General features: G+C 38.3%; 3 protein-coding genes across 3 annotated transcripts in view; all 3 read right to left on the reverse strand.

Annotated features, from left to right (window-relative positions):
* Positions 1-2,966: 2,966 nt before the first annotated feature.
* On the reverse strand, positions 2,967-11,268 carry LOC311192202 (uncharacterized protein; the record flags this gene model as incomplete). Its single annotated transcript, XM_084264626.1, has 5 exons — positions 2,967-3,278; positions 3,368-3,599; positions 3,802-4,069; positions 8,130-8,256; positions 11,044-11,268. 5 exons carry the CDS (start codon positions 11,266-11,268, stop codon positions 2,967-2,969), a joined length of 1,164 nt encoding a protein of 387 aa, XP_084120752.1.
* An 8,321-nt stretch (positions 11,269-19,589) lies between these two features.
* On the reverse strand, positions 19,590-82,018 carry KNDC1 (kinase non-catalytic C-lobe domain containing 1; the record flags this gene model as incomplete). Its single annotated transcript, XM_084264321.1, has 30 exons — positions 19,590-19,821; positions 20,069-20,226; positions 20,850-20,909; positions 21,009-21,131; positions 21,554-21,704; positions 22,666-22,748; positions 23,064-23,276; positions 24,193-24,372; positions 24,623-24,770; positions 25,138-25,251; positions 26,711-26,922; positions 27,220-27,317; positions 27,424-27,517; positions 35,387-35,787; positions 37,062-37,153; positions 38,628-38,772; positions 38,885-39,723; positions 39,823-39,985; positions 40,159-40,252; positions 40,886-40,963; positions 41,314-41,472; positions 43,093-43,154; positions 43,257-43,328; positions 46,385-46,499; positions 54,108-55,129; positions 55,465-55,582; positions 57,632-57,778; positions 74,742-74,800; positions 77,029-77,227; positions 81,923-82,018. 30 exons carry the CDS (start codon positions 82,016-82,018, stop codon positions 19,590-19,592), a joined length of 5,727 nt encoding a protein of 1,908 aa, XP_084120447.1.
* Positions 82,019-131,854: 49,836 nt separating this feature from the next.
* Positions 131,855-144,179, reverse strand: part of LOC311192813 (adhesion G protein-coupled receptor A3-like) — a gene marked incomplete at both ends in the record, with an annotated part of 265,676 nt that continues 253,351 nt past the window's right edge. Inside the window, 2 exons of the mRNA XM_084265407.1 lie at positions 131,855-133,076; positions 136,245-136,340. Coding sequence (XP_084121533.1) covers positions 131,855-133,076; positions 136,245-136,340 — 1,318 coding nt within the window. The remainder of the gene's footprint in view (positions 133,077-136,244; positions 136,341-144,179) is intronic.

Below are 144,179 nucleotides of genomic sequence, written 5' to 3' on the forward strand. Positions count from 1 at the left end.
TTGGTAACAGAATTGAGACGCTTTAGTAAAAATAAAATTATTTCACATAGTTTTCTTCACCACTGGAGTGCAATAGTTACCCTCTAGAGAAAGCCGAATCTTGCTGGAAGTAGAGGAATTACCATATAGATATTCGCAGGAATCGGGTACCATTAGGGGACTTTACCAAGTGAATGTCGCCTCTCGCGTTCATTTGAGCAACTGTCGGGAAACGGGACATTTGCAAGCAAGCGTTCTCAAAACACTGGCAAGGCATTTCGTGTGCTTGAGGATACGTGTGTCCAATTAGTCATTATGCTAAGTGATCATTAACACCTTTCTAAGTAGAGCCCGGGTTTTGCGTCGCCAAGAGTACTGCAGTTTATACCCCAAAGACAGGAGACCCCTGTAGCGCCTCTCTTAGCACAAAACCACTCTACAAGAAAAGCTTCGACCTCCAGGATTGCTCCACGGCCGGTGCCGCTCTGTCCCGCATCCCGTTTGTCACAGCGTGGCCCTCCCCCGCGGGCTTAAATCGTGGCAAAAATTGCAACACTACATGTTATTCGGGCACCCCCAATTGCCTCTGGCTTGCTCTAAACCTTTGCACTGATGGGAATTGCTCCCCCCGCCCCTTCGAGCACCCCTGTCGAGCGGTGCTCGGGTGCGGGCAGGCGCGGCGTCAGGCCGGCTCCGTGCCGGCCGGCTCAGCGGCGGCGGGCAGCCCGTTGCTGCAGCGGCACCGGCCTTGAGTTACCAGCCCCAGGGCTGGAAGGGTAGATCCCGGGGGGACGAGACAGACACCCCATCCGCTCAGCCAGAGCTGCCCCGGGAGAGAGCCCAGACGGGACATTTGGAGACCTCGATAAGGAGCGCTCTTGCCTCTCCTCTCCCTGATTACCCTTTTGGGGCGGAGGGATCCGCCTTCGCGGAAACCCTGCCCGCACGGAAGCAGCTCCCCTCCGCGGGTGGGAGTACTTTGTTCTCCTGATTTCCTCCGAGCCCTTTCATCTCTTTCTCACTTCCCCTAGGCCCAGCTGCGGTCGCGCCCGTCCCCGATTCCCTCCCCCTCCACACCCCCCCATTTGGTCCGGGACAGAGGTGCTCACGCAGCGCTCGGGCAGCCCCGGACCCGCCCGGTGCCCTTGGAGGGTTCTGCCCCCCCGGCGGGCATTTTGAAGACAGGTGGGGGTCTCTTCTGTGGTAACATCATACAGGGTTCACCTGACCCCTCTGCCGCAATCCTCTTGGAAACGGGATAGCCAAACCGAATCTCACGCTTAAGACTTTTGCGGTTTGGTTTGGGTTTGGGGTTTTTTGGTGTGGGTTTTTTTTTTTTTTTTAAATATATTTATTGATGTTGACTGTTTTGCTACTCTAAAATGTCACTGCTTTATAGAAATTCACCACTGCAGACATCTTTCTGGAAACACCCAGCTCCCTAATGACATTTGAAAAAGTCAGAGAATTGCAGATATTTTGTTTTCTTCGAATCAATGTAGCCTTTTAGTAATACCTGACTTTGAGAAATAAGCCTCCATTCAATGGCAGCTTTTATCTCGTGTAAACAAACTTCCTTAGTCCCAAACTGCATCATATTCCAGAAGACGTCTCAGTGAGATTGATGGCACCTGAGACCTTATTAGTTTTTTGAATCTTGCATTAGAACCACATTAATAGTGCAATTGCAAGCGAATACCAGTATCTCAAAAGGCTAGAAAAATACAGTATGGATTACAAAACAAATTATGGAGACTTCCATATGACAGCTTCTCAGAAAATGAAAGGCCACAGCCTTCAGCAGCAAGAAATGTTGCTTTTTACTAGGCAAGTGTGCTCCGGTGGCAGAATGGCTCCTGTATACAAAGCAAAATAGGTATGTTCAAGGATGACTGACTGACACAGAACCTTTAGAGCATTCATTATACCAGCCCAGATTACGAGTGCATTGGAAGTCTTTAAATAACCCCGGAGATCAACTCTAAAGTGGTAGAAAGTTTTATTGTTCTTTTCATGTTAGTTGACAATTGATTTTGAAAGATTTATGGCAACATACATCAGTCAAGGATCATTTCTCAGAACCCTTTCTCTACCCTGAAATCAGACCATTCATCTTAAATTTTCTAGAACGCTATTCATATAATTTTAAAAAGTGCATAGCACAATGGTAACAAACTTTACTACCACATAGGGAAAAAACAGCTTTGAAGTGTTATATTTCTTTGGATAATAACCCTCAAACCCCATTATGTGTATGTGAGATGCTGAGATACCATTTTGTTGATAAGAAATTCCAAGGCTAGTTTATTTCCAAGATGTGTTTAGTACTGGTCTACTGAGGCCACACAAGATTTGTGTGAGGATATATTTACATAATTATTTAGAAACTAACTTTTTACATCTTAAAATCATACTACTTATGTTATTTAAAGGACTCTAACAGAAAGCATCCATTCTGCAAGTCCAGTATTAAGTATTAGGAACAGGTGCATCCACATTTGGTTAAAAGCACAGTCCTGTCAGAGCAAGTGCCACCTAGGAAGTAGCTGAAGGGGTTGGATACCTGCTTTAGCGGACAGGGGGAAATTCACACTTTTTTTGCACTCACCCTCAGTGAACTGCAGGGGGTCAGAACAGATTAGAGAACAAGGAGTTCATGCTTCTTTTAATGAAGATGAACTCTCTTTTGGGGCAAGATAAACAGGTCTACAATCCTTGTGTAAGGAATTCACATGAAAGCTGAAAAAAAATTAGATTTATTAAAATATTCCATTTATATTAGTATTTGCCCCACTTGTGCTTCTATTTTACATAGTTGCCTACAAATGCAGGGGCCTGAAGTTCACGATCCAGATTGTCCACTGCGTCTCTGTAAAATAATTTTTTCAGTGCCACATCATAACTCCACCAGGCACTTCTAGAGAAGGGTAGTCCAGACAGCTATCGCTAGTGCAAATCCTTCTTAGTCACAGTCCATACCAGAAAGGTCAGACGCCCAGTAAGAAAGCTCTGGGATCCCTGTACCCTACAAAGCAGGGTGCCGCCCAAAAGCCCACAGGCTGCGCTCTGCAGGCGCTGCTGAAGTCCAGGGTGGGTGCCGGCAGCGCCGCCAAGGTGAAGCCCCCAGGGGCAGCCCCTTGCTGGGGCAGGGGTGGTGGCCGGGCCACGTACGTGAGCGGCAGGGGCACAACGCCGCTCTGAGATCCGTAAGGGAGAGGGGGGCTGCAGAAAGACTCCGTCCTCAGCTCTTGCATCTGCCGCTTGAGCTTCATCCGGCGGTTCTGAAACCAGGTCTTGATCTAGGGGAAAGGAGGAGAGAAGAGATGAGGAGGTCACATCGGCACCCAGCCCGTGCGGCGACCCATGCCGGTGTCCCTGCCGCCCTCACCTGCACTTCGGAGAGCCGCATCCTGCCGGCCAGCTTCCGGCGCTCAGCGGCCCCCAGGTACTGCTGCCGCTGGAATGAGCTCTCCAGGGTGCTGAGCTGCTCGGCGCTGAAGGCGGTGCGCAGCCGCCGCCCGCCCCTGCCGCCGGGCTCCTCGGGGCAGGAGCACTCAGGACTCCCCTCCGGCGGGGGCTGCCCTTCGCCCCGCGGCCGCCCGCCTGTTCCTGGGGACAGAGAAGAGGGAGAAAGGGGTCAGCCAGCCAGGCCCGGTAACCGCGGCGGTGCCCGCCCGCCTCCTTAGCCTCCGGACAGCCATCGCACAGTGGGGTTCTTAGCCCGGCCCTGGGAGCGGCACAGGGCAGGGCCTGCCCGTCCTTCCTTCCCCTCCAAGCGTGGAAGCACCGGGATGCCCCGACGGCCGCGGAGACCGCTGTTACCTGCAGTGGGCGGTTCCGCCAAGCGTTCCCTGCTCCTGCCGCCCCTCCCGGCCACGGCGGACTGCTCCTTGCTCGGCTCGCTCCGGCCGGGTCTTGAACCGGAGCCTGTCCGGTGGCTCGCGGAGGATGGTCGGCGTGGGGACCCCTCGGTGGGGCTCTTGAGGGTCTGGCTGCTCTGGGAAAGCCATTCCACTGAGAAAGGGGCCTTGGTCATCCTGCCTTGTTTCGGAGATGCCGGGAAGGTGTGTGTCGGGGAGCACGGCTCCTCCTTTATACCGCAAGTTCCAGAGGAAAACGTTGTTTGTGTAAATACACATCAAAGGGCCAGATAAGTATCATCTAATTGCCATCCGTCCTCCCCCCCAACAAAAGATACCGTTCACACATTGCCACAGCTCTCGGAGGCTCGGCTCCGCCGTGTCTGCCCCTGGAGGAGGTCACTCCGCCGTCAGTGATTTACAGCTCTTGTTACATCCTATCCCGATGCAAATGGCATTTATAGAGCTGAGCGGCCTCAAAGGGCGCTGGGGAATGCACCCCGGGGGAGCGCATGGGGACCCGCTACCCCGGACTCTGGCGGGAGAGGGGACGCTGCTGCTCCCCACCCCCCTTTCTCTAGAGCTGGCTTTTTCAGTCCTTTCCAAGCAGAAGACCCACTATCTAAAGGGATCTTCCCAAGCCTGCTCTTCTAGGAGCTGAGGCAAGCAAGTGGACAGCAGCATGCTGCCGGCCACCTTGCTCGTCGCATGCTCCTGGGATTGCAGCATCGGGTTATAAACACCGAGCATAGGGTGAGGGATTTGGAGAAGGCTGTCAAACAGAAAAAGGTAAACGTGGAGACTGTTCGCTTCTACCAATTGGTCAGCTCCCAGCTGCTCATAAAAAGTATGTCTTCTGGATTAAAGAATCAGAAAAAGACACTTGTTGCCTCAGAATTAATATTCTGCTGAGATATGTGCTGAGGTTACAGAATTCATGGTGTATCTTCCCTCCCAGGCCCCTTGCAGCTGTGCACGTCACACAGGTTTCTCTCCAATTTTACTCTCTCTGTCTTTCCTCTTATTACCTTATGCATGTCTTTCAGAAGTGTTGCTATCAGTCTTTCTGTTTTGTGTACACCAGGAGTACTTGACTGCCGCAGTAATGCCTCTGTAGTATTTTCACAAAAGGTTCCTGGCGCATTATGGGCAGCTTTTCACTGCAGAGTAACCATGCATTCCCTCCCCATTCCACCTTCCCCTCTTGCGTAAGAACAGAGCAGGACTACTGCACCACTGATAACTCCTATCACACCCTTGCTTGGTATCAGTCTGCCTCCAGAAATCACAACTGCATGTCAGATTTGTCTGCCCTTGTTCCTGCTTTCTGCTTCATACTCATCCTCTACCACCTGCACGCAAGCCTGGAGCTCTACTGTCCATTTACCTTGCAACACATTCTGTTATTCTGCCATCCCTCCTCAATTTCTCAGTGTGCTGGGTTTTGGCTGGGGTGGAATTCATTTTCTTCACATTTTGGGTTTGTGCTGAAAGCAGTGTTGATAACACAGGGATGCTTTCATTCCTGCTGAGCAGGGCTTACACAGAGCCAGGGCCTTCTCTGCTGCTCACCCAACCCCACCAGTGAGTAGGCTGGGCGTGCACAAGGAGGTTTTGAGGGGACACAGCCAGGACAGCTGATCCCAACTGACTAAAGGAACATTCTATACCATACAATGTCATGCTCAGCATATAAAGCTGGTGGAAGAAGAAGGAGGGGGGAGACATTTGGAGTGATGGCATTTGTCTTGCCAAGTAACTGTTAGGTTGTGACAGAGCCCTGCTTTCCCAGAGATGGCTGAACACTTGCCTGCCGATGGGAAGCAGGGAATGAATTCCTTGCCTTGCTTTGCTGTAACACATGGCTTTTGCTTTACCAGTTGAACTGTCGATCTCAACCCATGAGTTTTTTTAACTTTACTCCCCCATCCTGCTGTGCTGGGAGTAAGCAAGTGGCAGTGTGGTGCTCAGTTGCTGGCTGGGGTCAAACCACGACACTCAGCATTCACTTTCACTGAGATAAGAATTAAAATAACCATGCCTGTATATTTCTTACACTGTTGGTGTGGTAAAGGCTTGAAGATTGAAATCCCTCCTACTCAGCTTACATAAAAAACTTTCAATTTATTCAGTATCAATCTTATAAATATATACCTTTTTCTTTATATTAATCCAGTCAAAAGTTTTCCTCAAACCCTCTTCATCTATCTTTTCCCAAAACCAACATTTCAACTTCCTGTGCACTCAAAGTATGGTTGCTATTTCCATCCATTCATCCATCCACCACTAAATCCACCACTAAATCCTGCCATTTTCTGCTTAGTAGCAAACTGTTTTGTTGAATGATGTTCAGGGTTGACTTGTGAACCCCTTCTAAACTGCTTCTCCTTGCTTGTTCATTCTCATGGCATAGACCGAGTCCTCTTCTGCTCTATCAGTCATGCCACATCCAAGAGTTAATTGTCTCTGACCAACAAATATAAAAATGTCATTGTGACCTTTATTTAAAGGTGGCTAAAAACCAATCTAGAACCTGTGGCTGCTACCACAACCAGGAATTACCTGGAGCCCTGCAGTAGGGATTGACTGCAGCCTATGCTACAGTCCTAGCCAGAGCTCCCTAAACAAGCTTCCTGGAGGAAAGGGGAACAAGTGTAAAAATGTCTAAACAAAAGTTCAATCATTAGTGCCTCCTGTACAGTTATTCTATACCTAGAGAAGCCTAAAAACATTTCTAGCATGGACAAAGCCCTGCAAGACATTATGTTTGTGGTTTTTTTTCTCTGTATTAAAGTGTTTGATATCTAATTACGTAAAACCTCATCCATTTATCCTCTCCAAGCACTTTCTTATTAATTATTGAAAGTTTAGAAAGTTTACTTGACCAAGACTTAAAAGACTGGCTTTAAATTTCCTGTTTTATAACCACCAGCATCCCTATCCCTGCTGCACCCCCCACCCCGCCTTGCTCCACCCTCAAGCTCCACCTCACCAAGCACAGGTTCTTAACTATTCTTTATTCTTTTCACTGGGTAAATGTGAAGACTACACCCACCACAAACCTGAGGACATATTTTAAAATGCCAGAGCTTCTGAGCATTAGCCAAATCTGTCGCCAAGTTTTGTAGAGCAGACCGACCAGGCAGGAGATACAGGAATCCGCACTGTTAACTGAGTCATTAACAGTCAACTCCCTTGAGTATTTAACATGTGGAAGCAGCTCCCCAGTAGGAGCTGGGAATACCAGTGCCTTTGCCTGCCTGGAGAACCCTGCCAAGCTTCCTTTGCAGCCAGGCAAAACAGCTTTCTCAAGGACAAAATTCTCACAAACATCAGGAAAAGGAAATATAACTTTCCTGTAAGTTTCCTTCTCAATTTAAATCTCTCTCATTACTTTAACAACATTCTGCATCACAGATGGAGCAAGATCCCATCCCAAGGAGAGAAATATGTCCCTTGTGCCCAGAATTATTTACATTCTTAGTCCCTAAATAATACTATATATAAATATATTAGTAGTATACTTATCTGCTACTTACATATTTCATGTAAGATATATACATATATATCTACATACAAATGTTTAAAAAAAGTATAAACCAGTCTGTCTATGTGTATGACATTTTTTTTCCAGCTTTATTTTATGTCAATGAATAAAGGCACTTGGCAAGCTGTTGGATAGGACAAAAATAATACATGACATGATAGTGCTCTGAAAAATAGAAAATCTTGGGCTTTAGCATCCACTGATACATCTGTCATATGGTTTCTTTATAGATTTTAAGACGTTTTCACCATCTGAGCTGCAAATTACATCTTTATACACTGCTGGTTTATTAATTGCCTTTTATTGAGGCAAATGTCACAGCCAAAATATGGTGTCAAATGTTGAGCTCAGAGAGACACAAATTGATCACGTCGTGACAAGGTTAAACCAAATCTCATTTCCATTATACATAAAATGTATAAGTGTCCTGGATAGATGGCAGATGACTTCTGGATATAATGACTACTACAACATTTAACAGCTGCTGGTTTCATTTTAGCTAATATTCTTAATCCGCTGTATTTCTGCTTCCATGTATTATTCATTAGGTGTTTGTTTGAAAACCTTCTGCTAAACTGTGATTCAGAAATACCATGTTTAAAACCAAGGGATGTTGCCAATGGGATGAAAACCTGCTCATGCTAAAGTCCTAAGGAATTTGTCAATTGGAAGCAGGAGCAGAGAAGACCTTTTACTCTGCTGCTATAAGGAAGTTAAGACAAAGACTTCAAATCGTCAGCCACTAGCAGAAACCTTAAGATTAATTTGCTTAATATAATAACAATACTTTATGTAGATGTTTGTACAATACACAGTTGCTCTCTTCGGGGAGTCAGCACCTTCCCCGTGAAAACAAGGATCATCAGCTTCCTAAAGACCAAAGCAGAGTGAGGATTATAATGCCAATTGCCACCCCACTAGCCAGGCCATTCTGTGGGAGGAGATGTAGAGGGGAATGTTTTATCATCCAGGGGAATTAAATTGAGTTGAGACTTGACACTGACCCCTATATTTCTTGTGACCAGCAGCTGCATTCTCTACTTCAAAGAGGCCAAGAAGTAGATTTATAGGTGCCTGGCTGTGACAGGTGGATGGGATCAAGATAATGGTACTTACATTCAAAGCAGCTCCACAGAAATGTATACACACAATACTGGTCTCAGTCTGAGGAGGTTCTGCAGAACTAGCTAATCCCACTTGGATGCCTACCAGGCAGTTGATAAGAGATGTACTTTGAGATCCTTTGAGAACTAATTGCTGCTCTATATTTTCCAACCTGAGGACTAACCATGCCCTAGTCAGCCAGCTCAGAGACCTGCAGAGGGGGCAGGACTACACTCTGAGACAGTCCCTTCCTGCCAAAGCTTTGGTGGAACTGAAGAGAGAACAATTAAGGGTTGCCAAGCAGTTTGGGTTCCCCATGGGTGCTGGAGAAAAGTGCCACGACTTGACCTTTCTGCAGTGTAGGGATACAAGACCAGAAGAGGGGACCCTCACTTCGAAACAGCAGGTGACCCTTTCACACAACAGTGGAAGGTCCTGTGACACTAGAGTGGATTGGACCTGTGGTTCTTGAGAGTAGTCAGATGGTGATGCAATTAAAAGAGTGAAAAAGGCAGCTTAGGACACACAGGAGGACATGTGTTCATCTCTAGATACGCAGATTTCCTACGAAGCTCTGCCCAGTGAAGCAAGGGCTGCTGGCATCTGCTACACAGTTTATATGGTCTTTGCCTTGGCATATTTATCCAACCATTGTAATTTCTGAGAAATCACTCTTTAGGAATTAAAAGCATTACAAATGGCCTCTAACAAATCTCTTTATTATCAATTATTATAATCTTTCCTGTTTGACAGAATAAGAGCTACTTTTCCATGAGGAATGAAAAGACCATATGTGCAGAAATACCAGGAGGGCCTGGAATAAACAGAGTGACAATGCGTAGATTTAAATTAAATGTCTCATCATGCTTGGAATTGATCTAAATCAACACAACACTCAAAATGCCAAGAGCTCCCATGGCTCCTTACCATAAGGCTGTTACTGGCAGCTAAGCAGAATCAGTGAAATGTTTTAAAAAGATACATATTCTGCAGAGAGACTCTATACATGTTAAGAAAGAAAACACGTTATGTTTTTAACAGTTCCATGCCCAAATTTAAGCTTACTAAAAAAGAAGTTGAAGTCAATATGTATCAGGACCACATTTAAAACATGCACCATTGCTGTTACAGAAGCAAGGTTCATCAGCAATTTTTTTGGTAGTTTATATTTTTTATGCAACAACCTGCTATAATTGGAAACCCAACCCAGTTTCAGGCATATAAATCCTTCTTCAGCACTCATTGTTGTCATACTGTGGCTGAGAGATCTCTATGGACACTGATCAAAAGTCTGTATTTAGTTTAACTCTTATCTAGACTGGTAATTAGGTTTTTAAGATTACCAGCTGAAATGAAGCAGGACAGAAAGGGGCTTTAGAAATGGTTTTATCTACCGAAGTAGATAGGGATTGTTAGGTGCATAAATATGCTTTAGGATCTGGGTTGTGCTAAAAATCTGAGTTATCTAGGGGTATGACATGCACCTACAGAGATTAATGTGCATATGCAAATTCGCATAAATCCCACTGGTTCCAGCAATTGTTCAGATCACTTGGACTAACTATCTGATCAACATCACAAAAGTCACACAAATACCCTGAAATCTTTTCAAACCCCAGCAGAGAGGCATACCTCCATGTTTTAGATTAAGGCCTTTTTCTTTCTCAGTCTTTATGGAAGGACAATTTTTTCATAGCGGTTTCTCCTAGAGTTATGTATAACAACCTATTGCATAGAAAACTAAGAATGTGTTAAATCAGAAATGCTCCATTTGGTTTACTTTTTTTTTGTTTCACACAAATACCTTCTAATGAAATTTAGAAATACTTTTGGCTAAAGCATTTACATTCCTGAAAGTAGCTTTTCACTATCAGCTATTAAAGAATGATTTTTTTTTTTTTTTTTGTATTTTCCTTGAGTGAGCAGGAGAATGAGCTATCACAGCTGGCAGCCCTGGGTCATCTGCAACCCTCTGTGCCCATCCTGGTCTATGCCATACAATACTGCTTTGAAATGTATTGTTCCCAGCAGTGAAAAAATTTTACTGACTCTTCCTTCACTTAATTCACACCCAATATAAATCAGATCTTTGTGCTAGTCCAAAACCAGTCTGTTAAAATCAAATGGAAATAAATTTTACCTTTTTTTTTTCTCCCTGACTTCGAGGTGGCTCCCCATTTCATGTTTCTAGTTATTTCTTCCCATCTTCTCTATTATTCACTATACATCGCTTCTTCCCACTTTCTTTCTCCCAGCCTCTTCCATCAAGTGCCCCGCGCACATTCCTGTTTGCTGAGGAAGAGACTAGATTTGGCAGGACACGGAACTGCAGTGACAGAGCACAAAGGACTCTGCCCATCTACCTCTGCTGCGCCCCAAAACAGGGAGCACAGACATATCCTGCCCTCCAGCCTCATCGCACCCACGAGGGAAAAGCTGGGTGGCCACAGGAAGGCGGTTAGGTAAGATGCTTAACACCGCACGTGTAATTCAACGCCTGGGTGTCCCCCAGCCCGCTTCCTCGGGCAGGTTTTAGGCCACTGAGCGCGTTACGCGTCGGGAGGAAGTAACAGTGACGCCGCCGCTGCGTGTGCCCACGCCGCTCCGGGCGATGAAAGGCTGAGTATGAGCACACGCTCGTTTGAGAAATGGAATGCAGAAAATCTCTGCCAGCGCGTGTTCGCCTGTTGCACCGGCAGATGTTGAGGCGAACCTCTGGAAGGCCGATCGTGTCTGTCCCGCGACCCCCCCGTGCCTTCGTGCGGCGCGTGCCTCCATCCGAAAGGGGCTCTTGTGCCATCTCCTGGTTACACCGGGACTTCACACCCAGGAGGCTGATGAACAAGGAAGGGGAAAACTCGGCAACTTCAGCTGAGGTACCGATAGCACCATTTACTTCGGAAAAGACCGGAATACAATGTGATTAATAACGAAATGAATGGCGTTCCCTGGTTGCAGGTATTTGAACTTATGTATTTCATGGAGAACACAGAGGAAATGAGGATCAGTGCTGAGTCGTCCCCTCTCCCTTCCTAGGGACAGGACCAAGTGAGGCTGGCACTTACTGTGGTTACCAAAGGTGTGTTACAGGTGGGTAACCTACCCCAGTGTTCCACATGAAGCTTTCCAATGTAAAAACTGAAACAGAATCACCCTTGTTTCAAAATGAATACTTAAACTCCACAGAGCATGGAGATAACTCACTCTATAGCTACTTACAATGTTCTACAGCAGCATTTCAAACACACACAGTCCTGCTCAATCTAATCATGTCTACACAAGCCCAATCTTCCAGTCTTTCTCTGTTTATATTTTCTAAACATATTTTTATTACGGTGCTCTATTCTCTTTAATTTTGCTTGTGCACATCTTAAGTGCAGTGCCCAAATGGTAAAGTATCCTGCTGATGCTTCACTAATACCAAACAGAGCAAAATAATTACCTTCTGTCATATATGTCTCTCAGACTATACCTCAGGTCTTCCCCTCCTCCCTTTTTTTTTTCTTTTTGAAAACTGTACATGTCTGGTTTGTGATCCATTATGGGTCCCAGAGGTTTTCTTTTGCATTTATTTAGTTCTGCATTTATTTTTAATTTTGTGTTTGTCCTTCAGAAATATAAGACTTAATGGTTTAAGCTCTATCATGATTATTGTGAGTTCTAATCTTGTGTGTGCTTTCCATCCCACCCTGTATTTCATTAGCAAAATTCCCAGGCATAATTGGATTGAGGCCTCACCTACGATAATGCAGTGTGGGGTGTGAGAAGACTTTTTTTATGGTAACCTGGGATAGTTTGCCTCCCCCATGATTAGGTAGAGTTCCAAGTCTTGTTCTGGTAACCTGGGATAGTTTGCTTCTTCCCATCCAAGTACGTACAGTCCCAAGCACATTTTATCTCATTGTTAGTCAGCCAGGACAGTTTGCATCTCCCCCCACCCCCCATCTGCATATATCCCAGCATGGGCACCAAAGGGAAGGCCAGCTGTAGATCTCAGAATCTGGACACCAGCACCTGCATTACATCAGTTCACTAATGAGCAAAACAGGACATCGTATATGTACGACATTAATCAGCACAGGTTTTATTTCTCACCCCTGCAGCGATTTCCCTTGAGCTTCATTCCTGAGCAGAGCTCCACTGCATCCGGTCCACATCTGATTAATTTTGGTGCCCCAGGATTCCCCCCACAGCGATGCTAGACTTTTGATGAAGCCAGCACTTTCACTTACTGAACGTTGAGCCTTGTGCCTGAGGAACCTGCACCTGCTTTTTGCTCCTAATTTAGGGGTAATCCTACCCCACACTACATCCCACTCAATTTACCTTCACAATTTAACAAACACTGGGAATTGCCCTTTGAAATGGTGTATTAATGAGTTGTGTATCTACTTTACAGTACCATCACCTGGATTGTAGCTACCTACCATATAATCAGGTCAGGTGGATTGCTTGTCAAGGTGTTTACTGACTTTAACATACCACTTTCTTTGTTTTGTTTTTATCTATTGGGACAGTTACCCTGACAAAGGAAACCATTATTTAAAAATTACTTTATGGACAAATGCACATCAGCCTTTCAAACTAGTCTCTATGCTTGCAGATTTTGAGACCTTTTTCAGTAACTCCTCTGGTATCAAGGTTTGTCTGGCTGATCCCCCAAGTCATACTCATACCTTGCCTTTCCACTCATGGCTGTGATCTTGCCTGCTTTTAATAAGTAGTGTTATTTTCTGCACCTCATCCTTCCTCAATCACTATTTCTTCTTTTTTCTTTTGTTTCCTGGTTAACTTTGATCACACATTGTTTAGGGCGTAGGGAGTGAAATAGCAAGCAAGAGGCTTTTGCACCCTCTGATATTTATTCAGCTCTCCTGGTAAGCTGAGAACTGTTATTATATAATAGAAAATTAATAAGAATCCATTTTTATTGTTTTGCTTTTCCTTTGCTGGCAATTACATTTTGTCTGTGCAGTTTTGTTCCCAGCCTGCTGTGCTGTTTTGTTTGCCCCTGCCAATGCAACTTTCTTATTCCCACTTTTTTCAGTATTCTTTTTTGACTTTTTTCAGGTCATTGATGAGCCCCTAACACAGCCATGGTGTTTTATCAGTTTTCTTTCCTTTGTGTGAGGACAGACTGTTGTTACAGTTAAAATATGTCCTGTTTTAGAAGCCTCTTTTTAGAAACTCTCAGCTCTCATAAACTTTTATTTGCCTTAGAAGTCTTTCCCCAGGACCTCATGTACTAATTCATTGAGTTTGTTAAAGTTAGCTGTTTTGAAGCCACTGCTGCTGTTTCGCTTCTTTCATCTCTTTCTTTCCTTTGAATCATGAACTCTGCTGTCTCATGGTAACTTCCATCTTGATTACTTTCCAACTTCAGATTTTCATCTAGTTTATCCCTATTAATCACAGTAAAATCTCAAATAGTAGCTGGTTTGTACAAAACAAGTCTCCACACTCTCTGGCTGATGATCACAGACCACATGTTGTGGCATCCAACCCTTTTAATTAAACACATTCCTTCCACATGCTTGCTTCCCTCCAATATTTTGCAACAACATTACATGTCTAGCTTTTCCTTGTTGTTCCCTATGGTCCCAGCACTAGCTTAGACACTCAAAGTTACATCTAAGCTGTCCCCATGCCAGGTTCAGACCAAAGCACAGCCTGGCTATCATCAGAGGGATGAGCAGGTGGTATGAGCACCTTGTCCTGCAATATGTCCCTTGATCTGGGCAAATAACTTGAGGGACTATTTGTGACACTTCAAAATACATTGTCCTTGCAATTTTGGATGAAGTCTAAGATATTAAAGTAATTTTTCAGCTATCTCACCTTAGGTGTTTGGTTACCTATTGCAGTTCCCACACCTTTCTCTAGGTTTCATGTCTTTTTGTCAATTATCTTTTGTCTAAATAAGCTAATTTGAGGGATTTTGTATTCCTAGCAATTGTCTTCAACACTTACCTGATTTTTGTCCTGCAAGTTTACCTGCATGGAGAAAAATTACTTTGCTAATATATGTGGATCTACATACCCATCTCAGGAGCAATCTGGGGTTTTTTTTGCCTTTTGTCTTCAAGCTTTTTGCTCTTCTACTTCCTTGCACCAAGAAACAGAGAATTAGGAGATACCTTGAGGGGGTATCAAGACACTGCTTCCCCAGTATAAGTGACTTTATTCTTTATCCTCCCTTTTCCACAAAAAAACAGTAATACCAGTCTATATTTGTACAGCTAATTACCCTGGAACTTCAAATGTATTGATGTAACATACCTTATTTTATTTGTGTGTCACTTTTCCAAGTTTTCAAATTTTAATCACCATCCTCAGCATGCCTGTGGAGCCACACGCAAACCAGAGCATTTTAATGAAGGCATGAAGTAATACCAAACACAGGAAGACTTCTTCAGAACCTTACTGGATACAACTCTACATTTTTATAACCAGCCACTCTGTGGTTACCCAAACAACAGTGAATCTCTGATTTAGCAAGTTTCTTTTCTTTTCTAGACCTGTTCCATGAGCTTGTTTGCAAGAGAAGTATCGAGTATTTATTACTTAAGTGAATAATTTACTAATGTTACTGTGATCATACCTCAGAGTTTATAAGCACATAAGTATCTATTTGCAGAGATTTTAATTCTGTCTCTCATAACACCAACTCAAATTGTCTGGTACTCTGAGCTCTTGATTTCATTATGACAATTGGGTTCTACCCATTTAAAACACAATATCTGTTTTAGTGTCTCAACCCAGTATGTATTTGATCTACCTAATGACAACATCAGAAGGATCCCAACCTTAGCGTTAGAATGAAGAATTAAATGAAATAATCTTACAGCTAAGACAGGTTTACAAGATGGTAATTAAACTCCTTTTAGGTAAGTTACAAAAGCATCATTTAAAGAATTAATAAACAGAACAATGCAAAGACCAGATCCTAGACTAGATTACAATAATGGCCTGATGTAACATGGCAACTGACAATTCCACTTGAGCGACACTGCAGTATCACTGAAGAGGAAGCACTCTAGAATAATGCCGGGCTGAAGCCGTCCTGGCATACTTTCAGGTCATTCACAAAGAACCTTCACATAAGAGCTAAAAGACTTCTTCAAACACTGCAACAGAAGAAACTGAAGAGCTTCTCTCTGCAAAGGGAGAGAAGAAGATCTGCAAATCAAAGTTTCTAATCTGCAGGGGTTGTTGCCACTCATTAATATATTAAAAACATCCTCATAAAAAGGCCCTTCAAACATTTTGCTGCAGGAGTTTTTCAGCTAAGATTGGAAAGGTAGAGTTGTTCATTCTCACATGTATTTTATAGAGTTATAAAAGTACAAAATCACATAAAAACCCCAACGGAATCTTCTACCATAAATCAGTAATTTATTGGTACTCAAAATAATTACAAGATCTCCTGGGAAAAACTTGCATAACGCAAATTGTAGCGGGGGCAGTTAAAAATGACTATCGGAAATGTTCTTACATTTATAATATTAATACTTTAATAACTAAATGAAGACAAAAATATTTATAGGTGGAGAATACTTGTTAGTAAGGCAAATTCCAAAGACTACCACTTAATTAAGCTTGATTTGTGGGGCTTGAGTTTTCAAAAAACCTCTGTATTTTCACTGCCTTGAGACTCCTCCTAAAGTTCAAGATGTATTTGAAAGTAAATATTTACAAAGCATATTTTGAGAAGGAAGATTTTCTGGGGGAGGGGTGAGGGAAGGAAGAAAAACTCTAAACAGAACACAATATCTAAGGAAGTATGAGGGAGGAAAATAATTTATCTGCATTTTCCCCTCATTGTAATATCAAGGATTGAAACAATCAGCCATATATTTAACACTGAAAAATTGTTAGCTTCCATCCTTTCATACTGCTGTTTATTAATTTACTTAGAAACAGATTTCCTGAAATGTTAATCTTTGCAAATCACATACAGTACTCAGAAGTTAGGAGTCTCAGCAATGTTTATGAAACTAATCCAAAACATAAAGGAAGAATGTAGAAAACCATAAAAGCACAGTTTAGCAGTGGTTGAAAAATTTCCAAGGACAGAAATTTGTCAGAATCATGAATCAGTGTTGATTTTTTAGCTTCTCAGTTTGGGCTACTATGGAGTTTCATAGGATCTAACTAAATTCATCCCCACCTCCTCTCAGGCTTCTGGATGTGTTGGAGCTGTGGAAACCTGCTTTCAAATGCAGGTAGCGTAACTAGGACAACAGTTCTCAGCTTTCTAACAGGAGGCCTGAAAACTCCAGGGATCCTGGTGACACACACCAGCAAAGGGACACACCACCACCAATGCACAGAGCAACGGGAAATGCTCCCAAGGAGCAGACTTCATTTCAGAAACTCTGTGGACCCACTGTTTGAAAAATAAACATGAGGGAGGTGTGCAAAAATTAGAACTAGGACAGCTGGTGGCAATTCTGGCTTAAGTAACAAATACCATTTTTTTTGCAAACACTCTAATTTGGCACTGGAATGCAAACATGGGGCCAGACTGCATAGTCCCTCATTTATGCAATTCAATTACTGATGTGAGTAATTTTTTGCCAACTAGATACAACTGAACGTGCTTCTTTGACATTCCCCACAAAGATAGAAAACTTTAGCTCAACCCTTCCTGCTTGTTACAGTCATTAATAGCCAGTACAGTTCTATGCTAGATATAACTTTATTTTTAAAGTTGTCTCACGTATATCAGTGTTCTTGGACAAAAGCAAAATGTTTTCCTTGTAAAAGAGTAGGTTTTGGTTTGGCTTGGGGTTTTTTTGAGTAGCTATTTGATTTTTTGTTGTGGGGTTGTGTCCAAATACAAAATCCTAAATATCTGATGAAAACATCCCAAAGTAGTACCAGAACTCAGTACTGTGCATTTATAGCAAATATAAGGTCTGGTACACTGTAGCATTACACAGAAGACAAGATTTAAAAATTCTTATATAGCACCAGTTACTGCCATAGACTAAACATTGTATTTTCCAAATATAGTAGTGGCTTTAAATCCTGATAAAAACTGTAAGAAATATATGAACTAATTATCATGAGTGCAAAATATAAATGCTAAGTAAATTCACAAAAGCAATTTCAGTGGTCCAACTGGCAGCTATATAAAATGCATTTATTAAGATCCAGTAATTAGCAAGTTTTGTGGAGTTCTTTACAGGAGTAAAGCTTATGCTACTTTAAATTTTAACATCTTTCAAAGGCAAGGTGTGGCTTTAAGTGAATGGTAATTTTTAACTGAGAAAAAAACCCACATAACTACTAAATCTCTCAATTCTTTAAAATAAATGTATGTAGATCAAATCTGTGAAATGTATGTCTGAATACAAGGTAATCATTAACATTCTTAAATCATCATATTATAGAAAAGACAGGAGGTAAAGATTAAATGTTTCCATCATATTTGGCAATTAGAGAAATAGCAACACATTTTACTTCCTTAAGGGCAAGTCAGAATACTACAATTAATGACATGCTAAACGTACATATGGTAAATAAGAAAACATCTTAAAAGTAGAACAAATGCAAGAAAACCCTGTGGAGGACTGATTTCTCCAGTCTTTAAACCAATAATAACAGCACAAAAGTTAGTCTGGTATTAATATATTAATATGAAAAAGCAACTGAGGTATTTAATGGAAAGTATGGACATACGTTGTGTTTGACAGAGAGATGAGAAGCAGATTGCCTGCGATGTATATACTGCCATTATTGACAGGAGAAAAGGAGAAGCTTTTCTCTTAAACATTGAAAAAGCTACAATTCAACATGTGCACGTGCAGTTCTGTCAGATACAATAGCACAACTTGCAAAATACTAGTGATGTGCACTCATTATCCTTTTCCATTACTAAAACATGCCAAGGCAGCTCACATCTGCTCTCCACATCTCTCAAAACATTTTTTTCACCCCATTTTTTAAAAACACAATTCTAGCAAATTACTTTCAGGACAGAGCTCATTTTAGCTGTTCCCTGTCCTCCTCCCTTCTCTTCCTGTATTAGCCTTGCTCCTTCTAGTAGAAATACTTGTAACTAATTTCTGGCTTTAACATCTTTGCCCTGGCATAAACCTGTGTAGCTTAAACTTCCTAGCAACAGCATCACATTTCATTGCCATTTTGAAGTTTTTTGTACATGTAAGATCTATAAACAGGTTAGCACCAAAGTTTTATAAGATACAGTTCCAAATTTCATACAGTTATCTCCAATTTTATGCTGCTGGAGCACTGCAATCTACAAAAGCAACCTCAGGAGCAAAAACCATAATCAAATGTGCACACATACATACGCACACAAATTGGCAAAGTGGTTCTTGTGCCAAATACAGAAAAAGAAAAAGCAATTTCACATTTACTGTTTTCACAAGGCCATGAGGGCAGAAGCACAGCAACAAAGTGGTAATACTTAGATTCAGATCTTACTTTCTTTTGGAAACATGTTAGTTCAATGAAATTAAAACCAAGCAAAATCCCAGTTGCAGCATGGCATTCCTCTCCTTCCTTAGTATGCTTGAAGAAAAAGATGGCCAATGATTTAAGTCAATTATAGTTTGCATAATACATAACATAAAAGCAAGACACACCAACATCCAGAGGATAGCAGAGCATCTGTGTCCCTGAATTATATGCACAACGTGACAGGATACAAGTGCATTACGTTTATATAAAAATATATTCAATGTTTAATGAACTCTCCCAGGCCAACTTTGCAACAGAAGCTTTAATTGTAACTTACGTGCACAGTAATTTTTAGATATTTCTTTGTGGGCTAATTATTTTTTAATGCTAAATAACGGTGACAAAATTAATCATTCTTTTCATCTATACTCTCTCTTTACTTTTATCTTTATTTTTATTCTTTTGATCTGTCATCCAGTTGCAGGGAATCAAATCTCGTTAATCAGCATTTTATAATTCCATGTTAAGAAATATAACAGTTTCAACTTGAGATAATGTTTTAAGTCACTTCACTAAAGTATTTGCTTGGGAATTGGTCCAGGAGGTGAAGTCAACTTAATCAAGTTTTACAACCTACACTTGGAATAGAACAGATGAAATGTAAATAATTACTGAAACGTTGCCTTCATTCTGCGCAGTGTGTCCTGAATTTTTCGGGAATGTTTTTCTGCTGGTATCTGATGGAAGTTGGCAGAGTTGTCAGCTGCCAAGGAGGAAATGTCTGCATCTTTAAAACAAGTTATTCTTTGTCTGAGGTAAGACTGCAGCTTGAAGTCAGGTGTATATGTATAAGGATTCTCTTGAAATGCATGAACTTGGCTCACAACTTTTGCAATATTTCTTGAAAGACAATATGGTAAAAAAAATATTAGTGCTGCTGATAGAAAACCCCAACTAAAAATAACCCCCAAACCCAAACTTCAAAGGAAATTCAAAGGCACTGAGCATTCTCTTCTATGGTATATGTCCTTTTCATTAGATGACTGAAACTAAACTAACTGAAATGTTGCATTAGCTCTCATTAACACATTAAGCAATATTCTATTTTAAACATTTAGGTGACATACATAGAGAATTAAAATATTACCTAAGTTTAGTCCATTTGTGAGCTCCATTTGTCATTGTGAAGCCTCCAGTTTCGAGCTGTTGGACGTGCATAGCCAAAACATGGGCTGATGGAATTGTGGGAAGAGTTTTGAATCTTTCTCCTTCCATCAAGCACAAGCTGTCACTTTTTAAAAACACCTAGTTTAAAAAAGTACACAGCTAAATCTCACATTAAGTATCTGTGCAGGTTTTTCAAGAAGTTCTCCATTTCATGCATGTAGCACTACATATTTATTTGTCATAAATTTTATCTTTCAACTTCAGTTGAAGGCTGAATTAATTTGGTGGCAAATATTTTAAAGTACACAAAGTAACTTTAATCAAAAGATACTTCATACATAATTTCAGTTGTTCTAAATCACAGTCAAATTTACATTTTAGAACTTCACTCTACAATTCAAAATTAGATCAGTAAGAGGATGCCTGTGATAAAAGAAGCGTTTAAGATTTTTCACAAACAGCTTACAGCCACAAAGCTCCTGCAGAAATCATCAGAAAAAGTTTTATCTAATGTCCTGGCTTGCTTTGACATGTCTTTCTTGATTTTCAGTCACACAGGATACATCTTTGAGAAAAACTGAGATGAAAATCAATGTAAATGATTGGATTAAGATTAAAAAGTCTTAAATTGAATTAAAATCTCCTTCATAATACAACTTTATAATTATGGCTTTCATTCTGCAGAGTCACTCATTTAAGTAAATATTGCATCTTCTCCAACCCCGAAGTAGTATTTTTACATTAAAGATGTTATACTATACCTCAACAGCCTTGAGTTCCTCCATTATTTCAGCCACTTTTGCAGGTAAAATTTTCCAGGCCTTACAATAAAACAAAATATATTTTTGTTTTTCACATTAATGTCCGTTTTGGAAAAAAATGTTATGCAAAATAGTTAGTGAACAGGGTCCCAAACTTACTGGTAACTGTCGTACAATTAGATTTTCCAAGCCTGCTAGGATTTGCATCGCAGTAGCAAAATTTCTTTGTTCATAGCAGCATTTTGCTATAAGAAGAAATTTTGATAACAAGTTCACCTGCAGCTGAAGAAAAAATAATTCAGATATATCACATGTATTAAAAAACCCCACTAAATACAGTAAATCTACATAATGAAGTTAAATGAAAAGGAAGAAGAAATGCATTTTCTTTTTGAATTTATCAAAATTTTTCACCATAGTAACATTTCCCTCCAACCAGTGTTTTCTTTTCTATCACCAAATTGTCTTTGTTAAACTCTGACATCCATTTTCCTCAGTCAACCCATTTTTTACATTCTATTAGGTTTTGAAACCTGCTACTACAAAGCATCCAAGGCATCCAAGACCGTCCTTGTGAGAACAAACCAAAATATTAACTGCCCACTTGTAGGTGTATTTCAGAATATTTAATGCAGCTTTGCTACATAGCAGCTCATATACAACAATAAATGTTTCATAATTAACAAAACAGGAAAACGACAAACCTTAGATGTGTGACATGTTACAATTTCAGCAGCAACCCAGGTGCTGATACTGTCTGCATTGCTTAATATCTGTAGAAGGTATTGGTCTTGTACACACTTGGACAGGAACAGATTACAGGCTTTGAGTGAAACGGTCTCGGTAGAAACGGCTCTAGGGAGAAAATGGGGGGAGGGGAACGCACAAATATTTTCAAAGAAAATCTTGTTTGTGAAGATGCCAGCTTTAACTATTTAAAATAATTTTGCAGTGCTTGCAGTCTTGATTTTGTAATCTTTTACAGAGTACACTGTGAGCTATGTAACCTTTTCTTCCTTATAATTACAAGATAATTATATGTGACTACAAGATAAACACACTGCAGTACACATTTCTGCACATGAAGACACCTTCACCACTTGTTTGTGAATACAACAAACCATCCAGTCTGGCACAAAGTAACAGGCAGAAAACCAAACTCATTAAAAACTGATAGGACATCAGGAATCGAGCCTGATACCTCCTGGCAGCACCCAGTTTCCAATCCTGAACCCCAAATGAGGAAAACCCAGCTGATTAGCCTCTGCCATTTAACAATCTGTAAAAGATGAGCTGCTTTAGATGTTAATTCCCTATCCTTAGGCAGAAAAGTCTACTACAGGTAGTGCAATTAACAAGTACTAATTAGAAGCTTGCTGAATCCACTGAGTATGTAGGAACTAGACTATAATCAACTAAAATTAGGTCCATGCTGCTGGATGAAAACATTAATTACCACTGAGTATTGAAATGTATATACATCCACATAGGCATTATCAAGTATCCTGTTTCAGAAACCATTTTTTTCTGACAAAAATAAAACCTTTGAAGCAGAACACCTTATATAAGTCTTCAGAAATATTTTGACCTGACCTTCTTTGGATTTCAAAGAAATCACCTTGCAAATGTGACCTACCACATGCACATACATGCATAGGTAGATATAATTAAAAAAAAAAGTAAGCAGTCTATCTAGTCTGTAAAAAAGATATTAATTATTTTAAATATTTCTGTCTTCCTGGATGTATTAGAGGTATAACACAGTAAGTCATTGTGCATCAAGAGAACAGAAGAGCAGTTAAAATAAGCGACTTACTTTTGGACAGCAACACATTTGTCTTTAACACCAAGTGCTCTTGAATTTAGGAAGTGTACTGGGTGACATTTATTAAATACTTCCTAAAAAAAAACCCAAACAAGATATATCTGTTGTTAGATCTAGCAGTTCTTCTGAAATGTGCAGGGACAAAAAGGACAGAGGTTCCCCTTCCCCATCTCACTTTCAGCAAACTTACTAGAGGCATCACAGCCTAAGAACAGAATTAATCATGCTAAATTTTACTGTAGAGATTTTTAAGAGAAAATTTGATTATTTTAATTCAAAGTCTTATGAAATACTATGAAACAAGCTTGAAACAGGGTTAGAAAATAGTAGAGAAAGAAGGCTGGGTATAGCTGTTATTTGTACTTCAAAGTAAACCTGCTCCTGTGTACCTGTTGCAGTAACGTCAGCTGACAACAAAGTTGTTGCACACTATATTCTATCAAGAGATATGGTCCCACGTCATCTGCCTTAGCAGAGGAGGCTGGGAATTCTGGAAAATTGTTATAGCATGGCTTTGGCAAAACTGATGAAATAGAGTACAGTCGCTCTCTCTGATACTGTGCAATTGGTCCCATCCCTTTGGAAAGTTTCCAGTTAAAGTTCTGTAGGAAAAAAAAAATCAACCAAAAACCACATAAAGTTACAACGTCTCTAAAACACTGTCTCCCCTTGAATTAACTTTCTGGAATGTTTCATTAAACACCTCTGTGGATGCAAAGCTCTTCAGCTAAACTTCAAGGTTAGCCCAGACACTAACTGGTTTATTCAACATTGCTATTTTAAATTAATATAAAATGCACACTTGATGAGTCTCATCAGGTTACTAGATCTCAATCAACAATCAAAACTTCTATGCATTCAAGCTTGCTGACATAAAATAGTTTATGTTCTCAAGTTTTATGTTTTACATTTTACTTCTTACTATTTCTTGTACTCTTTTTGTTTAGATTCTGAATTCAACTTGCACATTATTGATACATTTTAACTTCCATGTGTAATTTTGGTCACTAATAGAGATTTTTTTTTTTTTTTTCCCCAGGAAAACCTACAGTATGCTCCAGCTGCTGGGGTTACTTTTCACTGGCACACTACATGAGCCAGTAAATACAGACAAAAGTTCAGATAAGTTTTACCACAGGCTTTTTTAGCAGGAAACCCCTCACCCCTCAGTGTTTTCATAAATCCGTAGACTTACAAAGATAAATGCCTAATATACTAATTCTTGTAGTAATAATGTTTGACGAGAGGGAAAATGTTTCCTAGGAACGAAGAGTCACATGCTAGTATCAAGGATGAAGAGTTCAACTTCCTTCTTTGATTATCTATTATTACTGAAACAGCTGACAGGGTGCAATTAAGTGTTAAAATGACTCACACAGAGAACTGTTTAGGCCATAGATACTTTCAAAACAAAATTTAAATGTCTGTACATAAATTTTACTAGAGAGTGTAGACCCTAAGTTGGATAGTCTACTTTTTTTTTTCCTCAGAAAATAATATATGCAAAATAAGACCTGCCTTTCTGGATACATCTTCTGAGAGCTTTTTACATAAAGAATGTAATGTTTTTCTTTCCTCCTCGCCCTCCTCTTCACATTTGTCCATACTGAAGCCTTGAAGAGCACTGCCACTTTTCCTGGCAGAAGCATCCTCAAGCAATGACAAGAAGCGCTCACCATAGCCATTTAATGGAGCAACCTGTAAGGGCAAAACAGGTTAACAGAATATTGAACTCAATTTCCCATAAATTAGAAGCAAGACACAACACAGCTACAAGACCCACATTTGTCCAAAACCAGACATATGGAACATAGTTGTTAAAGATAACTTTATTTTTATTTTTCTTTAATTGTAATTAGGTTTTTGTAACAACAATCTTAAATATAATGTAACTGACTTAAATTGATTTTTTTTTTTTCTTAAAGCTTCTACTAAACTTGTGATTTACCTTGGAAGAAATAAATTCTTTTAGGGTACACAAAAGGTCAGTATTTGTTGCAAAGTCGACACTGTAGCAGTCTTCAATCCAAGCCTGCAGGATGTAGAAACTGCGGTTACATATTTTGCTAAGTGATGTGGAGGGATCCAGGCTTGCACTGTTGAGAAGAAAAAGGCACTTATTTCACCAAAATTGATATCCGCAAGTATTATTTGGTATTGACTGTTCTATCTTAAATTGTTACATTTCAAGTCCCTATACAGCCTGGCTCTATGGAAACAAAGCTGTGGTGGCACTCAGAATCCATCACTGAACAATTGGCAAAAGTAAGAAGAAAAGGGAAGGAAGCACATCATCACATACAGCACTTGCTCTAGTTTCACTCTCACTTGTCAAGAGTGCCTAACAAAAACAAACATCAACATTCAATTTAATTAAGTAGTTCTTTTCAGAAACAGCTATTTGCCAGTGGGGGAAAAAAGTCACTTGTGCTTTGACAGTATTTTTGCAGGAAATTATTGTACCTGGATAAAGTGCTGCTGATTCTATCAAGAAGAAACTGCAAAAATTCTTCTTGTGTGCAGAAATAGCGAAACGTGTAGAGAAACTGCTGTACATAACCTTCCAAAAATGCATTTCTGTGAAGCACAAGAAAAACTTCAGACAAACAAGAACACAATTCATTCTTTTATTAGAGTACAGCAACAAGAAAAATCCTCAAAATATCACGAACTAGTAGCAATTTCAAATTCTCAAGCGCTACAGAAAACCGTGATTCCTTTTAGTTTTATTTTACCACAACAAATATTGTGATTGCAAACAATGAAAGCATACTTAGTTTTTAAAAAAGTTTCTCTACTTGGAATTCTGTGAAGGCCCACTTAAATTTCTACTATTATCAAATGTTACATTCGAGATAGTATGGAAGAACTTTTCTTTTTTCTAGAATCTCACTTGCTTTAAAAGATTTTTGAAAAACTATAACAGCATAAAAAAGTAGATACTTTTAGCAAAAAAATATATCCTGTAGTGCTAATTAGAGCAGCAGCTGCTTTAACAACCAGATATACTTTTTTAATGTGTTTTATTTTTACATAAATACACACACACACACGCATATGCAAGATTTTAACATAAGTTAATTATCTTGTCTCCCTGATGGCTTACAGCTAACCTTAACAGTTTGGGTTTGATGAATGTGGAAGCTCTGATTCCTAATCAATTTGTTTACTTTGTGCAAAACATTAAGTAGAAGAAAAAGCAGCACTTGTAAGGATAAGTAGGATAAGACCAGGATAAGTAACTGGGTCTAAAGTGTCAGGATGAGCCAGGAGAAGTAGTTGGGAGGAAGTTGCTCTCTCCTACCTTCCTTTAGAGCTTAAAATGCTCTATTTCATTTTTAGCTTTCAGAAATACAGTATTCAAATCCTTGCATCTTTCTGACTCTACAAACCAGACAAAAGTACAAATTAGTAATCATCTGGGTCGACATACATTTAGAATCCTACAGTGGCAGAGTCTGATGGAGTCTCTCAGGTGGTTCCCATCCTTCATGCCATTATTGTTTAGAATAACATTGCCCTTACACTAGTTGAGGGTTAAAGGACATTTAAGACCCAAGACAAACCCACATCTTGATCATTCACAAGGGCTGGGCTGATAATTTGTAAAAAAGAGCCTATACTTTTCTACATCCAGACCCTATTAATAAAAGTTATCAAATTATATATTCTGAAGAATTGTTATACTGCTGGCAGGAATATAAAACCTTGGTTCCATGGCAACTATCACAGCTAAGCCTCAAAAAAGTAAAGGATAAAAAAAATTAAAGCCATTAGGTTTTGATTTATTATCAAATGCTTTGAATTTTAATCAAATCCAAATTTAGCAGGTTGGCTATTTCTTATCAGGCTCTCTTTTGCCATTTCCATGCCCATTTCTGCAAAAAAGTGTGCATAGAAATAACTAACTGGGTACAGGAAAGGAAAATTAATGCAATGTTGAGTAACTTAGATTTATCACAGAGACCATTTTTTTCTTAATTAGCAACTATGCCCCAACCCACTCCCAATTAAGGATGTGCAAAATATACTATACCTAGAATATAAATAAGCCATTAAACCAAGTGGTGTCCCAGCCTGCAGAACTCTTGCTCCGTTTTGATTATTGCATTGGTGTTTCTCTGTGTTATAGTAAAGAAGCAGTGACGACTCATCTGCAGGTGCCACATCCATGGTGTCGGTTCTCCCATTGTGAATGACTGTAAGAAGCACACGGGATTCCACACCCCACTGCTCTGCATACATGATCTGCTTAAAGATGCAAAGCCACATGAAAAGAAAACGTAGGAAAATAAAGAGAAAAACCCACAGAAAACGCAGTCAACTCAACTTCAAGCCAAATCACATTTCATGCGAATGCTGCCTTTTTTTCCTATTCAAACAAAACTAGTGGTGATTACATTTTAGTAATTCTTTTAGATCGTACTTAATTTGGCATTTTGACACAAAACATTTCACATTTCATATACTGACTTAAGCTGCCAACTACACTAATGCAGTAATGAAATGACAAATAAAACAAAGGCAAAATAAAGTCTGACTTGCCTGCACATATTTCTTCACCAATTCAAGAAACTGAACTTTTGATTTCATCTCCTGTAGCTGTCCTCTCAATTTCAGCAACATAGATTTTGTTTCAGGACCTTTAGATTTAACACACAGAGCACAAGAATATCAATGAAATTGATCTATAGGGAGAAATCCTTAAAATGCACCCATTTAATTACCAGCAAGCTGCTATAATCTTACCTTTGCTTCTTCTTTCTTTCTGCAATAGTTTCTGATAAAACTTGATGGTCTTTCTGTAATTTTTTGTCTCCATCATTAGTAATTGTTCTAGTTCCTGTTTAAAGAGGAAAAGGATTAGGATCAGAACAGTAAATCTGAGGTTCTAGTAGTAAACTGAAGTTTAAAAGGAGAATTATTTTGAAAAAAGAATATCCAAACAGACAAGTATATGATATTAGCCAGGAAAAACTACCTTTCACACTGTGCTTACATGCAAGTTAGAATGAGCTCCACCTGTACCCAGAAAAACATTAGCTATGTCACAATTTTACAGCTTAAGAACTGCAGCTGATTTCTGTATGATGAGACTTTGAAGCTTGTCTGAATCCTTCTATATAAAAAAATATGGCTTTAGTTATAATTGCACTCATACTTATTTTTCCAAGAGCATTTTAAAAAGCTACACTGAGCAGTCATCCAGAATTAAAAGCGATGGGTTCTGAAATCAGTGCATACCCCAGAAATGTTCTGTTAAGCTGCTGACCTATATTTCCAGCAAAACCTAAATATTTAACTGAAAGCAATGGTTTCCAAACAAGTATAATTACATCATATTATACAACCAGGTCAGAAAGCAGATAGAAGAGCTGTTCTATAAATAAAATAGCAATTTTGGAGTTCAGCTTGCATAAGTTATATTTATGCATTTTACATAATTGAAAAAATAATTTAAATTTCTATAGAATCATGTAACTTAAGCAATAGATTAAAATGAAAGTATATTGGGCTTCTCACAATAATATAAATTTTAATGTAAGCATTTCCATTTTTTTGCCTATCAAAGGGTTCATTGTTTTACCAACCAATGAAAATCGGTCATCCACTTTGAATTCAGCTTCTGATTTATTATGAAATAACAAACATAATGTGTATTGTGCTTTTCAAAAGTGGTGATTTTTGCACTTGGGTCCTAAACTAACTACCAGTGACCCAGTTACACAAAACAGCATTTTAAATGGAATAAGTTCACTGAATGCAGCAGACTCAACTCCCACAAGCAGGGTGATCAGAAAACACATAGCTCAGAGCTAACATAAAATAGCAGATCGGTAAATAGGTTAGATTTAATGGGATGGATTTACTAGAAATTAATCTGAGTTTGAGAAAAAACCTGTCACTGCTTTTCCAGAAAAGCTCTAAAGGTTAAACAACATAGTTCATCAGAGTCACAAAAGCCCTGTGGATTTTTAAAAGACTTACCACTACATAATCACCGTGAGAGTAGTAAAAGCACAGGAATTCTACTATCCGGATTCTGAATAGGGAACTGCTTGCTTTTATTTAAAGGTCTGGGTTTGTTCCATCAATTAAAGTGAAAACAAGTTGACAAGAGACTACGGACACACAATGGGAATCAGAAAGAGTGGCCATTTGCTGATATTTGGAATCTGATGGACAGAAGTGGTTTGTCCCCTTATCCTGGTTTAACCTGGCCAGCAGCTAAAACAACCAACTATCTGTTTGATCACTCCCCCCTTCAGTGGATTGGGGGAAAAAAACAGAGAAATAAAGTAAAACTCGCTGGTTGAGATAAAGATAGTTTCATAGGATAGAGAAGAAAGATAATTTTAACAATAATAATGAAGACAATGATAAATAATATAAAAAAATGATGCACAGCACAATTGTTCATCACCTGGAGCTGATTCTCTGCTAGTTCTTGGGCTGCCCCATCTCCTGGCCAACCCCCAGTGATGTACTGAGCATGATGTCATATAGTATGGAATATCCCTTTGGCCTTTTTTTGTGTATTTCTTCTTCTGCTGTAGGGGTGACTGATACCGGTAAGCACTGTTTCTCTGATTCTGCCACAATGCCTGTCATTATTTCATCAGATCCAGACACCACCTGTTCCCTTTGAGCGAATGAATAGTGTTGAACAGAGCTTGGTAGGCATGGGCCAGTCACCAGCACATTACAGTGGTTTAAATCATAGAAAACCAGGTTGGAAGGGACCTTAAGGATCACCTGTCCCAACCTTTCTTGGCAAAAGCTCTGTCTAGACAACACCTCTACCTACATAAGATAACCCAGCACCCTGTCCAGATGAATCTTAGAAGTATCCATCTAATGTTGGGGAAAAAGTGTCCACTGTTGAGGAAGATTTGTACGTCTCTGGGATTGCCAGGGTGACAGCATATTTTTTTTCCAGATATTCTACTAGTTTTCCAGGAATCTGTACTCATTCAAGGGTGAAGTTCCAAAACACCAGATGTGCCCACCATCCCAGGCATCTGCCCATGCTTACCCCACAACTCATAACTAGCCAGCCTTGGGGCAGATCTCTGGGTGATGTTTGAAAATAGTTGTTCATCCCTAAACAAGACCTTAAACACATTCAGGAGACACAGCAACGGGAGCATATTGGCTTGCACATCCCAAGAAAATTCTAAATGCTCAAAAGCTGTTGCAACGAGGAAGGTGAAGGTGAAAGTATTCCCTGCCCCCCATCTCCCCCATGGATCGGTTCTCCGAGGAAAAAGCGTCGAGAGTGTGATGCTGAACAATTCTCGGGAGATGGCGCCCGAGGTACGGAAGTGACAGCACTGCGGGCTGCACAGACCAAACCTTTCTCATGGCCAACAACGTTACCTTTAGTGAGAAGTACACCGTGTAGTAAAAGGAAAATCCTCCTCCAGCTCCCAGATATGATAAACAGCACCATAGGGGATGCATAATGCAAGCAAGGACTTCCATGACACAACCATGCAAACAGGTAATGCAACACTGTGACCAGCAGCTATTGAACTAATACAATTCAATGCTTACAGCAAATTTGTTTGAACATGCTCTGGTCTGATCTGTTCTCTCAATCTTTTGAGCCCCACACTAGGCACCAAAAGGACTGTCATGGTTTGACCCAGCAGACAATCACCACACAACCACTCACTCCCTGCCCACTGTAGTGGGATGAGGGAATCAAAAAAACTGGGTTAAGATAAAGTCAGTTTAATAGGACAGAAAAGGAAAATAATAAATACAATTATTATTAATAATAAAAATAATAATGTGGACAATTGCTCACTATGCAGAGCTGATGGTCTACTAGCTCCTCAGCTGTAACCTTCTCAGTCAAGCCCCAGTTATACACTGAGCCTGACATCATGGGGTATGGCATATTCTTTTGGCCAGTTTGGATCAGCTGTCCTGGCTGTGCCCCTTCTCCATTTTTTGGGCACCCCTTGCCTTCTCATTGGCAGGCCAGTATGAGAAGATGAAAAGTCCTTGACAGCTTGGCAATAACTAACATCAGTGTATTAACATCATTACCATCCTAAATCCACAGGACAGTACTATACCAGCTGCTAGTAAGAAAATAAACTATCCCAGCCAAAACCAGGACACAAATAAATTGGTGTGAGCGGAAATGAAGTTATTAGCAGACTCCAACTCTGCTTCACATCACCTTCCACTTTAGGTTGGTTTAGAATATAGGGATTTTTGATGAAGTTATACAGTCAATTGTTCTGCTTCCTCTGAAGTAAATTTATCAGGACAATTTTATACAGAACATCCCTTAGTCTAGGGAGCAAAGGAATGACAGAGTGATTTTGTTTACTTAGGAAAATTGCAAATTCCAATCTGTCCTTGAAGCACAAGGTTTTTTATATGCTGAGGAGTGGTTTCACTAATGGATGCAGAATATTGGCAAAGAGGGAAAAGGGAAAAAAAAAAAAAGAAAAGCAATGGCAAAGGGAAAATTGTGGTCAGAATATGTAAAACCTAGAACCATCCTAGTCATAGCTTGGGTGTGCTGAAGTTCTGTGGAGACTCTTACAAGTAGATTGTGAGATCTGGGGGATAACCAAAACCTAGAGTGGTCAGAGGAAAAGGGCAAAGGCTAGGAGTGAAAGCTTGTGGCTGCAAAGCGCACATGAAGCAAGATTATTAGCCTACAGAGAAAAAAAAAATCCCTCTTCTCATTGTGAGGGCAGACTTGGACATCCTCCTAGAGAAACTGCAGCCTTAGTGGCTGCCTTCAGTTCTTGCTCTGCTGCAAGGACTTGGTTTGGTTTGCCTGGATGTACTCTGTCTGAGGGTGCTAAATCAGCAGCTCCTGGACTAGAGTTGATGTTAGCCAGGGGACATGGATTTGCTTGCCTATGGACTAACTTTTGTTAACTTCTAAAATAACTTTTAAAAATGCAGATTAACCTTTGCTGACCTTAAAAACTGCAATGAACTATTTCAAAAGCCCCTACACGGTAAAGCATTAATTATTCTTACAACACTTGAAATGCATCACCTTGATTCATAAATATTTTCTTTATGGTAGTGATTTCACATTCCTTTCAAACATATGTTACCGTTTAAAAAAGAATAATAATAGCTTGATTAATTCTATTGTTACTGTTTATCATATAACAAATGTTTTACTTTTTCCATAATAAAATAAATTAATAAATTAAATCACAACTTGTCTAAGGTGCAGACAATATCCAACAGGTTCCAGCAGAAAAATAGAAAAGTTAATTATTTTTATGACAGAGTATTTGTTTGCCATAAATTATAATTATGTGTTCTTTCATTTAGAGTTTCTCAGAATTTGCATGTTCTCAAACCTACACACAGATATACAAAATTTAATTCCATTTAGTTTTAGAAAGTAAATGAATAAACATGTGAATCCTATAAATATTTTAATTGGAGAAGTAAGATAACCACATTAATGAGATGTATTCATATCCAAAACTGTAGTTTGTTGTGTGGTTAGATTCTCACTCAGTACTGAATTGAGACACAAACTGAACAGAACAAGCAGACCTATCTCTATGAAAGGGGAATGCCACTAAGTCAGACAAATGTAGTCAAGCTCAAATATCTAACTGCCTTTAAACATTCCCTCCTTGAAACAACAACTCCACAGCTTTATCCCACTTTACCACAAAGCTGTACAATCAGCTCAACTTTATTGATGACTTTTTAAAATCTGTCAGACATGGCAAAAACTAGGTTGATATAATCCTCAACAGACAACGAAAACTAGACTACAGCTAATCAAGGTACTGTTTTTTGAAATAAAAATGGTAAACAGATGATTTAAAGGAGTAAGGATAGGGAGAAGACAAACAACTCTACCTTCCAAGAGAGGCAGAGCTTTCCTCCAGCAACTCAGACCACCCTCCTGCTCAAACCAGCCATTTACGAGCCTTTCTTTGGACTTTGTAGTCCTTCTGGACTGGATATAGGACACACCTTTTCTCCGTTAGATTTTACAGTGGGAAGATGGCCACTATAATAATTGTCATTTTTGAGCTTCTACTTTGGCAGAAAAATCATGTTAATTTTCACATTGAGCTTATTTTATTTTTTCAGTATTTTGTTTCAGACAGTGCATCATTCCCTCCAAATGTGCACAGTTCTATTCAACATTTACACTTTAACTGTGTTAACACTTCATAAATGCCAATGATTAATGACCAGATTTGTTTTCTAAATAACACATATTCCAAATATAACATGTAAAAATATTCATGTTATTAAATAAAACTAGCTGAAAACACTGTGTAGCTACATCAAAGTACAATACACAAGGACTTACAAATATTACATCCTACCCCTATCAACAATACCAACAACACCCATATTGTTCAAAATGAGATATGAACTGGTCTTTGTCAGCTGCTGGTATAGAGTTTAGAATAATGTAATACATTTTCACAGTTGATTTGTAGTGTTTGGTTTGATCAATCAGGTGTCAGAGTCAGCAGAACACTTGGGTAGAGCTGCTCATCACTTACATGTTGATGATTGATTGTCTTACAGCAAAGAATCACTGTCTCCTGACTACTGCAATAGCAGAAAAATAAATTTGTTTCACCGTTTTTCACTTTCTTGCATATAAAACCAGAAAACCTTTTAACAGTTCATCTTGTTTCAACAATATTGCTAATAGCTTATTTCAGAAATTGTCCTGACTGATAGAGTTTGGAAAAACAGCAGGATTTTAGGAAGGTTTTCTTTGCTCAGGTTAAATGTTCAAGATTGCTGTAATTGGAGCATGATGATTCTGGAAGTTTTTATTTGAAACACATTTGGAAGAAGCTGAGTTTGAACAGAAAGTCAGTGTTGTAGTAATGCCAGTGCAAACATCAAAGTTGTTGATGTTATGGTAGTGAAAGAAATAGTCAGAAGACCAAAAAGTATTTTAAACTACCCTGTGTTGAATTTGTAGTAACAAGACATTTAAAAAGCATTTTAATTACACCTCCCCAAAAGCCCACCCACTTAATACAATATTAAAAATATTTTAAACCTAGACATTCTACTATACCAAGATTTTTTAAATATAAACAGCACATCACAGAATATTCCTTTCTGCACATAAATGTTTTTTGAAAATTAATTTTCCTTCTGTAATGCATTCAAAACATTTCTATGCTGTACAAAATTACTCAACCTTTTGCTAGCCTTCCCTGAAGAAAATGGTATAATATAAACTGAATATTACTTCATAACTGAAGATGACAGTTTATAATTCTATTTCTTCTAACTTGGACATAAAGGGATCTCACAAATTAGGAAGACTGTTTATAAAAACTATTAAGCTTCTATTGTCTGCAAATAATTATTTTATTCTTGTTTGTCCACCTGAGACAGAAGATTAGAGTCTAGTTTTTGGCCAGCTATTAAGATTTCAGACTAATTTTAGGTAACACAAGGAAGAGAAGTTCACTTCTCAGAGTAGCATTCATCTTTTTCAGCTATTGGAATTTGCAATTTCTTTCTGTCTGAATGAATTGTTTACTGAATGAATGTTAATGAATTGCTAAACTGAATGAATTGCACTTTGTATCAATAGTATTCTTCCAGTGGAATATACTAGGCATAAACACAATATAATTTTCTACAGATTGTTTCCTCCCTAGCCTCTTCTATGGTTGTTGGGTTAACCAAGTTCTTATGCATTAATGGAAATAGTAGTAATGTAGTTCAAATTATTTTTCTGTTGTCAAGTTATATTTTTTATTGAAAACTGAAATGAGGTCACATTACTTCACAAAAATTGAATGTAAATAGATCCACTGGGATTATCTAGAAACAGGTAAGTCTAGTTTGTGTTCTCAGCTGTTCAGTTCTCCTTTATCAAGGTCACTTAAAAATAAAGGAACAAATTCAACTAACTACCCATAGTAAGGAAATCCACATTAGAAGTGCATCTCCTGCTTCATCTTTATTAGATATATATCCTTATTGCTTCTGCCAGATACACAAACTAAACAAGTAACCATTCTTAGGGACAGAAAAAGATACCAGGTGTCCCTATACTAATAGGACTTTCAGTATTAATAATTCGTTCACTTCAATTTTTCTGTTTTTTTTTTTCCCCACAAACCAGCTCCAACTACATAGATTCCTATAGTTGTCCTTACTCTGTGGATTTGGACTTGAAATATTTAAAAAAATACTTACAAACTGAAGCTTGTTACAGCTAGATGTACACATGTAAAAATTAAGCACATGTGATATGGTCTTTAAGGTAATTGCCAAGCTAAATCAGCCCAAGCCTCACCCATACTTTCCCCATTAACCCCAAGCTGATTAAATGCACAAGGCTGCACTCATCTTGACAATTAGACATCTCCAAGAGAAGATGCGAGCAAACAGCAGCAATTCTGGTGGCAAATGGTGAGAAACTATCAGGGAATTCACTGTGACCACGTAAAAAGGCTCAGAGCACGTGACAGGGGAGTATGTCAGCAAGACGAGGTGGGCTGTAGTTCAATTTGATGTTTGTGCTCTTTCTTTTGGAATACTACCCTTTACCCTGCTTTATTAAGGATAATCACAAATTTTGAGGATTTTAAAACACTTGAGAATCAGTATTTAAAAGAAGGGGATTTCAACTCACTGTAACACAATGAATACTATCATACTTTTAACCAGCAAGTAAAGAAGTATTTTAATGATTTTAAATACTCACCACTTTTTTAGCATCTATATTTTGTGACTCACTTGCTTTCTGCTTTCCAAGGTTTTTCATGTAACTATGAACTTCTGAATCAAAACATTCAGCTCCATAAAACGCACTGCTCCAACCAGGACTACAGCCACAAAAGTCAGGTAGATTGGAAGACACAAGGTAGCTGTTGCCAGCTATCTTTAACATGGTCTCTTCCCCTGGCTCTGTATTTTCTTCTGGGAAGCCTGGACCAATACCACCGTTGCTTTGTGAACATTGTTCCTCTTCCTCTATTGAGATAGTATTGTGCAGCCTCAATTCCTTTTTGAAATCATCTGAAGATGACTCATCAAAATCCACGTTAGCTAATGATGTATTTATCATAGGCTTGGCCTTCACATCAAAGGTTGTTTCCCTTCCTCCTAAAGTGGGTGCATGGGCAAAAAAGAAAAACAGGTCAGGTGTTGGAATGCATCCTTTGTTATAACACCACACATACCAAACGCAGTTATGAGACCACCTATGTGCTGCAGTGGCACTAGATGCTTATTTTGGCTTTGTGCTTTCTTTTTCACATGTATACATTATAAAATGATAAAGGTTAAAGACACTTAAGAACTATTAAGCAATAGTTAGGAAATGCACCTCTGAAAATTACAAATTATTTTTTGCACATCTGCAACAAGCATTTAAACAACGCATAGTACAGAAGATTTAAAAAAAGTTAAGTGTCAGACCTGCATATATATAAGTAAAAACTTTAGTCCTAGAGGCTTTTTCAATCCATAAATATTGAACTTTTGTTCCATACATAGAGGGCAAGAATACTTGATAGAGCCAAAGGGAACATATTGTTAAACTTTCTACTCCTACAGGACTCAATCCCTTGAGCTGTGATGGGACTTCTCTAGAGTTCTAATAGCTACTACCAACCTTAAGGGACTGAGATGACAGTCAAAGTTTTGTATGATGCTGACAGGAGCTTTTACACCTGACAGAAGTCTTCCTTTTCACTTAAACTTAGATATGCCACCTGTGAGTCAAACAGTCCTAAATTACTGGTGCAAAGAAATCACATATCCCATGGGAAAGTCTGGGTTTACACCTGCAATCATTCTGAGCCAAAATGGAAAACTAACACAGAATGACAGCAGCCAAGTATAACCATATATATTTGTGTTTCACCATGAAAATTAACAATATTCGGGTATAACCCATTCAATAAAGAACAGGGAGTTTACCTTTCTCAAAATGGAGAACTGAGTTTAAATGCTGAAACTTAGTTGAACTATCTTAAAAAAATGAAATACTGATAAACCAGCAATCAAATACAAGCTGTGCTTGAATACCCCAAGCCTAGAAATGGTAATGGTTTTGTTATAATTATGGGATTTACCAGTCCTAGCTCAGTTTTGAGTTCAGTTACTGAAAGATGGAATATTCTGAAAACCTCCAACCACAAAGTATGCCAGAAAAGATGCAAAGCCTACACTGACAAATTGCAAATAAACAATCCACTAATATACCTCAACAATTGCCCTGAAGTGGTGTCCTGTAACCAAGTTTGTGATCAAAAGGCAAAACTATTTTAAAAAAATCATTTGACCCACTGTTCATTTTGCTCTCTCTCAAAACTTGTGTCATTGATGGATTCTTAGCACACACAAAGATCTAGAAGCACGGACTGCCTTCTCACCCTCTGTCTGATCGCTGCTTGCCAAAAGGCTACCGGATTTCTTCAGGTCTTGGAACACATTGTCACACTTTGAATCATCTACCTCAGTTATGCTGAAAATACAGGATTAAGAAAAAAATAATGTTTCATATACTATTATATTTACATGAGTAAAATGAGATCTTAAAAATAATGCTACCATGTATATGAAGGGTTTTGTAGAATTTATATACCTCCTGAAGTTTGTGTGTTCAGCTTCAGTTGTTATTTTACAAGAAAAAAAAAAAGCTGAAGTGGACATTAAAGCCCTCTGAGTAATATACAGAGATTTTCCTTTACTGCATTTAGCAAAATTCCAAAAGAAGTACCAGAATACATACAAACAGAAGGCATAACTCCAGGCATAATTTAGACTGCAAATTACTGTAATGGTTTTTCACTCCAGATTCAACTTCTAAATAACAGTCTGACTCTAAGTCATCCCTAATAATAATAATAATAAATTTAAGTCAAAGAAATTAACAATTAAAAAATGCTGAATTCTTTGAAGAACGTTAAGTAGGCACTGCCTCAGAGATTAAAGGTAGTTGTGTTTGATCTAAAACCTAGAACTGGTTGGGTTTTTTTTCCTGGATAATAAATTATTTCCTTTTCACTCTCCAAAACTTTACTTTGTAACATGTAAATTCATAGATGATGACCTCTTCATATATGTCAACGATTCAGCTGCAACAGCTCAAGTTTCTCCTACTATAACACTAACTCCAGGAAATTAAAAGCCTAACCTCCAACCAATTTTCAATGGTTCCCCAAACCAAATGGGAAATAGGCCAGCATGTCAGGGTCTGTTATCTGGAAGCCATAGTCTAGTCTTCTGAAACTTGATGAAGGGATTACACATCTTTTCACATTGATATTCTTCTAGACCATATTTACCAAGCTGCTTTGTCAAAGCTTCCACCTTGTAGTTCCAGACCATGACAGAGAAAACCCCCATAAAAAACTGCCACATAGAAGTTGATTACTGTTTACAACAGCCTTCAGTAAGAAGCTTTTAAGTGTACTACATTTGGAAGCTGCAACAAACCAAGATTTTTAAAAACTATTTTTCACATAGATTTGTCATTGAAGATGAAATAAGTATTAATAGCAGAAGTTAAGCTGGTGTTTTCTCACTTGACAGACTACTTAAAGAATGCCAGGAGCAACACTGTATCAAACTAATCCAGTTATGTGAAACATTTCTAGCAAAGCAAAATTATTTTCCTTGTTCTTAGGTGTGATTAAAAGAAAATAATGTCTAGAGGCCTAAACTCAAACAGAAACAGCAAACTGAACAGTAAGAACAATATATTTAACTTCTGATCAAATAGCTTCTTTCTAACAAGACTACGAAGCTCTCCATGAATGGTTGAAGACAATGTTGATCAGAACCAGGTTTCCATTATTCACTGGGATATCAAGAATTGCAGGACACAAGGATAACTGAAGAAAAATTGACATATCATTTCCTGCTTTCCTTTCCTAAGAAGTAGGGAGAAAAACATTAAATTGAACTGGAAGAATGAAAACTTGGAAAACACCAACCATAAATGTGAAGGTCTTTCTCCATTTACTACCCAATAGAGATTCTCCAGTAATTTTTCATCCCAGTAGAGGTCACAAAACTTCTCACAAATTGTATCAGAGAACATACCAAACTTAATTTCCTTCAAGTTTAAAATGAAGTTGCCTTGTTAGAAAAAACAAGCAAACAAACAAAAAAAAGAGAGAGGAAAAAAGGGTATCAATAACAATTCTCTTACACATCAATTATTATAATATACAGAAGAAAATGTGTATACCCATATCAAAAACTTCAACTCCATTCTCTAGATAGCCATCAAACGCAAACTCCTCTTGTATAAGATGAACCACTTCCTGTAGTAAAGCATCACTTCTGTTCTGCTGGGGCAGGACTTCAACATCAAAGAGATGAGAAGCATCTTGATTCATTGAGGTACACTCTGTGTGTTCTTGTTCAGTGAAAATACTGTCTACACCGGCAGCAGATTCAATTTCTTGGCAGTTGGTTTGAATAACTGGGTTACTTTCATTGAACTTCTGTGTATTAGTAGTCTCACAGTTTTGAACTTTGCAAAGGGAGGCATAGTTTTCTGTCTGTGTGCTCATTTTATAACTTGCAATAGTATTTGAAAGTAGCACTGGCAAACTATGATAGCAATCATAAGCAATTCTTGAACGAAGAGGTTTATTTGGTATTTGCTCTGATACAGCTAAATGCACCGGTACGAATGTCAAAACTCTTTTCTCTGAGTCTTGTTTGAGAATGATGTTATTTATATGAAGAAAATTAGGAGATGTAGGACAAGCTAAGGAGCTGGAAGAAACTTCAGGTAAAATATTCCTTCCCTGGGGAATATGTGAGGAGTCAGATGGTGATGGTAACATAGTTACAGAAGTCAGTGTATTGCTTGACTTTTGGTCTTTTGAAGATATCTGGGATGAGTGGCCTGGAACTTTTAAATCACACACAGGTATTTCAGGTGCAGTTCCAACAACATCTGTGTTCTCAGTACTATAGCTTTTATAGTCTTCCATATATCTTGATTTGTTGTGGCTGACTGTTTTTTCTTTTCTTGTCTCTTTCTCGAACTGCTCAGAAAATGATGTGTGAATCTCTCTGAAAAGGAAACAAAGAATTTTTTTTTTTGAGGAAAATTCTATTAGATTTAACAAAGAATTCCCAAATTTAACTTATTCTGCTTTAGGATATACTAACTTTGTTATATTTGCATTTTGTTGCAGAATAATAGGCTTAAAATGAGTCGCAGGAGAGGTGAATGCAACAGGCAATGTAGCTTTCTCACAATTTAGAGCAGCCTGGCATGGTACTGGTCCTTTAACTGCTACAAGTTTACTTTCACTGGTAATAGGCACAAATCCTAAAAACAAAAACACAGTTAGAAAGCTGAACAATATGTAAAATATAAACGTGAGGTAAATAATCAATTTATATAGGAAAAATACCTGCCTACTTGACTGAGAAAATCTTACAAGGATAACTAATCTAGGGAATATTAAAACAAAGCAAACATGTCAGAGAATCACTGCTTACCTAGAGTTGACTCTGAAGGGTCCATTTCATGTCTTTCATTTTTAAAATCAAAAGCAACATGATCTTGAGATGACATTATTTCTTCCTCAACAGCCTAACAATAAAATTGAAGTCCAAACTGAATTTATTAGGGTTATTTTTAAATTCTGCGTAGTAGATTACTTCAAAAAAAACCCCAAACACATTTAAGCCCAGAATGTCTCAAAGCAACAGCCTAACAACCTAGTCCTGCCAAGAGGGAGAATTAAAACAAATGACATGGTAGTACTGCTTAGAAATCTTGTTAACCCTCAGTTTCAAAACAGAACTTTCAGGTTATCAAAGTTTTGAACAAAGTCAGTTCCATGGATTGACTGAATGCTGTGTGTGTTATATACACGTTTGAAACAAATAGAATACAATAATTACATATAAATGTCTTCCATTCTGATAAGAGGGGTGGTAAATGAAAGGGAGATTATGCAACTAAGTCACTGGTTCTTCACCCATTCACCCATAACACATTGTGGAGTCAGGGCACCAAAACCTGGGGAGCAGCTACTCCAATGTCAAGAATTAGAGTAAAAGCAATACTTAAAGACTACTTGAAAATAAATTTTAAAAAGAGAGAGAGAGAAAGAGCAAACCTAATGATACAACTGTACTTGCAGGGGACAAAATCTTACTGAAATACAATTCACAGAATTAACTGAAAAAAGTAGAGAATTAAAAAAAGTGACACTCATACCTTAAAGACAGATTTAGTCAACAATGCCAAAATATTTTTGCTGTTTATACGTTGCTCAAGTAAGTAATGATTGCATGTCTAAAAAAATCCAAAAATTACTTTCAGTCAGTAAATAAATTTTCAGTTAAGTAAGGTATTATTGGACAAGGACAAAGTCAAGATAAATAGTAAATTAGAAGTAATCTGAGTTTAGGAGGTCTTATGAACCTATTCCCAGTATCTTATTGACAATTTCAATATAAATTAAAAATACACCCCTCAGTGTCCCTTGGGAGGTAACTTTAAAAGCAACCCCCAAATTGACTGGTTATCATTTAATTAGATATCAGTCTATTACCAAAAATAAATTAATATTTTGATATTCAAATCATTAAACTGAGACTTTAGACACAACTAAATTTGACATAAAATTGCTTAAAATTAGTAACCTTAATTGCATCAGCTAGAGAAGGTCTTTCTTCAGGTCTTTTTCTTGCCATATCAAGAAGTAGTTTTTTTAATTTCCTTGGCAATGTTAGTTTGTGACCCGGTGGAACGCTGTATTTTGCAGCCATCCACAGAACTGCAGCAACACCATAAATACAGACCTATTGGTATAACATAAGAGACAGAAAAGACATAAACAGACCAAAACAAGCTTCCACTTCAAAACCAATTCCTGCAAGTTATCCAAAAATTCCCCTCATTCCCCACAAAGAAAAAAGTAATGGCTAGTGCTTCCAAAGTGCAGATCATATTCGGCTGTTGAAGATGCTAATGAAAATCCTAGCCCATGTAAAAAAAAACACTGCTATGCATGGAGGACATTAGTAGCTAATTTTCTACTGTTGAAGCAACAGACATAATTTGTCTCATCCTTTGTCTAGGAAAATTATTGAGGAAAAAAGTGGGTTTAGAGACATTTTGAAGAGTTCCTTTCTCATGTAAAAACCTGAGTTCTACCATAAAACCTCTCTAGCTGCAATTTCCTTAAAAAAAGGTCATGATAATTCAGCAAGTAAATGGCACACAGTAATTACAAGCTTGCCAGGGCAAGTCATATTTTATAGAGAAGATTACACCTATCAGAAGAACGAGGTATGTATATTTATTTTAGCAATTATTTTGCTACCTGCAGCTAGACCAATTGAAGTTGCATGATGAGGGACCTTGAAAAGTACTTGATCTTCACAAGCTTTCTTGCTTTATTTGAAGAATTACAATTCTTAGAGACAGATTTAGTCTACTTAATACTTAGTTTACACATGTTAGCATGTACTACAAATGTAATTTTGACAAAGTTAAAGCGCCGTGCACCTTCACATTGCCTCTGAAGGATATTTAAGGGACAGAAAATTAGTCACAGTACTAAATAATGTGGTTCTATAAAAGAGTGTTTTCTAGCACTCTAGCAATGAGCACAACGTAACAAGGAAGTTCACTATAAATAAAATAAAATAAATTTCTTCCCCTTAGGCTCTAAATTCCAAGAGCTCAATGGGGTCACAGTTCTAATCTATTTAGGAAAACGTGACATCCAATTCAGTACACACTTCAAAAAACTTCCTTTCACTGAGGTAGCACTGTTATTGTCAATGGACTCATGGGGCAAAAAGTACTTATTAGTTAATGTCTTTTCTTGTTGTATAATAGAAAGGTACTGTAAATTCTGTTTTCTTAAGATCATTGTGGTACAGCTTGCAATTCAGATACAGTCACAGTGGAGACAAATACTCACCTGCTATTTATTAACATTTTTATCATCTTTGGTCTGAGAGTTTCTTATGGCTTATATATAGAGTTTACTATTCCCATAGTAAAAATAGGCTGATTACATTATTTTTATCCAATCTTCCAAATGAGATTAATGTTTGAGCTTTAGTCTAGGCAGTCTAAAATACTGATCTTAGTGTGACTTCTAAAGCATGAAAACATGACTTCAAAGTCTGTGTGTTAACAAGCTGAAAATAAGGCTTCCTTACAGAAAACTGGAATAACAGATTTTTGGCAGTTACTCCAACAATTTGGGAAAGTGCAATTATTTTTCAGAAGCAACTAACTTTATTGGTGACCAATACATTAAGAAAGTAATCAGAGATAACCAAGATATATTGGGAGAAATGAGACATATCAGAATCTTAGATGAGTAGCTTTCTTTGTCAAGCACAAGAAGAATACAGCTGTGCTTTGATAAAATGCATAGCAACCTACATGACCTGCCACATTACCTTTTCAGTATCCACATCCTCTTCTTCAATTTCAGGAGCTAAATAAAATATATCACAAGATTCTGAATGAGAAAAGAAACCGGAAACAACAGGTAAGATACTTGCTTTCTTCTCCATTAGCTTTCAAAAGAAATAAAAGCAGAGCATGCAATGTTTTAGTTTACCTTCAGGTTTTGGAGCAGCAAAGAGGATACTTCCATGGCAGTCAATGAGCACTGAGTCCAAACATAAGACCACTGCAAAAAAAGGCAAAGAAGGGCAAGGCATAATAAGTATCTGATCTTAATCTGATGTTACTAAAAATAAGTATTTTTTAAAATAATTTGAAGTGTCAGCAATTACCCTACAATAAATGATGCTTTAAATAACACTAATGGAACAGTCACCACCAGTAGATGCATAATCGCCCAAAACAATTCCTGCAGAACAGACTAGAAAGTAAAGCAAACCAGGATTACAGTAAGTATAAATATAAGGGCTTAGAACATACGACAGCTAGATGTACTCTAGTCTTCTTACAAAACACCAATTAAAGCTAGTAAATTTATTCTAGAGTCCAACCCCACCAAAATTCAAGGTCATTATCTGGAGACAGCTGACATGTGGCCAGATCCAGAACTCTTCTAGGTGGTCTAGGAGCAGGAGTTTAGCACAAAAACTTATAATCACACACACTCTCCCTCTGAAGAAGCGTTATATAGATTGGTATTGGCAAGATAAGGTCCTGCAATTTTCTATAGTTAGGAAAGAAATAACTGACTTCTAAAACTATTTTAAATGATACGAGCTCTTCAGAAACTTAACATCATGAGATTGTGTCACATAAATTCAGTGATAAGAAACTTGTAGTAATACTGCTATCTGTTTGAGATCTTCATGCCACACAGAAATGTAATGTTTCAATACAATAAGCCAATTGGCTAACAGGCAGTTCTGCCTTTGTAAACTACCATGAAATACACTGCTTTCTTATTAAAAACGGAGTACTAGAATACATTCCTACATTAAAGGAAATAAGAAGTTACACACTTATTGAGTGTGTTATTGAATTATATTATTGAATATTATATATTATATTATTTATAAAATATTAAAATATCTAAGTAAAACAAACATTATTTTATTATTAAATAAGAAGTTGAAGAGGTATAAGAGAGAAAAATAAAGAAAAAATGAAATAATTTTGCTTTTGTAGTCCCTGTACACTATATCTAAAGCCATTACATTCTTTGCTCTGCTTAATGTAAATAAAGGTTTGCCTACTACCTTCAGTAATATTTGAGCTGGAACTGAACTCTGTGACTTGAAAAAGCAAAGCGTTTCTCAAACAGGAACCTTTACTATTTATTTTTGCAGAGGCAGCTGCCCTCAGAATTCTACATGCTCACCATATCTATTCCTCAAGAGTTAGTGCCTCTGGCCCTGAATCTGCAACACAGTTCATGCAAACCAGATGTCAACCTGAGAATTCTCACCTGGGTTCTCTGAAGGCCATGAGCAACATGTAAGCAACATCCTCTTGATAAGAGGAGAGGAAATAAGTAAAGTCTTGCTGGAGAGTACAAAAAAACTTTTGTAGCAGGACTGAATTTAAAAAATACATGATGAAACTAGCTTTGGGGTGTTTTCATACTCAGTTAATGCCTGTTTAAGTTAGTGAAAAAGGTGTACTCAAGGGAGGATTTGGAGGAAAAGGCTAAGTCAATAAATAATACATAATCCAGCTTGTTTCACATTTCATATATTTATCTATGACTCATCAACTGTCAATCTTACTCCACTAGTGTTAAGGCAATGGATATTTTAACAAAGGCTTTATATACTATCAGCATCACTTTAGTTAATATTCAAAAGGAGTGCTGAGATAACTTTATTATGTGTGTGGTCATTGCACTACTGTCCTTCCTCCCACATTTCACAATTACTCTCAGAACAGGGGGGATTGCTCTGGCAGAAATACTCTAAATCAGAAAACAATATTCAACGTAGTCTTATTTATCAAATATGGAATTTGATAAATATGGAATGGTGCCTTCCATTTAGTGACTTGTATCATTATGTTCACTTTCACAGCCTACATAAGTTTCAGATCAGGAGTCAATCTTTAGTATTTTGAACAGGTATACATTTTAGGTTTACAGTTGGACTTTGACCTTAAATGCCTTGTCCAACCTAAATGATTCTATGATTCTGGGTGCATGTAAGTACAGTAACAGGGGCTGGCTAGGCATATTAAATTAGAATCTGAGCCATTATGTGCAGTTATTTGAAGCCATTGAAAATGTTAGGAACATGCTAAGAGACTGATAATCCCTCTGTTGTAAGGCATATAAAATATTTATTTTTAAAGGTAAATTGTTCAAACTGTTCAGAAACTCTGTTTATGGCAAATTTCCTCTTTAACATTTTTATATCATAAGAGATAAAATAGCTGAAGCAGAAAACCAAAGAGATGCAGTAAGTTTTCTGTACTTTTCAATTGTATACATTCCTTTACAGACCTCAAACTCATACCAGTCCAAGCCCACAAGGCAAGCTTTTTAAACCAAGAAAAAGTGAGGTTGTGGTGGTAACCTCTGTTCTATTTATCAGAACTACTACAGATTTATTATTAGTATAAGCTAAATGAACATCCAGAATGCCTATGTAAATTTGGGATGGTCTTCTCCCACATCATGTACAGTATCTTCAAATTCTGTCAAAGGACAGTTCCCTGTCGCTCTCAGAAGTTCACTTCTTGTAATTCAGCTATAAACTGAAGCATAGGGAATGTGGAAGGAGTAATGTCATGACAAAACCCTGAGTGCTTTCAACTGCCAAAGCCCTGTATTGTCAAAAAAACGTCAGGAATCATTTGTCACAAAGAAATCCAGGCAAGTGAGGAAGTATTATATTTACATATATATAAAAGCTTATTTCCCCCCTGTTTTCAAGATGTAAGTCCTAAGTGCTTTCCCTAAAAGTCTCAGTACGGTTTCTCCACACACAAAATGTCTAAATACAAAATTTGTTTCACTGCTTGAAGTCATAAAGATTTCTTTCCCCTGAAAAAGACACCAAAACTCAGAAAAGAGAAAAGAAGTTTTTGTACAATGCTATATATGGAAGAAAAGTCCAAACCAAGTAAAAATTCTAAGTCACAATTTAAGAGAGTGAAGTTGGATATACTGCCTATTATTTTTTCTGTACACAAAATTAAAGTTGAGATAATTTGCATCAGTGAAATCAACCAAACATTACTACAGTGAACATAAATAACCAAACAAATATTTAAAAATAATTAAGACTCTACCTGGATAATTTTTGCAAATCTGCAGAGTACATAAACATTCATGACATAATGCCCAGAGTTCGTAGTCTCTCAGAGGTTTACCATAACAGGACAACAAAAGTCTTAGAGAGATACACTGAAAAAAGAAGAGAGTGGGGATGCAGAGTTATTCTAAATTATCACAAATCAAAAATATTTAAGGAAAAAGAAAGAGTAAGTAAAAATAAAACTTAATATATACTTTAAAATCATTAAGTCGTACACTAATAATGACTAACTGAAAAAGTACTGCACAATTAACCATTTAGAGGAACCAGAAGTTTCTTAATTGCATAACAAAAGTGTAAATCAAGTGAGATTTCAGGAAGAATAAAAAACTGAAACACTTCAGCTCCTTCTTATCGTACTATGGAAAGACACTTTTAGAATGCCAAGTCAACACATAATTACAGGGACAGCACTTAGACTTAAAAACATAAAAAGTGAAATGATCATGGCCACCAAAAAAAAAAAAATCCTACATTCAAATCCTGATTTACCCTAACATTTGCATTGTAAGTCTTACCTTAGAGTTCATCAACATTTGTTGTTCTTCTGTGAATGGTGTTAACAGTACTGACACAATTAATGACAGATTTGAAGTCAAATCACGTGGTTCTGTTTTTAATCACTGGCTGCTCAACTTGTAGTACCAGCATTCGTTTTTCTGGTTATCAATTTAGCTTTTGATACCTGGCATAACACCTTAATGTGGTAAAGGCATCACTCCATGGCAGCTTACTGTTCTTCAGAGAATCAATGTACATGTTTATTTACGATTTTGTGTATATGTGTGTGAATACAAGGACTTGACATTGATGGCGCTGCACAGACACCCTCTTGATCAAGCTGTGCTAACAGGAGAGCTTATCACTACTAGTGGCTCTTCACACTGACTAGAATTTATGATCTCCGTTCATCTGCCAAAGGAGCAGTAGAAAATTCACTGTAGGAAGAAACCCCTTGGTTCAAGCAGACCCATCCAACTATTTGAAAACACCACAGCACACTTCCCGTTGCATATGCAGACTTAAGATAGCAAACTGGCTTTAAATATCAACTTTAGGTCATGTTGGGGAAAAGAACTACCAGAAGCAATTCAGGATTATCTCTGGAAAAAAACCCAAACACCACCAAACCAAAACTGGAGTACAGGGGAAACAAAAATTCAAACCTCTGAACCATTCTGTTGTTTTTAGACACCTTTGTATCCCAAAACACGTTTACAAAATCTAAATAGTCTAAAGGTGTCTCTAATGCAAGGTGGAAGCATATTGCTATGTTTGACAAATCAGTCTCTGTACTGTCCTTTACCGCAGTAAATTTTTCATAATTCTGGTGAAGAAACACCCTTCAGTGAGGCACTACTTGGATTTCATAATAAGATAAATAATGAACAGACTACTATATTAACTTTCATCTAGATCAAACAAACAGAAATGGCTTCCCTACAATCTGTGGGGAGGAGAAAAATAGCCACATTAATTTTTGTAGCTGAAACATTGTTAACAATTTAACTTTTACCAGAAGGTAATAGTATGGGCTCATACTGTTTAAATATTCCCTGAAAGTGAACCAAATAAGCTATTAACTTTTAACAAGATGTACTATCAAACACACCTTTGGTGCATTTGTTGCTTTTATTCTCCTATACTCCATTGTGTCACATTGCCAAATTTGTAACTTCAGCATGAACAGATTTGAAGCCAGGTAATAAGCTAAAGTTTCATTCTCAAGTTTTACTAACACCAACATCTTGATTGCAAAATTCTTACATCAATGTGTTCCTTTGTTATATCTAGAGAAGTGAGCTCTTAAACTATCCGATGGAAAGACATCAATTACATATTAAGAAGGAAGAGGTCAGATAGTCAAGAGAGCGAATTAATCAAGAGAACATTCAAGACAGAAATTCATACTATTGATTGATTACTCTCTCTGATCAGTGCTGTGTTCCCCCCTCCATAGCACCCTGGCTCTCACATGCCTCTACTGTCTTTGCTCACAGACACTTTACACTGAAAGCAGCAGCCAAATCTTCAAATTCACCCTAGACAGCTGACACAAGTATAGAGAACTCAAAAGAGAATTCCCACATATGACCAGAACATTAAGAAGGTTTTGGTATTTGGGAGTATTTTTATAATAAGTACACACCACTGCCACATGTTTCACTCCAAGAGAATCCCTTCTCTTGAAGTTTATCTCCCTAGAGGCCCTAAAAGCCGCAGCAGAGAAAGACAGTCTTCCTCTACTGCATATACAAATCACCTCTCACTCCGGGAGAAGGTGATGAATGGATAGCAAGGGAAAGAAAGAATCTCTCACTAAACTAGAGACTGAAGTTAGTTTTACAGTAGAAAGGTATTTCTCATCACCTCTGGGATTTCCAAGCTCTCTAGAGGAAGAAAGAAATGACAGAGATTTATGCACAGCAGGAAAGTAGGAATAAACCCTAAGAACAGCAGGAAAAGTTTATGATAAGAAAGAAAAAAAGTGTCAATGACAGATAACAAAATAGAGGATGAAAAGGCACCAGAAACTGAAATTATGTTTCAGAGAAAAAAAAAAATGTAGGAAAAAAAAATCTTAGCAAAAGTGAGAATCGCTGTCATCCACAGGACTAAATTAACCTGAGTCAAGGTAAAAAAGAACCCCATACACCTTCATTGTTTCCCTCTGGCAAGCATCCAGAAAGATTAACTTCAAATATTGCTATTTAGCACTCATATGTTATTTGTTCTCCTGTGATATTAATAACTGACTGCACTGCTATTTTCTCTCACTGTAAGTCAAGTCTTTCTCCACTTTGACCATATAAAAAGGTTATTTTCCTGAAAACAATACCTACAACAGTCCTTCTTCTAGTGCCTTAATTATACCAAACATTCACTTTCCAACACCAGAAAGATACAATTCTGGAAGACTTCATCTGAAACCTGATGGTTCAGAGCTGCTGGGGACTTAACTTTTACCAGATGTTAGAAAGACATCTAATATAATCAAAGTACACAAGACGTGTTTCATCACATTTTTACATCTCTGATAAAAGACACATGCAGTTTGGTTAAAATGGTTTATAAATGAAAAATGATACATCTCAACCTAAGGTTATTAGGTAATTTTTATTTAAGCCTTGAAGCAGGTATTTAATGTAATGTGCATTCAAACTGCACTGAATTTAGTAAACATTTGAGTGGTTGTTTTGTTTTTTAACATGCAAACCTCTGATTCATGGCTATCACTATTTCCTACAATTCAAGAAACTCACTCAGCAACCGAAAAATATCTGAAGTTCTGGAAAACATGATTCAAATTTTGGGCAAAAGTGCCTGTTTCATAACTATCTCTTCAGACATTTCAGCAATGTAAGCTCAGAACAATTGTTTAGCATCCACAAGGTCCCAAGTCCACTTCATTTGCAGCATTAGTCTAATACTGATATCAAACTTACATATTATTATATTATCACCAGTGAAATTCCACCAAAGAGGAAACAAAAATTTAATCCAGTGCCTCTTCCTGATTTTTTTTCTTTATGTTCTAAACAAGACATTCTCATAACAGGAATTATATAACAGTTTTTAAAATAAAATGGTTTTCACAGCACAGAAATTTCAACTGAAAATGTGGAAAAGTCACAACTGATTATTGCCTATAGCTACATACGGGTGACATTTTGTTTTATGCCAAAAAGACTGCATTTTAAAACTCACTTTTTCAAAAGTGATGTTTTTTCTTCAGTGCTGCACAGATCATTTCACTGATCTTTTATTTCATTGTTGGTACCAGAACTGTAAAACTTTTCAAAGTATTCAGACTATGCCAATGTACTAGATTTTATGAACATAATGCTGGCATATTTTAAAGAGCCAAAGCAAACAAATATTTCATTTTTCTTTACTTAATAAGTACTATTCTGGGAATAGGCAACTTTTATTTCCTTCAAGTGTTATTTCCCCAGTGTTCAAGTGTCATTCTCTACCTACATGGCTTTTCACTTCTCTCATGCTTGGCTGGGTATGAATGACCAACAGAACAAATGTGTATATGCCAGGTTCCTGTTAACCCTTCCCATGTTAACGTCATAGCATTTGAATTACAGAGAAACATTTAAAAGCATTAGAGATGAGACACACCTGATTGGAATGAAATTGGTTAGAGAAATAAAAGATCCTCACTCAAACTTGAAGTGAAAAATATTTATTTATGGCATGCAAAACTATAAAAATTACTAGGAAAACCCTCACAAGATACATTGCAATAGCCAGACAAAAGCAAGCAAGTGTTTTTAGTAATGCTTACTAGCAGTAAAGCACACAACATAAATTAAGAAGCAGTCTTGGAGTATTAGAAAAATACTGTCCACTGGAGAAGTATTATTGACAGGTAAGAAAAACTGTCTGTTCTCCAGAGTAGACAAGGTTGATCTTCAACCGGATGGGACTGGTATTGCACTTCAGAGAAAGACAAGAAATATTTAAAGAGATGCTAGAGATACTGTGCTAAAAGCTCTATTTGCTGCAATCATACTTATCTGTTATAGAAAACTAGTGAAAGCACTGTAAATCTTCTGAGCTGTTATCCATTTAGCCCAGAAGACAGAAATCACTTTAGTTGGGATTTAACACTTTTTGTGCCTTTGCAGTAAATGAACAAACTCTCAGACCAAGTTTCAGCTTCTTAAATAATGAAAAAAAATAAATCCAACATTATTAGGTATTTGGTAAAATTTGTAACAGGGAAATGGAAGGGAACTTGAAGGTTTACGGAGACATCAGTTTTAACTTTTTCACATAAGGGACAGCACAGTGTGGCTTTAATTTTGCCGTTGTCAGAAGGTAAGACAGAGGCAGACACTGATATGTTTCATAAGCCTGAGGAATGTTTTCCAGAAAAGAAAAAAGAAGCTGAAAACATTAAAAAAACCAAACCGTTCTCTAAGGAAGACTTATAATAGACTCTGTCATGCAGTTCAATGACTGCTGAAAATGAATGACCCTCCTTCAGAAAACAGAGTACCAGGTTAGAAGCTCTGCATGTCAGGGAACAGCCAGCCAATTGAAAAACCGTGGTGTTGCTTACAAGTGTTGATATATTTAAATGCTGTCCTTTTCCTCTTACAGCAGTTAAATAATCAAAGAGGGGTTTTGTTTTGTTGTTTGGGTTTGTTTTTTTTTTTTTTTTTTTTTTTAAGATCAACTGAGTATTGTTTAGAGCTTGTTAAAAACCTGAACATTTGCAGGATTTGATTATTAAATAAAGAATGTAGAACATGAGCTTACCAAACCTTTCTTCTACTGAAGCACAGATATAAGACTGGTTTCACAGACAACCACCACCCTATCTTCCTTTCAGATCTTGTGTATCTGCTTATTAGGGTAACTGGAATAACAGTTCAAAAGAAAGGCAGAAGAACCTGGAAATATTTTGGTTTACTTTTCTGTCCACCCATCCCTATTATTGCAGGAAAAGAAACCATGAAGTACTTTTGTTACAGCTTTTAAATTGTGCAAGAATTTTGAGAAACTATAGTTCTGAGGAAGATTACTTTCTTGAAAGCATCTTCATGTACCCAGACTTAAGCTGTTGTCCTGATAATCTAGTAAGGCCCGGATATAGATCTTAATTTTTTTCTTCATTAAAGAACTCCTATTAATATGCTCAATTTATATACTTAAGTGGTGGCACGTTATCCACCACACCTCTCCAGATAAGGAGGATTAAGCAAGCCCACTTCCACCTCAAGACATGTCACTTAAGTGTGGTACCTTTATTTCTTGGAATGAAAGAAAACAAACAACCAGCCCAAAACAACCTAAACTTCAAACAAAATAAAAAAACCCCCACAAACCAGTTGGAGTGGTTTTATAGCGGTGTGATAGTCTTATTTTAGCCATTCTTTCTATAATAAATAACATGCAAATTCCTAGGTTTATACAGGTTAGCATTGAAAGAATAAAAAGCCTCCAGAAAGAGAGATTTGCACATAAAAAATGACAGTTGTTTCTGTTACTTGACTACTAAGACACACCTAGATTTCTGTATACTAACAAGCTCTCACAAGAATTCAGTAACTGAAATTGCTATGATCCTTGTTAGAAATATAGGCACATCTACCAAATGAAGCAGGTTCATATGGAAGTCCAGAGTGACAAATGACAAAAGAAAAGCAGAAGACTTTGGAATGCTTATAAAGCTGATTATTACTTTGCACTTTTTTCTGAATATGTTGCATATTCATCCAGCTCTAAACGTTGTTTAGTCCAGAGCAGGAATGTAAAAAAAAAAAAAAAAAAGAGAAAGAATGCATCTACAATAAACAGATCTTTTTCCAGAGCCTGAAGAATGAACCTGCAACATAAAAAAACCTCAATATTGAAGGACTCAATATGCATACAATAAGTAACTCTCCCAAAGACCAAACTCATCCTGCACAGTACTTCTCCATATTTACTAAATTTATAGTGTAGGAGGATAGTAAGTGCATGTTACTAAGGGGAGAAGAGACAGCAAAGGGGAAAAAAAGCAGTTCAAACAATCTTCAACGTTGCATTATATTTTAGCTATGATGAACCAAAGGATTTTATACACTTGCAAGTCCTATGTTACTACTCCAGTGGAGGTGTTTGGTCAAGATGAAGAGCGGGATGGATGCAGACAGAAGATCCCTAGATGTCACTGCATGGGATGTCTGGAAGACTGGCTATTAGGCAACGGAGGACAAGACTGAATTTTCAGTAGACAAGTAAGGAAAAGAACCCAACAACTTCACCTAAGCATAATTTCTGGAAACAAGATGTGTGAAGTTTGTGCTGCTCATTTTTATGAAGTCACAGGAAAGCAGGAGAAGCATTAGCCATCCTGCATTTTTAGCCAGCACCTCTTATCACATGCATTGTGTACATCTCTGAGTGTGGCACAAGAGAAAACCATCTAGTCAGAGACCAAACTTGTCCACCCTGAAAATATGTAATTTGAGCAGAGATCACGCTACACCATCAACAAATTCTAGTACACTAATATGAGGTCTCCTCCTTATTTGGCTATTGGTATATATGAAATGCTTGAGATAACATATCCATTGGACTGTGCATATACTTGAATTCTATCATAAAATACACAGAACAAACATAGATGCAGTAATTTAAGAACACAGAACAGATACAGCATACGTACAATTTTCAAAAAATTAAATGCATACATAGATAAAAAAAAGTGGAGTCTTTTCACCTCCTGAAGCAGATGGGATATTGCCAAGGATTTCAGTGAGGTCAGGTTTACAGTCAGAGACTCTGCAATTTTTGTAAGCACCTGGGAGGCCCACTGCAAGGGAGTGAACTTTGTGCATTGACAGTAAGTTAAAAATCTACATATACTTTGGTAATGTTCTTCTACAAATGCAATCAACTATTAAGTACGCTGCTCTAACAAGCTAGTGAGAATACTCCATTTGTAGAAAAAAAATAATAAATAAAACTTATGTTGATTTTGCAATAGCATAAATTTCACTGTAGCACTTTAAAGAGGAAAAAAGGATCACCATGTTTCCAATATTAACTCTTAAAGTGTGCAGACTAATACAATTCGATTTTCCAGGATGCTAAAGGGGGCAAAGGGGGAAGCAATCACACAGTAGTTAAGTCATTTCATCTCCGCATAAGTGACTACAGCAACTATATAATGAAGACTTTATTTTTACTACCTGCTCGTTACTTTTGATTTCTGACCCTCTGCCTCCACAAAGATTATCTTCGTTATTGTTTGCACTCATCGCACCGTTGCTTAATTCTGGAGACCTAATTAAGTTTGATCCATATCTGTTCCCACTGGGTTTTGTTGTTAACACTGAAGCCATCTTGTTAAAGTGTGGTAAAGAATTTTCATTTGACCCTTGAAAAGTTTCAGAAGAGTCTTCCAACGCCATGTAATTGTCTAGCATTTTTGCTCCAGCAATTGATTGATTTGGGCCTTTTAGCATACCAGCTGTATTTGGCATTTCAGAGGTAGCATCAGAACAGTCTTCTTTGTGATCAGATGAAGCAAAACCTATCTTTTTACTATTAATAAGTGACATACGTTCTTCTAGATTCAAGCCAGATACCTGGGTGCATACACACTGAGCTTCTAAATGAAGATCATTAACCTGGTGATTCTTTGGTTCTATTTTTGGTGGAGTACTAATAGCAAGTGAATTAAGATTTCCCTTTGTAAAGGCAACCTCATTATTATTGTCTAGAGGTAGTGACTCTTGTGTTAGCAAGTGATTTTTCCTAGCTAATGGTCCACTGTTGGTTACAGAAGTAAAAAAGTTATTTGTATCTGCAGGTTCAAGTGGTAGCTTTGGAAAGGTTTTAATTTTTCTCAGAGAACCTTTCTTAAAATTGACATCTCTCTCCAGGTCAATAACACATGATTTTATATCCAAAGCAACACTAGCAAAACTGTCAGTATACACTGCATGTTTGTACTCTTCTTCGCTCTTTGTAGCTTGAGTTGTAAGTTGAGAATGTTGAGTTTTCTCATTATCCAGGTGAATTTGCATTTCCTTTAAACCACTTTCTCTGCCAGTCACCATAGTAACTACAGAAGAGTCCTTATGACAGGTAGCTGTCACATCTTCCACTGCAGACGAATCACCTGCTATGTTGTTTTTCTCATTTGAATATAATTTAGATCCCAGATTTCTCTGACACATTCTTCCCTTCCACATGTTATCACAGACATCTAGGTGCAAAAAACAGATGCTTATATTACATGTGTATTCCAGCCTTCTCAGCTTTCCAAATAAGTCGTTATATTACTACTTCTGCCACTGCTGTTAACACACTTCAGTATGTTACACAAATTAATTATTTCTGGAAAGTCACTTTTAATTATAAAGGACACTGTAAATATAATAATTATATTCGTTTGAAGCTCCCCACCCCACAAATATTTAATAACATCGTTTTGATATCTAGAAAGGAACCTACAGCAGGAGAGTACAAGAACTTATTTTAAAAAGTCATAAGATATGTCAGGAAATCTAAAATTCTAGACTAAATACATTTTATAGTTACCTTGAGAAGCACCAAATGATTCAATTGAAAGAACCCTTCTTCCAACAGCAGACAGGCTTCGACAAATACTACTTGATGAAGCAATCTTCAGTTTTTCTTCACATAACGACAAAATGCTCTAGAGAAAAATTAGTGTTAAATGCTTATTTAATAATTAATAGATTTTTGAACTCTGACTGAAGTGAATCATGTTAACTCACATGGTACATTTGAATTTATACAGTGCTACTTGGAGGGCTCTGCTGTACTGTTTGTATTACACGTATAAATTAATTTCTTATTTTTACCATGGGCTATAATGACATTATTTAATAAAAATTCTAGTCTAGAGATAGGACACTAAAAACAACTGTTAAAAATTAATAATCTTAAGTGTTATCCTTTAAGAATAACATACTGAAAACAAAGAGGCAGAGTGTGGATTATTTTTAAACAGCCAGCAAATCCTTTAAATTGAATGACACGGGCAGGAGATGAATGTTTTTATTACTTGTTGCACTAAAAATAAGCCCTGAATCTTTTAAATTAAAACTGCAAAATACAAATATCTAGAAAGCACTATTCCCAGTTAGAGAAAGCAATCATTATCAGATCACAAGACGACACAGTATTACACATCTCTAATCTGCAGCCTGAGCATCGTTTGATGGCATTACACTGATCTGTCACACAATTAGCTACAGACATTCTCACATTTAAAAACCTGTCACCATGGGCAGGAAGTAGGAGAGTGCTGCCTCTCCAAATGCATCCCACTGTTTTCTCAGTAACTGTTCCTAGGTAAACACTGATGAGACCTCATACAGTTCTCAGGAGCTGCTCATACTCCCCCCATTAGTCTGCTCAACTGCTTTTTTGCAGTTGTGAGCTGAAAGAAGAAAATGGGTCATATTAGGTTGAGGAAGGACTGGAAAAAGCAAGAGAAGTATCCAGCTTTCCTGGAGTCTAGAAATGCCTAGAAATATGTCTTTGGATTTTCCTCTCCATATAGCTATCCCCCACTCCTCTCCACCCAAGAAAGAGCCCAGTGGAAAAGAAATAGAAAACAGAACATAGATGACAAGTTACTGTCATATGTTACCCTAGATCAGCTTTGACACACTAATTTTGGGATGATATTAAGTAATGAGTAATAGCTTTCTTGAACTACAGACCAATTGGAGGTGATAAAGGAATGCTCTACAAGCCCTTTCCTGATGATGCTCAAATGTAAATGAGTAGAAATACAGGAGTTGATCAAGTAAGCTCTGTCAGGAATGGTCCCCTGTCTGGGCTGTCCTCAAACAGGGACATTATTTGCTTCATAATAATGAATCTATTCATTCTTCTGTTGCAGCACTTTCCACAAAGTATTGATTATAGGTGCCATACGATTTAGAGTATATACTATCAGCTCAGGAAAAAAGAGCCCAATAAACAGACAGAGAAGTAGACAGAACAATTCTGAAGTAGAAATGAATGCAAGAAGTCATATCTGTTATTCTCTGGCTACAGTCTGAAAAAGTAATGCACTACAGTTAAACTTTTACATGTCAATGTCAAATAGCACCATACCAGGTAACCAACATGTAAAATATAAATTCTTTGAAAACATCACATTGAAAAAACCCTTTATGTCTTCATATTCATTATAAAAAGCAAAATAAGAGGCTAAATGGCATAAAATATATACCCATTTAAGACATCTAATCAAATACTACTAAACATTTATACATTTACAGAAAGAATAGTTAATAGTAGTACTTTCAACATGCCAAGAAACACAGGTTTCCTGGGGCATGGCTCCCTCCTCTTTCTCCTCAAACATAATCCAAACATCATTCGAGGAACTGTACAAATTTCACAGCATAATGCCTGCATTCCAAGAACTCTCTCTCTGTAAACTAAGGATTAAGTAGAAAGAAACAATTAACAAGAAAATTTAGATCCCCAACTGTATTTACCCAACCTTCATTAAAAAAATTCAATCATCTGCTTTTCGGGCTGTTTCTCCATTACAGTAGGAAGAAAGAAGTATTTCTGGTGAGTCTGCAAAAATCTCAGCTTTCTCACAAGATCTGAGCTTACATACAAAGACCATCTCTCTATCAGTGAGCACACATACTGAAATATTTTTGTCTTTTTTTTTTTTTTTTTCCCAACAGAAAATTATGTAGGGCTGTTTTACCTCAATATCTGGCCTACTTTCAGGAGTCTCTTCTTGCATTTGTTCCAGTAGAGTACGTAGGTCTTGCCCAAATTCCGATTCTGTCTCAGGTTCTACTACATATTCTATTGCTGCTTTCAATGTTGCACCCAACGAATAGATGTGTGCCTGCATGAAGTTAGAAAAAGCATTAAACATGCTACCAATTCTCTCTTTCCTGCCCGAACAATTTCTGAGATCACAAGGGATACAGCTTACATTGTTTCCATTTTTAATTTACAAGGTAACAGTTTACTGGAATGGTGCTTTAATTTAAACAAGAGGAGAAACCAGGGGACAAGCTTTTTTGCTAAGAAAAAGAAATAACGCTGGGGAGTCCAGCTAGAACCTTTTTCCTTCCTTACCAATAATCAGTATTGCAATTGTTTGTTGGTTACAATTAAATATAAAACTCAGGCCCCTGTACATGTGCAAGCAACATTTAAGTTAGAAGCATGCTGGGAGATTGAAGTGACAATCCTTTTTGCAAGGGGGAAAAATAATCAGCGTGACAAAAAACTTTATATAAAGCAGTATTTTTAGTGCTATCAAGCATAAAGAAAGCAAGCAGAAACAATACAGCATAATATCACTTGTCTCTGAAGACAAGTATTTTAAGAAATACTCCACATTTGCCACCCTCTGCTTCTACTAAAGCCTACAAACTTGTTATGAGCTCAAATAAAAATGGAGCTGAGCCAACAGTTTTCTTAAATCTAGGGCTAATGCATTATATTTACCATACAGCACAGCTACCTCTTCATTTTAGAAGTCTTCTGCATCTTAAAAAAAGAAAAATCCCACAAAAAACGTCCCAAAAAAACCAACCCTCCCACCCCACACCCAAGCCTTTTTCAGATCTGCTTTAGGGGTAATTTATCTACACTGGCTTCTATTTTATTTTTATGTTCCTTTCAAAGAACACAATTGAGTAAAATTTCTAACCAAGATTATAAATACAAAATTATGCAAATATTTCAATGACAATGCAATACAGACAAGAATTCAAGTATACTGACCACTACCCTCTCAGGTTTACAGATACATACATAAATATAATAATGAGCAGATTTTTACATTAAATTTGTTTGTTATATGCTGTATTATTTATTATTTGTTATTTATTTGTTATATGCTTTATTATTTTTCACCTTAGAAAGAACACTGACTTTAATGTAAAACATAATTTCCTATCTCTGCCCTCATACCTTCCACCCCCTCCCCGCAATTTTCTCATTTGGGTACATTATCAACTCCAATCTGTATGAAGGGCAAGTGACTCGTTCTGCAGGTACACGTTTCCAGTGAGGCAGGGCACCTCCACGAAGGGGACTGTAACACCACCTCATCCGGAAGCTGTGTCTGCAGGCACGGAGCTTGGACTGTTCCACTTCTGACCCCTTCTTCATGCTCCCCAAAGAAAGCAAGCATAAACCAGTGCTGACTACTGGGAGTAGGATAGAGGTCAGAAAAAACCTGCTTAAGTCACCTCAGCTAAAAAGAAGATACCAATTTTTTTTATTTTTTATTTTGCAAAGCAGTAATTTCAGTGGTAAGTTTTTTTACTGCTACACAACTTTGCCATTAAGCAGAAGAGGTAACCAAACACTTTGTTTTTCTTTTGACAATCTCAGAGGAACTCAGACTTTTCTTTTGATTTAGCAGAAGAATGAATGTTGTCCATTTATAGCAAGAGAGATGGCTACTTCCCCCTGGCCCATTCACCATATTAAGGTACTATAACCCACTTAGGAGCAGTGAACTGCACTGTTCAGACTGGTATGATTTTGGTTTTGGTAAGATAAACCAGACTATAATCAGCAGAAGGGTAGCCTTACAGTCTGCACAAGTTATATTTAGTTAGTTTTATAGCAAGTTAAGTGAACAACTTTCTAAGCCTGCCCAAGACTGAAAGGCAGAAAGTGCTTGGAGGGGGTGGGGAAGTAAAAATCTAGATTTATATTTAAGTATATTCCAATCTGTGGAAACAATGTATTTCTTTCCCAACATCCAAGAATTCATGAAGATGGCTTTAAGTTGTTGTTTTTATTTTTTTCTGAAGACTGTTTCATAAGCTATTGAACAGTGAAGAGGAAGTGTAGAGCATAGAACTAACTCCTTTACTTTGATACTAAATACTTGTTTCAGTGAGCAGTGTCATACCACATTTCTCAATGGATGGTAAAACAGAAAGCTCGAAGTTAAAAAAGAACAAGGAAAAAAGAAACTGAAAAATATAAAATACGCTCTAGTTAAAAAGCTTCTTGTATAAGTGTGACATTATACTGCTGTAGTTTAATATACTCAATATTAATAAGTTACTCTGTGTATTTGATATGATCTTCAACAAGTAACCTCACCTCTGTTCCACAAATTGGTTTTATTAAAGAAACTAATCACTCTAAGAACTACAGGAAAAAATAATAATGTACAAGTTACGGAGATACACTACACAGACCAAGCAATGTCAGAATACCAGACAAAACAATGCCATAGTCAGACACACCTTTGAATTTAGAAAGTGCTTCTGAACAGAATAGCCAATTTCTGCCTCCCTATGCCACTCCTAACATCAGAAACGTGTAAAGAATTATTTTATTATGAAAATTTGCTTTTACATTCTAACAGACAACAAAACTGACACCAAGTTTCACTGATCACACTTTCCAGATAATATATTGCTGATGTACAATACAATGCAGCAAATATAAGCAATGTGTTAGATTTGTACTCTACCAGAAAATCTTGCATTTCTATTTATTCAATATACTGTGCTGTTTGCTGTGTATAGAAATGCTAATGGTTAACAAAGCAGCAGCAAAAAAAAAAAAGGGGGGGAGGGAGGGGTGTGCAAAAGAAAAAGCCACTAAGACTCAGCCTCTACAAAAAGATAATGTTGTAAAATTTGGCATGTTCTTAACAACTCGCATCAAGAATCAAGACACTAAGTAAGAATTAAAAACTGTTTACTTCAAGTTGTCAACTTACTTGACATATAGATCTTTCCTTGTTCAGCATTTCGCAAACAGAATACTTATGGGAAACCCAGTGAACTAGAATATGGATGGAGGAGATTCTTATTCCTGCCTCTTTTTTGTTCAGTTCAAATGTGTTATTTTGCATGTGTCTACACATATCACTTTCGAGACTATTTTATCATTTGGACACTACCTGTCTGTTAAAATCACTCCAAGACATGTGTGTGACTCCTCAGCATCTGATTTAATTTACAAGATACAGTGTCTGTTCTAAATACACAGTGCATAAGAATAAACAAGAGTTTATCTAGTCTTCTCTCAGTAAGATATTTGTAAGAAATAAAATATACCCCTAATAAATAATAAGCATATTTGAATATAATCTTATTATATGCAACTCAAATACCAACTCCAAAAGCAGAACAGAAAGATGAGGAACTTTACTTTCAGGGAACAAAGAAAACCAAAACCAAAAATAAATATCTGTCTTTTGACAAATTTTATTCGTCCCCATAAGGAATGATGTGGGCATTACAGAACACAGGACAGGAAGGGTAGAGCAACATATTATCTCTTTCCACTTCTTCAGATTAATTTTTGTACACTGAGGGTTGTAACGCATATCCCCTAGCCTGCCTTTAAAACCACAAGATGCAAGCAGACAGGCTTCCACTCCCTCCATGTTTCCTTTTAAAGTAGTTCGCTGCATCTTTTATTGTACAAGGAAAAATCCAGTCTCGTATTGAATAAAGTAGTTTTTTTCCTGCACGGAAAATTGTTCTGTTCAGCTACTTCTTTCCTCTGACACCAAGGAAAGCCAGCTTTGAAAATGGCCATTTCAATCATCATAGCTTGTAATTATTTTTTTATATAAAAGTATTTACTGGTAACTTCAACATCTTTTCCAGCATGGAGCTTTCTTTAATGTAAATACCCTTTTTACTTTTCCCTCCTCCCAGCTCCCCAAACATCCCACCGCCACTCTCACAGGAAAAAGAGGAAATAAAATCCAGCTATTTAATTACTTTCCTGAGCTGTCAGTAAAAATGATTAACATGTGAGGTATTCCAAAGCAACCTTAAGTCCCTGTCTGAGCTGGAGCAATGACAAAGAGATTGTGATCATCCACTAGGTGGGGTGTTCCCCAAGTTTATGCACCAAATTTGCTTCGTACAACACCGTTTAGGCTTAGGAAGAAAATGTCACTTTCTGGAAAGGAAAAAGCAAGACCATAAATGCAATAAATAAAGCAAATTCCAAGTATAAAATGCCTAATGCTCACTAGAAGAGACTTTCCTCAATGAAAACACTGTCACAATTAAGCTTAGGTTTTAAAATATAAGCAGAGTAACAAACAAATAGGAAAGGGCATTAAAGATTTTTTTTTTCTTTCTGAAAGACAAGCAAAAACTGGTATTATATTTGTTGTTAAGGATTTTCTTAAAGAATTAAAAGAGCTTTTCCTTCTTGGTGGCTGAAAATGCCTCCATCCATTTTAAATCTAGCTAAGGACAATAGTCTTTGAATTACAGAAACTTTATAGCATTACAGGACAATAGTAATAGATGACAAATATGATGCATTTCAAGAAGGATGCAAAGAAAAGAAAGCCAAAACAAGTTCTAAAAAGACTTTTAAGTTAAAGACTAAACCAACTGGCTACAAAAAAATACCTTGGCAAGACTGCACAATGGTATCAGCTTTAAAAAGGATGGGGGAAAAGGAAGGAAGTCATATTAGGAAACCGGATCTCCAGGTCGGTCTTAGAGAGTACATCTACTCTTGCCTAAAGTTAGCAAAAGTTACAAGGATCATGGGTAAACTCATAATTGTATGCATCACTGGGAAGGACATCATGGAAATAGCGATCAAAAATCAAAATGACAACACAAAGAAAGGTTGTTTGAGGAATCACAAGTATGATTCAAGGTCGTGAAAGTCTTCCTTTCAGCAATAGGCTAAGGAAGCTCACATATTTCAGAGAAAAATTTCAAAGTCATAATCCTACAAGTAGCTTCAATTCAAGAAAACTTCTACTAGAGTGGCTTCCAAGACACAAAGGCATAATAAGACTCAACAGTTAAAAAAAAAAAGTAAAAATTCAAAAGGTGAAGATACTATATATTTTTAAAACAATCAGGCTAAGTACTGGAAACACTTACCAAGGGAGAGGACAGCTTCTGCCATCATGTTAAGTTTTTATATCATGAGTGAAATATATTCAAAAAGTCTTCTGTCAGTTCCAATCAAAAGTTACTTGGCTTATTACATGCCATTATATCACCATTTAACACTATAGGAAGTGAATCCAGAGAACAGTAATGATCCGTTCTAGTTTCTAATTCTGCAAATCAAAAGATTAGGAGAGGAAGCAAAAGCTCCAAGCCTACACAGAGAGTGTGACAGAGGCTCTGTTGTATTGCTGCTTGGAAGGGCTAAAGAACTACACTTCTATAGGAACTTGTACTTGCAGACAACACTGCAGAAAAAAGCTGACAAAAGAGCTTTTGAACAGTGACTGCAAAAGCATTTAACATATTGCAAGTATGAATAACGACCATTTACATTTTGTATTGAGATTTTACTGAGTTCAGAAATGTAGGTCTTCAGCAGAACTGAAAAAGACAGACCATAATAGAACTAATAGTGCCTGTAAAATATTTCTGACTAAATGATAAGCTACAAGAATAGTGTAAAACAATTCTTGGTTTTGACATTCATAGTTGACCCTCATTTTACCTTGCAATTTTGTTTTTTTTAATGGAGATTGCTGCACATCTTGCACACTTTCATCACTCCAAGCATTTGAAGGTTCCATAAAGGAAGGCTTCAGTGTTGTTATAAAACTCACTTTTATAAACAAATTCAAGCAAATGCTTGAGAAAATTACTATTGGGAGAAAACATTTAATATTTACTTATGTCTTTTTTCAATGTACTCACTCTAAAATGTACTATTGTTAACAAAAACCAAAGTCAGACAGTAATATTCTTCAGCAGCAAAATGAAAGGGAAATAGGCCCATTATTTTTAATACTTTCCTTCATTACAAAGGGACCAAACACCTTTCTGCATAACTGTAATTACTGGAAAGTGCTGTATTAAATATTAGCTTTTTATTCATTTGGCACTTTGGATGTGTAGATAATTAGTCTACAGAATGTGCTAAAAGTGCTAAATCACTGTAGACTATTCACAAAACAGACTCTAGCTGAAATTGGTAGCAAATGCTGGAAAAACTAAAGCTGTATTTGCAGTTCCTTCTAACTAGAGCCTATCATTGTCTGAAAAATATCTTCCCAAAAAAACTTCTAAAACAAATGGCCACAAAAACACAGCTTCTGGTCAGATTTTCTTAAGTAAACCACTCACAGCTTCAGTTTTCAGGTATTTAAAATCTTAAATCGCTTTTTAGTATACCGACCAAGTGAAAGTTTTTAAGTTTTAGTACTTTCTCTGCAAACTCAAGTTATCAGTTTACACCACAAAACACAAGCAAGATAGATAGAATCTCTTCTTCATAGATAGAATCTCTAAAAAGCAATGCCACAATATAAGGAGAAATGAACCAAGCAAAATGTAACTGGAAAGAACATGGATTTCATATACTTTGACTGAATGTTGTCTAATCCCTACATTTTACTATGTTTTGGTTTCTTGTGATTTCTATGTATATTATTCTGTTTCAGCTGAGGAACTCTTCCTAGTACATGACTAATCTTACTGGTTCATAGCTGTGGGCTTCTTGTCTGCAGTGGTTCATGACAAGTGTTATCTCCATGAATTTGTCTAACCTTTAACCATATGCAACATTTTTCCATTTATGTTTTGCAGGAAGCATTTCCCCAGTTAACTACATAAGAAAGAAGTATTTCCTCTTGTTTGAGTCCACCTGTGTTCATCTCATTGTTGCTACTTCATTTATGAAGGCTGGCAAATACTCTGTGGTGCCACCACAGCATACTTCACAGATTTCTAGCATAACTTCTTCCTCAGGGCATTCTCTCCCAGGCTAAAGAATATTACTTCAAGTAATTGCTTTTTATGAATGCTGTTTCACCATCTGGTGCTGGAATTTATTTTACTTCTAGTTTCACCAACTCGGCCACTAGTCTATTCTAACACTCTTATTTGAGCCAAAGTTTTTGATAATTCCCCATAAAGGAGAGTCACAATTGCAAGAACCTCCTGAAGGCCCTACAAGATGAAAATGGGTTTGAAAAATTGAACAGTTTTTCTGCTATGTCTTTCCTTGAAAAACTCCTTTGTACCTTTTTCATCTGCAATCATGACAGACTTTGGGCAGCATTTCTGTGTTTTGATAGATTTGAAAAAAAAAATTTAGTTTTTGTAAGCTTTTTGCTTACTTCTTGACTTGCTTCTAATCATCTCCATTGGCTGCTGTATACAAAAGCTTGGGTTGGTGTTTTTTGGGTTGATTGGTTTTGGGGTTTTTTTTCTCTTTTGAGATCTTTGATAGGAGATAGATTTGTTTAAAAACTAAATCATACTATATGTTCACAGCAGTCTCCAAGCTACCTGCAAAGACTTGATTTTAACAGCCATATGTTTTGGCTTTCCATATAGCAATGTGAACACAGGTGACTCCTGTCCATAGCCTAAACTGCCAGCATCTATATCAATAATTAATGTAAAAAGCAATATTATCAATCCAGGGCTATACCCAGGGAGGGTGTCAAAAAAAAAAAAAAAAAAAGGCAGAAAATACAAACTTCTAAACTAGATCTCAATATAGTTTCAAGAAGCTGTTAAATACTGTAGCAAAGACTGAGATACATCTTGAGCCACTTAGCAGGACCTCTATAAACATTTGTTTCACTTTAAGAAGTCACATGAAGATAAACATACACAGAAGCTTGTACCAAATTTAAACCTTGCTATGCACATGACATTACACATTTGCAGTAAGGGAACACCAATTAAGAACAGGTTTCTCTCACTCACACCCCAACACAGATGAACAGGACACCAATTGACTCCTCTCCTGAAGGACTCTAGAAACGTAACTATGACAGGTAAGAAAGAGCACTGCAATAAAACTTCAGAAACCTCAGAAGTTCAACAGGAAAAGTAAGACACATTTACCTCTAATGATTCCTGAACACCGATTGTTTTTTTTAAACTCCGTTTGAAACTGAATTTCACGTGTCACAACTCTCATTATTTATCTCCCATGTACCTTCTTACTCTAAAGTTACCTGCTATAGGCAATTCATTTATCACTTAAACTAATGCAATTTATTCCCTGTAGGCATAGAAAAAGGAAACCTAGGAAACAGATGCATGTGGAGCAGACCAGTTTTGTCTTCTCTCAACTATACAAGATTTATTTCATTATATGGCAAATAAGATCTTATTTGTAGTTATTGAAGTTATATGATTAAAAAAATAATTTCATCTTGAACCTAGGGGAAGGTGACTACTGATAACATCTGTCACTCTCAACAGAGTGCATTTACACAATCCTGTGTTGGGGGATGCTTATTCTACATTTTGGAGCTAAAGAATTGAAATGCAACACTTCCAGTTAAGAACACTACTGATGGGACAATAAACTCAAAGAGCACCGCAGTTCCTTTACCGTGCCATGAATCAATGACATCAGCACTCTGACACATAACTTATTAGTTGCTGTACAGTAACCAGACCACTCTTCTTTGAGGCAATAATCTGTGTGGATTTTTTTCTAGAAGGAACCTATGTAGAACAGCAAATGTAAGAAGCTGGCCAAACACTTCGAACTTATCCCACTGCATAAAATCTTTTTAAGGCCACATTCAAAACACCAGTTTTCAAAGAACAGCTGTAGGTGACTGAAATAACAAATGATTAGGTAGTTCTCATTGTATATATCAGGGATGTAAACAAAGGAGGGTAGACAGGAAGGATTTGAGTTTTCTGGTTTTGGGTTTGAGTGGTAGGCCTGATTTTTTTTTTCCCCTGTTTGATAGGGGATTTATTTGTGTAGAAGCAAATGTTGGTTGGTCTTCACAATTCAGGCACAGAACTCATGTATTATGTGATAAGACCAGAACTGTATAGCCCACAAAAAAAAAAATATGTTTACAAGAGAAGTATAACATTTAATTCATGTGCTGCTTCAAAAATTGATTAGATCAGCATCTCTGAGTAAAAAGGCAAAAACTGTTGCCATTACAATTGAGAGAAAGGAGGAGGGGATTTGTTTGGTTTGGTTATGGTTTCTTGTTTATTATTGAAAGGACTGAAAAGTTCATGAATCCTGCAGTATGTATAATATTTAGAGGTTTTTCCCCTTTTGGACTGCAAACACAGCATAATCAGCTGGTCAAAGAGGTGCAATTTAAGGAGGATGTGATGGCCCTTGAATGCATCCACAGGAGGAAAACAAAGCTGGTGAAAAGGCTGGAAGGAATGTCCTATGAGGAGCATCTACATACTTTGGTCTTGCCTAGTTTGGAGAAAATGAGGCTGAGGGGCAGTGTCAGTGCTCACCACAGCTTCCTGAGGAGGGGAAGTGGAGACTGAAGAGAATACCTAGTTGTCTTTTCATTCCCAATCCTTCTCTCACAAACCCTCAGATAAGCTTTTCTGAAAAATATTTTTGTACATGACAAGATAACCTTCCTCAATCTTAAGGAAAATATATATACCTCATCTTTAAAAATGCCTTCTTATAGCAAAATAATAGCCAAGTAACCAAGAAACTTATTTTCATTGAGCAGGTTACTTACACAGTGATTTCTTCTCGGAGGACGTTTTTCCTGATAAAAGTAGAACTCATTCCATGAAAAATTGTTTTACAGATTTAGAGGCAAAAACTGTAAAGATACCAGTAATACGCTCAAAAAAGCTCGTTAGAAAAGAGTAATATGTCAATCTTGCAAGCCCAACTTCAGAACTATGCAACAAGCTGTAGGTTTTTGAGGTAATCAAATTATAAACTTTCAGATATTCTATACATTAAAAAACCTCTGTAAAAAATGTATCCTGTTGGGCTCATATTCTTCATTTTTTTAGCTCTGTGTAAAGCAACTAAAGGGTGATATTTGCTCAGTACTAAGAATGGAACCTCAATTGGGCCGATGATGTAAAAGCAAGAGCAGAAGGATTCCATTTTCTCTTCTATAGCACAGTCGAGGCATAGGTAACCAAATAAAAGTAATTTATTTTTGTCACTGAGAAAAAGACAGCTTTAAATAACACTCAGAAGACAGAATGGTTTAAACTACAGGAGGAGATAAGTTACCATTTGCCGATGACAAGCCTTGCTGCTGTTACATAGAATTAGTCTCAAGAGGAGGCTACATGAAATTAAGGGAAACAGAACTCAAGAAAAAAGGCACTAGGTGTTTTCAAAAGACTTATTTCCCCCATTCAATAAAAACAAACCCAAAAATCCCTCTAGGAGAACACAAAGTTTTCTTTTTACCCCCTGCACTGAGAGCTAAAGGAAGAACAGAACGGTAGAGATAATCTCACAGCATTCAAAGCCACTGCTTTAAAAGACCAGGGAAGTGGCAAAAGCAAGACTTCCTTTACACCTTCTGCTGTTTTGATTTGGGAGAAAGATGAAGGCTTTCATATTTAGAGAAGGACCAACAGCTGAGACCTGAGCACTAGCTTAGTAATGATCACCTATTGAGAAATACTGCAGCACCAAACTGTCAGCTCAGTTTTCTTCAGTAGAATGAACATATATATAGATACACACACTGAACCATTTTTTGTTCCCCTAGAACCTTAGGTTTCATTTGGCATTTTAACTCATGCATTGATATGCATATAAAACATTTGCATGCATATGGTATCTATCAATCTAACTGCCTTGTCACATTTCACAGGAGTAAGTCATATGAGTCTTAACTGTTTAGTTTTCAAAAAGTGTAATACATTTTAGCTTGACTTTTCTATTTGCAGTAGTTATACCATTTCATATAGAAATGCTTATTTTCAAGGTTGTTGAAACACCTGGACTTTTTTTATTTCAAATAATATGGATCAACCATAACCCACTGAGAATAGCAAGTCGACAGCTGTCACATTCTAGCAGAGACAGGCAGTGTTCACAGTGCTCAGCCTTTTCTGGTTCTGATTCTCTCCCAGGTGAGAGACCAGCATACCCCACTCCTGCCGTGACAGCAAAAAGCAGGAACAAGTTCTAGATGAGAAAGCAGATAATTGTGAACTTCACTTTCTTTACATTCTCTATCCCCTGTTTCCCCTTCTTTTCAAGGTCACATTCAGCTCTATCACTTTTTCAGTTCTTTTCTTTCTGAAAGGTTTTAATCCTGCTGCATACTGAGGTTTCTGAACTACTGCATTTCATCACCTCTAAATAATGGAAGAAGTCATTAACCAGAAGCATTATCCAATCTGCTTCAAATATTAAAAAAAAAGAGAGAGAAGACTGAAAATTCAGTGATTTCTGTTACAGAGGTTCACTAGAACAAGCAAAATTGAATAGCCACATTATTAAAAGATTATAAATGCAAGTGCACACATGGCAGACATTGGTCCTTCATCTCACTGAAAGCTCATATCTTAGAAATGTGGGGTTCTACATCAATGAACCTCTGTGTCAGACTCAATGGCAGTTTTGTGATGCAGACAAATAGCTATTTGAAACTCGTTTGAGACAGCCAATGTTTTTAACCTGAGGCAAACTTGTATTGTAGTGATAGAAATAAGGCTATTAATGAACTCACCAATATTTAACTATTCCTTTTGAGCCTCCCATTGGTCAAATTTCACGAGTCTAGCACTGTATTGCCCTAGGCAAGAAAATGAAATAGGAACCATTTTCACTAGGAAAAGGTTAAAGATCTTTCTATTTACAGGAGAGAATCAGGACTCAGTTTATACTGAAGATTGATTGTTTGAGAAGTCCAGCATATAGTTAAGTATGTGAATTTTGAAAGAAGCCTCAAGTCTGTATTTTGTATCTCAGTTTATCAATTTTTTCTAGAATAGAAAAATTTGCATTCTATACCCTTCTACAGTAGCATATGAGTAAAACATGACAAAATTAGAGGCCAGTCTTTAAACTTAAAATGTTTCTAACTGACTTCTAGCTCAAAATTCAATGAGAGCAAAAAAAGTGGTCAGTACTTGCTAAAGCAAATCGAGACACACCTTCCAGTTTAGAGAAGTAGAGATCTTTCCATCAATGCACACAAGTAGCAGCTTCAATCATCAGAAAGTTTTTACTGAGCACAGTCACATCACACATACCTGCAGATGCAGTAAGAATGAAAGTACAAACGGTAAGTGTAATGTATAGGAATTCACCTTTCCATTGGAGTTACAGTATGGATCATAAGTCTAAAGTTTCTCTCCTCTTTCCCTATTTGCAGCACCAGTTTTAACAGTGCAGTTACTAGGCCACGACAGTAATAGAAGTCTGTAAGAAGACAACAAAGTTTGAGGGTGAGAAAAAATGAACAGGTACTTGGAAGATTCTCTAGTTTAGTCCAATGCTGTCCTAGAGACCAATGGTACCTGCCTGGCTGCCTTTTTTCCTTAGCCTGTGATAATGTTTATACCAGGAAGAGGAGGACGAAACAGAACTACCTATTAAATGGTGCTCCAACCACTTAGCAACACAGTCATTTCCAGATCTCCTGAAATTGATCTCTTGAGATGTTCAGAATTTGCAATCCTTCCTCCATCCCCACAGGATGGAACTGTGGCAGCACTGAAGAAGTCACCAGTTGGAAAGCTCAACCACACTTCACTGGGCACTAAAAAACCTTTTCAAAGCTACATCCTTCTTAACATCTTTTTAAAAGTCTATTCTACACCTGACACTGAAGCTGACAGCTCCCTTAAGGACTAGTTTTCCCTTCCTTCTCCCAACAGTAACTGAAGTCAGTGTTAATATTCCCACTTTAGAAATGGAGAGGTCAGTAAACAAGACTAAAACAAGGTCTAAAACAAATCAGTTACTTTTCTGTCCTGTGAATTTTCATTTGGACAAAGCTTTAGAACTGTTGCTATTTGAAATTCCAACTAGAAACTGAAATTGTTAATAGTGGTGTTTCAGACACTAGGATAGTAATGCACTTCAATTTGTTTCCTGTGTCTATTACCCTTGTGTGCTTGTGAGTGCCAGCTAAGTTTAGTAACCAATTAGACTGGAGTCACAATTCCATTAGAGGTCTGGATGAGTAATTCACTAAGCAGGAAACAAAACATCTCTTGTTGAAGTAACTGTAGCTTTATTTGAGAGATTTTTTTTTTAAACAGAGTTTAAAGAGGAAGAAGTCATCAAGTAACTCTACAAACCTCATTGTGTGCTTCCATTTTTGAAGCTATAAAATAGGTCACACTCAAATCAAGTGAAACCTCTGGCTGACATCAGTATTTTAAATCAGCTGAGCTTTGACACTGAAGTAACCGCTATCAAAGATCATCCTGAACATAATTAGTAGGTCTGATACTAACTTTTTTCTTTATATTGAAATTGGACAGCTTTGATACAAACACTACTTCCCATTGTTCTCAACAAAACATGCTAAACGGCTGCAAAAACACTCCTTCAGGGAGCAACAGTTGAGTAAGGTCATTACCAAGGAAGCAAGGAGTAACACCAAAAATCTGACACCCTTCTAAAAAGGGTGGCTTATTGGTATAGTATAATGAATCTTACACTACCGAGAAAGCATAAAGGCCCAGGGTTTCCTCAGAGGTGTGTGCTATTCTGCTGTTGCGTAGTAGGAGGTTACAAGTAGGGATGAGGGGATAGACAAAAGTATCAATGCCCTTGGTAAAAAGAGAATAACTTGAGGTATTAGCATCGAGAAGGAAACAGCTAGTTTGTAAAAATGCCAATGTTATAAACCCCTTGTAACAAGTACCTAAGAATTAAGCCACTGTAGGTTTTAGAACCTGCAAAAGCAAGCTGAGGTCAGCATGGAATGAATCCCTGGCAGAATTTGATCTGGTACTAAAGTAGTAAAAATTCAACCAAAGCTTACAAGCAGTATGAGGTAAAGCTTTGAAAGCTCCATGAATACTCAAAATGCCATAGCGGTCTGACAAAGGGCACACAAATCTCAGAGTAAAATAATACACCTGTGCCTCAACAAACGGGAATGCCCCAGCTTTTCAGCCTTGTGCATTGCCCTAGGATGGCCTATGAGAAACAGCTGAGGCAACAGGACACTGCTGTAGCACTGCTCTCCTTGCTCTGCAAGGCTCCTCAGCTTGCTAGATAAAGAAACAGGTGCAATGGATAGAAACCAGTGCATGCAGCCCTCACACCACTTCACAGCAGACAAGGCTGAGCATGTTGGCTTCCTTCCACATAAATGTGTACCTTTGTTGACCTTTGCAAAAAAAAGTAAGAGCCAATGTTCAGGGTGACTCCTGATTCAAACAGCTTCCATTGACTGTGTAATTGTTGTTTCTGCTGTGCATGATATTGGGATTCACTGGGGCATAACAAGCTTGTAAGTACTGCTGAGAGATAAGAGTTAACAATAAACTTGTACACAGACGTTTTTCACCCAAGAGGGATACAATAGCATTGTATATCAGACAGAACAAATACATCTGGTCATTTAGTATTTCCACAGTCTTCCCAAATTCCCATTTCACCTTGTCCCAACCCCTTGGTCTGCAAACCTCTTTCAGGCTATCTGTGTCCTACAGGTGCAAGAGTTCAGCAACTCCTAGAGGAGGAGAAGGGGCCAGGGGGAAATGCAAGTTTGTCAGAGGAGAAAATTCCACAAATCTTGTGTTTCTTTGTCAAAAGTCTTGAGGCTTGATAAGGGGCAAGGGACAGGGCACATGTTTATGTAGAATGCCAAGTCCAGCTTCAGACATACAAGAAAAAGAAACAAAATATAATCACCTTTGGTGACTTTGGAACTGGCTTTCTTCAACCACATCTGAACACAAAGAATACAAATAGTTGCCAAGTTTACATGTAACACTGGTCACCTCCTAACCATCCCCACCCATATTGGTCACCCACTCCAGACAAAGACTGCCAAAACCCATTCTGGATGTAGGAGAAGCAAAGAGAGCACAAAATCACTAGAGCTCTGCTGGCCTATTAACTATACTAAAAAAAGCTGTTGTAGTTTTACATGGCTGGGTTCTGGTGGAGAATGGAGGGCTGCAGGGGTGGCTTCTGCAAGAAGCTGCTAGAAGCTTTCTGCAGGCCCGAGAGAGTAAACACTAGCTAACTCAAGGTCAGAGTCATTGTTGACCAAGGCTGAGCCCATCAGCGATGGTTACACAGCACCTCTGTGAATCACATTTAGGAGAAAAATCTCCAGAATGCAAGCAGATGCTTTTTGTAACCAGAGAAAGGAGTAAGAAGATGTAAGAAACTGTGCGGACACCAAGGCCAGTGAAGGGGAGGGGGGAGGAGGTGCCCCAGGTGCCAGAGAGAAAGATCCCCCTGCAGCCAGTGGAGAAACCCATGGTGGAACAGGTGTCATCCTGCAGCCTATGGAAAAGGACAAGACCCCACCTGTCACCTGTGGAGAGGCCCCACACGGGAGCAGGTGGAGACATAGAGAAGATGCTGTGACCTGTGTTGGAGCAAGCCTCTGCCAGCACTTGAAGACCATGGAGAGAGATGGAGACAGAGAGATGAGGGAGAGATATCTGTGTCAGAGCAGGTTTGCTGGGGGGAAGGCTTGTGATCCAGTGGAGGACCAGGCTAGAGAAGTCTGGGCTTGAGAGGCTGAGAGACATTCAATGATTTATGACTGCACCCCATGGCAGTGACACATGCTGGGGCAGTGGGTGAAGAGCTGAAGCCCCATGGGAAAGGACTCAGGTTGGAAATGTTTGTGAAAGACTGTCTCCTGTGGGTGGGACCACACACTGCAGCAGGGGAAGTGCATCAGGAATGCCCTCCCGACCAAGAAAGAAAACTACTTGTGAGGAACTGACTGAAACCCCCACCCCCTGCCCATCCTGATGCCATAATGCAGGGGAAAGAAGGGAGCAAAATCATGACTAAAGTCTGACAAGAAGTCAGTTGGTTGAGGTGTTTTAAGATCTGGTTGCACCTCTCATTATCCAAGTCGGGTTTCACTGTGTGTGCAGTGTAGTGTAATAAGTTAGATTTCTTTCATTATTTTTTTGTTGAGTCTCTTTTGCCTGCGACACTGATTGCAGAATGATCTCTCCCTGTCCTTATCTCAACTCCTAAACTTCTCAGTATATATTTTCAGGGTCAAACCACCACAAAAGCATAGAAACAAGGAAAAATGTTGCATCTCTAGCCTTCAAAGAGCATACTACTTCATGTTCTGTAATACTACCCTTCCTGCTTTAACATTTTCATCTTAGTTGTAACACTACACACTTCCAAGGCTCACTTATCCTTTCTCCAGCCTCCTCCACAGAAACATAGCAAACTACAAACATGACTATGAAGGCTGTAGCTACAAAAAAGTAAAAGTTATTTATGTTCAACTATAACAAAACAGAAGTTTTTTAAGTATACCTTGAACAGAACATGATGCTAATTAAAGCATGTAAATTATCTAAGAATACAAGCCAGAAAAAATACTGTATTAAAAAAGGATATTAGCAAGCAAGCACTCCTGCAGCACACAATGAGATGGTTGACTTGGGAGGCTAATGAATTAGTATAAACAATTTAAATCTAATTTAATTTAACAATGTAGACCATTTGTGCACTGCAAAGCAACAGATAGTCATTTGTTTCTTCATTAAATCAAAGATAAAATTGCTGATTACCCTTCCATGAATTATTTTATTGAAGAGGATAGCAAACAAATTTTATATTTAGTCATAAAAGTTCATGGCTAGTCCCCAAACAAGCAAATGTAACCAGTGAAGGATACCAGTGAACATAATATAGACCAGATGTGGTTTAGGGCAAAACATTATTCAGCCAAAATAGATTCTCATATTTTAACAACAAACAAATGCTTATACAGAAAATTAATATAGCATTTTAAGTTTACTTTTTATTTCCACAAAACATATCTAAACAGCATAATATACTACTCACCATTTTTAAATGTCTTTAATTATACCTTGAGAATGCTGAGCATTTGCTACTGCAGAAATACTAAAATGATTAAACACACCTCTATTTAACAGATAAATTTATGAACTTGCCTCAAAAGTGTTACCAGTGATATCAAATTCTGGTGGAACAAAGGCACCCTCTGGATCATCTTTGAAAGCAAAAGAAAATGCATCAGATTAAAAATTACTGGTCTTATTTAAAAACCAAACTAAATTTGATGATACAAGCTTAATGACACACTCATATCTGATAAAAAAGAAACTGCATATGTAGCTGTACTTTGGGTCCATAACATCTGAGGCACAAAGAACGTTTTATCCATATTTTACTTATAGTACTAGACAAAGTGCTATGTTCAAACTTTTTGCAAGAAGGTCCCAGACTTTACATACCAAGAAACAAAATACCCCTGAAAAAAATACATTTACCATGCCTAACCACTTCTTGCCTTCAGACACTGCCGCCTGGACCAACTTATCACCTAAGCTGGTGTGCCTCAGCGGTGGCTTGCAGGTTTGATTTGATTAATGGGACATTTCCACTCACTATTTTCCACTGCAAACCTAGGGGATAAGGGTTCAAACAGCAAAAACAAGAGACTGTAATAGACTAAAAGAAGAGACTAGAAGATATCAGAGCCCTTGGCGGAACAACCTATTGAACGTTTGTCACTTTAGCACCACAGAACCTGCAGGAAGCAGAACTCTGCAAAGCAGAGGTGACAGGCTGTTCATTTTCTTTCAATGTCACAATTCAGAGGTTACAATTTTCTTCTGGAAGAAGAAATCCATAGGCAACAACAGGCAAGCAAAAGGGACAACTTCCACAATTAAACAAGCTATATTTTAAATAAATAGTAACATCATCTGAGGGAAAGGGAAAGTCAAAGACACAGCAGTGTGTGTATGTGAGAAATAGTCTTTTCATTAGTTCTTTTTAAAGAAAGTTGCATTTTTCCTAGGAATGCAAAAAGTTATGTGTATATTCTCAGACACTTACATGACTTCAGGGAACAAAAGCTTTGTACATTGGCTTTACAAGGGAATTTGTTATCCCACATTTTAAGCACTTGAATACAGCAAATTCCTGGATCAATTGTTTGCCAGCTATTCAATTAGACTAAAACATTTAAGAAGAAATTGATTTTTTCCCTTCTGAGCTGCAAGCAAAGATCTTAGTTGAGGGGCATTTTTCATCCACTAGATTTATTCTCTTTGACAAGTCTTTCAAATACCCTTATAAATACACCACCAGCTTTTTACAAATTTGAAGTTGACAAGCTTCTTGAAGGAAATTGCACATTACCCTATTAACATGCAACTAAAAGTTGACTCTCATATTTGAGGAATTTAAGCACAAAACAAATACCACAATTACGAAGATATATTCACATCTTCATTAATTAAATTTTAAATTATTTTAAATAATCTATTTAATTCTAAAACTCACATATAATAACAAATATTCATTTGTTGCAAATTTAGCTTACCCAGTTTATTCTAAATACTGTGATCTAGATTTTGACTTAAAGAATAAACACTTATTCTGACACATTTAAAAATAAATTAGGTTAAAAAATATCAAAAACCTGAACAGTGTGCATATATGCAAGAACAGTTCCAGTTACAAGATGATATAATTTTAAGAGGACTATACTGTTTTGCAATATCCCTAACAGGCTCGAGAGAAAGACTCTTGAGATGGGTCATATTCAAAGGGAACTGTAACAAGAACATGCTTTTTTTCTGTGCTGAAATCAGAAGTCATTTTTAAGTCAAGCATCCCCTCATTCATCTGTACAATACCTGAAGATCTTACATGCTACTACATACTGGGTTTTAGCATATTAAAAATAATTTCTCAGTCAGTCACCACTGAGTCTAAAAATCATGACTTTAAAAAAAATAATTCTTTATTCAAGAGAGCTTTTCTTTCTAACAGTGAATATGGACTAGAATTGCCTTATTCTCTCTGGCCACAATCATCAAGATGCCTTGAATGACAGATTTCTAGAGAAATACAACATATTCATGAAATAAGAATGGGAAGAGACCAAGAACACACTTTACCTAGGTAGAGACTTGTGCACATAGATACATAACTTAGTGTTTAAAATGGAGATAAATTATATTTCCCTGCATAAGTCTTAAAATAACTACGAAATATCTTCTAAGCAAACTCAGCCTTTGTTCATCAATCACAAAACTGAGCATATAGTTTCATATGGACCTATACTCACCCATTCCTAAACAAACTTTATGTTTGCTCTTTATTTTAATTACAACCATTAAGAATAGAATATAATGCTTTACTACAGTCTCTTATTACGAGTTTCCATCATTCTAAGACAAATGGCCTGGAAACACAAATACTTACCACTGAGCTGTTCCATGAAGCATACATTGCCATTGGTATTAAAAGCCAAAGTGTCAGGCGTGATGCAGAGTGTCTGGAAGATTGCAGAATGGGCAATGCTCTTCAGAGAGTGGCAACACTCCAGGCAAACTGCCCAAATATCTTGCTCAGTAAGACAGCTATCCCGCAGTGACAAAATATCAGCAAGGGACACATTCTCCTGCCAAGATATGAATTCATAAATTACCCTGGGTTTCATGACACTACTTGGTGTATCATAGATTACATTTGACACAATTGGCTACGAGTTAGGTTTCCAGCAAGTTCTCAGACTTTCTAGGACACTGATTAACACCCCAAGAAACACCAAGTGCAAGACTTTGCTCTTAACACAGAGAGTGTCTTAAGAAGCAGGGTTAACCTGAACAAAGGTATCACAGTATGTTAACATAAAAATGAGACTTCTTGTGGGAGCCATGTAAGTTTCATAAACACTGCATCAAAGTTAGGGAAACAGACCATTTGGAGGTAAAAGCAGAGAGACTATGTTAGAACATTTTCTTTGACCCATGTCTCCCTTAAGCTGTCCCAGGTGCCTTTGGATAAACTACTTAAAAATTCTCTTCACAGCAGTTTTCCCTACAATCTGAGAAAAAGTACCTTCCAAATTAGTCTGTCTTATGAATGATGCTGTTGTGAAGTTTAGTGGTGTAGACCATCTAACAAACACTCAAAACCCAAACAAGCCATTGGAAAAGTGTTCTTACACTTTGACTTAAAACAAAACACTTTGGCTGTCATAGGCCTCCCAACCACACCCACAGCTCTTGGTGATCAAAACTGTTTGCGGACTTTGTTTCTAAGTTACTACACTAAACTGTAAGTCCGCATCCAGTGATCCATTATCACAGTAAGGCTATGAAGAGTCCAGCTCCAAAAAAAAAAAAAAAAAAAAATTGGCTCTAATGTGGCTTTTCTAGTCAAGATGTTCAGAAACAGTGCTTTGTTCAAAGCAGCTAGCTTTTTAATGTATGTTGTTTAGAACTAACACATTACTCATAGCTCCAGAAGTAAAAGAAAAAAAAAATCATGAATTAAAGGCATGATAAACAATACAAAAAACCCCATCAATTCCATCTGTAAGGAAAAATAAGCTAACAGAACCTACAAATACTACTTTGCATCAAAAGCCATAACATTATTAATTATACACAATATTTTCTCATGTAATGCAGTAATTGTAGCAATTATGAACAACTATACTTCTGAATGATATTAAATGTACATTGAGTTAAAAATACAACTGCATATTACTTCAAAAAAAGAAAGTATTTTGTTGTCAGCAAAGTAACGTGTGCAATATCTGAAAGCTCTGAAAACTGTTGTGGTTTACACTTTTAATACCTTGGAAAATACAAGTACAACTTCTTTTACATACCTCGGTAATAGAAAACATCAATGATATTCAGATTACAATTTGCAGAAGGGTTAATAGTTTGTTAACATGTTTTTCAGAGAATTGAATATTGCACTCATATCCTTCAAACAAGGACAAATCTTTAGTCTAAAAATGATTCTGTGATTTGGTTGAAAGCATAATAATAAATATGACAAAAAGCAGGTAGGAAATAAAGCACACTGTACTTGGGAAACTATTCTTGACAGCCTGGTTTTCATCAGCCTAGAGATAGATTGATTTACTAATGGCACCATTACTACAGTGCCTTCTAGCACTAATCGTGGATTTTGGATTCATTGAATTCAGTCCTACACAGTAACAACAAAAGCCCTCACAGTTCAGGTATGCAAGGCAAAAGATCTCATTTTCTCTGTGTTGTGCTCAGCACTATATACAGAATTCTGCCATCAGATTTTGAGGGTGGGTGAGAAAGTTTTGCACATATTTATCTGGAACTTCTTCCAATCATGAAAGGCAGCAAGATGCTTCTGTACCTGAAAACATAAACATATAACAAGGAGCTGGACCACAAACTGCCATGCTTTGAGGCTGACCAAACTCACACATAATGAGGACATAATGGTAAGGGGTGACTAAATGTTTTTTCTATGGCTAGAAGGTGTTTGGTTTTTTTTTTAAAAAATAGTTCTATGACCGAAGCAACGAACACGTCATTAATTATTTTTATTTTTAACTCTCCTAGGATCATCCAGCTACATGTCATGATATCATCTGCCATGACTACAAGAAAAGAAGTATGTTTCACTAATCAAGATGCAATATTATGAGAGTTTCATCTGTGTACATGGATAAGAGAGGCTCTATTTAGAGATTATGTGAAATGAATAAAAACTGCAGCCTTTAAGACAGCCTCTATAGCAAGCTCCAATAACAATCAGGACTTCATAGAATTTCTTTTGACTCAGGCTTTGAGGTTGAGGTCTACAGCTGATACTAATGATCAGTAAGAGTTCTCTACAATTAAAAACGACAACATCATCTTTCTGTTGTAGCTATAAATGAAAGATGATGATCTCACATCACACAAACTTATCTTCCTTCCAGGGGTACGGATAATTAGGTAATACAGAAAAAAAATCTGAAAAAGCACTAAATGCAAAGGAAGAAGGAAGAAAGAAAAAAGGCCTGTGAATATTCAGTGGGTTCCATCAGCAAGGACTGGCTAGGTAAAGCTAAAACACAAAGTTAAACCACCCTGCCACCACCACAACCATACAGCAAGCCTCACTCTTTCCAGTGCTCCAGGATGCGAAGTGATTTACTTCACAGACACCATGTATTTCTGAAATGACCACAGTATCTTTACCTCAGTTATTAAAGCTGCTATTGAGGGAAAGCAAGTCTTCAGCAGAGAACAGAGTACTGAAAGCTCTTGAGACATGCATTTCATTAGCTTGCACCCCCAGAGCTATATGGAAACAAAGTTTTCAGTGCCAGTGAAAAAAAAAAATCCTTTTAAGACTGTAACATGGGAGTTTCTGGCAAGCTGAAGCTTCTGGCAAGCCACAGCTTCATTGTTCTGGACCAGTGAAAGTTCGTTCACTCAAATGACAGGAAAACTAGAGTGTGTTATGTAACAGAGATGCTGATGCTTATTCTCTTGTCTCATTATCAGTAAAATACACTTGTAAAAGAAATTACTGTTTAATAGTTACAAAAAAAAAATATGAACTGGTCAGACAACCATGCTTTAATAATTCACTTCAGTTCTCAATTTTCCCTTATAGTTTCTTCAGAAAGTATAAAACAGTTCAGTAGCCTATGTAATGAGGCAGAGGAAGAGAGAACAGGAAGATAAATTAATTTGCCACACAAAACTTGTTAAAAAATGTGAAATTAAATGTTAAGGAGGGTGAGATGCAGAAAGACCTTGTGAAGACAGGCAGCTGAAATGCACCCTCACTCAACATTTCCCACCCTTCAGCTCAGGAAGCTTCCTGTTTCACATACTGGCTTTTGTAAACCATATACATCATGCACCAACTGCATTTCTTCTACCTAGAGTGATGAGAAGCACTAAATGACTAAGCAGTTGAGAGTTAGATACATTAGCACTCACAGCTCTCTGGCACCTAAGTCTTTTTGTCAAAATAAACCACACAAACTCTCAGAATCATGAAAAATGTGGAAAGCATCTTGTATTAAATTCAGCACATTTGAAAAAAAACCCCACTGGGTTACCTAGGTAAGTTTACTGAGTATTCTTCAAAGCAGCCCTTTTTTATTAACTTCTCTAATCACCAGGTGATAGGTCATGCTCATTCTCTCAACAAGAATATTGAAAATATTCAGATGCCTAGAATAACTAAATAGAAGGGACTGGTGGGAATCCACAATTAAAGTATATATTGAGCAGGTGAGAAAAATGGGCTTAGGTCTTCCTCACACAGCTGACCCTCAACTTTCATCCAGCAAGATATATTTTAAATATTTAGTCTAATGTGTAAAAGCGAGGCCACTACCACCTTTCTTCTATATTTTGCACAGGCCAGTCTGAGAGGGCCTACTACACTGAACACTACAGATGATGGGTAGAAAAGCAAAACTGCTGAGCCATTAGATGGTTTATGAAAATGAGAAGGGACTTTTAAATCCAACTTGGGTTCCTGACATAGTAAATAAGAAAGCCTGCAAGATCTGTTTTTGGGGAACTAGTGGCAAGTGTATGGCTCACCAAACTTTTACTTGAAGAAAAAAAACCCAAAACATCTTGCTGAATATTCACTTAGGGGTAAGGAACAAACAATGATACAAAGAAAGAGTGGCAAGATCTTTCTTTGCAAAAAGAAGTGCAAAACTAAGTACAAACCCAGACAAACATGATAACAGACCTGGGTATAGCTACAGGTTATTTGGCATAACAACCAACCAAACAAATGGAACAGGTTGATATTTTGGGGTTTTTTCTTTTTGTTTCCCAGTGACAAGGCCTTTTTACCCAGAGCAGCAAGAAATGGCTGCACAAAAACGTAGCAATGGCTACTACAAACACTTTTACCCAAATAAGTAACTTCCACTTATCAGGGCGTGTGGGTCCTTGTCACACCTACCTGCAGCATTACCCCACAGCTACGAGAGGAGTTACAAGACTCCACGCACTTGAGGGCCACGACTGTGCTGTTGTGTGGAGAAGATGCCCAGGGATGGATACAACTTGGCAGCTGGTATCACCGGGCAGGGTAAAGCGAGGAACCCGCGGTGAACACACGGAAATTGAACGGTTATGCAGACACAGCCTCCCTGGCCGCTCCCGGAGGGGCAGTCGAGCCCTCGGGCTCACGCCGTCACCGGGGCCCAGCGCAGCCGACGGGCTGCCCTCACGGTGCGGGCAGAAAAAGGCGCCGGGCAGGGCGGGCCCGCGAGCTGCCCCGGAAGCCACCTCACTACAGGTGAGCGCAAGGGCGGCGGCTCCGTCCCCGCACCTGCCTCACTCACCTCATCCTCCAGCAGTGTCGGTAGAGGCTCGAAGTCGTAGCAGCTCACCTCCTCTTCCTCATAGAACACGTCTTCTGCGGCGCCAACAGCCTCCATTCCGACTGGCGAGGAAACAGAGGCTTCACCTCCGCAGCCTCCCTACGCTCTCAAAGCGCGGCCCTCGGCCCCCGCCGCGGCTCATCCCCAAACTCGGCTGCAGGCTATGTCCCGTGGCGACCCCCCCACGACGCCGGACCCTCCTTAACCCCTTCCCCGCCCGGCCACGGGACACCCCCCTCCACTCCGGCGGCCCGCCGCCGCCCGCTTAAGCCCTCGGCTGGGGCAGCGCTGCCATGGCAACGCGGCCCGCCGCGGCCTCACTGCGGCGGCTCCCGCCCTCCTGCGGCGGCGCCCGCCCCCGCCGCCCGCCTCGCCCTCCGCGGCCCGAGGCGTCCCTGAGAATCACTGGGGGCCGCTCGCGTGTCCTGGTATGTCCTCCGCGTCCCCTTCTCCCCGCTTACGGTGAGCTCCCGGCGGGAAGGCGGTAGCGGGGCGGTGGGCCCCGAGGAGGGCGCCCGCCGCAGTGCCAGCTGCGGCCGCCGAGGTCCCCGGCTCGGCTGCGCTCTCCGGGCGAACGGGGACGGCGGGAGGCCGGGCTGGCGGCGTTGCCTGAGCTGCTCCCGCCCGCAGTTTCCTCCTGTGAGGAGCACCTCGGGCGAGCTTAAACCACCATCCTGCACGTGTGCCCGGCCTCCCCTTATCGCCATCTGCTCTCCGTATTACTGGATTTACTCGACAAACCCTAAGTGTTCAAAATTAAGCAAGTCACCAAGCGCTTGCCTGACCACCGCCCCAACTTCTGTGGCAGTTCAAACGTAACAAGCACAGACAAAACCTAATCAGTATGACAAACTTTCCTTTCACCATCCCTAGCCCATTTTTGCTCTCCACAGAGTTTAGGGTGCTTCAAATAACTTCATTAAGACTCCCTTTGAAACTGAAGGTTCAAGATAAGTATTGTTTCAAACTACCACCTGTGTAGGCATATGGGTTTGTTTCAAGTAAACCCCATTGGCGACCACAAATCCTGTTGTGTGCACGGGCCATAGCTGTGCCCTTCTCTGCCTGGGGAGGGGAATGGGCATTCGGTAGGGAACAGGTAACCACACGCTGCACAAACTCCTGAGCTGATGCCTCCCCATTTAGTTGTATGCATGCGTGCAGCCACATTGAAATACATCTCCATTGTAACCAGTATGGTGGGTGCATGTGGAGAATAGACTGTTTTCTCCTGTAATTAAATTTCATAACTGCAGGTACTTGGAAAATAATAGTGCCATTTTCATTATTCTCCTTTCTTGTATTCTTGTAATTCTGTGTCAAAATGGACTCTGTTAATGAATTAATCTGTGCACAGTACATCGAGCAAAGCAAGAGTTTTCTATTTTGTATTTATTACTCTTTGGAAGAATTAATACTCTATTAAAATATACATTAACAAACATTGTGAAGCAAACAAAGATACTTTGATTAACTGCCCCATAAAAGTCATCCTGCAGCCGTTGTAAGATTTCTCCCAATTAAACATTAATTGGATACATTCCACTGTTATGGCATGCTATTGAGAAAAAAATCAAACCTAGGCAGAATGGACTCTTTCATATATATGCTGTCCTCTTATTAACACTTTTGAACTAAATTGATGCAAATAAAATGTTTTTCATTATAAATAGTCCTAATTTATATGCTACTTATAATTTGGAAACAGGCTTTTAATTGAGAACAAATATTAAAGCATGGAAAACAGTGAGTGCTTGGCACTTCTGAATATAAAGCCCAACATAACTCCAATGATAGCAGTATTTTACTTAGAAAATATTTCTTAAAATGTGTTTCACCAGTATATTTGGCAGTATGTTTTCTTCAGGCAGCACAACCTACTGAAGAACAACCCTCAATTCTGGACCCTCGTGGGCTGGACTCAAAACTGCATTGTAGAGGAAAATAAAAAAAAATTATCTGTTGTATAAATCATGTCTATGATCTACACTCATCCATAAATAGATAAGCACCCTTGCAATCACCACTTGAGCATTAATAAACATTTCTGTAAAGTGATAATCAAACCTATGAGTGCTGCATGGAAAATCCCATGCTAGTTGTGAGAGGATCGATACTTTCTGTTGAGTAAGAGAAATTATCTTGCTAAAAGCAACAAGTAATTGAGTGGTAGAGTGGTTCCCTGTAAGGTTAACAGAATCATGTTCAGATACCTACCCTGCACTATTTCAACAATCCTGGCTTGGGAGGATTTTGCCAGAGTAACTGACTGACTGTATCCAGGTGATACAAGATGCTCAATCTCTTGGTTGTTCTGGTTAACTTACTTGCTATACTGAAGAACTATTTATATCAAATGATATGTACAAATTGAAAAACAACACAGGAATCCTCTGTAAATGGAAACTTGTAGTGGACTTAGTCTTTATCACAAGTGCTTTGATAGGCAGGACAGAAGAGTCACTGGAACTGATATGGTTTGATAGATTTTTTTCCAGAAAAAATTGCTATGCTAAGCTTCTGCTTTCGTCAGTATTTCTATTGTTTTGTTTTCCTTGTTGGTCTCATGGTTGAGGGAACTGTCAGAAAAGGCACTGTAACTTCTTTGATGCAGTCATGTAACAATTCTCATACTAGACTATTTGTTCTTATTAACATATGCAATTAATCATGGCCTGTGGGAATTGTCGAAGAACATGCAACACTACACAGTTCAGTGTTAGAAAAAACCCCATGTAGATGAAGCTGACAGTTTCTCTGCAGTTATATTTTCTGTTCTTTGTTTTCCACAATATTGCTTAAGGAAGCTGAAGTTCTTAAGAGGTCTTAAAGGCAGAAATAAACCCATTATTTTGCACTAATAATACTCTATAACCTGAAAAGAAGAAACGTTAGCATAGGATTAAAGGAATATAAATTTACTTTGGTAAGGGGTAGTTGAAGGAGGTTTCATTTTGGAAGTACTAGAGAGACTTTTCATTTCCCCGTGATCAGATTTTGAATAGGAACTGAGATCTCTTTACTAACAACTACTTCAGGAATCTAGAGATTTTTACTTCTTAATTGTAGATTAGAGAGGGAAAATTAGAAAACAAAGGTAAGATCCAGGTATAGTGTAGATATTATACATCAGAAATCTCTTGACCAAAAAAATCCTTGAATTAGCATAGAGTTTTGTGTCTTAGACTTGATACATGATCACAGACAATACAGAGGAACTGGATCAATACATCTAATTTCAGTATTCTCACAGTTTCAGCGTGCTCTCCTTAAGTGGTATGTAATTTGTAGCAAATGCAGTACAGTTAGAGTGGTTTGTAATTTTCACACAAGCAGTGTTTGCAGCAGAACAGCTGATGTGATTTCTGTCTCTGACAGCAGTTGATAGCGGATGTCTAGAGAAGAGTGTAGGAACAAGGTAGTTACATATTATGCTCTTTCAGTACAGCATCAGGGCCTCCAAGGAGTCACAGTTCAGATATTCCCTAAGGCAGTGGTAGTGTCTATTGGTTTAAGAGACACTGGAATATTTTTTCTTTAATGACTTTGTCCATTCACTTTTTGAGTCTGAATAGTTTTACTATCCACCATATCCTATTGCATAACTTCTCAGCTGACTCACACATTGCAAAAAGTATATTCTTTGTTTCATTTGAGGGCCCCCAATTTCTTGGGTTTGAAGAGATGGTGGATAGACTCCCTATTTATCATCTTTCTTCATGCTGCAGAGTTGTCATATCTCCCCTGGTTCATCTTTTCAGGTTGAAAGGTCCTGGTCCAGTTACTCATTCACAGAACAGAAATTATTCCGACTTTGATCATGCTATAGCACTTCACAGTACTTTTTCTCATTGTGTTATTATGTAATTAAAATTTGTGAAAGAGGTTGGGACCTGGCTGACTGACTGGAGAAGGAATTGGTAGACTCTCAAGAGATTTTTGAAAATTATGTATTAATGACGTGCAAACTTAAAGGAAGTACTTCTTTTAAGCATGATTTACTAATTTAGGTATGAGCCTCATGCCTTTTATTTCCAGATATCAGGATTTATGGGATATTTAAAAAAAAATCAGTGACACTAGCCACAGAGAATACATTCATGGGGATTCAGGCAGTGACTGGTAGCACCTCTGTCCCTGCAACATAATCTAAATACAGGCTACAAGAGAAGGAATTTGTATAGGGTACTACTGCTACGGTACTTTGTGCCACTGAAGATGTCTTTCATGTTCTTTTGTAGGTTTTTCCTTTTCATTATAGCACTTTGGTTATTCTTTTTAATAGATTATATAATCATAATTGGCTATTAAAATTTTGGAGTACCAGCCTTGTAGATGAAAGGTACACATTTGTTACACTATAATTAGATTGTACATTCTCCTTTTAAGAGTTTTCGTTTAATGGCACTTTGCCTGAAGGTTCTCATTTTAATTTAGTTTGGGTGAAACTGAGGGAACTGAAGGATTGCAGTATAAAGAGTTGGGTTTTGTGTGTGTATGACATATCCTCTTCAATTGTTTGAGTTTTGTTAATCAGAGATCACTTGAATGCCATGGGCTTTAATAATTTTACAGTCTACGAAACTACTGTTCTTCCTTTAACTGTTATATATATTTCAAGACAGAGAAAAGCTTTCTGCCAGTTGCCAACTGCTGCTGCCTTTGTGGCAGCAATGAGACAGCATTGTAATAAAAAGCAAATGATGTGTTGCTGCTACTGAAAAACCTGAAAGAATTCAAAGGCAAAGACACTGCAATTTTTAAACCAGCCCCATTGCTCCTACGAATAGTGTATGAGCATACATATTCTTGCCTGAAGTGGCAGGTGAGATCATATTCCAATACTTCAGAGTCTTACAAAGGCAATAGGGATGTATTTGCTTTGCATTTCTGAAGAGAATCTGGAAATGATATGCATACACTGCTGACTGTATGGGGAAAACCATATATAGGCTTTCTCTTTTCATGGGGTTGAATGGTAGAAATATAAACTTCAGAATAATCAACACATTACAGGCACCTGTCATATCATTTTTTTTGTAGAAATATCATACTTTACCTATTCCTACATGTTAAGAATCTTCTGATTTTCAGCCTCTACTTACACTCATTCACTTTTACTCCAAAATTGTCTTTTATTTTTTAATCTCTGTTCCTAGCTCTTTACGGATTACCATATTATGCATACATCTGTTCTGTTATCTTTGTTTTTTCCAAACAGTGCATTTTTTTAAACCTGTGTTCTATTTATAATTACTTTCTACTATGCTACACTTTTGTTGTCTTTCTCATACTGATAAATCTTGAATTCATAATTTCCTTAGGTGCTTAGGAGGTCTGACCTTTTCAATAGAGTCCAATCTACCCCCTCAGGAGGCTTGTGCCTTTTTTCATCTTTATGGTCTTCTCACATGTCCACCCTCTAAAGACTTTTATTTCATTGCATCTTCTTTGAATAGTAATTTCACTTGTCCTCATGTGCAAGACTATCAAAGGACTCTTCACGGCTCTCCTCAGGATATCTTTCAATCATCTATTACATTTTCATCTGAGCTACAGCTGCATCTCCAACTCCTGTAATCTTTCTACATGAACTCTACTAGGTGGCACTCCAGGCACAGATAGCTCTCATGAGGAGCTACTTTAGGGTAATGTGTTTTGCATCTAAGCATCTCCACTTTCTTTGTCATTCTCTAAATATCCTATGATGTTGCAATTGCATGTCACTTTCCCGTACCAACTGAAATGCAGGCAAAGAGAGAAGATATAATTTGGCCCCAGTTGAAGTCAATAACAAAACTGTCATGACAACTTCCTTTGAAGAAAACTCATTGAGATGCAAGACCAAAGACCAGAATGGTTTTTATTTGTATGCAAATGAGAAAATAACGTAGTAATGATCCAGTATGCAAACACATGGCTTTCTTTTCACCACTGGAAAATTAGGACTAGAGGATATATGAGTCCAAAAGCAATCCAATGATAAGTCTGGTATTTGGGGATTTCTCAATCATTGTCTTAATAATTCAATTAGTTTATAGGGTTTGTCATGCACAGTACATAATCACGATTATATATGTTTGTGTGTGTGTGTGTGTTCACACATACATACATACATACGTACATAGAGTTTGATAATGGATTCTTTCTATTCATACCACTTTGGAGTGTTATATCACTTCCTTTATCTCAGTGTCTTTGTACATCCCAGGTATTCCTGCAGTAGGCTTGTACTGCAAGGTGGAGACTGCTTTGCTTGTTTCACATGGTAAAGTAAGGCACCATCAAAATAAATCACATTCAGCATTACTCAGGAGGCTCATATCAACTGAAAATTTAGGCCATAAACTTGAAGAGCCAAATTTATGCTATAATTGCAAAGCATCCTCCAATTGATTTTGAACTGCTTTAGTTTTGACATTATAACATTGTCTTCATAACACAATATTGTCTTTATAGTACCTATTGGTCCCCTTGCTCTTTTAATTCATTTTAGTGGTGTTTATTTCAAAACACTAGAAAAAGTTGTGCAGACGATAATTTTAAAAGATAATGGGCATAATAAAGTCTAATATAATGCCTATGGCAATTTCACACTGGAAAATAAGCTGCATGGTAGTACTAGCCATCCTTCAGAGAAACACATAATAATTAACTAAATCTTAAATTCATATTAAAGAAACATATAAAATAACTATGTGCAGGCAGAATCCTGAGCCTGGGGTTGCTTTTATTTCTCACATCTGGCTATTTTCTTAAGGTTTCCTCTACAGAGATTTATGAGATCATTATGACCTGCTCATAAACGAAAGCACTGACAAGACAAAGTATTCTCTCATCCATGGGGCAGTGAATCAAGCTGCATTGTTTAAATCCTTCTTGAATTTAATGAATCAGCAGAAAAAGTCTATCCTGAAGAACTAATGTCTCCAAAACAATCAACCTGGTGTCCCCAATTGCTGACATGAAATCCACAAGTGTCTTTTTTGTGCTGTTCTTTTCCTCAGAGACATGTCCATGGTTATCCTAGGAATCTTTCTCTATAAAACATAATGACAAACTAGAACCTAGATGACATGATCAACTAGCATCAGAGATAATATACAATATTTACTATTTCATCTTTTTGATTTACTATGACTGTTTGTCTCCAATAAAGATTTAGCTACTGTGTTTTCATGCTTGGGTCACTGCAGTTCTTTCTCCCTGACATTGAATTGGAAAGGCATTCAGAAATTCCACCTGTGCAAGACAAAACAACCCAAATCTCCTGGGAACATACCAGGTGCTGTTCTCCACGTTCCATACAGGACCTTCAAAAGAAAAACATTGCTAATCCAGCAACCTGTTCTCCGGTTTTACCTTAGGAAAACAACTGTTCCCCATAGAAGCCCCAGGGCTGCAGTACTTCACTCAGCTCTCAGGAGCCGAGATCGGACTGTTCTTGGCAGAGGGCCCTATATTATGTTACTTTGTGCCAGAGCTGATTAGAATGAGTCTGATCACAATCAACTTCAGATCACAATGCTGAGCTCAATCTTTCTGCCAAGCCCTTCAATCAGTAACAAAGATAGTTGAAAGAACTTTCAAAGGTACAGATCATCCAATAAAGTCATTTGACCTCACAAGAGTTGAAGAGCAGAGGTTTTTTACATGCAAAGTGAGGCAAATCTCATACAGGGTGTCAGAAAATGTTTGTTGAAAAACACAGCAGGAGCCACACTGAAGCTATTAAAAATGCAGATTCAATTTCCAGAATAGTCCCAGAGAGATTTTAATTTTTCACATGATAGTCACAACCATAGAGGAGAAGGGCACTTGCTAAAGTTGACCGCTGCTATGATAGCCTGACAATGCTGTGAGTAGGGTGTGCTCCTGGCAGATGGAAGAAGTAGTCCTTTGCATAGGCAGGCTTTGAGTTTGAACCCTGGTGCCACACACAGGTGAGTGCCCTTTTCACATTCTGAAAAAAAACCCCAACACTTCTATTTCCGGTCACCCTAAATTAAGACTCATTTCCAACTTCTCCATTCAGCGACTACATTGAAAAAAATCAATTCTTTGTACTACCTGTGTCTCAATTTTCTAATTGCTACCTAGATAATTTGCTGATGGCTTGCATTAGTGATATCTATGTATTGTGCCAGTAGGGACTCCTTCATACTGGGAAATGCTTCTCTGAGGAGATGGAGTCAATACCTAGAATCAAGCCATAAAACTTATAAATACAACCAGAAATCATTGTTGAGGCTGAAATCTTGTACACTGTGCATGCAGATCAGCAGGTGGAGAGAAACTCAAACCAAATGAGCTCCTCTTACCAAGAGAGCTCATCAGCAGAAGGGAGAAAATAGCCCCTCAGTCTTCACATGATACAGGGCCTGAAGAATTGGGCTGTAGTCTGGTTTACAGGACTGTAGATTTTTAGACTTCCCTATCTTTTCTAGAACTAATTCAGGGGCAGAGGTGACTGATTTGCAAAGACTCCTAAAGATGTGAACATTATCTGCATGTTAGTGGAGCCCAAAATAGTGCTTAATGAGCCAGGAAGAAAGATAAATTGATGAGTTCAGCTCAAAGTCTATAGTAAGTAAAATGAATATGTGTTTGAAACATTCGTCATTAATTATACATCGTCAGTTACCTCCTGGATGAAGCCAAAGCCATCTTGGGCATCATAAAATCCATGAACTGTAGTATATGGCCCCAGAATTTGATAATCCAAATGAATCAACTGGGGAAAACTCTCTTTCAACCTGCTAGAGCCATTGATTCATCTGGATCTCAACATGTTATTAAATTTTCGTTCTTAGTAAAAATAGTTGATTTATGTTAAGGAAAAAAAAAAAGAGGAAAGATTGTGTGTAGTGAGCAGTTAGGTACATGAATATCCCATAAAGAAAGTCTTGTAGCACACAGGATGAAGTAGAGAGTACAAGGTAGTGCCACTGACTCCATACAGTACTGCATGGGTTAAAATGGTTAAAAGAAACAGAAACCCCCTCACCTACATGCTACATTCCTTAGTTAGTCTCTCCTACTTCTGGCCATTCCTTACTACTGCATGGAAAACTCTACCTAAAAATACATAAACGTACTCAGTGTAACAACCTCCAGTTGTCCTAATGCACCTGATACCTTCTGGGTCCCCCAGATATAAATAGTTGTCTAGGTGGCATGGGATCAGTGGAATGGCTTCTGTTCCTACATTGTGCAAAAACCTGTCTGGGCACACCCAGAGGACTTGGTCTCCAGGTATGTCCTCCTGAAGCCAAAACACCTCAGACCAGTGTGATGCCAGAAGTAACTGGACAGATTTTTTATATGGACAGCCTTCAGGTGCTACAGAAACTGCACAGGGACATCCAGCCCACCAAGTGTTCATATGGCAAACACTGACTATGGCTGAGACAATACTGTGGCCCTGCTCTCACAGGGACTCCTTGGATTTTAGAAGCAACTGAAATAGACCAGTTCAGAATCTCATTTTTGGGAGCCATGCTGGCACAGACCTGTCCTAGGCTCAGGGCAGAGTAAAGCAAAGCCTAGCAGCAGTCTGGTGTGCCAGTTCCCCTCAGCTGTGCCAAGCATACCTCAGCTGCAGCCGACAACCTGGCACTGAGGCTCAATTAATCAAGAGAGGTTATATAACAAGCACAGAATTTCAGCCGGAAAAATTCAAACATATCTGCACACAAAACCTCATTGTCCAGTCTGGTCACTTCTGCTCTGCACCAGCTGCTTCTATGAACAATTTTTCAGCTTATCCTCAAACAGTATCTGTCCTTGATCATTTAATCAGTATTTAAAGCTGGGTCTGTGATGTTATTGATCCCACTTATGCTTCCAGCATGCGTTTCCGATGGAAAATCCAGAACAGAGGGAAAGTGCAGAACACTTTCTCAGCAACCACAAGAAGAAAAAGATGCATTTTTCTCCTTTCTGATTTTATGGTTTGTTGTATAATAGCAATAATCTCTACTGCTTTCATATACTTGCAATAAATGGCTTTTGAAATCGATGAAATGTCTGAGCTTCACTTTGGCTATTAATCATTCTCAGTAGCCATTTATTGCTTCATATATTATAACAGAAGTTATTCCTTAAACTTACCCATATAGCTGAGGACTGCAAATTTCAACCCTAACTCTGAGAGACAGATTCACGGATGGCAATCCCTGTGTTGTCTTTTATAAGACTAAGTAATAATAACAGCATTGTGCCTTCCACCTGCAGATTTCAAAACCCACTCTACAGTGCATTAAGGAAAAATGAACCTTGCTTCTGTATCTGAAGGAAGGGAGAAGATGAGGCTATAGGTAAGAAATATCTGTGAAGATCCATTCCCAGTTTTTTTTTTTTCTCTTTATCTGAGAAAGCAATATTTGTAGATCCCTTGCTGAACGAGGCGGGTGTCCTGGTAACGGGGGATGCTGAGAAGGTGGAGATACTGAAGCCTTCGCTTCGGTCTTCACTTCAAAGGCCCCTCGGGACCCACAGACACTGGATGAAAGAAGTAATGTTTGGGAAATGAAGATCTTCCCTCTGGTTGAGGTGGGGTGGTCCAGGAGCATCTCAAAGGGATTAATGTACACAAATCCATGGGCCCAGATGGGATGCATCCATGTGTCCTGAGGGAGCTGGTGGAAGTGATTTCTGAGCCGCTCTCTATCATCTTTGACAGGTCTTGGAGAACAGAAGTGCCTGAAGACTGGAGGACAGCCAATGTCACTCCGGTCTTTAAAAAGGGCAAGAAGGAGAAACCTAGTAACTATAGGCCAGTCAGCCTCACCTCTGTCCCCGGAAAGGTAATGGAACAGCTTGTTCTGGATGCCATTTCCAAGCAATTGGATGAGAAGAAGGTCATGAGGAGTAGTCAGCATGGATTCACCAAGGGGAGATCGTGCTCAACCAATCTCATAGCCTTCTATGATCTCATCACCGGCTGGGTAGATGGAGAGCAGTGGATGTCATCTACCTTGACTTCAGCAAGGCTTTTGATACTCCCATGACATCCTGATAACAAAGCTGAGAGAGCATGGGATAGATAAGTGGACAGTGAGATGGGTTGAGAACTGGCTGTCAGACCGAGCCCAGAGGGTGGTGATCAGTGGAGCAGAATCTGACTGGAGACCTGTGACTAGTGGTGTTCCCCAGGGCTCGGTGTTGGGTCAAAGGTCCAGTACAGTTTAATATCTCCATTGATGACCTTGATGAGGGAATAGCATCCACCCTCAGCAAGTAAGCCAATGATACAAAGCTGGGAGGAGTGGCTGACATGCAGGAACACTGCGCTGCCATCCAGAGAGACCTGGACAGGCTGGAGAGCTGGGCAGGGAGAAACCAGATGCAATTCAACAAAAGCAAGTGTTAAGTCTTGCATCTGGGAAGGAACAACCGTTTGTTTCACTACAGGCTGGGAATGACCTACTGGAGAAGAGCTCTGTGGAGAAGGACCTGGGGGTCCTGGTAGATGACAGGTTGGCCATGAGCCAGCAGTGTGCCCTGGTGGCTAAGAGAGCCAATGGAATCCTGGATGTATCCAGAGGAGTGTGGCCAGCAGGTAGAAGGAGGTGATCCTCCCCCTCTACTCTGCCCTGGTCAGGCCCCACCTTTAATATTGTGTCCAGTTCTGGGCTCCCTGGTATAAAAAGGACAGGGATCTCCTGGACGGTGTCCAAAGAAGGGCTACGAAGATGATTAAGGGCCTGGAGCATCTCCCCTATGAGGAAAGGCTGAGTAAGTTGGGACTGTTCAGTCTTAAGAAGAGAAGACTAATGGGGGACCTAATTAAAGTTTATAATTATCTGAAGCAGGGGATGCAGGGGGAATCAGCCAGCCCCTTTTCAGTGGTCTGTGGGGATAGGACAAGGGGCAATGGCTGCAAGTTGGAGCACAGGAAGTTCCGCACCAACATGCGGAAGAACTTTTTCACAGTGAGGGTGACAGAGCCCTGGGACAGGCTGCCCAGGGAGGTGGTGGAGTCTCCTTCTCTGGAGATATTCAAGACCTGTCTGGATGCCTATCTGTGCAGTATGAGCTAGGGAGCTGCTTTGGCAGGGGGGTTGGATCCGATGATCTCTGGAGGTCCCTTCCAACCCCTACAATTCTATGATTCTATGATTCAATTCTATGATTTCCATTAGGCTTACATAAGACATTGTGCCACCCTGAAAACTACCTATGACTTAACAACATCTTTTATTCCATGGATTACTTCCCTTTGAATATTAGGAATCATATTTTTAAAACGTAAGCAGAGGTGATTTGCTCTTTACTCTTTCTAGCTTGACAGAAGATCAGAGAGGGGAGAACTGGTTTCTATTCCTTATGCATCACTGGCTGAATTGTTTCCACATTTCCAGTCTAATCTAAATTACACTTGTATAACTCCAGAGGATGACAGAAGGGATGCAGGACTGAAACCGAGAGAGCTATCTTAACTTGCTCTAGTAAGTTTCAGAAAGCATTACTGACCTCCTCTCCTACCTTCCCTTTTTAACATTTACAGATGTTACAAATGTTAAAACATTTGTTAAAAAATGTTACCTATAACATTTGTTTTGGATGTCTTAGGTGGTTGTTCATACAGCTCAAAAAGGTCTGGCCGTCCCTCTTCCAAACTAGGTGAAGAGCAGATCCTCCATGTATCTGATGAATGCATATTAAACATATTAATCAAATTATATTTTACCTCTAGCTACCTGAGGAGGAGTATGAGGTCTCTTGCTTAAATATAAAAATTGACATACTGGATCAAACCAGAGATCCAGGTAATTCTGTAACCTGTCTCTGCTATGGACCAAAAAACATACACTGAAGTGAGAATATAGGAACACAGCATGTACAGAATTATCCTTCCCCAGTTGTAGAAATCAGCATTTTACTGTGATTACAAAAGGACCCTTATTAACTAGTGCATATAGCGCAGGAGTCTGGAAAGATGAGTTTTCTAAATTACTCTTCCTTTGAAGTGCTTTGTGTCCTCAGGCAATTCACAAAGGTTGTGACTCAGTTACCAATTCAGTATGAAAATATTCGTCTGGCTTTGCAAGTTGGTAAGGACTGGATGCCCTTATAAAGCTACATGTCACTGCAGCATAGCTTGTGACACAATAGTCATAAAAACCGTTACTGCCAACAAGAGAAAAATGTGCCATGAACAGTAGCTTAGAGGGACTCTCACATCTTGAAAACCAAATAGGTTGTAAATTTATGAACCGGAGAAATTTGTAAAGAGTAGAAATGGCAAAGAGGAGTTAGAATTATGTGTGTGTATTAAAGGTATTTTTTTTTGTTTATATTTAAAAAAAAATAATGAAGAGCTAATGAGCAGAAAACAGTAGCATAAGCATCTTTCAAACAAATGTTCAATGAAAATTAGTACTAACATGATCTTACAGCCCCAAAACAGAGATGAGGAAACTAGTTTTGTATTGATTTGAAAGACAAAGGTTTTCCTAAGACTTGTTATGTCCAAAAAACCAGCATATGAGGGGATCATGATATAAATTCTTTCTTCTAATGAAAATGATAAGATTAAGGAGATTTCATTATTGGCAAATTGATTTCTGAAACCTCTAAGGTATCTCATCATTATGTTTTCAAGATGTTATTTATCATATTTCTGTTTTTAAGATGCTATTCTGAGTTTGTCAGCCTGCCCTCTTGTTTCACAAGATATACACCTGCAGCCCCCCCACCAAAACCTTGCCACGCAAACCCAAAATGTATACAACATACTATAGTTTTACATAATTATATCAGTGAGCAATTTTCAAAATCTAGAAAACAGAAAGATAATTCTACAGAAAAAACTATACCTCACATTTTGTCTCCTAATTTCTATTTGTTCTTCTATCTAATGAAAAACAATCAGAAAAATAAAGAAAACTAATTTACTCAGTGAACTGTATATGTAAGTGGAAAAATATGCATGAGTTTCTTTGCTATATTCCAACAAATTGCATATTATCCATCAATAATATTATCCAGCCATGTGGAATATTAAATAATAGGTTGGCTGCTTTCCATGAATTTCATCAAATATTGCTGTTAAAGTCTTACAACTTCAGTGAGAAAAAGGTCAATCAGAAAAGTCTAATCATATTCTTCACTATGTCAAAGATTTTAGATGTCTGATATAATCAACTTCTGTCTTGCTTCTTGTGATAGGCTGTCTTCCTCTGTATTGGCTGCTACATGATATGGTGATAAATTTTCCACCAAAACTCTCTAAGCACCTTCCAGGTTATGAAAAATGTATTTTGTTCTTCACAAAACTATAATATATCTAGTGATAAATTGTCATATAACCCTTAATACATGTGTAGACGAGTATTTTTGTCTTGTTCTTTAGAGGGCCATGATCAAAGCTTATATCCACTGCACTCAGTTTTGCTCAGAAAATGTAAGAATCAATGGTAAAATATATTTTTTAAAGGTTCCCTTCAACATCACCTGCCGTGAAAATGAATGTGCAAGGGTTTTTTTTAAAAAAAATCTTGCTTGATCAGAAGCAAAGAAATTGCTTCTTATCAAAGTCTCAGTGTTATATGTCAATATTCTCATCAGATGAGCTTGCCTGTACAGAAAAGCTGACCAGAACAGTTCTTTTTCAAAATATGTTGTTCTAAGAAAACTATCTTTCAAAGCGCAGTTTACTTTTGAGTACAGGAATTACATGTCAGAGGGAATGCATTCCACTCAGTTCTGTTGCATCAAAATCTCTGTGAAGAACTGGAGATTAAATTTGCTCTTTGCCTCAGTCTTTTAAGAGCAGCATAAAAGCTATTTAATAACATGACTGTGATCACAAGCGTTTGTGGTACATGATCTCCTTCCATCCACGGTAGATCACTGAGTCATCATATTACATTGCAAACTCATTCATAACGTATACTTCCCAGAATGTTCTCTCTCAGATCAATGGACTCACATTGCTTCTTTTATCTATTAGGCACAAGAGAATTCCACCTGCAAATCCACTGCTCTAAGAATAATTTAAATATAATTTGCTTTGTGTAATGAGATAGTAGCAGACAAGTTAAGAGGAAACTCTGTTCTTATGGTTGTCAAGAAAGTGGTCCAGAACATGAATTACCAAACTCAGAAAAGAAATTCTGTCATGTCAGCCAAGTTATTTATTTACTGGGAGTCTAAAAGAAAAAAAAAAAAGGAGGCAGAAGAATGCTGCTTTCATTACCTTCAAATTGAATGAATTGCGATTGGGCTTACCCTCTGTTGTCATGAGTTGTGTAACCACACTGTGGTCAGTGAAACTAAGTTCAGTTATTCAGCAGAAAATCGGGTTAACAACATCCTTAGATACCCAGTGGATTACTGAGTTGAGCTTCTTGATGCTATTCAGGTGTTTTAGAGAGTTAAGTGGATGCAATAGTGTTTTCATCAAAGAACAATACATACTGCGTATAACTGTCTCCATCTTTATAGGGCAACATTATCAAGACTTCTGTAACAAACCAAGCCTCCCCTCAACGCACAAGTCTTTGTCAACATTTTTACTTCTTAAGATAAATAATATTCCACTTAATAGGTAAAATGTTACCTTTAGATCACATTTAGCCACTACTGAGAACATCACAAGCAAGGACTTGCAGGACAATAGAACAGAACTTGCAAGAAAAACCTTTCACAACAAATCCCTTCCAAAAGGGGGGGAGGAAGAGAAACAAGCATATCAGTCCTGATGAAGTAGAAGTTCTGGATAGCATTCAGTAGCCAAACCTGAGAAGAAAAGCTGCAGCTTAGTATCTTCACTTGAAAAGGGGGTTTTCAACTACAGTCTGCCTTCTTCCGAGGGTAACCTAGTGCAAGTGCATTATCTCGATTCATGCAGTAGAGGACACCATTTTACACATCATCACCTCCCTGGCCATTGTGGCGTGGTAATACAGCCCCCGCTTTCATCAAGCCCTATCTGTTCTCCAAATACAAAACGGGGGCTGCATTAAGTTGATGAGGAAGTGCAATGCATGCCAAGAATGAAATATTATCAAGACATAAGTACAGTGGTTAATATTAATAACAAAAGGAACAAATAGAGATTGTGTGTTAAAGGTGTGTGAGCGTGTTGCTTGTCCCCAGCGTTGTGTTGTGTATAAGCGAGCACCCTGATACTCCTGCCCTGTTCTTTCTGCTACCATTTACCTCCTCACCACAGCCAAAACCCGTGATAAGCAGCACTCACTCCTCATCCAATCTCTGAAGTTCAGCCATCTGTACAGTCTGAACCCAGACCGCGTGGCTGTGCTCTGAATTTCCTGGAACTTAATTGGATGATTCTGAGTACAAGCAAGACACAAACCCATGAAAATCTAGGGGGAAAAATGCATTTATAAAGGTTATTAAATGATTTACGTCACACTAGTTGTTTCGGTTCTTAGCTTAGCACATCCAGGGAACTATTTAATTAAGTTTTCTTTGAAAGATCCAAACTATTAGCATGTTTAACAGGATTGAGAAATACAACTATATTCTTAGTTGAGGCTTTAATATAAATATGTAATATTGACCTGCCTGTCTCCAAGTAAGATTCTGAGGATTACACTTATAATTGTCTTTAAAAAAAATAAAATCAGCATAAAAATTTTGGAGAGCTAGAAATTAAGATTTTTTAAAAAAGAAAATTTCCTCACAACCCACTCTTGAACCAGTCAGTCATTATGTGGAGCCTTCATATAAATTTGATTAGGTAACTTCAATCACATTATATCTTGAGTGCTGTCATGCTTATTTATTAGGAACACTCATAAAGTCATGTTTTCTGGAGCAGGGCAGTAATTAAATGACAGAAGACAACATTTGGAATTCTCTCCTTCCAATTCCAAGATATTTCTGGCAATACCAAGGGTTCCCTCTCCCCAGTTTTCTTTAAAGTCATGCTATCTTGGAATCTTCTGTGTTTTCTCTCTGATTCTCTTTGTATTCACTGTGTTTTCACAAAGTCACTGCTCAATCAAAATAGCAGACAGACCTCATGTTCACAGGCAAAACTTGCTATGAAATACCATGGTATTACTTACTTGCACTGTTTTATGCAAAAACCATAAACACACATAAAGGTTCTCCTGTGCAAGGAACAATACAACTGCACCAGGAAAAAAATTATGCCTAGTTGCACAGATTTCAATCAAATTACACCACCATTAAATTATTTCCCCATGTCATTAACACCTTTTGTTAAGCTGAGATTAGATTTGTGAATAAAAATTCTTTACCACAATTCATCTTCACTTCAGCCAGTTTATATATGTCCCAGAGCTGCACCAAATTGCTTCTCTCCTCTATGTGGAAATGATGTCAGGTGGTATAGAAAACAGCATGGGTTAACTCAGCTCACCTGTGCTGGCTGCTTGGGGAGGTTAATTCTGGCCTGGCCAGAACCAGGACACCATGTAGCAGTTGTCCATCTATATTTACATGGCTACCTAATTGCTGTTAATAAAAAGATATAAACCATGCATTCATACACAGACACAAAACTATAAATACCTTTATTGGTAACAGAAGGATTTAAATGGAGTAGGTTAATGTGCTACCCCCCAGATCAGTTCTATAAAAATTCAAAGACTGAACTTGATTTGTCCATTTCTGATCTGATAGAGAATAAGTGTGCCATGTGTGTGGCTATTTCAGCCCCTGGGTATGATTCCAGTGAGATATAATCACTCGGGGAAGGTATGATTTACCAGAAGCCTGTTTCTGCCTTAGTTCAAAGGTCTACTAGAAAATAAATGAAAAAAATTTGAGGCATAATCCTCTCATTCCAGAGGGACGATAAAGCAGAGAACTATAAAGTGCTGTAATTCAAGGCACGAAGCTGTAGGTAACATTAGCAGAATGAGAGTCAAAAATGGCCTTATTTTAGAACCTGATCCACCTGGCCTACCTTTGTTAATTAGTACAAATTCTACTTAAAATAGAACTCCCAATTTCCTTCAAGGAAAACCTTGCTAACATTCAAAATCAGGATTTCACAGTTTCTATCATGGTTAAGACATGTCAAAGAAAAAAAAACAAACCACAAAAAAATAGCTATACAATGTGTCTGAGACATTAATTACATCTCTGTAGGCCAGAAATGGTACACAAATTTCCAAAGGTGTGAGTGGGATGTGGGAGGAGCACTCATTAATTGTCCTTGTGTGAAAAATCTGAAGTGTATTTTTTGGGAAGAAACTAGATAAAACCCCCCAGCTTTCCATTAAGAACAATTCCATGGAAATAATTCATTCAGATTTTCAAGTAACACAGAAGTTGCAGGTAGCATTTCTCGAATGACAAGAATTCTGGACATTATTTCTTGCTTCTGAAGGGCTTGTACCTCGCAGAAAGAAGGAAAGTTGCCTCCCTGCTTTTACAAAAGGCACAGCTGCTTGTTTCACAGCAAAATGCATTAAAGCACCAGAGAAGTATCTTTCCTTTTGTCTTGCAGTGTGGCAGGTGCACCCCAGGCATGTAACAAATAATAAATAAAATAACAACATAAGTGTGGCTGGGATTAGAATACTATTAACATACTCTGGAGTCTCTGTCATGCTCTTTCATCTCACTCTTGGCAACCCACTTGCCAGTTCACATCATAGTTTGAGAAAGATCTGCCAGCGTATCGGCTACATGAGAACAAGAAATCCAGGATATATTTTTTATTTAACTTGCTCTGTGCAGGGGTGTATCTCAGCAAGACTTTTGAATATAGCTTGTGAGTACTGGCCAGTACAGAAACAGAACCCAGTGTCTAACAGTTCCTTTCCAATTAATTCTTTATCAATCTTCTGGAAAAACTGGCTGATACCAAGGCAAAATGCATATCCTTGAGTTTTTCCTCCCACTTCTCTGCTGAAATCCTTTGCATATGTTAGGAAAGTCTGACGAGAAGGTCTGTCTAGTCATTGTAGCAATTCAGTACCTACAGTAAGATGAATATAAACTGCTATATAAACCCTGGAACTCACTGTGGTATGTCACTGATGGAGTTAAATACAGCCCCAAGTGCTGTGATTGCTCCACCTTTATATTTTATCTGACAGTTCTCTTTCTCTCCCTGGATTGTCATGTAGCCCTTTTGCTCTGTCTGTTCACATTACACAGTAGCTCCTCTAGTGTCTCTTTCAATTTTTTCTATACAAATGCATTCCCTGTGATACATTCAAATTTGTGCACAGAAGACTTCCTTAGGCTTGTGCTTTGGCACACTTATCTTTATGCATAAATAATTAATATTAAAAATACAAATCATTAAATAAATGCCTGGCCATAATATCAGGAGTATCTACAAAAGTTGATTTTCATGATGTATGGCTTAATAGGCTGCCAACATAAAGTTTTCCTTGTGGAGAATTTCCAAATTTTTCCACAGTTTCACTGTTTTCAGTGTCTATAGCAGTAAGTGGAGGAGTTCCAGTAATGCAAAGTGATGGTAACAGAGGCTTTGATAAGGAAATAGATGCGGATTTGTGAGAAAAGAGCATACCTGTCCTCATACCTGTCCTCAGCCAGGGACAAACTGAGAAAACATTACTGCATATGGCCCCTAATACTACAGGTTATATTACTACATAAATAAGGACTTAGTACATGCTTCAGTTTCAAAGGAGAATTGGCAGGTAACATTTGATATGAGGACATTCAAGTTTTGCAACTGAGAAGTTAACATCTCCTTGAATAACTCTTTAGTGCTCCTCCTCTTTCCCCAGATGACTTTGGATGTGATTTGAGCTGACACCCACAGTTGTGTGTTTGAATAGCTCTATTCAGTGCGAGGTTACAGTTTACATGTCAACTTCCCAGACCTAAAAAACATGAAACTCTTGATTACGTTTGTCAGTCTATCCTGAGTTTTTACTTTGTTATGAAATTTATTGAGAAAGAAACATTGAGCACTTGATTTCCCTCTTTCAGATCTCTTTTAAATGTTACAGAAAAACTTACTGAATAATATAAATTCTCCCTAAAGGATTTGTATCTCTCCATATCAGTAATACCTTATAAAACAGAAATGTCTATTTTAAGAACTTTGCTCAGCTAAGTTCTCTCTTGTTAACATACAATTTTTGCCCTCTTTGATTTTAAAATAAATAAATCAAATATAAATGAAAACATATATAAAAAGAATTATATGATCTATATACTTTCCACTGAAAATGTAAACATTTAAAATGAATGAATTCTGAAAGGAACAGCTTTGAGTGTTATTGACTGAAAAAGCAGATGGTGCAAGGATACATTAGTGTCACAGAGCATTACCTTCATCCTTAGGAGCAGAAATGGCATCTCAATGGATGCACTGGGCTTTTTTTATTGCTTCTAGGTGGTTCAAGTCATAAAACATAACACCCTTGTTTCTTACTGAAGTTGTGTACTGAAAAAAATTAACGTATCTCTGATTTACTCTTTGCATACAGATTGCTTCTCTAAGGGGAAGATTCAGCTTAAGGCTGATAAGTCATTTAGGTCTCACCTAAACCCTTAAAATAGAGAGTAAGTATGACTTAAATTATACATGGACCTTGAGCTAGCCTTTGCAGAAAGGTAAACTCAGTTTCTTTAAACCCTCACACATTGGACTTAGTCTGTTTTCTAAGGAGGACGAAGGTTTGGCACATGAAGGCCCCTACTTGACTTCTTCAACTTTCTCTCTTTCCAGAGACCCAAATCTTTTTCCATCACATAGACATGTGAAACATGCTTGCAAAAATAATTCCTGAATTTTCTAATAACAGTATTTATATTTAATCTTAATGCTATGATGGAAATCATTGCCAGCCCCAGAGCGAATTCTGTAAGGGTCACAAGTGCCTTCCGCCAGGCTCTGCTGCACTTCCAGGGAGGCAGCTGCCTTTTCTTCTACCCAGCCATATTTTTACAAGGAAAGAAGAAAAAACCTAAAAAAAACACCATGAAAAAATGAATAAAAGGGATCCTATTCATCACAGAAACACATTTGATAAAAAATATATATATTTTTAAAGCATATTATTCTCAATTCACTTTAAAACAATGTCAGGACCGAAGCTATTTTGCCAGAGAGACTTCAGGAATATTGAAGATGTATCTTTTTCTGGTTTCACTCTGACTTCACTCTTGCCTCTTCTACGCACACAGAAACAGACAAGCCTCCTTGGGGCTTCACAGTGTGAGTGTGACAGACCCAGGAAGTGTTCCCACTCCAGTATGACATTTTAATCTCCATTAATTTTCACCTACTTTAAAAGAGACTTCTCTGGCATAGTTCAACATTCAAAGTCTGTGTAAGCATTCCCTGGGGTTTTTGTTCAGCTAGACACTGAATGCATGTCTGGATAGCACCTCATGGAGAACAGCTGTATGTCAGCAGGAGGAAGGAGCTAGACAATCTCACGAGTCTTTCACTCATCTCACTGCTGCTTCTTGATCAAGGTTAAAATAATTTATACTAAACTGCTATCAGAGGCTGGGCCTTGATTTACACATGCAGAACAGTTCACATTGTCCTTTTGCTAATACAGATGCTGAGAGTGTGGGGGCTGGCCCTCAGTTTAAAGAAATAGTCTGTTTTCCTGGCTACTCTATATTTTTCACAGCTTTCAGAAGAGAAGGTGGCCTGTGCCTTTGGAACTGGGCTGCACTTACTCCAGGAACCCCCTGACCAGACCCCAGAGAGACAAACGGCACAGCTCTCCTGTAGACATGGAGAGGAAAGATTCTGGAGACCTCTGCAGACTGTCCAGCTATGCTCTGCCTTACATCATTTACCTTCCCATGCTAAATAGGAACCATCACAGGGGAGGTTCCTCAAGACTGCAGAGGAGAATCACTTGTTCCTGTGTATCTGTCAGACCTGTCTTTTGTATCACAGTTGTTGGAACAGAGGAGCAGTAAGGAAGAGAGCTTTAATTTAGGACACTATTTGAAAAAATAATTTGATTTAGCTGCAGGAACATGCTAAATTCTAATTTGTTAAAAAAGAAAGAAAGACAACTTAGCAGGAATTTATAATGATGACATGATGAGCAAAACTGATGCAAAGCCATTCATTTGGTTCAAAATCAGTGGCTTCATTTACTTTGGCAAAAATACTGAATAACTATGGAAGTTTACAGAGGTCAGCGGTCTGTTTATATATTACTATGCATTTACAACAAGATGGCAGAGGATTTATTTACTTGCCTTTAAAAGTTTAATTTGATAACACAGAAAAAAAAAAAATCGATTTTTTTCTCAAACCAGAAAATGTTCCTACAGTAACTTAACTAGTGGGTGCAAGATGATTCAGATGTGACGCAAAGTGTCTATGTGACAGTAATTGGCTATAGTGATGCATATGCATAAAAGCATTACAGGCAGCCACAGTGAGCTTGGATACTGAATGGAACCAAAAGAATCCCCTTAAAAGCTGCAAACTTGCATGCTTTGAATAATCCATTCAGCCCTAGTCAAACTTGCAGATGAGCTTTTGGAGTCTGTGAACACAGCTGAAAACAAACAGCTCATTATTTAATATTGAAATGAGAGGAGACAAGAAGAGAAAATGACGTCCCAGATACCCATTTTTTATGGGTCCAGTTATGACTCTGAAATTGTGAGTTGCTAATAGAAGAGTGAAAGCATGGGGAAATGTCTTTTGGCTAGAAAGCTCTCAGTGTTATTTGGTAAGCAGGCACAAAACCCAGGTAAAGCGCTGCCTGGTTAAAGGCAGGATTCATCTCATCTACTTTACCTTTCAGAAAGTTAGGCATTTGGTGTAAGACACTTGCTTTGCTAGGTTGTCTGTATAATCAGTGGAGACAACACAGCTCTTAGAGAAGGTGATTAGTCCTGCCTGTCTCAGGAACTGATGAATTAGTGATTGACAGTGCTCGTATTTGCCTATAAGGTTAGCTGTTGCCTCTCTGTAGATGATAAGCTTGGTTTAGATATCTAACATTTAAAAAGCTGTAATTAGTAGAGATTAATCCTTTAAGTGCTCCAGCTGCTTAGTAAAGTACAGGCCCTTCCTCTTCTAAGAGCCAGGTTTGTCAGTGAAAGCACTTGCTATAGGTTTCAGCTGATACCGAAATAAACGTCAGCATTTCACAGTGCTTGTCTGATGTGAGTCCCAGCTCAGACACCAGGGGATGGCCAGATCCAAAATGTTGCTAAATGGTGGCATTCTATATTGCTTTGGAGGTATTCTATATTGTAATGGAGGTAAGGCTGGGACACAAGGAAGTCCCATTTTATGTATCAAAAAAGAAAAAAAATGTATTTATAGACCTAATGTTTCCTGTTTGTTTAGTTTGGGGTTTTTTTTCCCTAGTGACAATTTAGACAAGTGGAAATAGGTTGGTTACTTGAGCAGAAATTAAATGAAACACAGTGAGAAGTGGCAGCTTTCCTCTTCTGTGTGGGTTAATGAGACCCTGTAGGACAGCAAGAAGGTGGTTTTAACTGTTCTGATTAGCTTGACCTAAAAGCCACTTCATGATTCACACACAGAAAATGTAATTTGAAATGATCAAATTGATGATCAAATGCAGACTAGTTAACAATAGAGATCTTAAAATACCTTCTTCACAGCGTCTTCTGCTACTTCCAACCCCATGCCAGGTTTTATTGAATATAATGTCCTGGGCTGTGATCAGCTCCCACCAGAAAGCTTGTATTTTTTAACACACGAGGTGCCTTTTCAGCCCTCTTTCAAGCGACTTCTTTAAATGCACTGGATATAAATTCAGGACAACCACGTCTCACCCTTTCATCTCCCTCCTCCCTCGTATCCAAAGAAGTATTCTCTCTGGGGGTGCCCTGTGCTTAGCCTGCTGGTGAGACCTGTCTGGGAAGCAGCTTGCTGAAAGCCTTCACTGCATAGGAGCGTGCTGCTGGGTGTCTGCTTGGGGGAAGCTGTCCTAGAAACCCACTGGGAATTCTCTTGTTATAGATGAACACTGTCCATGCTAGATTTTCCTGCTATTGTTAGCTATTTTTTTGGTTGTGCAACTTTATCACTGATGGGGAACTACTGGCATTCTAATAAGGGACATCTAATTCTAATCTAACTGCTAAGGGGAAAAAAGGAGATATTTGATCCATCCTTCTAGCAAGGCATAATTCTTCCTGATGAATACTACAGAGCCAGAGAGGTAAGATGCTTCAGATGATTAGAGGGAGGATTTGAAACTCAGTTCTACAAACAACAGTTTGAAATAGAACCTAAGCTGCGGTTTCTGCTATAAATAGAGCAACAGGTTGGACAAATGAGAGACAGATATGAGACACATGTGTAATGTAAATCAGCCCATTAAGTTATCTCTGAACTTGTAAAGGACTCCTCTTATGTGTCAGAAGCATATTCGGACAAGAGATATCAAACAGGCATAGGAGTCGGTTCCTTTTTTTTTTTTGCATTAGTACATAGCCTGAAGTCTTTTCTAAGCCAGAAAAAACACATCTCCTTAATGTGGTCATTGTCCTATAGCAAATTAGTAGAGATCACCAAATCATTCATTCTACTGAAGGCCATTTCCAATCTATCTCATTAGCACAATGTTCAATCCAGTTAAAGCTGAGTCAAACTAAAGTGAGCAACTAATGGACTGAAACACTACATTTTTTATATAAAAGTTCCTGAACTCAAAAATACAGTATTTCAGACACAAGATCAAATGATAGAGTGTAGTGTTTTATCAAGAAGGACTTTAAAAAAAAGTTATATTCCCATGCCTGATTTGTTCTGGGATTAAAAATAATAATTATAAAGGCATAATACTGACTATGTGCAAATCCCAAATTATAATGTGGGAAAAATTAATAGCTTTTTTCATGTGTCTGAATATCGTAAATTAGTGATAAAAGGGATACCCCCCAAATACGATCCCGGTCATACTTAAAATTGAAAGCGACAGTAAACAGACTTAATCTGTGCAGATTTAAAAATGATAAAGTTTCTGGCACACATTCCTATTTCTACCTGCAGTGCCAAGTTTAACAGCATATAATTGGTGAGATTTTTATGTATTTACTTGTAATATTCACTTGTGTAAGGTATGATTTATACTTGTGTGTGCAAAACAGGCAGAGTGTCTCATATATAGGTCCAGACATGATCCTGACAGCACTCTTCTGAACTTCTGGCTACCAATATCTATACTGGTATCACAAATGAGTGATCAGAGTTCTGCAGGGGTCCCAGGACATGTTTAGCACACATCTATATGCTCAGTTACAGGCAGACATTAGGCTGCTCTGCCAAGCCAGCGGGAGGCAAATGAAATCTCTGTAGACAAGCTGGCAATTTGCTTTGCCTGAGGTAACAGACTGTGCAATTCACTCTGTGGACATATGCAGGGTGGACATATGCATGACCATGTAATTTCTCATTTCAGAGCTGTTGCTTAACTTAAATAGCTTTCACAAGGAGGAGAAGGGAAAAAAAAGTCAGCCCATGCTGTCCTCCTTAAACTTGTCTTGAAAATTGGCTGCAACTGATCCTGAAAACACAAGTTAATTAGTGAATAGTAGTGTGGGTGGGTTTTTGATCTAGCAACAGCAATATGAAAGAGATACAAACTGCTACCGTACAGTTCTGGTGGCCAGCATAAAGATACTTCAAACCCAGAATTATAATAGTGATGGTAGGACTGTAGGAAATACCAAACAATTTAGCCAAAGAAGTTTGCTTTGCTTATCCAAAAGTAAATTAAAAGTTTGGTTTTTAAGATGTTTACCCCTAAAAAGGGGAACTCTGGCTCACTAAGGACAGTCTTAGTAGAGATCTATAGCACTGACTGGCAATGGAAGGTGAAATTCATGTTGTAAAGGCAGCACAGATTTAAGACTGACTACTGAAACACGTAGTACTGAGAAGTGATAGTTTGCTTTCTGGAGGATATAGTTCAATCAGAAATTATTCTTGGGCTCTGGTGCATCAGTCAGTGTTGGTGGTCACTTCTGGCCTTAAAACTCTGAAAAATATGAGTTATAAGCACCTGGTCTCAGGAATGGGTTACTTAGCGATACCAACATTACGTTGGTAATGTTGTGAGTGGCCAAAGTTTGAAATACACAAATAGCAAGGAGGAGAGATGACTGCGCTCCCTCTCTCTGGCAGATTTGTGCAGGTAAATCCTAACCTTAATTCATATTAATGCTTCCCGTGTTTTCTCACAACAATGTAGAGATTATAACTCCTGGGTAAGATATGAAAAGTTGTACCTCACTTTGTCCATAAACTATAATTAGAGCCTCTCATAATAGAAGGTAGCCAGAAGGCTGGAGTTTTAGAGGTATTTGGCACAATGTTTCTAATCAGAATTGTTTTTAATATACAACTGTAAGCCTATATGTAATCACAGTATGTCAGATTTGTGGCCTTCCCAAGATCACTGAAAATACGAAGCCATCAGTATACCTGGGGCTTAATTAGGCATTAACTTCTTCTTAATGCAAGAGAACCTTCATGTTTCCAAAAGCTGATTTTATTGTCATAGGTTCCAACTGTAGCTGTAAGAAAATGGTTTTGTCCTTGAAAAACTTACAGGGAAAATTTCCTCCTCAATTTAAGGTGATTTTCCCCACTTATTTATAACAACAGAAATTGATCGTTTTCCAGATTTCATTTTCCCATAGTTTTTGTTGGGAAAATATCTATTTTCTTCAAAATTTTACATTGTGAAAAGGAATCCTTTGAGAAGCTCTTGTTATATCAATATTTGTAGCTTGGCGGGGGGGGGGGGGGGGGCAGGGAGTAGTGTTTTTGGTTTATTTTGAAGGAGAAATATCCTTTTTTTGCCTTGAATAATGACCAAGTTGTTTTTCTCCCTCCTCAGCTTATATTGTTTGACATTTGAGGGGGGATGACTTACAGTTCAGAGGCATTAAAGTTATGATCATCACAAGCTTTTATTTTGGTGAAATAAGCACATTTCTCTGTTGTTCTTCTCGCCTGCCAGCACTAACAACAATAGGTATGCTGACAACTGTCAGGACTGTTAATGTGTTTTGGAGAAAGACAAGGGAAAGGATATAGCAAAGAACTCTTTGCTATTGTTTTTAGAAAATTTCTTAAATCGGTAACATACTCCAGCAGGTTAGAAGCCCAATTTTCACAGTTACAGCAATTCTATCATTCAAATAAAATTTGTGCAGTCTGCCTCCATGCTGGCATCTATCAAGACTAAGCATTGGAAAAAAACCCAACCCCAAACCTGATAGGATTCAGGAATGAGATTTTTCCCCCGTGTGCAATGGAATTTCTTACAGCACAACAAACTTCATGAAATTCAAGTAACTTTTTCAATGACCCAACCTCCTGGTTGGTACACCTGTCCCTATCAGCAAACTCCAAAAAGTCAGTGTGCTGGAACCTCTTGTGCAAATTTCATGCTTCCTCTGTATTGCCATCAATGTGACCTTTCAGTATCTCACAGTGGACTAATTGCCCTTCAGTGGACTAATGTGCCAAAACGTGTTGGTTTAAATACGCCTGTACATTACTGGGCAACTACATTATTCTTTATGCAGACAAGATGCCCAGTTTTATCCTTGCTATGTTTTACAGCACTGTTCTCTTAACAACAGTATTTTCCCCCACCATGTTGCCAGGAAAAAAGGATGAAGCAAACCCAGTATTTCTGCACCCACAAGACAGACAGCGCAGCCGACAAGACACTGTGTTGGTGGCAGACTGATGAAATCTTGGCTGGATCACACAAGGCACAAAACAAGACAATATTCACCCTTCACTATCATGAATGGGACATATATGATATTTTCCCATATTCTACTCATCACATTGCATACCTTAGTGCTTTGTTCTCTTTAGCAGTTACTACCAGTGTCAGTAAATTCTGACCTCTGTCATATAACAGAACCACGGGATTTTGTAATCCCGGAACAGGTCAGGTATCTGGGGGCAGGAAATAAAGGTCAATTGTCTCTTTGCATCATTCCTGTAAACCACAGTATTATTACAGCAGTCTAGGTAGCTTAAACCAACCATAAGGAGAGATTCTGCCAGAGCTGCTTCTGCAGTTCTGAATTCAGCTCCAGGAGACAAATAAATACAAACATATCTGCATGTCAGGGGCAGTACACAAAAAAGGCTATCTCTCATAATAGCAAGCTATTAAACTAGACATAAAGAAAGGAAGGAGAATTGGAAGGACACAAAGAAAAAAGTTCCATTCATTATTGCCTTTCTTTTCATAACTTTGAGTTTGCATTAACAAAATACAATTGAGCTCATCATTACTGAAGAACCTTTAAAACACATATTTTTCCTCTCCCCTGTAGTTTCCATAAAACAGATGCATGTGCATATCAAGTTATATTTTGTGATTCATCTGGGGCAACTTAGCTGAGGTATATCTTTTTGTCTGCTACAAGAACAGCCTGGATTGAAATTTTTGGCAAATTAATTCTTACTGAGTGACAGAGTAAGGATTTTGGTTCCCAAAATTGGAAAATTATTTCTCTTACAGTATAGGAAGCCAAAGCAATGCACAGCCGGGTTCTCATAAGATGTCAGGGTACAACTATAAGGTCACATGTCCTGACTCCACTTAATGCAGTAACAGAAAACAGCCCCTTAGTACAGAACAGGTTCAGCTGCAGGCTGGCAGATTTAATTGACAGCTTGCAGGTGGCTCTCAATGGGTTATAGCTTCTCTCCAGCCACCAACTCACAAACTTACTTTTGGAGCTTTCCTAATGTGTCTGAATGCTTAACAAAGTGATGCTGAGACAGCCATCGCTGATGCATTTAGCCCTGAGATTCAGCAGTAAGGTCAGGGCTAGAATAAAAGTATAGAGGAGATTCTGTAGTGCTACTGGGGTGATGGGGCACAGCATGCTGCAAGGTCCTTGGTCCTGACTGCTGCTGTGGGAACAACTGGCACTAACAAAGTGAGATTGTTTTTAGTGAAGACAGAGGAAGTTAGGTGGCCTTATATAACAAAGAACTTATATTTAGATAATGCTCAGCCAGATGAGAGCTGGGGAAGACCTGGCTGGTTATTCTGTTGCTCAACTTGTTTTGCCAGTCCCCAGCGTTAGCTTGAGAATCTTAAATAGAAGAGATATTCCACTCCATTATATTATACATCTGCAACATAAAAAGTTCTGTAAGCAGGTCTCAAATGGACAGGTAATTAAGGTTTACTGTGATCTAAAAAGGCAATAGGTTTATAGACCTTGTCATATACAGTAGTGGAAGTTATTATTTGTATAATATTGTTGATGTAACAAGTCCCAGGATGCTTCATGAAAGTTGAATGCTCTTGCACTTGGTCATTTCGTTTCTGGAGTTTTGCAGATTGCCAGGTAATTGTGCACCCTAGCTCAGCTTTCACTGGAGAATACTGACTTCTAGGGGCAAACTACCTTTAGTAATCCTAACAAAGTAAGTAATTCAGAGATGTCCGGTTGAATCTGCAGACAGAAGCACTGGTTATAAAAACAGAGAGAATCACATCTGTTCATCTTCCATTTATTAAACTTCAAAGGGAAATAGCAGCAATTAAGTGATAGCTTTCTTTTACAATTATTTCCTCCAAAACATTACAGCAATAAGTGTATCCACTTTAACTCCCTTTTATTGTATGACTACAGGAGTATGCAGCTATCTAACCAAATGCCTTTTTTTGCTCTCAATAACATATTGTATCTCCATAGTAACATCATATAAATAAAAGACCATTTCATGTGGGAAATTCCATTTTTAATCAAATAATTCTTTCTCACTTTCCATTTTTCTTCTAAACGCATTCAAAAATGTATAAAAAATAAATTTGTGCCAAGACTTAGTTATTGCAAGAGTACATATTGTGGCACAGTCCAAATTACTGACAAGGAATGTAAGAAAGCAGGGACTAATTAAATGAAACCACCTCACATCCAAATTGAAAATCAGTCTTTTCTGTAAAGTATGCAAAATCTCAGCATCAAGTATCTCAATTGTTAGTCAGTTCCAAGACTCAAAATCATCTCATTTCTCCTGGTTGCCAGGGTCACCTGAAGTGACCATCTCAATTATCAAATCACAGTTTTACATCTTCACTGTGTTCCTTGCCTTGGTGTGACTGAGAAATTAAATCTTCCAGTGATTAAGGATCTTTTATCCTTTACTTGTACTAGCATAGGTCCAGTTGGTTTTATGCCAATGGTATCATTTATGCTTCAATAATTCTTTTCTTTCCCCTGTGTTACTACCCCCTCCAGCCTTGATTTATTTTCTCTAAACAAGCCAAGTTCATTTTTATCAGACTGTATTCTGCATTCACATGTTACATGTTGCCCATCTGTATTCTTCATCTCAAATAATAAAAGCTCTACCATCAAAGTGGTTAGAATACCTTTTTTTAAAACACAGGTAACCAGAACTGCTTCTTGTGTTGTAGATAAATTTTAACTAGTGCCTAGGTATTTTAGCTTGCCTGGTTAACAGTTGGATTTAATGATTATAAAGGTCTTTTCTAACTTAAAGGATTCTATGATACGTTTGAGCATGGTTTTTACTTCTCTTGCCTATTACACAAGTGACTCAGATATGCTGTGACTGTCAAATTTTCAAATGTTTAATCCCAAATGCGTAACTACTGCTTTCCTTTCTAAATGCACAGCTTTGTCATATCTCCTTTGTTCAGGGGAAAAAATCGTGTACGCACTATTGCTAGATGTTCCTGTGAACTGCTGTTATTAGTAATATTTGTTCTAAACCCTGTTTCTGGAAGGTCAAAATCTCCCATTAAGACAGTAAATCTTCCCTAATGCTAATATTTCTCTTTCTAATAACATTATGGAGATCTTTATCTAGCACAAATTAAACTCTAGGGGCCTAAAGCAGACATCCCACATTATCCAAACCTTTTTATGATCTTTCCTTAAATTATTTTTTACTCAAACTTATCAATTTTATCGTGAATTTTTAATGAATATGTAATGTTCTTTCACTGCCTTGCCTTTTATTTCTAGTTTTTCTGAGCAATGTGTACTCTTCCTATCTACACTGCACTATATTACTATTACCCTACCTCAGCTGGGTTACACTAATTGTATCTGACTTGACACCTTCCGCGATAATTCAGCTTCCGCTCTTTTGTTGTCCAGATTACTTTAATTCCTATGCTAATATTTCTATTCCTTCTCAGTAGCCCCCTTTGATTTCCCAGCTAGATTACAAGACTGCTCACCTTACACTGCTGCAGTCACCAGCTTTTTGTCCTTCTGAATCCTCAACATACTTTCCTTCACTGAGGTTCTGCATCACTGCTTGTCACATATGGAGCAGCCAGGGCTGGAGTAAAACAGCCTGGAAAGCAAATGTTCCCTCCCTTCCCGTGTGAGAGGCCCACAGGTGTGGAAGGACCCACAGAAAGGAGAAGAAGAAAATATATTGAAAGTCAAAGTTGGTCATTTTGAAAGGGTTTTGCTTGCTCTTAAAACAAATCGCATGTGAACTGGTGGCCTCTCCCTCTCTCCCCAGGTAATTCACCTGCTGAAGGTTTCCATGGCCCCTGGAATTGGTCTCCTTTCATCCCTCATTGTACAGGAGCCGTATTTGGGGAAAATGTAGGTTTGACAGTGCATGGGCTTTGATGTTAGGAACTACAGAAACCCAAGTGTTTCTCCAGAGTTCCTTAACACAATGATCAAATATTGATCAATTGGTAAATGTATCTCTGGGAATACCAGGTATTCAGATATTCAAACAATGCCTACAATACCACATAATTTCATTTACAATGAAATTACAATGTGCTATTTTAAATGGTTCTTGCACTGGCAGGAAAATGGTGAAGTGCAATGGCTTTTTCTCTACATAATATCCATATTTCTACATTGGAAGAGGTAAGAAAGTTTTTATATTACTTACAGATGTTGCATTGGCTATAGACGTTTTTGTTTTAATTCTGTAGCGTGACAAAACTACCTTGAAATTAAAATGGAATAAATTCTAAAAAAATCCAAAGATCTGACACTGGAGTAAAACCTAAGATTTGGGAGAAGAGGGATTTCTTAAAGGAGTTGCATCCCAGACAGAAAAGAAGACCAATAGAGACAGATGAAGGCATACAGAGAAGTTGTAGCTGACAGTGAGGGTAAAAATGGTAGGTTTTATTCTTTGTGCAAACAGTCAAGCAAGAAACATTGTTTTGGTAGGAAATGAACAGGACAAATCTGACCTTCATTATTCCAGCTCCTCTGTACTATTAAATAGGGCAAGTACTGAAATAAGGATTACGACTGTTTTTGCTGCCACTGGAGCAGCACAAAACAGTCTTCGTGGGGACTGAGATCCAGCCATAGAACTCTGTTAATTAAAATAGCCACTATTAAGATATTTACTGTCCCTAATAATCAGAGCTATGCAATTTGTACTACTGAGTAAACAAATCAGGCTTTAGAAGTTCCCAATTGACTATTACAGTCTAGTCTGTCAACTGTCATTTAGTTACAAAACCAATTTTCCATGTAGTTTATTTGCATAAACAACATTTTTTCAAAGAGCTTCATGGAAAAAGAAATCACATGAAACAAAATTAAAATTAGGTTAAAGTAATGTTAATAGTCTGACAAGCTCCCTAAAGCCAAACTAGTCAAGATTTTTTTAAAATTTCATGCTGAGTTTTTTTGATGTGTTCACCTCTCTAGGCAGATTTACGCTGTGTTAAAAGAATGATCATTACTGCTTCTTGAATCTTGTTAATTATGCATGCATGTGCAGGGTTATTTGTAATTGGTCCCTCTCCAGATATTCTCTCATCTCTGTCTGTTTTCATGAAAACTTAAAAAATATCTATGCCAAGTATCATTTACTCACTAATATCCCTCTCCGTTTATCTGTTTCAGGTGTCCTACACTGATGTGGCCCAGATTGGACAGTTATTATCACATAGATTTTCTTTGGATGGACAAGCTGCATTTGCCAATGCTGTGTTATCGGGTCATCAACAGTTTTAATGTATTATGACTGTAGACAAGGTAGTGCTTATAGATGCAATGAACTGTTAGTTTAAATACAGAACACTTCATAACTTGCATATACAGCTTAATATATTAAATCCAATTGACTTAAATCTAAAAGACCTCATACAAGGCACTCTTTCATGGAGTAAGAAGCCAGTGGGGTTCGTACTCAAATAAAGGCCTTCTGTGAGCAAATCAGATGGCCAGCCTTGCTCTGAAGAGCCTATTACAACAGCTACAGCCTTCCCCTGGTCTTCATGAACGCTGTCTGTTTCTGTGCCTTAACATCTTACAACACATACCATAGCTATCTTTTCAAGGTAGGAGCAATAGTTTAGTCTCCTACATATAAAATTTATTTTATTTTAAAATAATGTAAGCTTTTTGTCCATGCATTATCCCATGTAATTGGAACACTATTGTTCTCACTGAAGAAAATTCTGCCCCTGAGATATTAATCTGACCAAAGATTGTAGGTTAGTCAACACTGCAGGGAATCCCATTACAGTTGGAGCAGCTAAAACATTGTTTTCCACTGTAAAAGGCTGAAGGATGGGCTTGCAAAGTCTGCACATTTCTGTGGAAATCTCTTTTAATGTGCACCAACTGCCCTGCAGGACCTGAAAGAATTGTTAACAAGTGATTTTTAGATAAAATCTGATTTCTTCCATAAAATTTGCATTACTTTGCAATCCCTAGCGAGCTTTTAGCTTTTACATTTATAATGTCAGATGAGGTTTGCAGAAAAAGGAAAATATTGAAGCTGTTGGCTAAATAAATATAGCTAGATGCCCATGCACCTTCCTTCTGATGACACTGATAGAATAAAAATTTGTCAGTGAAGATGTTTGCAGGTATCACAGAGTTACAAAGAACAAGAAGGGTCTTAAATGGCCATGAATGGCTTTACCTTTGGGGAAAGAGAGACTTATGCTTTTTATATGATAGTATTTTCTCACATGTCATTCAGCATATGCTTATACAACTAAAACTGGCCTTGTTATTTATATTTCACATTATTTCAGGCCAGTATTTTCTTTTCCTCCCCAGAGCTTTAGCTGAGCTGCTCTTGCTTGACTGCCTCTGAGCCCGCATCCGATTCCTGAGTGGATGTGCTTTCAGACTGCGCAGATAAAGGGCTTTTGCTGCAGTCGTGACTTGCATGGGGTTGGATGTTAGACCTTTCTTACGTCTAGACCTACAGAGATGACGACATGCTGAGTCATCTATGAATAATCAAAGTGAACTTTCAGACAGTTTCAAAAATAGACTTATTTCCTCACTTCTGTTAACCCCATGATGGCTGAATGATACTGATATATGGGGGAAAAAAACAAGTGTTACAATAGGTGCTGTGTAGGGACGCACGTATATGCTGTAAATATGATGAGACATCAGAATAAGAAGGGGAGTAAGTTTTAACTAAGGACTGCATTCAAAACTTAGACCTTACCAGTCTTTTATTAAGGACACAGACAGTTATAGCTTTCAGCTTCCAGACGAACAGATCATCCTTTCATTCTCAGTGTTGCTGTTTTGACCCACAGCTCGCTACTGAATCATATGAATTTAATTTCGCAGCATTAATTTCTAATTTAGACTGCTTCACATGCATTAAAAATTGGAGCATATTTGCCTTTTTTAAAACTTCTTTATTAAAGTCTACACTCTTCCTTGAATATATATTTTTAACTGAAATTACTCTCTTGAGTATTGGCCAGAGATGAGAGTGGGACAGTGGACACTTGCTGGTTTTTGTTACTAGTTTATGGCAGGGTACAGCAGCTGGACAACTTGGAAACAGCTACAAATCTCCCTCACCACCACCCCGCCACCACCCCGCTTCCCCCGCCTCAGGCTACTGTCCCAGCAGAACAAAGCAAACTTGAATCAGAAGACATTTATTTCTATAATGTTTTCATTTCAGCATCAACGATGGGGGATAAACTTTCCCAATTTGTCTGGGAGACTGATTCTTGCCCTGTGCCTAAAAAACCTGCCTGAAGTCTTTTTTCTCCCTGCAATTCCCAAGCAATGTGTATACTGATTGACGTACATCCTTAGTTTCATAGAAAAAGTCAAATCAGACAGTATCTGGAATTCACTGCTTAAGAATTGGATTATTTTATCAGAGTTTGAGACAATAAAAATTTAGATATTTGGGGTGTTACATTACTTTCATCTTGCTCTTACTCGTCAGGTGATTTCTCTCATAATCCTCTTGGCTGACTGTTCAGGAACATAATGTTTTTATTTATTGACCGCTACTATTAGTTTTGTAGTTTAGAAAATCATCTTGTGTCCAGTATACTTTTGTATTACATTAAAAATTACAGCTAATGTATTTTAAATAACTTTGAAATAAAGAAGAGGTTTCTATCTAAAACATGTTTGCATGAAGCCTTTTGCACTGCTGATTTTTTGTGTTTTGTTTTTTTTTTGGTTTTTTTTTTTGGGGGTTTTTTTGGGTTTTTTATTTTTCAGTTTACAGACACTGAAGTAAGGTGACCTTCCCTCACACAGACTGCGATGGAGCTTAGGGGTGGCCTTGGGCACTGATATCAGCTGCACCTCAATTTAGTAATCTTATTGTCTCTCTCAAAATTAGGTCATCCTAGTTCCTGCCTATGGGGGTATTACATACCATGTATTTCTATACAAAACGATTTAAATAGAACTCTTCACCCAGTGTTTGAAGAACAGACTCAGAGTAACAGAAATCAATTTTTCTACAAATGCCAGGAAAGTGCATTATTACTTTTGATGAAATAATATAGTATCTGGTTTATGCCGAGATTCCATGGAGTGGCTGCGTGTCGTCCTTGCAGACACGAGGAAAATATGAACTGATCTGCTGACCCTCAGCTTTGTACTTAGAGCCACGTGACATATTCCATGAAAACTAGCATGTGTGAAGGATCATGTTATTATATACAGCTGTTAAAGACCTAGAAAGCGAACAATGTGCTACTGACATATAAATAATACCTTCTGTGCGCAGTTAAACATTGGTGCTATTTTTGCCAGATTTTAAGCTCTTTTGAGGCCAACTGGAACAGCTGAAATAGAACATTAAAAAAAAATGTTTTGATGCTGGGGCACAGATGGCCGTAGCCCAATGTGTCAAAATAAATGTTTCATTTTTGGTCTAATGTGGGAAAAATAGACCTTGTCAATTACTCCAATAATCACAGGTGCAATAAATGTTCTCTGTAGCTGAGAAGAGCAATTTCAGATGGGCATTCAGAGAAATTCTATGTATCCTACTCCCAACAGCCTGAAAAGGTAAATTACCTTAGGCCAATGACTTACTGCCTTTGAAAGGGCTCTAACAACCACAATCAAGGCTGAAGCTTTAATCCTTTTTTTGGCACCAGAATTTCACATACACAGGATTGCTCCCTGGGAGAGACAGTCTGAGAAGGTGCTGTAGACAACTTTACATCAATGACATATGTATGTTTAGGAAGTTTAGAATGCCTTGAACACACCTCAGTACTCAAATATTTGTCCAGATTTTTCAAGAAGGCTTTGATGGCAAGCAGAATAAACAGGACATTCAATCAAATGTAGGCAAATCGTTTTCACTGCTAACATCTGCCCTGACCTTACATGTCAGTTTGCACTGAATAGCCACATACAACTGGGCACTTCCACCATTCTTTGCAGCTGCTCGTAACACCCATCTTTTCCTTGATTTGTGGTTGGAACAGGGAGGACAACACCTGCCTTTGGAAAAGGGGCAATCCACCACCTCACTGAGATGTTAAAGGGCTCTGAGAAGGAACTTCAGATAACACAGCAATAACAGCATGGGAGAAGATACCAGCAAGTTAGGGAACAACATCTAAAATGCCTTCAGATGCCAATACTCTGCACTGCTTGGTTACAACTACAATGCAGGTTTTTGTCTGCAAGATGGAGTGAAGTTACAAAGACTGAATGATAATCCTTATGTTACAGCACAACAGTACAATGATTCATATTCTCTTACCCAATATTTTACTTCCCATGTGAAATTTAAATCTGCTCCAGCTGGTGCAGTAATAGTTCTCACAGTCTGCATGGCCAGCAAGGGGGGCAGGAGGGAGGAAAGAAAAGCAAAGCAAAAGACAAAGCAGACTAACAATTGAATCTGGAAGGCATCTCATTTTCCTTCCAAGCAGCTCTACAGCTTGCTGTTGCAGAACTCTGTCTTTGTCATCTGCAGTGAGATTGCTGCATTTTTGCTGAAGAGGCAGGATTGTCGTTTTTCACCAGGCACTGCAGCACAGAAGGCAGCGTAGAGTTTTTGGCTATAAGGGACCTGCAAGGATTGAAAAGCCTGAAAAAGCCTGTGAATACTACTGAAGTATTCACTGTCTTCATCTAAACCACTCAATTTCTTTCGTGCTTCTTTTTTGATCTGTTTTTCTGTGTGCCTCAAAGCATTTCAGTGAGGATAGTTCTGTTTTCTAGAGAAAAAAAAAATATTCGGACCACAATCACATATTTTCAATTAACCGCTAGGGCTGATTATCTGCTTGAGGATGGAGTGCTTGGTGTGGGCTTTGCATGGGTGACTCAAGAGAGAGGAGTAAGGAGGGGATATGGTGCACACAAGAGTTGAAGAACAAAATCATGAACCCATAGCCTGACTTTCAGGCTTTTAAAAGGTTTTACATGAGCATAAAACCAGGATGATAACTAAATCTGTGACTAATAAAAGGTATTTTAAGGACCAATGGATATATAAGGTCCGTGAAGTTTACTTCCTATACTCAAAGGGCCAGCATGCAAAGACACAGAAAACAGTAAGAGTTGTAGACATCCCAGTCCCTTATGTTTGTGAGAAGGATGTTCTGCAGGGGGGCTACGAATATTAAAGTGCTTCAACTTGAGATCGTCGTGATAGCTGGCATGCAACTGCAGCCACAGAATCAATTCTGTCTACATTCTGCTTTAATTCCAGATGGATAAATTTGGGCCAGCAAGAAATGAAGCAGCAGACAATGACTGCTACATGACCCAAATAAACTAGGCCAACAAGGAGATTTCTCAACAGAGAGTTGTTAGAGCCACAGAACTTGCTAGAGGCATAGAGAAGTTGAGCAAGTTAACTGTCAGCATCCCTCAAGTTATTATAATTCTGAAGTTAAGGTTGAGCAATTCCACCCCTCTTATGTATGAGAAACACGGCACTTAAGAAAATTACAGCACTTATTCTTAGAATTCAATTTCCAAGGATTAATAAGTAAACACCTTAATTAATGTATGACTTTAAAATAATTAAAATAAGTCCTTTAAGAGATTTAACATCTTTGTCAGTTTTTTATTTGTCCTGAATGATCTTCAGAATAATAATTATGCAAGCGTTTCATATTAGCAATCTTCTACACCAGCCACAGTCAAAAGAGTGGTTATAATTAAATTAAATTATTAATGATTTCTGCCTCTAATTGTTATGACTAGATAGACTGCAGTCTGACTCATTTAACTCTTAACTGGACAAACTCATCAATATCTTATGGATTATGAGGAAATTTTCATTTGCAAACTACATGCATCTGAAATAACTTGAGTTTGAGCCACGTGGCTTCAATTTTCTAGAAATATTACATGTTAGTATGCTTTGCTAATAAATAAAGACATTTCCATGGAAGAGAAAGTTGTTATAAAGAATTTAAAGTTTCTAATACTTAAGAAATACAATAAAAAGTCTGATTTTGTTCTGCCTGTACAAAATTGTGTTAAAAATATCACTGTTAGGAATCTCATGCTTGTCTGACTAATTTTACAAGTAGCAACCTCCCATACCTTTGAGAAGGTACTTCAAATGCAAGTGAAAGAGCCATCACAGCCACTGGAAGAGCTTCTGAGGTTTTAAATGGTTCATTCCTTTTGTGTAGATTTGGAATACATGTAACACTTAGAGAGTTGTAGGTTCGATTTAAATACTTCAGTTTAGAAGGCAAGCTCTGAAAACATGGGCAGCTCTCTCAAAACAGGGGGAGGCCATAACAAGTACTCAGTTTGTATCTCTCTAATATTCTCCACAGCTCCTTCATATTCGCATACCTACCTCCACACATGCAAATTATATACACACACATATGTGTAGGTTAGAGATACACATCTCATGAGTGCCAGTGAAAGGAAAAATAATATCTCTGCTTTGCACAGTCTTTTCAGGTCAGCTTCATCCTCTGGTGAGTGACAACAGCGAGGCTCTTTCCAGAAAGGGCTCACTTTGGGAAGAGACCATCTGGATGCTGTCTGAGCAGCACAGAGCAAAGCGTGAGAGGGAGAATAAAACCCAAGAAATAGCAAAGGAGCTTTAGGGGCAACACAGAAGTGGAAAATGAAGAGCTCAGGCAAGCGCCTTAAAAGAGAGATGAGAAATGATACTTCCTGGCAGATTTACACAACACCGATGCTTTTGGGGAACGTTAGGAGAGGATGTTCCCAAGTTGGCTGGGGTACTTATGTTTTGGCTTTCATAAATACTCAGTTACTAGGCAAATAAAATAATCACTGTATGAAAGAGCAGAAGCCATTCCAATCAGTTTGCCACAGGTCTATAAGCAGAACAGCCCTTCCCGTATAGGGATGCTTCACAACAAATAGTATAGAAAACCAAGCAGAGCTCTGTGCTGCACAGCAGAGGCATTTTCAGAAAGGAAGAATAAAAAGGAGATCGTGGATGCTTGGCACTGAAGTTACACAACGTGCTTGAGAAAGGACATGGGTGATCATATCACAGGACCCAGAATGCTGCAGCAGGCAGAAGAAACAGAGGGTAGAAGGACTGCAGTTTCTATTATCTCCCTGGATAAATCCTCCTCCAGGAAGAGAGAGAAAAAGACAGTAAAGAGCATTTCAGATCACAGCCATGACACTGCCCTGTCAGGACAAGACCTGGGGCTGTCAGGTAAACCAAGGTCAGCACTGAACTGTGCTGCCTTTCCAGAAGGACGCCAGAAAGGGACTGGAGTAGCAGCAACACGATTGAGTGCGCAAACCAAAGCCAGACAATGAAAAATAGGAGGGTACGAGATGAACCATTGCTCATGAGGCTGGGAAGTATTTGGGAACCTTTCAAGATCCTCAATTTTTCTACCACTGGAAATCTGAAATCATTTTACCAATTTTATAAAAAAAGATGGGGGGGGGGGGAAATGATTATAAAGAATTTATAATGGAAACTTGGGAAATTTACGAGGAAGGGGTTCAATTAGAAACATGAATTTCTTAATGCAGCTCAAAGATTGGCCATTTTTTGCTAGAGAGATTAGGCAGAATTTGATTTAACAAGGACCATTACAGGACATACTTAAGCAAGCACCGCTCTGGTTTTAAGCAGAGGTTAATGGAGTTTTTCCATTTAAAGCAGTAACTAAAAACTTTGTTGCATTGCAGAATATAAATATTTTCCATTCAAATATACAGTTTACAAACAACCAGGAATCATAAACATTAAAATGACACTTAGACTGAGCAGTGCCACAAAGGCCAAAATCAAGGATGTCTGAGTGCACCACAGTTTCCTAGGTTCTTCACAGACAGATTGAGACATTGTCCTTTCTATTCTGCAGCACCTCTACAATACCTATCTGAAAGTAGGATTTTTCTGAGCCTAAGTCTGGAACATCAAATAAAATATAAATTGGCTAGAAAATTTAACCCTGTAGTTCTTATAGCACCAAGGTAAAAAAAATTGTGTTTGAAGTAAAATATGCTTCTGAAAGACATGGTCTTTTGACTTAGAAACTTCAACTTAGTGTATCACTAAAGAATTGTTAGGAAGTTAATTACTTTTTCAGATTAAAGGGTAAGTCCTACTCTCAGTTTTCAGCTCTTAATCACTGGGTCTTTTTATACTTTTACTTCTAGGTTAAAGAACCCCATGGGAGTTTCCACACCTATAGGTACCCATGGACAGCAATCAAATAACTTTTTTTCTCTTCTCTACAATCCAAACACATTACACATCTTTAGCTTGAAGCATATTTACAGTTTTCTGCTTATTTTCAAGAGCTACTGTCCAAACACTATCCAACCCTTCAGCATCATCTCTGAATGAACATCACAACAGGAACCAGCTCACCAGTGCAACCCTTCTGGTCCTGCTCAATACACTCCTTTACTCATCCACAGCTTGCAGTCACTTTTGCATGGTCACGGCATTTCACAGACACTTGTGCTCATTCAGTTATCCATCACAACACCCTCCTCCCCTTTATGCCCCGTTACTTCATCGTTTCCCCCCATTTTTCTTTCCAGGTCCTTTTCACTGTGGATGCGTGCCAGGCTCCATTTCATGAGGTTTGCAGTTCCCAGATCTCAGATTAAGTCTGAACCATACACTGTGCCTTTTCTGTTTACTGTGCGTTCAACCACGACCCGTGGAAACAAGTAGAAAGCCTCCTGCTTGAAATTCCAGCTCTACAGCTTATTGCTTCAAAGTGAGAAAAGTTTTACTAAAGACTGCATAAATGAAACATTTCCTCACATCTAGCAGTGGTTACACAAGGAAGGAAAGTCTGTGCTGAGCTGTTAAAAATACTGCTTTGTCCGTCTCTTTCATCATTTCACTGATTTAAATTTAAACCTCCTTATATCCTATACAAGATATTTTATTCTTACTTTATCTAAGTAAAAGGACTTCTGCTAAAGATTTTTCATCCTACAGCTCCAGGGCCTTTGAAATCGTATCCTGTATGTTTTGTCTCTATCAGCAGTTTCCCCGCATCAATCCACAATGAACTACGTAAGCCACTTATGCCAGAGACTGTTCAAGTCATTCTGAATTTGATTGGCATATTCTGATCTCCCCAGTTCTGTTAAGCAAGCTGAACCTTAATAGCACACTGAGAAGATGAACAGGCTAATGAAGCAGATAGAACGATCTGGAATCGTTCTCTTACAGGTAAAGTTCTGACCGGCTGACAGCAGGATGATTTCCCCCCCCCCTATTTTCCATGCTTACTTTTTGCTCTTGGTGCAGTGCTCTGTTATGCAGCTCTCTGGCTCTCTGCTAGCTACATACTACAGAAAAATAACGTCTCAGTGTAATACTGATGATTAGCTTCTTGTGCAATCAAAAAAGAAAAAGAAGAAACTTTTTCTCTTTCCACGTTAATATTACAAAACGCATTTGAAGTGCATGTCCACACTAAGGGATCTTTAATCTGAAACAGTCTACCTGTGTATCAAAGGATGCAGAAAATATTTCCACAGTACAGCTGCGTACACCTTATTTTTACCCAGGAGAAAAGCATTGTGGGTGAAGTATAGTTACTTTCAATGTACTATAGTCCTTGACTGTATGTCACATTGCTCACGCTGCGCTGTCAGGCGGAATACAACGTTGTTATAATGCTAGAATTAAGGCTTCTCTACTAACTCAGAATGGCTAGGGGTTTGTTTCAGGGCTTTGCAGCACTTCAACTATTCCCCTTACTGTCCCAGAAGGGATTAGATGGTCATTTAACTCTTTCCTCACCACTTTTCTCTCAGATGTCAGCACAGAGAAAAATTCAATAGGTTTTACACAAGACAAAGAACCAGCCCTCCATGCTGATGTCACATTTGCACACCATCACAAAAAAGGGCCCAGGGCTTACCAGCTTCAGACTTGGGCAGTGGGCTTAGGGTTAGTGATGAAGCATGAGATTTTGAAGGGAAGAGACCTTACTGGAGCTCACAGTTTTTGAAGGGAAGGGGCCTTCCTGGAGCTCACAGCAGACTCTGTTGTGAGCAGAGCACTGCAGAATGAGCTCGGCAGGGGCTAAACCTCCTATTTGCGTTGAGACTGACGGTATGTAAGACTAGAGAGTTGGTGGCTTGAGGAGGCTGCTGTGCAGTAGAAGAGACAAAAAGAGCACCCATCCTTCATCAGCCAAAGCTGGCACATCCTGCAGTTTGGAGGGACCATGTATGTGATGCCCTTTCTCAGCAACCCCTGCTATCTTCCTCATGGAAGGCTTCTAGAGGCTCCATTGCAGGGCTCCACTATATGGAAGACCAGATTCACAGGCAGCCTCATGCGTCAACATGAACAAAGTTAAGGTACAGGCTTCCTACAGACTGTGGTAGAGGGGGACAGAACCAGGGCAGGGACTTTAGTCTTCAGCCTGCTCCTTCTCCTAGCACTTCTACAACCATGTAGTGCTGACAACACTTGGAGCAATTATACAACTGTTTAAATATTTTGGAAAAGAACCCTAAATAAGGGGAAACTCAAAGGAAAGTCTTTCAAGCCACCACTTCTTTTCTAGCACTTGAAAGGGTAGGAAAGCAGGGTCTGTGTTATTAGAAAGCTTCAATCTCAAAATCCTTCTAAGGCAGCATTCTTTAAAAGGAAAAAAACCCAAAACATGGAGAAAAGATGTAAAAGAAATCTTGCAGTGAAATGACTGGCCTTACTCTAGATGTACATAAACCCACACTTTTAAAGAACACCAAACGTGCAGCATCAAAGCCAAGGTGTTAGAAAGCAGCAAGCACTCAAATAGTTAAAAAAACCCCAAAACACATCAAAAGGTACAACAAAGCTGCTAATGAAAGTTCCAAAGGCAACCTTAATTCTAACAGTTCCTCCATGTGGTGCGTTTGACTTTCAGCTTCACTAGTACTCCTTGAAATGAGTTGTCTTTTTTGTGTTAGTTCTGGGATTTTGAAAGAGGACATTAAAAATACAGAAATTCTATTATGTGGCACATGAAATATCTGGTTAATCAACAGCTTTGAACATCTGTGATTCATTACATAGATTTCTGACACTTATGTTAATGGAATAGCTGACAGCACTAATACATTGTCATTTTCAACAAGAAGCAACATTGTAAGTGAATAGCCATTTTGATAGTGGTATTTCAGATGTTTACTGACTACAGAGAAATCAAAAAGCTTGGCTTACATACCCAACCCAGAAACACCCACACACATAATTGTTTCACCCTACTACCACTCCCCCATTAGCAACTTGGTCCCAGTTTCTTTCCAGCTTCCAAGTCCCTCTTTTCAATATCAGGATCCTCCTTTCCCTCCCAGTTTCAAACTAGTCCTCAAAGAAACTCGTCACAACTTCCTACTTATACCAGCCTCTCTCCTGGTCAGCTTGCTCCATTCAGCTCATTTGCTTCTTTGCAATTTCCTCTAACCCAGCATTTGTCTCTCCACAAACAGATGAGCCAGTTCCCTCCTCCATTCCTTCACAGTGTCTATAAGGAGCAGGCAAGCTGGAGAGTTTAGCAGAGAACGTGAAACTGAAGGCTTCCTGCTTTCCATCCTAATCCTAGCTAAGGACAGCTGAAGTCAATCATGTATTGGGCAGGTCTTTAGAGCCCCTATAGCTTCCAGCAGCACATGATCAGTGAGCTAGCCCCAAGCAAGGGGGAAGGGAGACTTTTCACAGAAGTGTTTTAGAATACTTTTAGTGGCTAAAATTCTCAGCTGTACTCAACTGCTTACTTTATAGAAACAGCAACAAGCGCCCTTAGCTCTTCTTATAATGGCCCAAAATTTTCAAATAATGGGTCTCGAAGACAGAACTATAAAAAAATTACTAAAAGCTGTTACTATGGACATATATTCTTTCCAAGAACCTCTGCTGAAAACATTGCAGCTGTTTTGGCTGAACTCTTTAAAATCATCCATCTAAGGGCATAAATCAAGCTAAATGGTTAACTTTCAGCTGTGTTCTAATTAGTAGAGAACAACAGAAAGAATCAGGGAGTAAGTGACTGTAACTGCTTACAGCTCAGTAACACATGGGCTGACAAAAGAAAGTACTGTGAGAATAATATGAATAATGTGTTTTATTGCTTTCTCCTAGAATTTCGCCCAAAATAAGCTCCTCCAGCTGCCTTCCTCAGGTGTTATTGAATACCTGGGAAACCCATAAAGGAGTGAATGAAAGCACTGACTCGGTTGGACAATCTTGCTCGGCAGTGTGCTGCTGGTTAAGGGGAACAGCTGGAGCAGAGTGACAGGCTGATGGGAACAGTCACTCATTTTGTTGTTCAGACTGCAAGGCACTACAAAATTCAAGCAGATCAAAATGTAAAGAGACAGTAGTACCTATGGGGCATACAGACACCATGTTTACAAAAACCCCTTACCTCTCAGGCATGGCCAGCTGCACGACCTTGAGGCAGGATATTTTTCTGAGGATGAACTGCTCTGGAGCTTGCAAACCACATTTCAACCTTCCTTGCAGAGAAGTGTGCCCTATAATACTGTCCTGAATTCACTGATGGTTGCTTGTTTGGCTCCTGAAACACTCAGGTAATAGACTGGTAGAAGAAGTGCATAGGGGTTCGCTTGCACCTTTGCAGACCTAGTAACAGGGAACAAAGACCTATAGTTTATAGTCAAGGTAATTTGCAAAATAAGTTTTCTTCTTAGCAATTCAGTTGCTAATTAAAAAGAGGTCAACTGGGCACAGCAAAAGAAAACAGCTAAACCAAAAGCTTCCATCTCTGTAGAGTTAGCAAAGCAAGTAAGAGCTGCCTGGAGCACCAAGTTATTTCTGAAATTGTTTAAAGTCAGCCAGGCAGCCTTTAACCCAGTTGATGGATCCTGATTGATTCAGCTGCCTTCTACAGCTTCTTTCTGAACAGTAGGATGCTGGTACAGGACCTTGAATTTACACTCTGCTAAGGAAGATGCTGAACTGCTCAAGTCTTCATCAGCCTGACATTTCTTGTCGTAGGTAACAAAAACTAGGTGAGTACAGGTGGTATTCTTTACAGAACACTATAGCCACCTTCATATTTTTCTGTTTCCATGCAAAGAAGATTCTGTGTTAAAAAGGTTACTGGCCTGATCCCAATGACAGCTTCTTCCCCTGCCCCCAACAGTCCAATGGACAAGACTCCTCTTTCAAACAACCTCTTGTCTGTTAGAAGGCATTCCATTTACAATGGAAATTTACCTCCAAATGTGTGGAATTAACAGCCACCTTTGTAAGTATTTGATCTTCAGGGACTCCAGGATGCTTATACTCATGTCCTCAAGTGATGAACCAGAAGCAGTTTTGTGACAGAACATCCAGAAAGGTTTCCTTCAACTCCATTGTACCGTTTCACTCTCATTTCAGCTAACCTGGAATTTTAGGTAAGCTGACTGGACTGATTTTGCCTGGATTTGGCAGATGTCTATAGGCAGCAGACCTACTAGGCAGGTAGTTTTGGCAGAGAGCTGCAGGGAGAAGGAGGCATATTGCTCGAAGCCACTTCCATTAGATTCATTTGCCTCCAGGCCTCAGTGTTGAAGCAGAGGTTGCACAACTGCCTGTGCTGTCTATCAAAGGTGGCCTTGACTTTGCTTTAAGCAGACTCTTTGCTTTAAGCATAGACTTTGCTTTTGGTTTAGATGGTGAGAATGTTTTAGAGCCACAGTGAAGGCTCCCTCAATGGTTTAACATCTGGATAGGGTGCCCACAGGGTAGCTGGCAGGCAGCTGCGTGGTGAAAGAGAACATGTGGTTATGGCCACTGACAGCGACTGCTCAGTCGTATTAGTGCAGAGACAAAACCAACAGACTCCTTGGGAACAACATGTGATCAGGCATAATGTGCAAAAAATGTACGCTTTATTTTCACGCCGAAACTCTATATGGGTCTGGGTAGGAATTCTTCTTATGAACAGACTCTGACTTAAAATGGAGTCACTTATGAGATCTGAAATTTGGTCATGAAAGCTGGTATTTCTATATGCAGAGAAGAGCACTACAGCACCAGAGCATATTTTTATCCTGGTAGTACTGTAATGACAACCCCCCTGATTTCTGTTGATTGCATCATTCTCCCAAAATTATCTTCTTGTTTGAAATTTCTCTTGCTTAATCTCATACACAACGTGTAACAGTAAAAATCTGTTCAGTCATTTTTATGTCAGCAATGAATCACCAAAACTAATGCTGACTATGAAGTAAGTTACGCATGTATGTTCGTCAGGAATTTACTAGGACAATATACCTCTTATACTGACTTTTATTTTTACAGGGAAGAAATCAGGTAAAGTAGTAATGGTTCACTGAGTTTAATCACCCAGAAACCCCACAATAAAACAAAGACAGACTCCCAAAGCATTGAAATTATCTTGTTTATCTTAAGGAAAAAAAAAGTCAAAAGCACAAAAAGCATTTAGGTCAAATTTGATGTTACAAAACATTTTTATATTTATTTAATATCATGTTCTCCTACTCTGTAGTTATAATGTATATTTTCTGAAAAAATAATATGCAGATTATTGCATAACACATCTCTTCCAAATTAGCCCAGAAATATTCACTAAATTAATTTTTTAACACAATAGGAAAAGTGGTTTAATATTTTACGTTTAAATTCCAGAGAGTTTTATCACATAAGATATTCTGTGGAAAGCAGCACCTATTTACTTCTTTGTAAGCCATTATGAAGATGGAACCGGCCTCTCAGACAAAATAACGAAGGTGATTAAAACACAAGCTGAATAAAGCAGCTCACCGAGTGGGTTCTTGCAGAGTGAGTATTTCACTTGGCTGTGTGTGTGGAATATTTTGCATAACGGTCTACAGACCTCCTAGGATTTCACTATTACAGAATATACATATACATAGTGCTGAGACACAGAGAAGGGGTATTTCACATTATGTCTATGCTTGTTTAGGGCTCACTGTCTATGTGGAATGAGTAAAAGTAATACTGAAAGAAAATAATTATTCAACAGAAAATATTTCATTATGCAAACAAAGAAAAATACTGTATTTTAGTTTAGAGACAGTTCAAGCATATACAGCATATACATAATAAAGCTCAGGGGTTTTTTTGTTTGGGTTTTTTTGGGGGGTTTTTTGTATTAGCTAAAGAAGCAGTCATGAAACTGTTGTATATTGGCTTAAAACTTGACAACCACCTAGTGCATTCTCCTTGCTCACCTTTTAAAAATACACAATCTGAGATGGATACATTGCACTGCTGGAGTTTACAATATATATTTCAAATTTACAAAAATACAGAAAAACAAGATTTCTTGCACTCAGATACTGAGCATTAACCCTTTGAGTACTAATTCCCACCTGCAACACTGCAGAACACATTCATCTGACTTACATGTTTTTATAACATTCTAACAATTATAATTGTCATCTTTATGTACACTATTAGGAAATGCATTCCCACATTTAAAGAAAAGAAAGGAAAAAAAAAAAAAGGTAGAGACTAATAAACTGCTAATAACAGAAAAATAATGGGCTGGAATATGTGAAGATTTCTGCAACATATACACAGAGAATCGCAGACTGATGAACTCTCAAGGGAATGTTCTACTTCCTCTCTGCAATGTAGCAATTACATAAGCCTGTGTTAAGACGTGACAGCACACTTTCTCACGTGGCCGTACAGAATTGTGCTTTTTCTCTTATTTATGGATGCACTGCTCACTTTCTACTGTAGACAGTTTTCTCACAGCTCTATGCTCCTATGCACTTTCTGAGATCCATTATTATTCTGCACCCTCCCTATTAAAAAAAAAAAAAAAAGTGGTTTTATTTCATATAGGGTAATTATGATGCAGTTCTGTACTGTGAGTTGATGCTTTGTGTCCAGATGTTCATGGAAACATGAAAAAAATTTCTTGCCAAGAGCCTTGTTAATAGAGAATGGTACTGACCCTGGAATGCCCTACAATTCAGCAGAAATCATGAACATAAAGAACTTCTCTGAAGGTCAAATTTGCATTAAAGGATGCAGACAGTCTGAAATTTTCTAGGGGAGGAAATGGGTATTCAGAAAGCAAATGGAGAAAATAAGAGATGGAGTCTAAGAAGTTTTGGAAAATGACTGGACATCCTCTTTCCTGACAACCCTGGACTACACTGATATGTAACTAAATAGACAATATCATATTTACAGTGTCTCCAGACTGGAATAAGCTACTTTAAGAAAATAACTGTAGTCCTCAAAGAGTTAATGATAAAACTGCTCTACCTTAACAAATGTGGAAAGGTTATCATGAAACAGCTTACAGATTTGTTCAAAAGGTGTACTTTACAAAGAAGTGTAAAACTGGTTGAGACAATTGCTATTATACCGCACAGTGTCACATACAATGAGTAGTGCATGCTCTGTAAAGACATTAGAGTGGACCCTTATCAAAGCTATCATATAACCTTATACAAAGGATTGTGCCACTTAAACTAGTGCAGAGTGATTTTTTCTGTAGATTTATAATGCTCTAGATTAATATCAATAGGGTTTTTCACAGCCTTATACAACACTTTTTTTTTTGTTTTTTTAACACATGTAACACTAGAAAACAGCAAATGGTATATCCTGACATATGTCATGCAAAATACAACCAATACAGCACCATAGATGTAACAGAGACATTACCTAGCACTTCTCTCCAACAAGAAAAAGGACAGAACAGAGACTGTACATTACACGACTTTACAGGCCATATGCTACAGAAGATCTTTAGAGGCAGTATCACTTTTGTAGATCTAAAAAGCTGTAATTTTATAAAATCCTGTTTATCATTTCTAGCATAGTCACTTCTGATTAAAACCCATGGCACAGTAATATTTTGCTACAAAAATAAATAAGTAAAAGTTTAAGATGCTGATATGTGTATAAAAAGTGTCTGAAGTTACTACAGAACAAAAGTGAAAACAATGAATGACCATGATGTATTTCTAAAGAAATGTGGCTCTGCGTGACAAAAGGATATCGCCTCTCATATTCAATTGTCTAGACTTTGTTTTCTAATCAGCTTTCAGAATAATTTTATAACTTTCTTTTAAAAATAACTTCATTCTAAAACTGTCACTATCTCTCTTTTAGACTCTTAAGAAAATGGAAATAAAGATGGAAAAGCTGTACAGTTTACTGATGAGCTACACAAGTATGTCATCTTATTTAGTTTGGAATAAAAAGAAACAATGGTTTAGGGGAAAACCCACATTATGATGGCCCACAAACTACACAGTAGTTTCATTTTTCCAAGGGCCCGTTTTGATATTTCCTGTACTATCTGAACTGTATATCATGGCTTCATGCACGTTTCCCTTGAGAATCCCGTTGTGATTTGTCGTATTGAATGGCAATGACTGTGTCCGTGGGTGCATTTCAAAATGAGCTGGATGGTGCACAGTGTCACTTTCTGGCATTTTAGTACAACTATATATTACAGTACTTGTGTCGCTACTTTCGGGCTGGTTGACGGTAGGATATGGATCACTTTTTGAGCAGCAGGCCCGCCGGTGGCCTGACTGGCTATCATGTGTACTGTGGGGGCTGTCTGTATGTGAGCTGTGGATGCTGCCGTCGATACTTGAAGGAATGTGATAGGCGTATTCTCTTTCACCCGCAGACCTATGCCGACTGAAATAACGTGGCTTAGTTCTGCTTTTCAGACATCTATGAATGTGCATATTGGGTCTGAAGGTTCCCTCGTTGTGGACGTGAATGTGAGCTTCATCATCAAGTAGCTGATCGCAGTGCATTTTCGCACAACATGGTGTCACAGGTGAAAGGCAGTTAACATGATTTTGAACCGCTTGCAGGTTAGTAAGTTTGCAGTGACTAGCTGCTGGATGATTAAACACCGCTGATTTGCTGGGACATGGTGATTCCTGAAGACAAGGCGCATGAACTTGAGTGTCACCATTGATATTAACCTTTGGGCGCACATTAACTTGGACAGAATAGGTGTTTCTTCTAGACGGGCAACAGGACCACCAGCAATGCCAGACGTCATCTCGCTTTGCACAGTGATGGATCAGGATGAAAAGCCCCAAGGTCACACAAAAGGCTCCATAAAGACAGCTAAATATCATATCCAAGAAATGACCTTGAGATACTGCAAGTGCTCCAAAGGTCCAAGTGGCAGTAAACAGGAACAAAGTGAATGCTGCGGCTCGAAGCTGAGCCTTAAATGAATGCTCATTTTCCAATAAGGAAGAAGAAATCATGGAGCAGGTTGCCTGGGGAACGGACACAGAATCTGTAATATGACCATGGCCCACCTCAGTACTTGGTATTCTCTGTGGATCTTCTGTCTTTTCCTTCAACTCATATTTGCGTTCAGGATGGCGCTTCAGTTGCACGTATGTGCAGAGAAAGTAAACGCAGGTGACTAGCACAATGAATGCCACTGGCCCATAAAAAGCACCGAGACTAGGTTCCCATGCCATCCAGCAACTGAAAACAACAAAAAACGAGTCAAGAACATTTTATAGCCCACATTAGATGTGATGGACAACTGACTGATGTGAAATAGGGCTTTCTGACTAGCTTTCATGACCCAACAGTGTCTCAGAAGTTTGAATATTTTTATTGTGGAGAAAAGGAGCGTGTCTTTAATATCAATTAAGCTGAGGCATCACTTTCATATTTTTAATAGAATAAAATATCTAGTATAATTTACAGGATATTAAAGCTGAAAATTGCCAAGAAATGTAGGTCAGTTTAGAATCTAGAATTGCAGTGAAGTATAGGACCATTTATGCCAACCCTTTTTTTCTATTACAAATGTCAGCTCTAATACTTTGATTAAAAAGCAAATGAGGCATAGTTTACACAATCTGTATAAGCAATAGAAATGTACGGATTTCAATGGTTTGTTTCAATGAACGTTGTAAGATTTTCTTACAGAATTTTTTGTTGCCAAAGTAGAGAACAGTCTGAGTGATAAGGAGGCTGAAAAAGACCTTCCAGTTCAACAGTCACAACTGTCTGCAGTAAGCAGACCCAAAAACTCTATACCACTTTCTGACTTGTGCACTGTTTCTGAAATTTCTGAGTTAATTTACAACATTTTGAATGCCCTGAGAAAAACTAAGGAAATTGATGGTCTCTTTGTGATACACTGGTAGCATAATATTATTGTAGCGTGGATCATTATTTGATAGGCTTTAAATAACATAACTATAACCATTTTAAAGCATCTTAAAGTAGTTCACAGGCCAGAATGAGCTAAATAATCCTCAGTCAGCTGCATAATTTAGTAGTTTTCTACAAGGACTGTCCTAAGGATGAATGATGTAATCAAATAAATGCGGGGGAAGAAAACACTTCTGGATAATGAAATCCCAGATGGAAACAGAGAACTTGGGTCAGGGGGAGAAGGACTATTTCCCTAGTTTTTACTCTTTTCTATCATCTGCTTATAGCCACAGTTATAGGCACATAACTGAGCTGGTGGTATAAGCTAGTACAGCTGTTATTTGGTTCTTATACTCTAAATATCACATTGCTGGAAAGAGGAATAAGTTACTTTCCTTATCTGTTGGGCTAGCACAAGAAGTAATGGGCTTAAATTGCAGCAAGAAAGGTTTAAATTCAATTTTTAAAAACTTTCCTAGCTTTTAGGGCAATTAGGAAAATAAATTGTGGTCTATCCATTCTTGTAGCATTTAAAGCACTTTGGATAAATAACTGTCAGGAATAGTTTGGATATAGCTAATTTCCCACTGAGTCAGAAAGACAGACCAGGTGATCTGTCATGATCCATTCTACCTCTAAAAGGGACACTGTGAGACACTTCATACTCATTTAGACGTGTATGATTTGTTGCAGTCCTTCCAATACAGAGAAACCTTCTGATACTACATTCTTGTTAAACCAGGAGTCACCTACAACTTACTATTAAAAGGGCAGAATGAGTATTTCTCCCAGGCTGAAAACTTCTTGGCAAAAAAGAGGCAGTCCCACTCGGTATTTATCACAAGGAACTGCAGAATAACTACTTTAAATTTTTAAAATCTGAACCTTAAATGAAAACATGCACACATTTTTTAATCATCTTAGAGACACTCCAAGGAGTATATATTTTGCTGTCAGATGCACACACAAAAAGATTCCCTGAAAGGTATTTGTGAAAAGACAGGTAAGTTATCACCTATATTTAATTGCATAAGCAGAGAGCACAAAGCTACATGAATACTTGAAGTATGTTTGAATGCTGCATATTTCATGCAAAGTGGAGAATGGAATGCTCCCCAGTGGAACAGTCTCTTGGGATGCTCTTGTTTCAAGTGGAATCTCATTGTGGATCATTTAAAAAATCAGTTCCGTAAAAAAAAGGTTCAAGTTTGTGCATCTACATTTGCTATACTAATACTATTAAAAATGAATAAGGCATATAGCTCACTGTGCTGCTGTTGAATTAGAAGCTGTCTTTTTATTCAGTTTTAAAACCATCCCTCACCTGTGCCTTGTTTTCTGTACAGCCTGTGGTACTGGGAATTGATTGGCTACGATTAACATGATTAAAGAAGTCTAACCTCTGTAACTGTGCCAAAATGAAAAAGTCTCACATTTATGAACATAAATAATTGAGTCTTTTAATATACTGTTGATTATAAGTGATTGTCTAATTGGATAAGTTTGAATAAAGATATGAATATGAGCTGGGCCCTAGGCAGAGCAAACAGTTAGCCATGGAATGTACAACTTTATTATCAGAATTTAAATTTCAAATACCTATAAAAATGCCTTTAAGGAGCCAAATGCTCACTTACAAACCATTCACCTTTGTTTCCTCTTTTCTTACCCAAAACATAACTAGTTTCAAATGTGTTGCAATAGATGCTCAAAGCAGTAACAGAGAGCGATGTTCTCCAGGGTACTAGTGCTGGCAGAGTGTTAACAGATCAATTAGTGTGCCAGGCATTGCCATCCTGATCTTTTCCACAGGAAGTATTAAACTTTGCACTCTGATTCACTTTCTGCTACACCTTTGTGGAAAGACTTTTTGTACTTTACTGATATGTCAGGTTTCATGCCAAGAATTAATAACAAAGTGATGGCTGGACAGTTTCTGGAGATATACGGAACACTAACACACTAGTACACCACGGGGCTATGCCAGCATTGCAAGACACTGTGAGTGAACTTTTCCAGGTTGTGAAAATCCAAAATTGTTTTTTAAGGGAGGGATGGGGTGGAGGAGGTGCAGGCACAGTTTTGACTTGTCCCTTTTGTGCATAATTATCTGTAAATTAAGTCACCTGAAGAATATAAATTCAAGGTAGGTAATGAACTGAAAGTATTTAATTAATTAGTAGATCCATTAAGTATGCTATCCATTAGGGATTTTTAATATCCTTTCACTTATTCAGATGTAAATGAAGTGTAATTCTGTAAATGAAAAGTGATTCTATTGACAGTAATAAAGTCAAATTGGTAGAGATAAAGCAGCAAGACCCAGACTAAGACGTTGCTCTTTCGTAGCTATTATTTAATAGAATTTCCTAACAAACGTCATCCCAAATGGATGTCTGTACCTTTCATGAAGCCAGTGCATTTATTGGCATAGGAAAAATTATTTTTTTTCCTTAAAATTTTATGATAATAATTTATACTTACTATGGTGCATCGCCTTCAATCCCATAATTATTGATATTGGTAGCTGCTGTAATCCCACATATAATGAAAGGAACTCCACCACTAATCAGGTAAAATCTGTTGAGAGATAATAACTGATATTTTAATTTGCCTGACTTGTAGTCAAATACTGCTTTTTAAATATTTATACCTTCTTGAAGTATTTTGAGTATACGATATTGCAAAAACATTAAACATGTTCCTAAAACCAGAAAAGCAATGAATGAGGTATTGTCACAATAAACACTGTACATCATGAAGCAAAGAGCAGAAATTTTACATGGACCCACTTTTAACAATGTCTTGACTTACTTCTTTAGTAAATGTAGTTACTATTGCAGTCATATGGAGAAAAAAACCTTGTCTAATTAAAGAACATACATACCAAATAAAATTGTACCACTCACCTAAATATTTATAATTAATAGTTATGTAAGCATGAAAAATTAGAAATATTAAGACCAAGCAGCTGTATTCACTTTAACCTGAAAATGTTCCCAGGTAAGTTCAGTGAAATCACAGAAATAGTGATTAGAAACTCCTGGATGACAAAAGAAACAAAGTTCAAATAGGCAAAGAGAAACAGGACAGTCAGCTTGGCAAAATGTAGTGGTGTTTTTTCCTGCAGAAATGAGCAATTTGGAGAAATCAAGAGTAAATATACTTTTGCATATACCACACTTTTTTTAATACCTAGAGTTGCAATACATTAAAATGTGATGGCCTCTATGACTTCAAGTTGACCTCATAAATATCCAAGAAGAATTCTAAGTGTTTTTCTTTCTGTAAAGACTTGTATTCTGAGACTGAAAGCACATAGTTTCACAACCCTGTAACCAGTTAGATGCCATTAAATTACCTGGAAGTAGCAGCCATTGCAATGTATGATCATTAGGCTACACTGAAGTCTTACAGATGTCTCACTGAAGTTGCCATCCTGCATGCCTATGTCCAAATTCATCAAAATAAACCATCATCACATTTTCCATTTATATAAGCAAAACAGAAAATTATGCACGGAGCACAGCACTTCCACCGCTGTGGTCTCTGAGGTGGAGAGCACCAGCCCTGGTGCATGTGAGGCTACAGCAGGAAGGAATGATGCTCACTGACAAAAGGGAAAATGTTCCGTTGCACCTAGAAGTTCAGCTGGTTCTATGACTCATTTCCTGATTTAACCAACACTCTTCTGGCACAGACAACATTAGTTTCTTTTCAAGCTACCCCTCTGGTGCAGAAAACAGCATGCAGGGATATAGACACTTTACAATCACTGCTATTAATTTGTCCATCAGGGCTGAGAGGAACCTGATAATACGTGGGGGACAATGACCAGAATCTGGCCACTAGTTTTCTGTAATGCATGTAAATATTCGGAAATTTCAGAGTCATTACAAGGCAGGATCTTTACAGAAACTGAGTTAAGAAAGTTTAAATAAACAAGCACTTAAATCAAACATAGAATTAGCATTAGAATTTCCTGACTTCTTTTCCCCACCTCCTTCTGAAGCAGAATTAGAGAACAGGCCTCAGAAAGTTTCGTGTTAACATTTACAGTCAATCTTTGTCCTACCGGTGTGAGCTGTAAAGAGAGCAGAGGAAATCATCCTCCATATTCATCAAAAAGCCCTTCAGATTTTACAACTTCAAAGTTATGAAGTGTATATTTTTTTCTTCAAACTTGGCTTATTCTGTAGAGCTCAACAAATTCCAACAACAAGCTGCCTCCCTACAAAATCCATTCATTCACCACAGTTTAATGACTATATATTTTTTGACTTGAGCACATTGAATAAACTAGTTTAATAGCTTATTATTATTTTTAACAAAGACGTGTTCAATGACATTTTTGAAATTCAGGAAATGACTAGGGTAAGCAATGAGGCATAGAAAAGTTAATCCCAATTTATATAAGAAATACTAAGGAGCAGAAAAATAGGAATATGGAAGTAAGTATAGGAAACTGCACTTCAAACTCATCTGAAGTGATTACACCATAGAATTTACCTACAATGCAACCTATAATTTCATTTTTTGCAGTGCTGCCAGTTTTTACAGATTGGATATACATTTAAATCATATCTTTATCCAAAGACTCACACAAGCTAGTATTTGGGTGTTAGATAATCTACTTCATATCTCACACTTTCAACAGCTGTTGAACACACAACAGTAGCATCAGATGTTCTGGAAGCACTTAGCTGTACAGAGCTTCAGAAAAGGGGCCAAATTCCCGTGCTGGCTCATTGCTAAGAGAAATAAAATGCATTCTAGAAGTTATTTAAGGTGAAGTCAAATGGTAGTTGAGGTGCACAGTACTGATACCTACCCCAGCACACTGCCTGCCCTGTCTCATGGAAAAGAAAAAAGTAAAATAGCAAATAGAAATTACAGTGTATACAAATGAGTCATCATTGGTGGGTTTAGGATTCTGGAGGGATGCTGGGTTATAGAATCATAGAATCATAGGGGTTGGAAAGGACCTCGAGAGATCATCAGGTCCAACCTCCCTGCCAGAGCAGCTCCCTAGCTCATATTGCACAGATGGGCGGCCAGACGGGTCTTGAACATCTCCAGAGAAGGAGACTCCACCACCTCCCTGGGCAGCCTGTCCCAGGGCTCTGTCACCCTCACTGTGAAAAAGTTCTTCCGCATGTTGGTGCGGAACTTCCTGTGCTCCAACTTGCAGCCATTGCCCCTTGTCCTGTCTCCACAGACCACTGAAAAGGGGCTAGCTAATTCCCCATGTGTCCCATACTTAAGATATTTATAAATATTAATAAGGTCCCCTCTTCTTTTCTCTAGGCTGAACAGTCCCAGCTCACTCAGCCTTTCCTCATAGGGGAGATGCTCCAGGCCCTTAATCATCTTGGTAGCCCTTCTTTGGACTCTCTGCAGGAGATCCCTGTCTTTTATACATCAGGGAGCCCAGAACTGGACACAATACTGCAGGTGGGGCATGACCAGGGCAGAGTAGAGGGGGAGGATCACCTCCTTCGACCTGCTGGCCACACTCTTCCTGATGCACCCCAGGATTCCATTGGCTCTCTTAGCCACCAGGGCACACTGCTGGCTCATGGCCAACCTGTCATCAACCAGGACCCCCAGGTCCTTCTCCACTGAGCTCTTCTCCAGCAGGTCATCCCCCAGCCTGTACTGATACAAGAGGTTATTCCTTCCCAGGTGCAAGACTTTACACTTGCTTTTGTTGAACCTCATCTGGTTTCTCCCTGCCCAGCTCTCCAGCCTGTCCAGCTCTCTCTGGATGGCAGCGCAGTGTTCCTGCGTGTCAGCCACTCCTCCCAGCTTTGTATCATCGGTGTACTTGCTGAGGGTGGATGCTATTCCCTCATCAAGGTCATCAATGAAGATATTAAACAGGACTGGACCCAACACTGAGCCCTGGGGAACACCGCTAGTAACAGGTCTCCAGTCAGACTCTGCTCCAATGAGCTCGGTCCGACAGCCAATTCTCAACCCATCTCACTGTCCACTCATCTATCCCATGTTCTCTCAGCTTTGTTATCAGGATGTCATGGGAGACGGTATCGAAAGCCTTGCTGAAGTCAAGGTAGATGACATCCACTGCTCTCCCTCCATCTACCCAGCCAGTGATGACATTATAGAAAGCAATGAGATTGGTCGAACATGATCTCCCCTTGGTGAATCCATGCTGACTACTCCTCATGATCTTCTTCTTATGCTGCTCTTGCTGCTGCAGCCAACTTTCAGTGCCTTTCAGCCACACAAAACAAGAGCAAAAGGGGTGATGCTCCTGTCCAATAATGATCATTCACTGAACATGATAATCACAGAGTCACAGAACGTTCAGAGTTGGAAGGGACCTCAAAAGATCATCTAGTCCAACCCCACTGCCAGAGCAGGATTACCCAGTCTAAATCATACAGGAATGCAACCAGGCAGGTTTTGAATGTCTCCAGAGAAGGAGACTCCACAGCCTCTCTGGGCAGTCTGTTCCAGTGCTCTGTCACCCTGACAGTGGAAAAGTTTCTCTTTACATTCACATGGAACTTCCTATGGTCCAGCTTGCACCAGTTGCCCCTTGTCCTATTGCTGACCATCACTGAGAAGAGCCTGGCTCCATCCTCCTGAGTCTCACCCTTTACATATTTATAAACATTAATAAGGTCACCCCTCAGTCTCCTGTTCTCTAGGCTAGAGAGCCAGCTCCCTCAGCCTTTCCACATAAGGAAGCTGTTCCACTTCCTTAATCATCTTGGTGGCCCTGCATTGGACTCTTTCAAGGAGTTCTATGTCCTTCTTGAACTGAGGGGCCCAGAACTGGACACAATATTCCAGTGTGGTCTCACCAGGGCAGAGTAGAGGGGGAGAAGGACCTCTGTTGACCTACTAATAGTAGTACCAGCAGGATGAACCCTGTAGATTGAGCAAATATATGCTTTCCAACCATCTTCTCCTGCTACTTCAAGTGCATTTTCTTATTTTGAAAATAATAATCAATCTTTTTCTTAACACCACTTGTCTAACTTAGATTTACTACTTGCTCTCATGAATACCTTTTGGTTGAAAGCTTTAAAGGTCTATATTCCTTTGTTCAGTAGCCAGCTTTTGTCTCCTAACTACCTTTCTACTTCTGAGTTAATTTTCTAATTTTTCTCATTCAATCAGCTCTTCACACATGCAGTAACTCAGGACCTCAAAGCTGACTTTGTGTACTTGTGTTACTCTACTACCGTTCAAGAACGCAAACAGTGATACTCAGGCTACCAGTAAGGTAGCTACTCTAAGCAGACAACAGAAAAACTGCTGAGAGATGTGGCTGTTACGATGAAGCCAGCAAACACAGAGGGTTTTGCTGTAGTGAAGATAGCCATGTATGCAAATTCTTAAAGACTGGGAAACTACAGGGAGGTAACTGAAACTTTTTTCAGCTAAAACTTGATCTTGATAAGCAGTTAATTTATATTATAGTTTAAAGTTGTTTTACAGGGAAAAACTGTAAGGATTATCTGTTGGATAATCCAGGGCTTCAAAGCAATTGCCAATCTGTTGCTTCAACAGCCCTTGGGAAGAATTTTTAAAATTTGTACATTGCTAGTGCTGGCCACCCAGGGATGTCCTGATGATTCCTAGCAGGCTTTCACATCAGCATACATTTATTTACTGAAGCTCAGTCTATCACATTTCACTAATATTGTTATCCAAGCTAATTAGATTAAAGCTAGCCTGGTAGGCCTCAGCATGCTGCACTCGCACCTCTTAGCTGCAGTGTTGGCAACACCTACAGCCTGAAAGCCAGGCTATGCAGACACGATCAAATGATGTGCAGTAACTTTCAGGGAGATGAATCGTACTCATTGAGCATTAGAAAGAACCCCTAAGTTTGTGCTGCAGTTGCCTGAGACCAGTAAGTACGGTATTTTTTATTACATGCACTGACATAAATACAAAAAACCCCAACAGAGCAGCAGACACTGCTTGAGGTGATGTCCCTGTGTTGACATCATGGCTTACTGTTTTCCAGCTTCCTTTCAGCAAGAACTCCTCTTGTAAGGCAAATCCTACCACAAAATACTGGGAGCTACATAGCCAATCTGATAGAAACAGGATAATGTCAGCAAGAATGACTGCAATAGCCTGCAGGCAGCATCTATTCTGCCAACTTAACATACAGTATATTCTTCTAAGTTTATTTCCATAAATATCACTCAGTAAGTCAGCAAGTAAAAGGAAAGTTCTACCCAGTGATGAATTTCTCGCTTCAGTGTCTGGCTATTCTCTAGGTCCAAATTGTTTCCAGATTAAATGCCTTGGCTCTGGAATGACTTCTTCCAAAAAGGACCAGAACTTGGCTTTGTGGGTGTAACGGAAGACTGATTTGGAGGGTTTTTTTCTGTAGAGGTTGGCAGAATTTCAATGTATCAGGAAATGATTTAATACCTTCAAATAGTCTTTATTGCAAATGTTGATTAAAATGTATGTAATTTTAAAAAGTATTCCTCTCTGCATGTGCAAGTCTAGAAAGGTACATGTTAGATATATAAAGATACCGGTGAAACATTAATTTCTTTCCTTTCCCTCAGTACAAAAGGAGATTAATCTGTTTAGCTCTACTTATGTCTAGGGCACAGTTCATACAGGAAGATATGTCAATGTATTAGTCACTTGCAAAATAAACATGAAAAATAAAAGAGGAGTCACAGCAAGATGACTTTCCCCTTTATTTTTCCTTGAGCTGGGATTTGATTTTAACATCTTTGTGAAAATAATCCATATAGAAAATGGTCATTAGCTTCTGAGCTAACCAGATGCCACAGTTCAAGTACCCGGCAGGCAGGCAGATTGACAGATAAGTAGCTGCTCTGTAGAAAGCTGAATTTATGAGCCTGATTTTCGAATTATTCTTCCTGAAATTTTCATGTATCACATCATTTCATGGTCTTTTTTCCTGAGAATTTTAATAAAATAAAAAGAAGACTTTGTAGAAATGATGAGATTATTAAAATATATTTTTCGTTTGAGAAAAAAAAACCCAATTTTGAATCTTATTCCCAGATTTACAAATACCATGTTAGTTTTGCTTCATGGCCTTGTTGAAGAGAAATAGTATATCATCTTAAGTGCTTTTTCCCTGTCTGTAAAGTAAAATATAAACATGGAGAATACACACAAAATAGAAAAAAAAATAAAATCAATCATCTAATAATGCTTAAAAAGCTTTAATATTGCTACTCAAGCTCTAAAAGAGAAATACTAGCAGAATTAGGAGCTGTGTGAAAACACTATTTACCACTGTTACGTAGCAATATTGTTACTCTTTTTAACTGCCTGTTCACAGACCATTTTCTTCCAAAAGTCATTTCCCTCATTCAGCACAGAGGAAACAAAGATCACTGGGCAGGTAGTTATTCATTTTTATGTATATCCCTTCTTTCTAGATCTTTTTGCAAATTAAGAGCTTCACCAGCATTAATTAATTAATCTTCATGGCATGAGTTTGTGTGAGAATAGTTAAAATCTCCATTTAGAGGCAGGGACTGAAACAGAGAGATAAATGACAAAACCATTAAGAAAAGCCTCTGCAGATTTTTTTTGCTCAACTTAAGGTGTCTGGGCCTCCATCTGACAAAACTGGACTGATTTTTTAATGAAAATTGACCTTAGAGACTCATAATAATGGCAACCTGTGCAACAAAGTGGCAGTCAGTAAGTGTGAGAGCAATGGCTTAAAACAAAATTGGCTTCTCTCATGTGAACCCACTGCACTAGATATTCATGATGAGCTTCTCTTCCTTACTGCCCATGTCAGATGACGTCTTATGCACTGCCAGTTACGTAGTGTCAGAGCTTAAGACCTGCTAGTGGTGGAAGCCAAGAGGATGGGCTGGAGCTGTTTCTGTTCAACTTGCTTGGTTACCACCCTTAGTGGCTAATGTAGCCATTATGTCTACTTTGGCAGTTAAAAAGGAATTTAGAGGCTGGCAGTTTGCTTTACCATGACTGTGTAAGACAGTCTGAGCCAGCACAAAGGACAAAGAAACAAAAATGCATATACCAAAAAAACCCCAACCCCCAGAAAATGAATTCAAGAACTCAAAAATATATTTAGAGAAAATTCAGAAGAGAAGGAAGGTTCATCTACATAGATAACTGTATTGTCTCTTGGTGAACTAGACCAACTTGAAGACCCATTGTTCCTAAAATGCAATTTTTAATTTTTTTTTTTTTTAAGTGTTATTGGATAAGGCCATGGTGGCTGTTGGAAAGCAAAGAGGGAGATGATTCTTACAGTGCATTCCATGTTTCAGTTTAGCTGTATTGATTTCTACTCCTGGTGAGGCTTAATGAAAAAATAACTTAAGTCCAGGTAAGGAGATACTCATGCTGAACATACTTCTGAAGGAAACAAGTAAGTATTATATTAAGCAGCATGTT

The sequence above is a fragment of the Gallinula chloropus genome (assembly GCF_964237585.1).
Source record: "Gallinula chloropus genome assembly, chromosome: 5".
Lineage (NCBI taxonomy): Eukaryota > Metazoa > Chordata > Aves > Gruiformes > Rallidae > Gallinula > Gallinula chloropus.